Source organism: Rhinolophus sinicus, chromosome 1 (assembly GCF_057876585.1).
Source record: "Rhinolophus sinicus isolate RSI-liver-muscle chromosome 1, RSI-T2T, whole genome shotgun sequence".
NCBI lineage: Eukaryota > Metazoa > Chordata > Mammalia > Chiroptera > Rhinolophidae > Rhinolophus > Rhinolophus sinicus.
Window position 1 is genome coordinate 211,495,050 of NC_142501.1, and position 137,535 is coordinate 211,632,584.

General features: G+C 51.8%; 1 protein-coding gene, 1 long non-coding RNA gene and 1 other non-coding gene across 5 annotated transcripts; 1 reads left to right on the forward strand and 2 right to left on the reverse strand.

The window, feature by feature from the left end:
- Positions 1 to 4,313: 4,313 nt before the first annotated feature.
- Positions 4,314 to 114,479, reverse strand: PPP2R2C (protein phosphatase 2 regulatory subunit Bgamma). 2 transcript variants are annotated; one of them, XM_019748217.3, is made up of 9 exons: positions 113,979 to 114,479; positions 45,035 to 45,132; positions 42,743 to 42,908; positions 39,250 to 39,362; positions 35,634 to 35,811; positions 23,625 to 23,789; positions 13,986 to 14,155; positions 11,920 to 12,011; positions 4,314 to 7,203 (listed from the first exon to the last, which is right to left on the reverse strand). In XM_019748217.3, the coding sequence occupies exons 1-9, from the start codon at positions 114,004 to 114,006 to the stop codon at positions 6,912 to 6,914; spliced, it is 1,302 nt and encodes a 433-aa protein (XP_019603776.1). In that variant the 5' UTR covers positions 114,007 to 114,479; the 3' UTR covers positions 4,314 to 6,911. The 2 variants fall into 2 exon arrangements, with proteins under 2 accessions (XP_019603776.1, XP_019603775.1); XM_019748216.3 differs by having other exon boundaries at positions 114,056 to 114,478.
- Positions 79,867 to 79,973, reverse strand: LOC141570340 (U6 spliceosomal RNA). The gene has a single exon (XR_012494333.1). It is a non-coding gene; the product is annotated as a U6 spliceosomal RNA (small nuclear RNA).
- Positions 112,190 to 119,966, forward strand: LOC148759336 (uncharacterized). 2 transcript variants are annotated; one of them, XR_016019263.1, is made up of 4 exons: positions 112,190 to 114,046; positions 115,784 to 115,893; positions 116,402 to 116,466; positions 116,990 to 119,966. It is a non-coding gene; the product is annotated as an uncharacterized LOC148759336 (long non-coding RNA). The 2 variants fall into 2 exon arrangements; XR_016019258.1 differs by lacking the exon at positions 116,402 to 116,466 and having other exon boundaries at positions 112,264 to 114,046.
- The last annotated feature ends 17,569 nt before the right edge of the window (positions 119,967 to 137,535 follow it).

Genomic DNA, 137,535 nt, shown 5'->3' on the forward strand with positions numbered 1-137,535 from the left:
TTAGCTCAGCCACCATGCGCTGCTAACGTAGCCACGGCAGTTATATTAGTGGCCAATGGCTCACTGGTTACAGCTGACGGCCAACTAGCCACAGCTGATGGCCATTTACTACCTGAGCCAGCACCTTTCCACGTGAGGGCGAGAGCCTGGAAACTGCACCCCTGGCTCTGTCCCCACACCCTCCCTGTCATGCAGGGTGGCCTTGGGGGTCTCTGGTCCCGCTCCCCATACAAGAACGCAGGATATGGTGAGGCCAAAAAGGAACACCCACGGAGCCATAGGTAGGGGAGTCATACCACTATATTCTCTCTGGCGGCACTATACTCTCACTGGAGGCTGGATCCACACTGTCCGCAAACCGCCATCCACACTTGCCAGCCCAGCCGCCATCTTCTTGCTAGCCCCATTCTTCCTTCCTTCTTCTCCTCTCTCCCTCTCTCTCCTAGCGTAGCCACAGCAGTTATATTAGTGGCCAATGGCTCACTGGTTACAGCTGACGGCCAACTAGCCACAGCTGATGGCCATGCAATCACAGTTGGCCATTTACTACCTGAGCCAGCACCTTTCCACGTGAGGGCGAGAGCCTGGAAACTGCACCCCTGGCTCTGTCCCCACACCCTCCCCACCCCCACCTCCCTTAGGCCCCCTCTTCAGTGAGGCCTCTTCATTCTCAGGGTGGACACAGATGGTTCCAAGTCCCCCCAGCGATGGCTGGGACCCAGCGGCAGGGTGTAGCAAGACTTCACTGAAGCTTTGAGGAAGGAGTAAGGATGACACCAGATTGGTGGGGCCAGGCTTCCTGCTAACCACTCATCAAAGATTTTCTCATTTAATCCCACAGCCCCACAAGGGAGGAACTCTCTTTCTCCACACTTTGTAGATGAGAACACTGAGGTTCGGCAAGGACAGGACGCCCCCGAGATAAACAGCTACCATCAAAGCCAGGACTCGCACCCCGGCCGCGGGGCCGCAGCGTCCCTGCCGAGCCACTCAGCCTCAGTGCGCTCACACAGTAGGTGCTCAGAAAACGTTTGTTAGGTGATGAATGAATGAGGATCAAGCAGATCTGCTCAGCTACGTGGTGATCCTTCCAAAGGGAAGTGAGTTTCTTGTTTGGCACATTTATAACTGGCACAGTCATTTGTACCTTCCCGAGGCTTTGCAAACGCATTAAGTGAACAATGGGCTTCTCCAAACAGCCATAGCTATTTTACATGTTTGGACATTTTGGGCATAATTTTAATAATGGATTTCGTTCAAATTTCATTTTTACTTTTGTCCTCCTACTCCTGCTGCCTTTTGCAGATTTGCAGTCCCTCTCTGAAAGCCACCGTGTCACTTGGCTGTGTGGGCCCCATTCTGACAGTATCCAGGTAGGTAATGGGGCTTTGTTTTTCAAAAAAGGACACAGCTGTTTGGAATGAATCACTCAGGACCTGGGCAATTATTTTGAGCTCTAGACAGGGCTCGGTTGCTAGGAAACCACCGCTGACTCGGGTAAGTCTTTGTTAAAGTTTTCTCAGGTGGTTGAACTTCTGCAGGCCCTGACCCAGCCTGGATGCTTTGGGTTCTAGGTCAGGAGTCTGGGGGAGAAGGGGGCGGGTGTGGACTGAGTTCCAGGAAGAGGAGCCCAAGCAGCGTTGGCCCAGAAACACCCATCAGAAATCACCTGCAGGGACCTGAAGTGGTTCAGGGGGCAGAGTCCAGGACCCGGTTTCGGGACACCCTGCCTTGAATCCGATCCTAGCTCCAGCCCTCACAAGTTTGTGGCCTTGGGCAACTCACCCCTCTTTGTGACTCTGTGCCTCAGTTTCCCTATTTGTAGAATAAGGGAAGTGACAGCATCCTCTTTTAGGGTGGCTGTGGGGATGACCCGAGATGGTACTGGTACAGGAAACAGCTCACAAGCATCTGCTGAGCCCTCAGCACCAAGTGGCCCACGTGCCAGGCCAAGGCTCGTGGACATAGCCCAGTGGGTGTCAGGGGCCTCAGAGCTCTCAGGGCTGGGGACAGACGGGATGACAATCACGTTTTCATCTGAGCAAACCGTGGTCTATATTTGGGAGGGGTCCAGGAGGGAGCAGAGTTTGAGCATTACTCATGCAGCCGCTCCAATGCTCCCCTCTGTAGCCTGTCCACAGCTGAGCCCAGAGCCTGGCGTGGAGTTGGGGGCCGTCCAAAGGGCAGCCAGCCTGGCCGCCCCGCCCCATGGCCCAGCTCCCCTCAAGTCCCTGGCCTCTAGGAGCCCCTGCCTACCCGTCTCTGCCACCATCTGGCTACAGGCTCCCTGAGTATTGCCGGGAGCTCCTCAGCAGGGTCTCACCCTCAAGAAGGGTGATGTGGGGTCTGATCCCACCTCTGCTGCCTCCTTACAGGTGTGTGGCCTTAGGCAGGTATTTGCACCTCTCTGAGGGTCCTCACCTGTGAAAGCGGCAGAAACCGAAAGGGGTGGCTGGGAGGTCAGCTGAAGGTAGCCAAGTATATTCATTTCCTAGGCCACTGTGACAAATTACCACAAACTGAGTGGCTTAAAGCAACACACTTATTCTCCTATAGTCTGTGGATCAGAAGTCTGACAGTGGTCTCCCTGGGTCAAAATCAAGGTGAGGGCAGGGCTGGTTCCTTCTGGAGGCTCTGGGAGAGAATCCATGTCCTGGCCTTTTCTTGCTCCTGGAGGCCACCCACGTTCCCTGGCCTGTGGCCCCTTCCTCCACCTTCAAAGCCAGTGATGGCAGGTGGAGCCCTCATGTCCACATGTCCCCTCTCTGACCCTTTTCCATTGTTGCCGCTCCCTCTGAGGACAGCCAGCAGAGGTGCTCTGCTTTCAAAGACACACGTGATAGATTGGTCCCACCTGGATACCCCAGGATACATTCCCATCTCAAGGTCCACAGCCTGAGTCACACCCACACAGCCCCACGCCGGGGCTCAGTTGGTGCTGGCGGAAGCTGGGTTTGGTGGAGCTGCGGCCACAATATCCGTCACCATCCTTTGAGCAGCTGCCATGTGGCGGGAGCTTCCACCATCTGATTTGAATTCAGACTCCACCACTTACTAGCTCTATGATTTGGGCCCAAGTTAAGTGATTTACTCTCTAAGCCTCGGGTTCTCGCGTGTAAACTGGGAATGACAATAGCTCAGCCCCTCCCCCCTCAAAAGGGATAACACGAAGCCTCAATAAGATCACCCATGTGGAGTCCCCCATACAGTGGTACCACGGGGTTCAACACAAGCTTTCTTATTATCTCATTAGTCATCCCCACTGGGAAGGCGTGGCAGTGCCCTCTGTCTTACAGAGGCGGTTCAGAGAGGTTGGCTGCAGGTCCAAGCCCACACAGCCAGGAGGCAGCTTTCTCCAACTTTATGCTCTTAGCAGATGAAAATCCTGCCAGCAGACCCACCAGAACAGCTCCTGCCTGCCTCCTGCTGGGCCTGACATGGAAAACACCCTCTTGAAAGTGGAGGAGTGGGGTGGCGGGTTAGCTCAGTTGGTTAGAGCACGGTGCTAATAACACCAAGATTGCCAGTTCGATCCCCACATGGGCCCCTGTGAGCTGCGCCCTCCTCATTAAAAAAAAAAAAAAAAAAGTGGAGGCAAGAGGCTTAGGCTCCCAGGAAGGGGCCAGGGAGACCCACAGGTACACAGAGCACGTCCCCACATGTCCTCTTCTTCATCTCAGCCGTCACAGCAGGCAGGGCTGGACTGCCCTGGCTTCCAGAACCAACCCAGATGCCCTGTGGTCTCTCTCCTCTCTGGCTGCCGTTCCCTGGGCCCCTGAGGCATGTGTGCGGTGGTGCTGTTAGGGGAGCACTATGTTAAGAGCTAGCCCACTCTTAACCAAGCTCAAAACCTGGCACCAACACGTGCTAGCTGTGTGCTCTCCTTCTCGCTCCTTAACCTCTCTGAACCTCAATCGCCTCATCTGTCCCTTATTCTCACAGTGGACGTGAGGGTCCAAAGAAATCATGGGAGAATGTGAGAATATTTGGAAATCATGACGAATGATGCTCACCAGCTTCAAAACAAACAGCTTCCGTTTACTGAGGGCTGATGTGCCAGGCGCTGGGCTTTGCAGGCCTTGTCCCATGAAACAAGGCCCTCGCCCCTCCCCCACAACCCAAACCGGCCAGGTGGGTGTTATTATTTGCTCCGTTTCCTCGGTGATGATATCAGAGCTTGGAAAGGTTAAAAGCTGTGCTAGGAGCTCGAGGCAGCAAAGCCTTGAGGCGATCCAGGCTTCCCAGTGCCCACGTGTTTGCCACGGACCCACGGCCCTGGGTCAGCCTCATTAAAAACAAACACCATTCTGAGCTTCATTTTCAAGGTAACATTTGTTATTTTATTGGAAAAAGCTGGTATTCACATATTTATAGTTTTATTCAACAGTTGGGTAATTTGTGAAACACCAAAGAAAACAAGAATGCACCTATGAGTTACAGAGTCCAACGTGGTCAATTCCATCTACTCTACCCCACATGTCCGATGCCACCGAGAGCAGTCCTCCGAGAGAATTCAAACAAAACTAGAAACAACCCAACAACCTCACAATGACTATGGGAACGCCCGTACATTCAAGAAGAGCAGAAACTTTAAACACAGTTAAGGAAGCAACGTTTGTGACTATTTTACTGGCCCTTCTGCCATTTCTAGTTTGGCCTCTCCCCCTCCCCCCCAACATCTTTTCTCGAAACACACGTTATTATTCACAGTTTGCTTTGAACATCATTCATTGCCAGGGATCCAAAGACAGGCTTTACTTCCGAAAAGATCTTTTTCTTTCTTTATCTTTTCTTTGTCTTTGGTTTGGTATCCAAAGTTTACAACAGAAGTAAGGAACCAGGAACTGTGTTAAGACCTCCTTTTGAACACGGTGTAAGATCTGCACTTGGCAGATGGTAAGTGTTAAATCTGTGATCTGACAGACACCTCCAGCTGTAAATGCACGTTTCCTCTCAGCATCTGAATCACAAAGGGAAATGGATTGTGCCAAATATCCGAGTAATTGTGTAAGGCCCTCAGAGCTGGATTTTGGCTTCAACAAGGTTTCTATACAATTTACCACATTCTTGAACCTCTTTACAAAGGGGGAAAAAAAGGAATCCAATCCTGTGATTGTTAATTTTAATTAGAATAGATATGTACATATAATACTGTCCAGGTCACCTGGATTTTACAGTGATATATAAACAAACATTCTTCATTCACTTTGATTAAAAAAAAGAAAATCAATGGACCCATTTCCTTGTGTAAATATCGTATGGCCGGAAGTGAGTGCACATGCGTTTTGTGCTTTGACACACACAAAAGTATACCGTTATCCACTGACAAAAATCTCGGGTGGGTCTCTTTCCTGGGTTAGGTTACATCTTGTAAAAAGAGGTTGGATTTGGTGGGGCCTCTTGCAGACTGCTTTCCGAATCAAAATGCACAGCACAGGTCCGGCTGCCTTCCCTGGGCAAAGATAACGTGTGGGTGGTTGGTAGAGTGGGCAAAGCTGGTCTTGACAGAGCAGAAGGAACTACTGTGGCCCTGGAGGAAGTGTCCCCGGAGACTGTGCGGTCACTAAATAAAAGGTACCCTAAAATGGTCATAACATGCAATCTTCTTTCGGAGGTGGTCCAGCGCCTCTGGAAAAGGGGCCAGGGCACAACAAGCAGTCGCATGGAGGGCCGAGCTCCTGAAGTCACCAAACACGTCAAGGAGCCACCAGGGGCTTCTCGCTTCTCCCGTGGGCCCCTGGGTCCTCCCAGGTCCACCGTCATTGTGCCACCTGCTCTGTCCTGCTTCACAGATGAAGCGATGTCTCCAGAACCTTCCAGGCTAGACTGTGGCTCTAACGTGGCCACCAACATGGAGAGGAAGGCGCCTGTGTAAAACCCTGGACGGGGTCCCTGACTGCACCACCTGGCTGGTGCGCCTCAGGCAGACTGTTCCGGGGCCTCCGCTTCCTCTTGTGTACAATGGGGGGATAAATTGTTCACCTTTTAATCCCTGGCACGTGGCGCAGAGCCAGGCACTCAGTGAACAGTGGGCGTTTATGGAAGAAATGAACGGACACCCACCCACCTCTCAGGGTCACGATAAGGATGCCAAAAGGTCATGGACCCACCCAGGAGGAGTTCCCACGAGGTGCCCGATGACTGCGGAAGGATGATGGGGTGCCCCGCAGAGCAGGCGTAGGGATTAAACCAATGCACCTAGAGGACCGAGTGCCATGCCTGGTACAAGGCGGACACACAGCAAAGGTTGGTTAAGTGGTGAGAATAACAGGCATACACGGGGAGATTTCACACCCCCCTTCCTCTCAGGAAACCGAAAGGGACTGGGGTTACTGAAAGACATGGAAAGAACCTAAAAGAGGAGCTTGCATCCGCAAATTCTCAGCATGAATTCACGATCCAAAACACAAAGGTGAGGCCCACAGCTCTGAGACAGTGGAAACTGCTCCATTTATAACCAAAGAACCCCTGGCTGGCGTGTCTGAGCTTCGTTATCTGTCCCCAGAGCCCTGATCTGGGGCCAAACAGGCCAGTGAGAGACACAGCTCGCATTGGCTCCCGCTTCCCCTGAAAGGAACCGCTGGAGTGAAAAATTAACCCAGAGATGTAAAAATTCTAACAATGTGGTAAAGACCGCACATAGGTCAAGTACGGGAATGAAAGAACCCTGAACTTTCAAGCCGACCATCACCTCCATTTCACGGTTTGTGGCTGTGAATCCTTTGTTTTCCTTCTTTTAAACTGACAACTGCCAGCAAAGGTGGCCTGGCTTAGGGACACCGGGGGAGGGACGGGGCCACTCCCCTCGTCCTGGTTGTCGCAGCAATCGTCTCCCTCTCCTGTGCTGTCGTTTGAGGGTCGTGCTGGGATGGCTGCACACGCTGGCTCGCAGGACGGGACCGTGTGCCCACCTAGTGCATCTCAGAGCTCACCTTGTCCTGGAAGATGTACAGGTTGTTGGTGGCTGCGATGGCGATGATATTCTCGGCCGGGTGCCAGGCCGTGTGCAGGATCTTCTTGGTGAAGTCCAAGCTGTCCACGCTGATGTCGTCGCGCCGGCGTTTGCCGCCCACACACACGCGCCGCGGCTTGAGCACGGCCCGGGGCTTGCTGCTCTCCCTGGACGCCTCCAGCGTCACATCCCGCTTGGTGTTCCGGTCAAACATGCGGAAGAAGTTGTTGTAGGCCCCGGTCATGATGACGCTGGAGGGAGGAGAGGAGTCAGGTGGAGGACGCGGGGAAAGAAACCTGCCCCTTCTCAAGACAACCCGGGGGCTGCAGGGCCCCTGCTTCCCGGGAAGGGAGCCCCTAGGAGGCGGCTTGGGGCCACACCGCCCTCTGTGTCCCCTTTCCCTCGGGTGTCCCATCCTCCCTCACATGTCAGCCGCCATCGCCATATGGACTTCGGGGCCAAGAGCTCAGAGCCCTTTAGTGCTCTGCCCCAAACATCATGAAAATCTGCTCCTGTACTTTCCCCTTTAGTCCAGGACAGAGAGCCCCAGACTTTCAGGAGACGAGGTCACAACAGAGGGGGGAGCAAGGAAAATAAATGCAGAGGGTGCTGGATAAAGGCCAGGCCCTTGAGTCACCCAGACCCGCCCCTCCCAGCAGGGCCCAGGGCCCTCTGTTCTCTGAGTAGCTGACTAAACAAACTGAACGCTCTTTGCACACCACTCATGGGCAAGTGTTCACGACCTCCTAGAATTTTCCATCTGTCCATCTACTGTTTCTCCCTATGCATTGGCCACTCAGAATTCTGATCCTTCACAGAAAGAACGTTTTACTGGGCGTGGGGCCTGGCAAGGTTGGGCCAAGAATTCCCTTTGGGTTCCCGCCCACGAGTGGCTTCGGGGGGCCCCACTGCCCAACCTGTGCCGCCTCTGGAGACAGCCGTGCCCACTACCTGCAGTGTTACTGTTATGTGTCACCTCCCCTTGACACCCAAACTGCTTTTTCTGACCTCATGTTCAGAGATCAGGTAGGTGTTTTGGGGGCAATGAGGATACAACCCCTCCATAAAGTGGTTCTTCTGTGGATGTTCTGGGGCGTCCATGGAGGCCTCACCTGGGCCAGCCATCCCTCCGCACACTGGCGTGGGCCAGACCCGCAGTGAGTGGAGGGGACCTCTCTGAAGCTATCTGGTGAGCGGTGTGGGGAGTGGGGGGGCATGCCTGGGGAGGAGGGCAAACAGTTCTGCCTTTTCAAGAGATCTGTCTAATCTGGGGGTGAAGGGAGGGTGGGTGGAGAGTTCTCATGTGTTTTCTGGCTCTGTTCTTTTCTGTTCTAAAATTCTGCCTCTAAAACCTTAATTCCTGCTAATAGACCCGTTTGTTGTTGAGACAATTAAATGACGGGTGTGGAGGCGCGAGGAGGCCGGTGGAGGTGCTCATAGGTGCGAGGGGCCCACCCTGCACTGTTCGGGGTGTGGAAAGCGCACCCTCCGCCTCCCACCCCCTGAAAGCCCCTCTTCTTGCCTCAGAAGTCAGCTCATGCTGGGAAGGCTGGGCTGGCTCTAATGTCCCCTCACTCATCTCAGTCATGACCTGGGAGACTTCACTACAATGTGACCCCCCACACCCCACGTGGGAGCAGGGAGTTGGCTGAGCCTGGAAACAGCACAGAACCAGAAAAGGTCTGTGTCTTAAAGTTATTCTAAGAGGTGTGAACGCCAGCCACAGTCCAGGCGTCTGGCCATTTCAGCCCATAGGGACCACCCAGTGTGTGACCCTCAGCCAGGCCATCACCAGAGTGACCTCCCTGCCCCTGCCCTGGCTTGCATCTAGGCAAGTTGCTTCACCTCTGCTGGGCCTCATTTTCCTCCGCATGTGGGGACCATGACTCTGGCTGCTCTTTCCACTGGGAAAAGCTGCAGCCCCAATCCCTCAATCATAGCACTCCACGCGCCCCCTGCTGGCCAACTGTGGTATAAGGTTATAATCATGTCCATGCTGATTGGCTCAAACAGTGAGCATGTGACCCAAACAAAGCCAATCAGATCCTTCCATGAGAATTTTCCATAGGCCCTGGGAGGGGTTGTGAGGACAACGGAAGGAGGACTATCTGGGGTCAGCATCCCCAGCAGCAAGGAGGAGCCATCTGCAGCAGGAAAAGTTGACGTTGGTATGTAAGAAGAAGCAGGGAGGACCAGAGATGAGAATGGACACAGAGGAGATGGTCCCAAAGATACAGCATGAGCCCTGGGGCAGCCTTGCCCAGAACTGCTCAGAACAAGCTTAGGCTTTTCTGACTCCTGCAACCAGAAGACTCTTGGTTGACATAAATCCCCTCCTCCCAGGTAAAGCATATCAAGGAGAGCTCCCTAGAGGAAGTGGCATTTGAGGTAGGTCTTGGAGGCTCAGCAGTGTTCTTTCAGGTGGGTAACCAGAGCAGGTCCAACACAGACAACAGACCCATGTGTGCAATGACAGACCATCCACTGCTAGTATAGACCTGTGGCCTTGCCAGGAGCTTCACACGCAGGGTCTCGGCCTCAAAGCAGCCCTGAAAGGTCATAGTTTATTAGCACCACATTCCAGGTGAGCAGACTCAGGCAGCCCAGCGGCTTACACATGGCTGGAGAGTGGTGGCAAGTGGACCAGAAATCATGGTGTCTGACCCAAAAGCCACGGTCCTTTCCTATACACCAGGCTGCCCACCTGAGTCTTGCTGGAGGTGGGTAAGAAATCGCTGTGAGGGTTATCAGACATCTAACATCTCTATGCTGCCATCTACATAACAGGATACCATAAGCACCCCACAACATGAGAAGGACAGCACATGCTAAGCCCTTTGGGATTCGGGTTTGCTTGGTCTGCAAGGGTGGGGCCCTGGAGGGCAGTGCTTGCTCTACCCTTGACTCTGAGCTCCTGGAAGGCAGAGACCAGGGTTTATTTGTCTCAGGATCCCTGTCCACAGGGCATGCTGGGCTCAGAGGAACGCTTGGGATGAAATGAAGGAGGTGGCACACTCCTATGCCTTCCAGAACGTCCATAGCCATTGACTGGACACTCCCAAGGCCCCAAGTGAGGGGCTCAGAATGGTCTGAGCTACAGTCCCACCCCCAGGGCACCCCAACCACTGGGGGAGGCAAACAGAGGCAAGGAGAAAAATGTGATAAATGCCAAAACATGGAAGGAAAACCCAGGCGGCTGGGTGGACAGGGTGGAGAGCACCCTGATGGCTTCCTGGAGGAGGGGGCCTGGAGTTGAGTTGGTCGTGCCCGGTGAAAGGAGTGAGCCAGGTGCAACGTGGACAGGGGTCCAGGGGTCAGGAGCAGAGCCGGGTGTGGAGAGGGAAACAGTAAGGGGGTAGTGGAGACCTCCACGGCAGGGGATGGCTGGTTAAGCTCCAGGCTGGGCAGCAGTCTGCAACAGAGCTTGCTGGCCACGTCACTGGGAGCCAGGCATCGCCTGTTCACAGGTGCCCTCTGGTGGCAATATGCGAGAAGTGCAGGCAGTGCTCATAACCACTGGGGGCTCCCACACACACACACACACACACACTCACACACACAGTTGGAATCACCTTTTGTCAGCAATAAGGATAGAACCCCCAGCCCATGACCCACTGACATTGCTCAGCAGGGAACACCCCAATGCATCAGGGCCTGCAGCTCAGGGGTAACTGAGGATCCCTGTCCTCACTGGGGTGTCTGGCGTCAGCCTGGGTGCAAGGACCCAGAGGGAGTGCCAGTGTCTCCGAGCCTGCTGCGTCAGCGTCTCGTCAGCGTCTCAGGCAGCACCGGCGTCCCCATCCCGGCTTCCCAAGCCGCCGTAAGTGGCCCTGTAATCACCATGCTGGTCCCTCTGACTGAGACCACAGCCCTGTTCGGAGACCTGGGCCCATGGATGGCAGCAGACACGCTCAGGGATCCCCACCCCTGGACACAGCGGCTTTACCCCACTTGGGGCCTGTTGTTTCTGGGGGGCTCCCTCCTGCTCCTGTGCTCTCAGGCCTCCCTCTCCTCATACCCACCTACCCTTATGGTCCCAGCTTGCCTGTGACCAAAGCCAGACAGGGTCATAGCACAGACGCTCTTACATGACCGAAGCAGTGTGGACCCCTCAGAACTGGGGGAGAGCCCAGCCCGCCCCTGGGCAGACACATATGGCTGACGGGGTCCATGTGGATGAACACCACGCCCCGGACGGCACCTGAGTAGAACACTGCAGGGTCCCACTGCACCCGTCACTGCACCTGCCACACTGGACTAGACGACAGGGGAGCGAGGTGACACCAAACTTGCTCCAATTGTGAAAACGTGATGTGACATTCTGATGTGCTGGCCCTGCATCGTCTTGTCACCGGGGCCCCTGTGCTGGGCGGTCCCTGTCCACACCGCCCTGGGCTGAGCCGGGGGATGGGGAAACAGGAACTCACTCAGGCTTAGGGCCATTTCCCAGGAGGGTGGGGCCGTGAGAGGCGCTTGACCTGCAGACCCCCGCCAGCCGCAGAAGGTGCAGGAGCTGGGGTGTGCTCCCCCAGCCCTAGTGGGCCTGAAGTGGGGGTGCCACCAGAGAGAGGCGGCTGCAGCACTGATGGCGGATGAGGGGTGGGTAGCCTAGTGGCTAAAGCTGTCTGCACGATGGAGGTCCCTGCACTGCGAACACCCTCACCCCGACAACCAGGGGACCCGAATTCACAAAATATGTTTCCACTACCACTCAGAGAGTGAGGGTTCACCATGGACATTAAGTGTAGCTACAGAATGTGAAGTTTTATTTCCTGTCCTTGAATTTGAGAGCTAAGAGCTCACGCCTGTGCCTGCCACAAGAAAGGCGGCCCTCTTTTGAACACCTTGGTTTTTTGAGGCTTATTAATAGTGGATTCCCTTGACGCATTTGCCCAGGTCGCCAGCAGGGGCCTCACTGGACAGAACTCTCCCCCGTTGGACGGTGGGGCCCGAGGTGTGATGGTTACCTGTCACTCCCGTTCCAGGCGCATTCAAACTTGTCGAAAATGCAGTCATTCTCATAGAGGGAACACAGCTTGCTCCGAAGGTAATCGTGGACCTGGCACGAGAAGGGGACGGCGTGAGTCGAGAGGGGCTCCTGCCATTCCTGGCCCCTGCCACGAAGACGGTGTCACTGAGCAGTGAGGGGCTGTGCGCTCTGGGTCTGGATGGCACTCCCGACTCAGCCCTGCTCACCGGGAAGAGCCCACAACCTGGCACATGGCCAATCCTGAGCTTTGACCAGAGAGGAGACAGTCACAGTGATAAAAAGGGACCAAATCTTGGCTTCGCCCCCCCCCCCCCCAGCTGTGTGATTCTGGACTCGTGACTTCACCTCTCTGAACCTTAGTTTCTTCATCCTTAAAGTGATAAGCGTGCAGACCTCACGGGACGTTGTGGGATGAACCGTATGACACTGCTTGGTGTGGGGGCATGCCCTCTGAGAATACCAACAGTCGCCATGAGCACCATCGTGGAGGAAAGGGGAAAGAGAAGCACCCTGCTCCGAGTGTGACATCCCAGCCTATTACAAACACCTCCTGACTGCTCTTCCTGCATCTGCCTCTGCCCTCAGCCCCAGTCCATCTCCACAGGCAGCCAGAGGAATCCTTGTGAAAGTAAGCTGGGTCATGTCACACCTCCGCTCAAAACGTGCCAGAGCCCACAAGTCTCCCTGGGCTTACTCTGACCTCAGGCTCTTCTTCTCTCCCCATCCTCACTCTGCTCCATCTGGGTCCTCCACAATCCTTAACTGCACTAACAGTTTCCCTGCATCAGGGCCTTTGCACTTGCTGTTCCCTTCCCCCAGATTGCTCATGCCCTTACTTCTCTTAGGCTTCAGCACCTGGTAAACACACGTGGCTTACAGAGGGGTTGTCACAAGGAGCTGTGATGGCCCTTTCATGAATCCATCCCAAGGAAGGAGTAGAACTGAGGGAAGGTGGGTAATGGACCAGAACCACGCCAGGTGTCCTTGTGGGCATGTGGCTTCCCTGTCCTCTCCTCTCAGCTCTGCACCCCTTCCCAGAGGGGCTCCTTCTGCCCCACCCCCAGGACACTTCCCTACCCCAGGCCTTGGCAAGGAAGAAGACAGGGAAGGGATGCATTGAGCTCCCACATGGGCTCTGAATCTGTCACTGTCCAGCTATGAGGCAGCTCCCACATATCCTAACCTCTCAGCACCCAGCTTCCCTTCCTGCCAAAAGGGGCTCACGGCACCCCCTTCACAGTGGCAGTAAGAAACAGAGGTGACAGATGTTAAGTGTGTGGAACCCCATGTGCTCCTAATACTTGGTGAAAACATGAGGGTTTGGCTGGGGCTTCTGGGGCGGGGAGGTGTTTTCCCACTCACATCTGCACAACCAAACCCTACTAATCCTACGATGTGCGGCACAAACATCACCTCCTCCTAGAAGCCTCCCTAATTTCCCAAGCTAAAGACATAACTGGAAACAGCTTTAAAGCAACTTTAAAGCAGTCCCATGTGTCTTTCAAGTCTCTGTTTTATTTGAACACCCCATGAATTTTATTTTCTACACCCTAGTATATCTGGATAGATTGTAACAGAAAAATAGTAAATAATAAAGATTTTCCAGGAAGGTGCCCTGTGCTTCATCCTCAGGCCTGGCTTAAAAGGCCTGGCCGAGGACTTAGAAATGTAACACGCTCCCGTGCACTAAGGACGCTCCCTGGAGAGGGCAAATCTTACCGCCTCATGGCAGGACGGCAGACGCTGGCTCCTGGGGAGGGATGCCATTATTTGCACCCTTAATCATCTGTACTCTCAAATCGGGGCCAGCCCGAGGCTCACCTTGGTGCCCTGGGCCCCAGACCACAGGCCAGGCACAGCCCTGCATGGGGCAGGAGCCAGCAAGCTGAGGACATTCACAGCTCCCTGCAAGGCAGGGCTGAGCAGGTCCTCTGCCCTTGGCCGAGCTGTGGCCTCTGAAAGCCACCCTGGAGATAGGAAGCCCCCTCCGGGGGAGTTCTCCGCACAGGGAGGGACCCCAAGGTGGTGCAGGCTGCAGCCCACCTGGTAGGTCTCGATGGGCCTCGCCTCCATGTTCAGGTCCCAGACCTTCACCGTGAGGTAATCCCGAGTGAGCATGTACCGGCCGCTGTGGCTGAACTTAACATCGGACACTGAGGAGATGATTTCCGAGAAGAAGGAGCGGTTACTGGGGTCCTCGGGCTCCTCGAAGACTGTGGAGATAGAGAAATGATGGCTGTCACCAGACTGCTCCTGCCCATGGGGTCGAAACGACACATGACTGTGTCCACCCTGGGAGCACACTGTATGTCATTCATTCATTCATTCATTCATTCATTCATTCATTCATTCATTCATTCATTCATTCATCAAACCTATAACTGAACAGCTGTCAGGCAACGGATCCTGCAAGAGAGGGAAGAATCAGCCATGTGGATTGAGACTCTGAGCCACAATCTGTGCTGAGCCCTTTCTGTACATTACTGCATCTAATACCCCAATAAAAATAGTATTATTATTCCCACTTTATCGCCAAGGAAACCAAGGCATGGATGGCTGAAAACCATGCCTGAGGTCTCAGAGCCGGAAGAAAGCAGCAGCGTCAGCATTTAAACACTGGATGTGCTGCGCTCTGCTGCCTCCTAGTGGCGACGCTGAACACCAGGCTTGTAAGGGGACCTGACACTGTCCAACCTGGGGCACCATGTCCTGAACTAGGCCGGGCCCTGCCTGAGGCTCTAACCGGCCCTGGGCTCTCTGTTCCAAGCTCTTCCAAGCTCATGTCCACTGCTGGCTGTCCCACCAGTTTGCTCACCAGGTCCTACAATGGCCCTGGTGCTGCAGCAGGGCGGGGACTAGGGTCCCTGCTGGTCACGCATGAGCTTCTTAGGATATGGGCCCCGGACGGACCTGGGGATCCTGGTGTGTTGGCAGCCATTGACCAGCCAGTTTGGAGAGACTTAAACATGTGACAACCTGTCCAGCTGTCCCCATGGAAACAGCCAAGCGGTCGCCAGGCCCTGAAACGGAGCAGAGAGCTGATCACATCTCCTCAGAGGCTCAGAAGAGCACGCTCCCAACAGTTCCTCCTGGTCACAAAGTCCCGTATCCCCTTCCCAGGTCTGTCCCAGCCCTGTGACTGCATCCGGGACCCCCTTCTCCCAGTTGTCCAAAGTAGACACTCTCCCCGCCTTTCCCAGAAATACACTCCATCTAGCTCCCCTCTGCAGGGTGACTGGAAATCCTTCATGTTGATCGGATGCTCTCATGTATCCATTCATTCATGCAGTCATTCATTCATTCTCAGTCACCCAATCCATGTGGAGCGCCCTCCCTGTACCAGCCACCGTTCCAGGCCCTGAGGAGCTGCTGTAAGCAACTCAAAGCCCCCACTCTCCTGGAGGCTCTTCTCGCAGAGACGGACAATAAAACTCAAGGACATGCTACAGTCAGGCAGTGAGGAGTGCTGGGAGGAGAAACAAAGCAGGTGAGGGGCCTGAGATGGGTGGGGGCCTCTGTGGGGATGATGTTTGTGCAGAGAGCTGAGCTAAATGAAGGAGAGAACAGTGTGGGTACCAGGAGAGGCGTGCTCCAGGCAGCAGGAGCAGCACGTGCAAAGGCCCTGAGACAGGGACGAGCTGAAGGCCATGTAGACAGAGAAAGGAGTGAGCAAGGCGCTGTAAGCCAAGGGAAGAACGTCACCCCACAGGTAATGGGGCACCACAGAAGGGCCTGAAGAAAGAGAGTGCATGGCGAGGTGTGAGTTTCTCTGGGATTTCCTCCTGGGAGGAAGGAGACCTCCTGGGAGGTCACCTTTAGCCTCTAGAACCTCTGGATTCTGATTGGTCATCTCACAAAATCATGTGTTGTGCCCTGGTTATAATGATTACACTGACATCTTTACTTCTGCAGGTATAAACATTCATAATTTTTCTTTGTTAAGCCAAAAAAGGATCAATGACATTCACCTCTTCTCTCAGATACCCGAAGGAGAAAAAATTTAATACTTGATTTCTTACGTTAATGAAATGATCAAGGGTATACACCTATTATTTGGGAGAAACAGGGCAGAGGATTTGAGGCAAGAGGGACCCTAAACTCTCAGCAGAAACCAAGGTGGCCCCCAGTACCACCCCAGGTACACGAGGAAACCCTCTGTTGACTGAACTAGCATTTCTGTCATTAGCAGTCAGAACAGAGGTAAGTTATAAAAACATAAAGCGGGGTCTGTCTCTTGCATCCCGATTGTGAAGGGGCCTTGGTACCCCCTCGCCCACTTCGGCAGTTTCCCCTGGCCAGCCCCCATCTATACCACTTCCAGCTCACTTCACCCCTGCGCGCTGCAGAGCTCCTGGCCCACCCAGTGGGGTTATGTAGGTGGCTGGGGACCAAACCACAGCGACGCACCCACCCTGTCACATGTCACAGAGCCACGGGCTGGGTCTCCCGCCAGCTTCAAGGAGCAGGCAACCACAAAGGTCAAAGCCTGAGAGGAAAATCTAATCAATAACTGACAAGGGACCCCAAACGGCCCACTGCAACCTCCATTCTGGCTGGATTTGGCATGTGCAGTGGTTTTTTAAGCACAAAAGGATCAGAGCTGCAAACGATTGACAGGAAGGGATATTCACAAGCCTGAAATAAATTATACCTAGAAGTTCTTAGTTTTCTTTTGAAACATTTCTATGAAGTTTTTGACCCGACAATTTTTTTTATCAAATGACAGCCCAATCTACCATGCCCTGTGCCATTCAGCCCGTCCAGCTCTGCCCCCCCACTACAGACAACTGCAAGCCCCCCAGGCCATGAGTGAGATAGGGGGTCTCCCCTCTAATTGATGGAATCACTAAGGACATTTCACAGTAATTATTGCTGCCAAGAGTTTAAAGGAGCCATCCCAGAGCCCCTGTCACTTGTGATGGGCTCAGTTCCACCTCTGTCCTCGCCCTAATTATTTGAAAGTTAGGGGGCTCGGAATCAGGAGAAACCTCGATCCTATTTCTTTTTAATGATTTTGCATAATGAAAGCTCTCATGGCCCTCGCTGGTGTCCCTGCTGGGAGTCTCATAGTGTCACTGCTGTTACACACAGGGGATGGGTGAGAAGCACCACCCCCCAATCACCAAAGTAAAGTGAAGGGGCCCCAGGGAGCCCAGCCAAGGCTCTGAAGTACCTGTGCACCCAAGGAAACAAAAGTGAAGACTGAGGCGGTGCCAGCACTGCCCTCCAGCCCCCCACACAACTCTGATGGCGTCTGTCTTTGCTTAAACCGCTGCATGGCTCCCAGGGCCCACAGGATCAAGGTTCAAGCTCCTACACGTGTGATGAGCTCCTTCCTAATCGGCCCCAAGCGGCCTGCGGCTCCCGCCTCACATACATACTAACCCTCTTCCCCACCAGGGCCCCAGAGCCTCAAGTAGCGGGAGGCAAGCAAGGCCCTTCAGGAAGCACGTTGCACAACTCACAGGGTCACCTGAAATGAAAGCCTCCTGTAATGTTCCCCGGCATCTGGCTCGCCTCATCCTAGCCCTTGCCCTGCCACATACCAGGCAGTGGAGCTGAGCAACGCTCTGTGAACCCAGGCAAGCTCCTTAACTCTCTGAATGCCAGTTCCCTCACCTGGAGGACAGAGTGATGGGACCTCCAAAGGTAACACCTGGCAGCACCTGGAAGCGAGGGACTGGGAGTGGCTATTCAATAAAACTGTGTAACTATTTTTATAGTTAGTTTGTTTCACATTGTTTTCTCTCCCTGAAATTTCCTTTCCCATTTGTAGCCCGGCTTTCCTACCAACTCCTATACATCCTTCCAAACCCCAACTTAAGCGCCCAGCTCTCTGTGCATCTTGTCCAGAAGCTCCAAAGAAATCAAATGCTTACCCCTGATGCCCTCACAGCCCCAGGGCAAAACAGCGAGGGTGTGTGGTCACCTCATGCGGCTGTGAGCTCCCAGGGGACAGGGGTCTGGCCTCTGTCATCAGTGACCTTGGCATCCTTACCCAGCCTGGAGCCTGGCTCAGGGCCCAGCCCTGCTCACCGAGCAGATAGAAGCTTCCAGTGCTGCCTGTTGATGCCACCTCTTCTCTCCCCTCTCCCGATACACTTCATCCCCACCCTGATACAACTCCACCTACGTTTCTAGGTCCAGCAGGGAAGCCTGTACCTGCTGGAAGTGGCCGCTCAGTGCCCCTGATTCTTGCTCTGTGTCCCTCTCCAGGGCACGTGCTATGGGTTGTTAGTGTGTGGATGGTCTCTGGGCAGGGGTGGGGAGGTGGCGGTTAAACTGAGCAGGCAGAGTTGATCAGATGGCTGAAGGGGATCAGGTTAGGTGATAGGGCTGCATGGGCTGGAGCCACACATTCAGGGACAGTCGTGCAGGTCAGCCAGACCTTGGAGGGAAACAGCGGGACCTGGGGAGGTTGGGGCCTGCAGTCCCTGGCGCGGACAACACAGGAGGACAGGGCCTGAAGGAGCAGATGGCGGCCTGCCGGGTGGTCGCTCCCGGTTGCCTGGCAACAGGTGCCTCCGCTGCTCTCATATTATACAAGGACACCCACAAGAAATGGTTAGCACGTGTGTCCAGGCTGCTCTCTTGGGCTCCGGGAGCCGCCCTGGGGGAAGTCCACGCAGCAGTAAAAGGCGGAAGAAGGGGTGTGGGTCACAGTGTACCCCGGGTACCTGGCACCTCGTCACTCCCGCACGATGCCGCTGTTGGGGCAGGGGCCTCCTGCTGGCCGCCTTCCCAACCCCGCCCCCAGGAAGGCTGAGGCTGCGCAGAGAAGGCGGCACGCGGAGTCTCCACAAGCTGATGGGCACAAGGAACATTCGCCAGTGAAGAGCTGACAGTTGTCATTCTCTACTTGTAACTGTCCCCTGCTCAGCACCGGCTGACAGACCACACCAGACAAAATAAAATCCAGCCCCCACTGTGGCCCCTGGCCCTGCGTGACCTGCCCCCACCTCTTGACCTTTGCCCTTCGCCCCACTGCAGCCGGGCTCCCCTTGTCTGCCCACCGACAGGCTGTGGGGCCCTCACGCCTCCCTCACCCCTCTCTGCTCGGGTTTGTTCTTTTCCCTTCTTCAAGGACCAGAGAAGCCTCCACCAGCCACCTCAACCGCGTCAGAGCCGCGGCCCCGCCTCCAGACACCCCCCTCCTTGGAGGTTCCTATTGACCTGTCTGTCTGCGTCTGCATGAGGCAGGCGCCTCCTCTGGGCACGGAGCCTGCAGCCCCGCCCCTCTCTCCTGCCAGCCATTCCGATGCAGGTGCAGGGCCTGACCGACACCTGCGCGCCTCCACCGTGCCCACCTGCTCACAGCGTCAGCATCTTCGGCCTGAGTGAACATGCTAACCTCCCAGCTGGCCCCCACGCCCACCCCCACCCCACAGATTACTCGGCACTCAGCAGCCAGCGGGATCTGGCCCTGCCCAGAGGCCCCTCTGGCTCCTGTCCTTTCCGAGTAAACCCAAAGCTCTGCCGTGGTCTGTCCAGCCCTCTTGACGCTGCCCCTCCTCTACACACTGACCTCTGACCTCACCTCCCGCCTCTCCCCTGCTTTGTTCCTGCCACACGGGCCTCAGGATCCCGCCACAGAGCCTGCACACTGGCTGTTCCATCTGAGGAGGCTTTGTTCCGGTTTTACCCCTAAATATCTGCCTCCCCAGCAGAGGGTGTCTGGGTCTGGGCTTTCTACCCAGCTCCATTACCAGGGGTGAGTCCTGGGGTTACCCCACCCATCCCCTATAAATGAACCTGGTTCACCTACAATTCCCACAACGGTTCTGTGAAAACTGAGAAAGAGCACAGGTTGATAGGCATGAGATACTGAAACCTCTGTCCTGGTTCTACCTAGCTGTGTGACTTTGAGAAAATGTCTTAACCTCTCTGTGCCTCAATGTGGTAAACAATCAATGGCATATATTGCCTCACATGGCAAAAGACTGCATATGTGATTAAGGATCTTGAGCTGCAGAGATTGTCTTGGTTTCTCCGATGGCCCCACTATAACCACAGAGGTTCTCCTGAGAGGGGAGTCGGAATGCCAAAGGCAGGAGAAGAGATGGGATGATGGAAGCAGAGGTTGGAGTGCTGTACTTGGAAGATGGAGGAGGACTGCAGGCAGCCTCTAGAAGCTGGAAAAGAAAACAGATTCTCCCCTGCAGCTTCCAGGAGGAACGCAGCCTGGATTTTAGACCTCTGAGCTCCAGGCTCTTCACCCCACACAGGGACGGGACATGGTAGGGGTCGCATGAGGGGTAGCGATTATCATTACCACCTATTCTGAGAAATCTCTGTGCTCTGTTACAGCCCTTCCCTTTGGCAGATTCTGTGCTCTTAAACGCAGAAATAACTCTATTTTGAGGACTCATGTATAGTTGTTTCCATGGTTACACTGTCATAATGACTAGAAGACAAAAGACCTCGGTTTCTACTGCTTTGGAGAAAGACAGGAAGCTGTGGGTCAGTGGCAGCGCCCATGTGCCCCAGCTCTGCCCCTGATGGGGGCCTGGGGAAGGAACTGGTCTTCTGTGAGCCTCGGTTCCCTCATCTGTGCAATGGGAGCGCTGAACCTCCACTTGTGATGGGAACGCCCTCCTCAGTGAACAAAAACCATGGTCTTACCCACTGGGAACGTGACGCCGTGACCGCCCATCTCTGGGGTGTCACTCTCAGCCAGTCCCTGGATTCTGAGCAGTAACTAAATGAACGGATGGAATGAGAGGTAAAGAATGAGTTCCAATCTCCAAGTCCCTTTTGTAAAAATCTAGCTTGAGTAACAGCCATTTGTGTTCTGATTAAAAACAATACCTACTAAGTGGCGATCAGCTGCTTCCTTGATTTCTCATGAGAACTAAGAACGAACACAACCTGAAGGACAGGTATTTCACCTACTCACTACTTATGGCAAATTAAATAGGAGAAGGACGCGGAAGCTGTAGTGGCACGGGAAGAAGACTGGGGACATCTGTCACTGGTGTTACACAGAAAGTTCACGTGCAGGACATCAAGTTTGAAAATGAAGAAAAACTTCAAAAAAATGCAACACACCAAATTAACACCATAGAAAACCTGTAAAAACAACAATAAAGGATTTACACTTGGGTTTTACTAAGACTTTGATAGACTAACTGTTGCAGGCAAGGAAAGAAAAAGTGGCCCAGCTCATCTTACAAGAGTAGAAAAATCTTAATAAAACTGGGCAAAGAGGGTGTAGGAAAAGACAACTAGAGACCAACTTCACCTAGGAACATTTATGCCAGAAGCATCATTTTGCATTTATGCAAAACTTTCTCAGCGGGAGCCCTGGCCCCAGCCTAGCCAGGCAGAGCAAAGGACCATGGTGGTCAGAAGCCATGAGGTCCCTTCCTTCATACCGTGGCCCTGCCACAGCCTTCTGGAACCTCAGTGTGAGCTGGAGAGAGGCGGACTCCACCATAGCCCTAAGGCTCATGTTCACTGCAGCCCTGGGAGGTGGGGGTGGTGAATACAGTTGAGCTGAGTCATCGAAAGTAAAGTTCTGGTTCTTGCAACCGAGTCTGTAGGCTGGTTCCCACGCAGCTCAAACACCGCCAGGCATATGACAGCTCCATGCCCGGGACCCAAGCAGGTGTGCCTGCTCAGGAAGTACAGGTGACAGCTGCCCGGGTGGGTGGCCGCTCTGTTTGTTCAGACCCCCTGGGGAACCAGGGTATCAGATGTTACAAAAGCCCCAGGGGGTCTGTGACTTCCACCTCCAGCCTACCAAAGAACAACACTCAAACATTGTGGTGTACACAAAACCATGTCCTCCCTAAACACCACCCTTCGCGCACGCACGCACACACACACACACACACACACACACACACACACACACAGGTTTTCTTGATTCAACGCTGAAATCTGTATACAAGTACACAGACACATGTAGAGAAGAAAGTAACAACTGCTTCTCAGAGCCCACCACTCAGACACTTTCTTGGCATATTTCTGTCCATTGCTTTCTCTGTTTCCATTTTTCGGGGGTAAAGAAGTCATTGCCACGCTTTCTTTTCCCCATGGGATCTTTTAACAAATCATTTTTCCGTGTCATTAAAAACTTTCTAAATCAATATTTGAAATGACTGAACAATATTCCCGTCATGCAGGGTCTCTGGTCCCGCTTCCCACACAGGAACGCAGGATATGGTGAGGCCAAAAAGGAACAATGAAGCCATAGATAGGGGACTCATACCCCTATATTCTCGCTGGCGGCTGGTCGAGACACAAAGCAAACATCCGCCAGTACCCCAACAAGGGGTCTTCCTGAACCCCAGTCTCGCTGGCGTCCGGGCAAGACACAGGAAGTACGATCCACACAATCCGCAATCCTCCATCCACGCTTGCTAACTCCACTTGCTAGCTGCAACACACCGTCCGCTTCTCTGCCAACCAACCAACCCCTTGATAATTGCAATCTGCGCTTGCTAGCTTAGCCATGGCAGTTATATCAGTGGCCAATGTCTAGCTGGTTACAGCTGATGGCCAACTAGTTACAGCTGATGGTCATCTACTACCCGAGCCAGCACCTTTCCACGTGAGGTCGATAGCCTGGAAACTGCTCTCTGGGACTCTGTCCCCACAATTCCATTCTACGGATGGCATCATCATTGACTTGTCATTTGCTCTGGTGGGCACTCAGGACGTTTCAGAGCATTGGCCCCTAGAAACAAGGATGTACCATGACGTCTCCTGGCCTTCTCCCTGGCACGGGGCTCACACATGGTCAGGGCGGGGCCTAGCAGTAGAGACACAGACAGATGCCTCTCTTCCCCAATCTTATTCCATATCAGGCTGACCCAGAGCTGAACATGGGCAAACCTCGGGGTACTAGTGGCTGAGCCACAGGCAGTGGGCATGCGGTAGCCAGAGGCAGCGCCTCTGGAAGGGGGAGGCAGAGGGCCATGAACCAAGAAATGCAGGTGGCCCCTAGAAGATGGAAAAAGCTGGGACTCCCCCCAGAGCCTCCAGAAAGGAACCAGCCCTGCCGACAGCCATGTCGGACTTCTGAACTGCAGAACTGTAAGAGAATAAATCTGTGGGGTTTTATGCCACAGGTCATTTGTTACGGCAGTGCTGGGACGCTGGTGCAGCCCTGGGCTGCTGCTGTGGGGCCGGCCATGTCCATACCCACAGCCTACACCTCTGAATTGGCCCCTGTGCTTCCCGTCCACCCATACACGGGTAACCCACACCCTTATCTCCAGCCGGACCTCACGCCTGGCTCCAGACACCTGGCTGCCTCCTTGACACCCCTCCTTGAAGCCCCATAGAATCAATCTTATGCTCACTGTGTCCAAAACTGGCCTGTTGGTCCCAGCTGCCCCTCCCCTCATGTGCCCATCCCAGGAAAGGGCCCCACCTTCACCCTTAGGCACAAAGCAAACTTTGGAAGCACCCTGGTCCACATCCCACTTGGCACTGCCTGCCAGATCAACCTTCAAAGGGTACCCAGAGTGGGGCCCGTCTCCCGCCTCTGGGCCCACCCTGGCGTCCCGTTTCTTCTCTAATGAACCCCTGCAGGGGCTCCGCCCAGCCCTGCCCCACGTGACCCCTTGCAGTTTCTCCTCCGTTTCCAAGATGCTTCTCATAACTTCACGCCCTTGCTCTCCATCGGCCGGTCTCTCACCTCATTTAGAATAAAACCCGGGTGTGGGCACTTACGTTTGGAGTGCTTGTCGCACAGGGCAGCCGCCCGCATGTCGCAGAGACGCAGGGAGCCCTTGCTGCTGCTGTAGACGAAGAGGTTGCAGTGGTGCGGGTGGAACTCGGACGCCGTGATCACTTCCGTGAGGTCCTCCATGTTGGCCGGCTTGATGTCCACTATGTCTGGCCAGGTCAAGGTCCAGCAGTGAAGATGGCCCCCGCGGCTCTGCCTGCCGCGTCTCCCGACACCTCTGCCCAAACCCCGTCTACCCCACGTCTGAGTTGCCTCTCCGTTCCTGAGACTCCTGGATAAACACCCACCCCAGAGAGTCCCCAGGCCTGCTGGCTGCCCCTCTGGCTGCCCGTCCACGGTGCCCACAAGGCTGGACCTGCCAGCTCCCTCCTGACCTGTGCCCTCTCCCCAGCCAGTGCCCATCAGCTGCTTAGCCCACGTGGCAGGGCAACTCGTCAGGCCTCCTGTTCCACCCACTTTCCCCATCAGTAGCCAAGTAGAACGCAAGGAGCATTTATTGAGTGCCTACTGCATGCTGGACCTTGGGTACTCTTGGTGAACATCACTCTGCGAATTATGTCTGGAGCTGGGTGTGCGGGCATCTGTTGGCTCCCCTCCCCACCTCCAGGACCCACTCGCCTTCTTCTGCCCACAGCAGCCAGCCTCGCCTTTGGGGAAAAGGTCCTCTGCCTTTCTGAGTTTTCAGCTCTGATCTGCGCCTTTTACCTCCCACTCACAAGCACCGTGCAGGATGAACACACGGTGTTGGCTGTGCCAAGGAAGGACCTCAGGACCTGGGATACTGGGAATTCTGGGGTGCGGCTCCTTCACCTCTCCTGGGCAGCGTGAGTGGAGAGGAGGGGCCTGTACCTGCTCCCGAGACAAGGGGACCCTGGAGCCTGAGGGTGGGCAGACAGCACGGAAGACGGAGTGGAGCGATCTGGCACTACCTTTGGATCCTGGATCAGGCTGTACCTGAAGCCATGCCCCCCAGACTGTTAAATGCGGGAGCCAATAAATCCAGATTTTGTTTAGGGTCAAGAACTGTGTTGCTTGCAAAGGAAGTATCCCTGACTGAGACACTGGAGCCCAGGAAGGGTAAGCAACTTGTCCAGGGTGACTCAGCAGTGATTGGCAAGGCTGGATGCCTGCCCACTCCCCACTGCCAAGATGGAAAAAGCAAGTGGGAACCCCTTGGTGTAGCATTCAGGCCTGGCACCCCCCGGCCTTTCTCTTTAGCTCTCCAGCTTCAGATCCTAGTCGGTCGCTCTGCCCTAAAGGCACTTTCCTCTCTGGTCTCCCCTCGGTCTCTGGTCTCCCCAGTCCTGCATGGGGCTCTGTACAGCCCGTTCCCTCTAAATGAAATGCCCCTCCTCCCTCTGCATTTGTACGGGGGCCCAGGAGTCAGAGAGTCTGGAGTTTGAATCCCAGCTCAGCCAGCTCCTGGCTATGTGATCGTGGGTGAGTTCCCGAGTTCTCCATGCCTCAGTTTCCTCATCTGTAAAATGGGTTAACAGCTATAACCTCATAGGTTTGCTGTGAAGACTAGAAGAGGCAAAGGCCTTGGCACCCCGCTTAACACAACTCAGAGCTCAATGCATGTCCATTGCCATCATTATTTTTTACCTGGAAAACACCAACTGAAACTCTGAGGCTCATTTGCTGTCAGCCCTCCATCCTCCTCCCACCCTCGGCTGCTTCCTCTCTCAATAAGAAAGAGGCATTTTCTGATTTCTGTAAACACGAGAGTTTACAAAATAGCAGAAAAGATGATGATTCTGTGCGATTGGAGCAGCGAGGAGGGTCTCTGTGCTCACACTCAAATCTTGCTTCCTGGAAGCACATCATCAACCAGAAACTTAGAATCACATAAAAATGTAAAGAGAGGGGAAAGGGGGCTATGTCACCAGTGCCAGAAACAGTTTCCCTGGAAACTGTGGGTTTCTGGTACGATAAGAAGCAGAAACTAAATCATGAAAAATGAGACTACAGGTTGAGAGAGGAAAAGCACCCAGATTTCAGTGATGCTAATTCTGTCAACATCAGCCTTGCAACCTCCTCCTTCGTGGGCTAAGCACCTGCTGACGACTTTCCAGGAGGCTCTGCCTGCTCAGAACAACTTTAATTTCTTACTGAACGTAAGACAGTGTCTGGAGGGAAGTGTGGTGGTTACTGAGATGTCACCCTCATCAGTAGGGCACCTGTTTAGTGTTCCGCCCCAGAGGGTCTGGGCAGACAGGCACAGAGTTCTCTCTGCAGGACTCCAGACATGAAAGCCAAAGGAAGCCTGAGGGGGTCAGGAGTGCCCAGGCCTCAGGGAACACAGGACGGGTTCAAACCGCGGTGGTGTCCCTTGTTAGCGGGCACATGTTTCCCATGTTTCCTACGGTTATAACCTCCTTGGAGGGCAGGTAGGACTCAAGGGGCTAAAGTGAAGCTGTCTTGCCTGCAGGTAGTTCTCGGAACAGTCCAGGGGAAAATTTGTCCACCGGTCTGAGGGAACTCAGGGCAGCCAGCTGACTTGTTGCTTTTGCCAACGAATGAGTGGAGCATAGAAGTGACAGGTGGCATGTGTCACTTTCAGGCTGAAGCTCTGAGAGTCAGCATGTGGCTTGCCGCGACTCCTTTCCCTCCGCCATGAGACCTGAGGCTCAGGAGACCTGCAGGGGACACTGAATTTCAGCTTGGAAAGCTGTGGACCCTGGTGGACAGAGAGAGAGTGGGGGCCTCAGAGCCTCATTTCCAGGCCCCCACATCCTGCTCCCAGACTCACCTGGGGACCAAGGCCACACAAATGGGTGTGGCCATTGCCTTGGTTACAGAGTGTGCACTTCCTGCTTCCTGCTCCCTGCTGCACATGACCACCTAACCGCTGCTGACAGCCTTGTGACAGTCATGCTGTTGCCTCCTGGCTTTTGCCTGCCTTCTCCAAACACTTGTTAGAAATCTGTATGAGGTCATGACGGCTTTTAAAAGTATGCACAGCCCAATTCTGCCTGCAGCCCTCTGCAGCTAACACCTCTGAACCACGGTAACATGGAGCTGGCCCAAGGGCAAAGCATGTGAATCCAGGGCCCTGTGCACAGGCTGGGGAGACAGTCTCTCCAATGCCTGGGACCCACCCAAGCCCAGGACCAAGCTTCTCACAGCCCAAGCATCACTCAGAGACTCTCTCTTGCTATTTCCAAAACAAGGACTCTGGATACAGTGGGTGCCAGGAAAAGACAGCTGTCAAACACAGAGCTTTCATTTCCACGTGACTTTGGTGGAGGGAGACAAAACCAGTCATGGTCAATGTGTGTCTCTGAATCCCAGGGTCCAGAGCCACACCTGGCACCTCTGGAACAGCAGGGTCCTTCCGGGCATGGCCATCTAACCGAGTCCACGGTCACCTGCCCTGGGATGGCCTCTCCAAGACCTGTGGCTCAGCTCACCAAGGACCTGCCCATGCCCGCTGCCTAACTCCTTGCTGCCTCGGGTGTGAAAGGAATTAATTATTGAGTCGGGCTGTCCCTGTTGAGTCCCTTAGTCACATCGTAAAACAGGGGCCTGAAGGACTCCTGACAAGGGAAGTAGCTGCAGAAGAAGCCTCCATAGCACAATTATACCCCAAAGAGACACCGCAAACACTCCTCCTGGACTCACACCCACATGGCTACACGCTCGGGACTATGAGACACTTGGTCCAACAGTGACCATATGTAGTGGCTTTGACTGGCAGCGACCAGTGCTGGGTCAGAAGCTCTGGAAGAGTCAGTGCCACATGCCACATGCAAAAGTCATTTCCATTCCTAAAGCCTCAGTTTCCCCCATTTGCAAAATGAGGGGCTGGGCATGACCCTGGAGCACCCTACATTTTGAGGACTAACTCCCAGGTGGCCTCTCCGCATTTCAAGATCAGCTGCACAAACCCACTTGTGGAACATTGTTTTACAAGGTTCATGGACTGACCTCCCTTGGGAACGAGCATAATTAGTCTCATTTACAAGCCCTTCCCCCGGCAAAGCTGAATGAATTATTCATGTTTTATTTTCCATCTAGTTGTATCCAACTGTCTGACAGGCTTTTGTTCAACTTCTAATTGCACTTTGGCAGCTAAGAATGATTTTCCCTACAAGGAAAGTTTGTCAGGCACAGGTAGATGGAGAGAGATGCAGGTCATGCAAAGGGCGCTGCAGTCCCACAGCCCTCTACTAATCACAGGGTATTTTTCTCCAGCACTCTGGGTTGAGGGGTGGCCCTCCAAAATTCATGTTCACATCCTAACCCCCAGAGACTGTGAATGCGACCTTATTTAGAAAAAGGACCTTTGCAGATATCATCAAGTTAAGGACCTCAAGATGCAATCATCCTGGGTGAGGGTGGGCGCTAGTGACAAGCGCCCTTATAAGAGATGCTCAGAGAAGAAGACCATGTGACAACAGAGGCAGAAACTAGGGTGCAGGTGCAAGGAGTGCCTGGGACCCCCAGGAGCTGGCGGAGGCAGGAGGACCCTCCCCTGGAGCCTCCGAGGGAGCACAGCCCTGCCACACCTTGACGTGGGACTTCTGACCTCCACGACTATTAGAGAGCAGCTTTCTGTTGTTTTAAGCTGCCCCGTTTGTGGAAGTTTGTTATGTTGGCCACAGGAAACTCAGACACTCTGGCTGCTTCCTGGGATCTGGGGAATAATGACATGGGCATACGCTAGTGGCATGGAAGTCGTTCTCTACAGCCATCGCAGAATGCTTCTTTCTCCATAGTCCCGTGGTAGCACCCCCAGCCTGGGACGCCCCGCCAGGAGTCAGGGAAGCTTCCTGATCCTTCCCATTCCCTCTTCCCACATCTGACAGCCGCCAAGCCCTGGGGCTCCTCTGCCTGGAGATCTCTCTGCTCTACACCACAGCCCAGGCGTCTGCCTCAGCGGGGCTCCCTGCCTCTGGTCATCACCCCCTAAAGTAGGGGTTGGGTTCCCACTGCCCTGTTTGGTGGCCTCCCAAACAGGCCACCAGAGAACTCAAACACATTGCTGGGTCTTCAAGGCCCATCATGATTGCCTGGTCGTGGCTCAGGCCACAGCCTGGGGAGACAGCAAAGCTCGGAAATGGGTTTGTCCCGCCCCAAAGAGGTCTGTGACTCTTCCTGCCAAGGACACAGAACGGAAAGGAACGTCATCCAGGCGGGCCTTCTGCAGAGTCATCAGGTTCGCAGAGATTTTTATAGAAACTCCTTCATCTCCTGCTGCCAAGGGCATCGCCTGATGGCCCGGACCTGCTGGGGTCACACCAGCACCGTGCACTGTCGCTGGTCCTCGGTCTCAGAGCTGCATGGATCCTACTTGGAGGGCCCGTGAAATGTCAGAGGAAAGGCCACGGCCTTTCCAGCACCCTCATTCCACTGAGCTGCACCTCCGTGAGCCTCGGTCCCACTCACCTGCGCAAGGGCCCAGGTACAAAGGGCCATCACTCATCCACTGGGCAAATCTCTGCTGACCATAAAATGAGTTGGGCACATGAAATGAGGAAGTGTCACTGGTCCATTCTGCGAGGAGCTCAAGTGAGCACTGGGTATGGGAAGTACCCCCCAAATACCAAGAAGCACACACATATTATCTAACATCTTAATGGGCTTTCACAGCAACATCTCAACCAATAACTCTGTAGACACAGCAACTAACTGAGCTTGGAGACACAGTCAAACCCCCGGAGAGCTGGTGAGGGCAGCACCTGGCAGGCCAGACACCTCAGCACCCTTTGATCCCATGAAGGGCTCGCCCAGGGCTGCACGTGAAGGTGGAAGAGCAAGGACAGAATCCTGGCTTCCTAACTTCCAGCCTGTGCTGCTTCCTCTGGCCCTCTGTTCTGAACTGAGTGCATCTCCAGGAGACACGCAGCTCCCCCATGGGGCCAACAACCCCAAGGGCACAGCTGCTGTGCTCACTGGACTGGCTTGTGTCCTCTGCAAGGCGAACGCTGAAAGCAGCCAGGGGCTCAGTGATGAGAAGGATGTGGCCTTGGCCTCCACTGATTTAACTGAGCATAGTGTGGTTAATCTAGATGTCTCCATGGGAGCATGCTCTCAGGATAGGGGAGCTGTTACCATGGTGACAGAGCAGCCATGGAAGTAAGGGTGGAGGCAGCTCTGCCAAGGGCCACACCACGAGAAACCTCCTGCACAGGCTCCCAAGGACACTGGGTATGCAGGAGTCCTGTAAGGCCTCCAACACACAGAGGCAGGCTCACTGAGGCGCAGGCGGGGCCATGAGAGAGGGGTCTTTCTGCCTAACTGCTCACTGCACAAGCCCACTGCGTTTTCTCTGTGTGGTGAACCAGTATACACATCTCTACCACAAGCCAGGTTATATGATTCCTAAATGCTCGGATAGGAAAGAAATCACTGAATTCTGAGTTATAAAGACCAGGGCTTGACAGTCCAGCCTCACCATATAACAGCTGTGTGACCTCCAGAAAACCTTTTAATCTCTGTGCCTTGCTTTTCTCATCTGTAGAATGGGTTGATAATATTTGCTTTACAGGGCTGCAATGAGGATTTAATGAGATGACATATGTCAAAGGCCCTAGCACATGGTTAGTACTTTTAACAACAATTAAGTTAGTTAAATCAGAATCAGAGTATTTATCTTATTCAAAACAAACAAACATGAAATTAAGTAGGCTGCAAAAGGCACAATTCTTGTCACTATGTGGGTTTGTGCTGAGTTGCATGCCTGGATTTCTAAGAACTGGGAGAGGAAACCAAGGTGGGACAGAGCTGGGATGCACTCCCAAGAAGCTGCCTTCTCATGGCACTGAGAATGGGCAAAGCAGACCCCATCCTGACCTCCCAGGGCTCCGAGCCCAGTAGCAAAGCCAGATATCAGTCCCAAGATCGATGCTCCAGGAGAGACATTCAGGATGCATGTGATGGGATTTATAACAAGGTTCTGAGGTCTGGAGAATTGGGGAAGGGTCCTCTAAGGCAAGGGTATTAAGCCAAGGCCTGAGAGTGAGCAGGAGTTATCTAGGCAGAGTGTCAGTGTGGGAGGAGTGTCCCACGTGAGGGGAAGGCACAAGGCTGAGGAGCTGCGAGAGGGCAGGGTCCAGAGTCCTGAGAGGGAGGGAAGGAGAGAGGGAGACAGGGCTGTGGCCTGCGATCAAGGGGGGTTTTAATCAGAAGATACAGAAATGCCACGGAGGCCTGCCAGGGAGGGATCAGAAGCGCCACAGAGTTGCGTGTCCCCACTATTAGAGGAAATGTTAGAAACATCATACAGAGCTCAGGCATCTGGCCACCTATGTTATGAAACAATCCTCACTCTGTCCTGCAATGGTGTGAAAAGCACGTTCTTTCCCTTTGGATCTAAAACAAGAGCCAGGAAAGACTATCCCATCAATGGAGATGGACAGGCAATCTGAGTGACTGGGGCTAGGAGGGGCCCTTGGCAAGAGACCCACTTCTCAGAGCACATATCCACATCTGCAGAATATAAAGGATGACAGCACAACCTATACAAGACGCTCTGAGTCTGACTCCTAGGCCCTGCCACTTCCCAGCTGGGTGACTCTAGGTAGATTATGTAACCTTTCTACGGGTTAGTTTCCTCCTGCAAAAGGGGGATATTAATAATGCCTACTCCACAGTGCTGCTGGGAGGATTAAATAGGTTAATATGTGCAACAGGCTTAGCGTACCATCGGGCACAGAGTAAATGCTCAAAAAGAGGTGACAGTGGTGTGGAAATAGGCGAGGATGAGGAGGACCACACAATACTGGCTGCCCGTGGAGTCAGCACCACGGACAGCGCACAGGCGCGCTCAGCCATGATGGTGATGATGAGGACCACACAGTACTGGCTGCCCGTGGAGTCAGCACCACGGACAGCGCACAGGCGCGCTCAGCCATGATGGTGAGGATGAGGACCACAGTACTGGCTGCCCGTGGAGTCAGCACCACGGACAGCGCATAGGCGCGCGCAGCCATGGTGGAAGCTAACACAACTGCCTGGCCTTGCTGAGGCCCCAATGTAGTGATGTGCTGGTCACAGTTTATAAACAGGCTTTCTGGGGGACTCAGACTTGGGGCATTTCTGAGCAGATGCACCCCAGTTTCCTTCTCTGTACAGTGGTACTCTGTGAAGACAAAAAGAGGAAGCCTGTAAGGTGCCTCAAAGTGGGGGATGGGCTGGTGTTGGCCGTGTGTCTACAACACATCAGGTCCCATACTAACCAGCGTTTCACTCCCACAGCTTCCAGCACCAAAGGCACACCCCACTGAATGGATAATAACAGCGAGGCTTAGAAAGGCTGAGTGACCAGCAGGTCTCTCGTGAGTGAGTGATGGATACAGGGTTGGATGGTTTTTCAGCCAGCAGAGAGCCTGGCAGGTGGAGAAGCCTTGCTGGTCCCCTCCGTTGTTTCCTGTGTGGGCAACAAGCCCAGCCCTCAGGCAGCCATGTGCTGATGAGGTTTGGCGCCTCTGCCCCTAATTGCTGCTCCACCATCCAGACTAGCTTTGGGACGTGCTCTGTAAATGGGAATTAGAAATTTGTTCCAGACTGAGGCTTGGTGTGATGCCAGCTTTCACCATGAGAAATCGCTCAGGGGGTCGAAAAAAATCAATCGAACCATCTTTACAATTCTCTGGTGCTAAAAATACAGCCGAGGTCCGTCAGCTGAGGCCTCCTGTGCAAGCTGTTACCTTGAAGGTGCATCAAACTCAAGAAAAATCACCCAGTGCTGCCTGACAGTCTCAAAATGTTGGTATTGAAGGACATGAGAGGTTGTTTAAACAGATGTGGAGATGGCACTGGGCAAAAAGCATCAGAGAAGACACAGGAATTCTATGAGAACGAGCCCTAAATATCTGAGGGCCTGTAAGAAAATAATGCTGGACACCCTGCTGGGGCCCGAGTCGTACCAGGCCCTTAATGTGAATGATTTCTTCATTCCTTACGAATGTCCCTATGATAAGGAATTTTGTCCATTTTACATTCACGGAAATTGATGGCCCAGGAAGTTAAGCGATGAAGCTGAGCCCAGGTCAGCTAGACCCCAGCGCTCAGAATGCTTCTCCATAGTACCCACAGTCTGAGCGCCCTGGAGCCCAGATTTACAGGGAGGTGTCTATATCCTAAAACCAGATAGAAACTGTGAACTTCCTCACTCCAGAGTTAGCATCTACACCCATTCATAAGCACCTACTGTGTGCCGGGCCCTGCATTATGTGTGAGGATGGAGAGAGGGTTCAAATTGGGTTCCTAGTCTCAGAAAGTGGAGGAGGTGGTCATATTAATGAAAAGGAAATCCAAGTGTGACCAGGGAGTGTGGGCCCAGAGGGGCTCTGACCAGCCTGGGAGGGGCACTGAGTGGACATAGCAGAGGTGACGAGGTGAAGGGGGTGAACAGGAGCCAGCCCAGCTCAGAGGGAACAGGATGATTGGAGAAGGAACAGCAAAAGGCCGAGCACTGACTCCAGCTCTGCAACATGAAGGAAAACCCAGTGGCCTGAAGGTGTGGGCAGGCCTGATGCACAGGGTCCCAGGGAGCGGGGCAGGGGCTGGCCACCCATAGCCACAGGACTCTTGAGGGATTCACACTTTGTCCAGAAGCTGATGGGAAGCTGCTGAGAGCTTTAAGCAGGGGACCAGTGTGGTCCGAACCAAAGGGTCCAATCAGCCACACTTGAAACTCTGTTGTGGGCTGGCAAGGTGGGATTCAGGCAACGGGCCAGGCAGGAATGGTGTGGCCTGAGCTGGGCCTTCAATGGGGATAGAGAGGAAGACGTGATTCTAGAGCCATCTGAGGGGAGGATGGAAAGGCTTGACGCCTTTTTCCATTTTGTGGGTGAGAGAAAGGAGGGAGGCTGGGAGGGCTCCCAATATCGAGCCTTGGTGACAGATGAAGACATTGCACTGTGGTACGGGGCACACAGCAAACCCTCTGGAAGTACCAGGCCCCTCTCCCTCCGTTCAGAGCTAATTCTGGAGTTTTCCGAGGAAAGGCCCTCTGAGTCAGCTCTCCTCCTGTCAAATGGTCAAAACAATGCCCACTTTTTCTCCTTTATTAAAAAAGCTTTCCTTTCTCTTTAAAACCTTTGCTAAAAATCCATTCTGCTTAAGTGAGAACTGTTCCCGTTTGGACACAACAAGATAGACATGGAGCAGAATACAGCCAGTGGCCTGAAGACACCGGAGAGCAAGAGTTAAAAGAATGTGAACCCCCAGGTCCAGCATCCCCCAGGAGGTACTTGCTCAAAGGGTGCCTCAAAACTCAGAGCAATCCCTCAACTCAGCATGGGTCATAGCTGCCTTTCTGGTCTCCTTCCACGTTGCAAATGAAACACCCTTTCTCATTACTCAGCTGCTATTGGACCCATCATTGCACCTGCAACCCACAGTCCTGACACTTTCCCTGCCAGGAGAGGCTGGACTCCATGGGATGCGTGCCAGATCTCTCTGCTCTGGACCCCTGTGTCTTGTCACTCAGCACCAGCAGGCCATGGTGAGGGCCACATGCAGTGTGGTTCCCTAAACTGGTCTAATCAAGGGAGGTGTGCATCACCACAGACTCCTGGAGACCCCACTCAATGCCTTGTGCCTCATTGGCACTTAGGTTCTACAGGCAAGGGCCGCCTTGAGCCCAGCTCTGCAGCCTTCAGCATTCTGAAATACACACACTCCTCCATCTCTAAGAGCCAGGACATTTTCATATGTTGATCAACTAGCAATTCACTTTCACAAAATTAGAGGCTACACACAGGTTTAGCACAGTTATGTGGCAGGATCTGTAGCCAGGTTCTCACGGGGACCCCCAATCCACTGATGCTCCCTTCTTGTCACTAGCACTTGCCTTCTCACCTGGCTTACATCCTAGAGTCAGTCATTATTTTTACTCCCTTGCATACACCGTCAGCCCCACACCTGCTTATTCACTTGGCAAAACTACCGCCCAGCTCACTCTCCATGCACCCCACACCTGCCGCCACAGCCAAGCGCAGCCAGAGAAACACGCACACCACCACGCTTGCTGGCCCCACTCATGCCCCACAGTGCATCTCACGGCGTGCATGCTGGATGTTTTGTTGTCTATTATACTCATGGCCCCCTGTCTGTCTACGCCCAGAGAGTGGGGACCTTTAACTAAGTGGGGCATCAGGCACCGGGCCGCCTTCACACACACCTGGGCGGCGTCCTTCACAAGGAGCAAACGCTGGGAATGCGGACTTGGGGGCTGGAGATGTGAAACTTACAAGGCGTGAGCTTTAAGCTAGTTAACGTGGGCTCTCTGTGACTCAGTTTCCTCATCTGTAAGGGAGGCTCATGTTAGCATCCACCTCACAGGGTTGCTGTGAGCAGGATACGAGTTAACATGAACACGTTAATATTAGGCAGAGTCTCACCGTAATTATTATTGTCATTAGCAGGCTGCAGATTAGTGACACCTCAGCAGCCTGCCTGCTCTGTCCACTGTGACCCTCCTGGGGCCAAGCCTCGGGTCCTCCCCAGGCCCATGTTTGTGTATCAGCAGTTCCTTCCTTCCCAGTAGGTGGGGGCCGGAGTCAATCCTACTGCTGCTAGCTTGCCCAGACACCGTGATGCCATCCAGCTGAGCTTCTGACACCCCGCTTGTCACTCTAAGCCCTGGGTGGGACCCCAGGGCAGAGGGTCCACAGGAGCCTTTGGTCGGTGGTGTCAGGTGGTCAGCCATCCCTCCTCCAGGAGGCCTGACCCCTGGACCCTTATCTCCTCCTTCATCCCTGGTGAGGTCCCAGGATGACGAGGATCCAGCCAGCCTGGGGGAAGCAAGGGGTGGAATGTAACCCTCACTGCTGTGGTTTTAAAGTGCTCATAAATAAACTCAGCACGATCCCATATCTGGGCCCCATTCACACTCTGTGAGCCACAGAGGACTCACCAAAGAAGCTGAACAGAGCAGAGACCCCCCCAAGCCAGCTCGCTTACAACCAAGCCAACCACCCCCACCTGGAAGCCACCCTGCCCGTGGAAGACGATGGCAGGGCTGTGGCAGGAAAGGATACTGAAGCTCCTGTCAGTGATGGCCAGGTGCCAGAGGTTGATACGCAGGTCATCCGCTGACATGTATGTCTCGCAGTCGCTGTTGACAGAAATGGAGTTGATGTGGTAGGTGTGGCCGTTGGCAAAGACTCTGCGCGGACTCACCTCCACCATTAGGTCCATGGGCTTTAGCACCGGCACCTGCAGAGGGGGAAGGGCGGTCAGAGCAGGGCAATGCAGGGGGAGCGCCGGGGGCAGGCCACATGGGCCAGGACGACATAGCAGGGCCATGTGAGCAAAACTAGAGGCCGGGAGTGCACCAATGGGCATCCGTCCCGCACATGTGGGAAATAAGCAGTGCCACATGGCCAGTGTCCGTCACTGCCAGCTCTGCTGGAAAGCCCACCTCCTTTACTTGGCCTCCTGGGATTGGTGCTGAGCCCACCATGTAACTTTGAAAAAGTGGCTCAACCCCTTGTACCCCGAGTTCCTCATTTCTAAAATGGAATGAGAAGATACCATGGCAGAGCCAGCTGACTGTCCACCAAACATTTGTGTCTCCTCCACTGGGAAGTGACAAGTGGCTGCCCAGACAGGGCTACATTTCCCAGCTGCCCACATGACTGGTGCTGACCAATAGGATGTGAGCACAGTGATGCCTGGCTCTATGGGCCAAGGTGGTTAAGAGGAGGGCATGTCTTTTCCACCGTCTCTCCCCGTCCACTGCAGGAAGGTGAGGACCCAAGCTTTAGGGATGGAGGCACATGGGATGGAAGGAGCCTGTGTCCCTGTAGGAGAGCCATGTGTGAACCAGGGACAACCAGGAGTGAGAAATCCATTTCTGCAGGCTCCACCCTGCAATGCAGGGCTATTTGTTACAGCCACCAGTGTTAGCCTAACTCATACAAACTCCCAGAGAGGACTGGGGTGAGGGGTCCCTGAGACAGCATCAGGTATCGTGTCTTTGCTTCCCTCCGTGCTCTCTGCCTGGAACACTTACCTCCGCCCTTGGACACCTGGTGAACCCTGACTCCTCCTGCAAGATCTGGAGGTACCAGCCCCCCCAGACATGCGGTGGCCCTGGTAGGTAGGGGGCACACACTCGGACACTGCCAGCACATGGCACACATCTCCATTAGGGTTCTCAGCATACGCTGTGGTGCACGTCAGGCAAGACCCATACCCCAACCCCCATTCCAGTCAACTGTGAGGTTTCCAAAGATGTAGAGACAGACAGACAGACAGACAGAGCCTCCTCCATCTCTCCCAGGCCTGGCCTAGAAATGGGGGCTGGAATTGCCATCCCCACATCACTGATGAAAAGAGTGGACACTTGTCCAAGTCACAGGGTCAGGAAATGACAGCATCAGGACCCAAAGCCAGTGGGACTGCCCCGAGGGTATCCTGATGGAAAGGTTCAGAACTGAGATCCGACTCTCAGTTTCAAATCCTGCCCTGACACTTACTGGTGTTACTGTCACTGGGGACCCCACCTCTCTGGGCCCCAGTTTCCTTTTCTGTAAAGGGCACTGTAATGCTGGTGCCTGCTCAGGGCCTTCTACGAGGATTTCACGAGCTAATGCCTCTTAGCACAGTGCCTGGTGCACAGTGAGTTCTCAGTCTATGCCAGGTACCTCCACGACTGAGAAACTGGATGAGAAAAGACCCGTGTTCTTTCCCCCTCTCTTCCCTCACAGCCTCAGTTTACAGTGAAGTGCCATCTTGGGATGTGTGTGCGACCTACAAGAAAAATCTCAGATGTTGGGAGAGAAATAAATGGGATTCCCATGGGCCACGAGCTCTGCCGCAATTGCCTAACTAATCAAGAGGTGATAATTTCATCTTTCCCACCAGACGAAACCCTCATAGACTTTCTTGGGACTGGGGGTGGGGCAGGGGCACCACCAGTCCCATTACTCAATGTGGAAGTTAATTGGCTTCCCCACCTTCTCAGAATTTATTTGCGCAATTTGCCAGTCATTTAGAGGCCAATGTGTTTAAACATTTATTTCCTTCTCAGGAACAACACTGATCACCATTTCATAGTTACGATGATTTGCTGGATGCTTAGTGTGTGCGCCAGCTAAGGCGTTTCAGGAAACGTGAGCCATCTCCATTTCCCTGGTGAGGAAACTGAGGCACGGAGCAGGGGAATGCCCGCAGCCACCCAGCAGCAGGGCGTGGATCTGTGAGCAGTGTGTGTGTGAGCCTGGGGATCGCGCTAACACCACCCAGCACCAGGCAGCACCACCGGCTCAGAGCAGCCCACACGCAGTTAAGGAGCAAACCGAGGGAGGCCGGTGATGGGAGCCGGCCTTTTCAACAGGGCTAGAAAGTGCAAACTGGAGATGAAGAGAGTAGTCACTTCCTGACCTCATCCTGCTCATTCACAGCACTCTGAGGCCACCTCCTCTGGGCCAGGCCTGCCCGAAGCACTGGGACACCAAGAACACTTAAACCCCTGCCTGCCCTCAGGCTCTGTGTCTCCTGCAGCCTCCCGGGACCTAAGGCAGGGCCTGGCATACAGTAGGTGCTCAATAAGCAGGTGCTGAATGACTAAATCTGAATTAGCTGGGCACCAGCATCGCCTTCAGTAAACAAAGCACCCACTGTGTGCCAGGCACGGTTCTGGAAGCCAGGGACAGACCACACAGCTTCCGTGGGCGTCCTGGCCTGCTGGAGAAGGGAAGGGACCGACTTTTACGGAGCCCTCCCAGCAGGATGCCACTACCATCCTGTGGCGCTGGGGAGGCAGGGACCTCATTCCCACGTCACAGAGGAGACGGAGATGGTGACTCAGGAGTCAGACTTCCCTGGGTCTGGATCCCAGCTTGGTTCCCTCCTCTGGGAAATGGGGGTTATAATCATGTTATGGGATTTGAGTGCAGATTCAGTGAGTTATCATAAAGTGTTTGGAAGACATGTGCTGGCCCCAGGGGGTTCATTCTGTTCCAGGTGAGGAATCGGAGGCTTGAGGAGGCTGAGAGCCTGGCCCAGAAGAGGCAGAGGTAGGATTGGAACCTGGGTCCTATGACTCCACAGCTCTTTCTACCACGTGTCACAGCCTCTCCACTGGAAGACAGAAGAGTCCTTTTGCTTTTTAATCACATTGGGGACAAGTGTTTGCTCCAGCACACCTCTGCGGCTTCACCTCCAGGCATCTCGTAACTCAGAGGATAAGTCTTCACAAAGGCTGCAAGAGTGACAAGTTCCAGGCTTCCCTCTGCCCCTCGGCAAAACGTTCGGGATCCAAGCTCAACTCACAGGTTCTCCACCTGTATCGGCTACTCACTTAGCTGAGCAGCTTTGGGTGAGCTGCTGCCTCTCTCTGGGCCTCAGTTTCCCCCCTTATGTGACATGGAATTATAGGACTTGCTCTCCACCCTCAGCCGCAGCTGAAAAGCTCTTTGTGGACGTACTGATCTTACCTCATCCTCACAAGCCCTCCCGGAGAAGATGAGCGTCTCTGCTTTGCTGGTCATGAAACCGAGGCACACAGCAGGGAAATGCCCGCAGCCAGGTGTGAACCAGACTGTGGCTCAAATCGCCAAGGCCCTTCAAGCCCTAAAATCCCCGTCTAATAAGAGAAGCATGAATGTGCTTCCCGCTTGCTGGAACCTTCCATGTTCAACATCTTACCTGCAGTGACGTCACCGTGGACAGGTCCTTAAGTTTCCCTTCTTCATCTTTTAGGTTATAGCCCTCGGGTCTTTTGTCTCGTTCGGTAATCTTCCACAATTTGATAGTTTTATCTTTAAAAACAGAACAAAGTGAAACAAGACCCATGATCAACACTGGCCCAGAGAGGAACACACACTGTATGTCGTCCACTAGATAAGGGTGCATCGAATCAGAAATTCCTCAGCCGTCATCCTTTGCTTAGACATGTAGCTTCTTTCTAAATAATTTTACCCCTACGTAAACTGGTGCAACGAACACCTTGGCGTACAGAACATTCGTCTTCTTTCCCTAGCTCCCCACAATTGGTCCTAATGGTGAAATTGCTAGGTCAAAGGGTATGACACGTTTAAGGGTAGTTATCAATCTCTAAACCGATTTCCAGGAACGCTGAACTAATGCAACTTCCTACGTTTTTAAGCCTTTCATTGACGGATGACAGAGAGTACCCCGTTTTATTGCTACCACCCACAACTCAGCTCTCCTGCAACCTCCAGAAGTTTTCTGGAATGCTGCCAAGAACTTCAAAAGAATGACCTTTAGTAGTTGTTGTGGTTCATTTTGTGTCAATTTGGCTAAGCCACGGGACCCAGATATTTGGTCAACTGTGTGAAGGTTATGGTGAAGGTACTTTCTAGATGAGAGTAACGTAACCCGTAAAATAATGCAGACCACCCTCCATAGTGTGGGTGGGCCTTCTCCAATCAGCTGAAGTCCTTAAGAGACAAAAGACTGAGGTCCCGGAGGAAAAGGGTATTCTGCCAGCAGATGGCCTTCGCAGCCCTTCCCTGGGTCCCCTGCCTGGCCTGAGGGCTTTGGACTTACCAATCCTCTACCACTGCTTGGGGCCAAGTCCTTAAAATAAACTTCTCTCTATATATATCTGTATCTACACCTACACATACACACACACACACATACACACACACACACACACACACACACACACACACACACACACACACCCTGTTGGTTCTGTCTCTCCAGAGAACCCTGACTGCTACAGTAGCCAAAAGAAACACACCATCTTCCTGAGAAGAAGGGGGAAAAACAATTAAACACTTGATAGGTGTCCCAGGTCCTGCCCTCAGGAAAGGGTGAAGCTGAGACTTAAACTGAGGGTTGGGACTTAAGGGTGGGGTATTAGGAGGCTCCTGAAGCTGAACTTTCCCCCCGGGGAGGCGGGAGGAGAACGACACATCCTCTGAAATGATTGTTTTGTTTAAAGCAGCACCTGTATGAGGCTCAGAAGGTGCCAGCCTGTTCTACGTCCGTGACCCGTCACGTTATTTCATTTCCTCTTCTCAACAACCCCATGAGGCAGGCACTACCCGTCACGGTTCAGAAGAGGAAGTGGCAGGGCTGGGCTGTGGGCCACATGGGGCCCTGCCCCAGCAGCTGCGCAGGGGGAGGACCTCTGGCTGCCTCCACTCCAGGTGGGGAGGGCGAAACAGAGCTTGCTGAGTGGGACGTGTGCCCAGCACCCCTGTGGGACACAAACCCTGCACTTGGCGCAGAAGCACACAATCAGAATGGCAGGAGCCACGGAGGGCAGGCCTGGGGTCAGCAGGGGCACCTGACTCAGCTGAGAGGTCAGAGAAGGCTCCGTGGGAGGTGACACCCAGCAGAGGCCGAAAGAGGGAGGAGGGGGTTGGCCAGGGACGGGGAGGAGAAAGCAGGCCTTTGGGCACACAGGGGGGTAGGCAGGACTGAGTCTGACCCGTTACAGAGATGCCTTAAGGGCACCCTGAGGAGTCTGGACTCCCTCGAGGAAGGCAGGTGACATGCCGTAAGCCTCCCTCACGCTGCAGCAGCGCTGGCTAGTCTCGGGGTACCGGGCAGGCACCAGGCACCGTCTCCCCTTACCCTCACCGTAACCCAGAGGGGGCCGCACAGGTGAGGAAACAGGCTCAGGAGCAAGGCCACGGAGCTGGGACAGAATCCAGGCCTGTCCTCCTCCTCCTCCCCCAGGCGCCTCTGGGGATGGGGTGAGAGATGAAAAAGCATGAGCAGCGGCCGTGGGAAGCGGAGCCTCTGGGCCCAGGCCCAGCGCTGGCCAAGGCAAGACGGCCCCAGGGGCCATGCCCCCGAGCGGACCTCAGAGAAGCAGGGTCCAGGCAGGAGCCTCCTCAGGGACCTGAATGGCACAGTGGTCAGCCAGGCTCCTGAACCAGTGCTCCTGTCACACCACCTAGTGATGCCCTCCACTCTGGGTGGCCTGGGGCTCTGCAGTGCGGATAAAGAGTTAAGTTTGCCTTGTGTTCCTGTGTTCCTTGACCTGGCCTCCTTCATCAGGAATATCAAGCCTGCACCCCAGAGAAAAGAATTCACATGATGCTCAAGGCTCTGCTACGTGTGATTGTGGGAAGGGCACCATGGCCAACCAGGGAAAAGGCTGAGGACGCTACGGCACAGCCACTGGATGGGGCGTACATGCTGCTCAGAATGTTGCTTTTAGGAGTTCCAAAGAAATAGAGAAATGCTCAGAATATAAGTGCAGTAAAAAGTAGTATTTGAGGATACACTGCTACGTCACAGGCCCACACAGGCACACACACGCCTGCACACATATGATCGGGCACACACGTCTGCACACACATGATTGGGCACATGCATCTGCACACACACATGATCGGGTACACACGTGCCTGCACACACGATCGGGCACACACACATCTGCACACGAACATGATCAGGCACACACATCTGCACACACACATGATCGGGCACACACATGTCTGCAGACACACACGATTGGGCACACACATCTGCAGACACACATGATCAGGCACACACACGTTTGCAGACACACATGATTGGGCACACATGTCTGCACACACATGATCGGGCACACACACGTTTGCAGACACACATGATTGGGCACACACGTCTGCACACACATGATCGGGTACACACACGTCTGCGCACACACATGATTGGGCACATACATCTGCACACACACATGATCGGGTACACACATGCCTGCACACACATGATCAGGCACACACATGTCTGCAGACACACATGATCAGGCACACACGTTTGCAGGCACACATGATTGGGCACACACGTCTGCACGCACATGATCGGGCACATACATGCCTGCACACATGCTCTGGCACCCCTGCATGCACACACGCACACATGCTCTGGCACCCCTGCATGCACACACGCACACATGCTCTGGCACCCCTGCATGCACACACGCACACATGCTCTGGCACCCCTGCATGCACACACGCACACATGCTCTGGCACCCCTGCATGCACACACGCACACATGCTCTGGCACCCCTGCATGCACACACGCACACATGCTCTGGCACCCCTGCATGCACACACGCACACATGCTCTGGCACCCCTGCATGCACACACGCACACATGCTCTGGCACACACGCACACATGCTCTGGCACCCCTGCACGCACACAGGCACACAGGCACGCCGCCTCACCGTTGGTGGACAGGAGGGAGTGGGCAGCATTCTGCTGTGGGAGCCATTTGATCTTGTTGATTTTCTCCTCTATCTCCAGGCTCTTGAGATAGTCGAACTCCGGCTCGTGGCTCTGGAAAGTGCTGTAGACGTCATACTCGCCCTGGCTGTGAGGCGTATTTTTACTCTGCAGGGAAACCCAGACACGGGGCCTGAGCTCCAGGATGGTGGGATGGGTGGGAATGGGCACAGGGCCAGGCAGGGGTGGCTTAAACCGGGGAGGGCCCAACAGCCACCACAACCAGGCGTCCAGCAGTGTCAGTGGATCCAGCCCATCAAGGGTCAAAGGAAACTGCTGTTCAGATGGTCATTAATGTGCTGTGAGGCCAGGCCAAGCCCCACTCTAGTCGAAGTAGGGACAACAGCAACCAGGCTAGTTCACGTTTACTGAGCACCTACTACGTGCCAGACACAGAGCTAAGTGCACCTCGCACCTCATCTCCTTCTGCCCTTGAGGCCCCTCTGTGGTGGGAACCATGACCCTCCCCATTTTACAGGTGAGCAGGTGGAGGCTCGGGGGTAAAGGGACCTGCCTAGACCACGTGCCATCACTCACTCCACCGGGGTCTGTCTGACATGGAGGCTCTGACATTCTCCTCACGTCCAAGTGTCCAATGGGGCCTGACTTGAGGAACGAACGCATCTGAAGCAGATTTTACACGGGGGTAGAATATGTAATGTCAGACCTCAGACTATCTTCACCCGACTTTCCTCAGTCAGTGGGGCCCATCCTGCTGTAGGCAGCAGAGCTCCTTATAATAAGGACCCTTCTGGTGGAGCCCCGAAATAGTGAGGCGATGAGTCCATCGCAGGGACCACTTTCCCAGGAGAAAACTCAAGTTTATATGACAACGTGAAACTACAACCAGAAGCATATCCACCAGGGAGCAAATCCAAGACATTCAACCAAGCACAACTTCAAGTTTTCTGTTAATTTTTAAAAAGTGTATCTTGTAATATTTCTATACCTGTCTTGTTTCTGGAAAGCTTTAAAGTTCGTCAGTATTTTTGCCTCTAATTCACTTCATCGCCAATGAGCACCGGCTATGACAAAGGTCAGCGGGACCAGAATTAAGAGAAAAACTTAAAGGAGAAAAATTCAAAACTGAGAAACATGCATCTATCAATGTAATTTCTTTCTGTGCTTTGGCAAAAAAAAAAAGGCTTGGCTTTGCAATCCCTGGTGGGATACAGTGGTCCTTCTCGTGAAATCCACACGCTCCAGCCACAGGGCCGCGTTTGGATAACCAGTTCCAGCGGTCCACCTTCTGGCTGTGTGTCCTTCAAACTCTCTGAGCTCTGGTCTCCCCCTCTGTCAAGTGAGGATGATAATAGCACCTACTAACACCGCTAGGCTGTCACGAGGGGGGTGAAGTCAGGGCTCCAGGAACCTCAGCTCTGGGTACAATGCTGTGGAAACGAATGACAGAACGGCCCCCCAGCTCCGAGCTTTTCTCCGCCCCTCCCTCTCCCTCTCCCTCTCCCTCTCCTCCCCCACCTCCCTCTTTAGCATATAATCCCAGCACCTGTTTGTTGCTGAGCTGCCCCCTCTCAGAGGCAGGGTGCTGTGTAAGCAACAGGCCACAAACCACCCTGGTTTGAGTGTCTGGTCTTGGCTCACTTGCGGGGTGACTTCCCCAAGAGTCCTCATCTGTAAACTGGGGTGTCCGTCCGCACTCTCTGAGGTGGGCAATGAGAATGCAGCAAGGTGTCTGCACAGAGTAGGTGCTCAAGAAAGCGGCCTTTTTATCACAAGGTTCTTTTAGTGGTTCAGAAATGGCGCCGCTGGGCAGGTTGATCCAGGCCGCCCCTGTCTTACCCGAATTGTGCTGGACAACAAAGGTCATTGGGGCAAGGGCCCCAGAACAGAGCAAAATCACCAGCCCCAGCCTGAGGGCCGACCCCAATGCTGCAGAAGACTTCCCGTCTTCCCAAGTGTGGCCGGGACAGCGCCAGCTCACCCACCAGAGGGCAGTTAATTGGAGGCTTATCCCAGGGCAGCAGCTGGCCCTGCCTGTCCTGACTGTCTGTCTGGGGTCCAGGACACAGCGAACAGTCAACAAGCATCTGCTGAGTGGACGCAGTGGCCTCCCTCCCCCCGACCTGCCGGGTCCCATCCTGCACCCCCGTGTACCCTTTCCATCCAGCCCTGGGGTCCTGTGGGAAGGCAAGTGAGTGTCTCCTAAGAGACCACCCTGGTGGGACGCCTCGGGCACCTGTGGGATGGAGCCCCTACCCCCGGCCCCGCCGCACCTCTGGCTCCCGCTGGAAGATGACTACCCGGCCACCCTTGTCGCCTGTGGCCAGCAGCTCTCCGGTGTGGTTGAACTCCACGGTAGAGATGATATCGGCTGGAAGGAGACAGGAAGGGGTGGCTCATTAGGACCCCTGTGCAAGTCAACAGAGCTGCACCCCCCTGCCCCCCGGAGGCCCCTGCACCCCTGGGACGGCCACCATCAGGCAACAGGAGCCCAAGGAGTTGGAGCACTGATGAGGGGCCGCTGGTCCCCACGCAAACCCCTCCGTCCTGGCTGCAGGCAGCGACCTGTTCTTGTGGGCGCTTCACTCTTCTCTGCTTCCTTCCTTCCTTCCTTCCTTCCTCCCTTCCTTCCAGGAGCAGTTTGGGGGTTTCCTCAGATGCCAACCAGGTGACTGGGATGCAAATCTGGCACTTCGGGGGCCACCACGACCCACTGTAGCCCTCCCTGCCCCCACTGAGCTCTGCATGGACAGGACCCTGTGACCGTCACATTCCTGGCCTGGACACAAATCTCTCATCCGACTTGGGCACCACGGATCTACTTTCAATCAAACGGCACCTCTGACCACACCTCCCGGCGCATCAGGCGGGGTGCTAAACTGGCCTCCCCTACTTGATTCTCCTTATCGCCACCAGGGTGACGGTTCACCTGCGTCATGGGGTGTCCCTGCTCAAAACCCTCCTCTGGGCCCCAAACCGTATCCTGATCCCTGAGCTAAGTGTCTTGTGCCTCATCTCCTCCCACCCTTGAGTCTCAGGGGATGGCAGCTCCATCCTTCTGCTGGCTGGGGGCAAAAGGCTTAAAGCCACCCTGATACTGTCCCCTGCCTCTCGCTCTGCCTGTCTGCTTCTCACCGTCTCATGCTCCACCTCTAATCCTGCTGGCTCTCTCTTCACAAGCTATCCGACTCCAACAACTCCCAGCCGCTCCCCTGGGTAGATGACCGAGGCAGCCTCCTCCGGCTCTCCTCGCCTCCTCCCTGCCCCGATACAGGCTAGCCTCAACAGGGCGGCGAGAGGGAGCCCACTGGAAACCTCAAGTGGGCCCCATTCTGCCTCAGAGTAAAGCAAAGATCTCCGTGGTCTAACGCAGTTTGCAATCACGTCCCCGAAGGAAGGCCACATCAGAAGCCCAAACCTGCCCCCTCTCCTGCCCCTGCACATGAGACCTGGCATGCTGAGCACCTTGCGTGGGTAACCTGCCCCACCCCTGACTCTGGGCGTGGCCCTGTGCTTTGCTTTGGCACCGGCAGACAAGCGGCTGCCCTGCACCTCTGCCCCTGCAGGAGGACCTGCCCAGACAGCTGGAAGTCCAGTCGGGAAGGGAGGAGGACGTGTAACACAGCCACCCCCACCCCCAAGCCAGCCCTGGGCAGGAAGGGGCCTCGTGGCCCAAACAAGCCTACAGCAGCGGAATCGGCAGACCAGTGATAAAAATGTTTCTCGTTGAATGCCAGGGAGTTTTGGGCTTTTAACTCCGGAAAAGTAACTGACACCCTCTCCCCCGCCCCACCTCGCTCTCCCACTCCTGACTCCGGGCTCCTTGCTTTTCTCCAAAGCACCGGCTACCTTTTGTGTCAAGACCTTTTCTCCCAGACTCGAGTGATTTTCCCACTTTCATTCAGCAAATGCCTTTTATTCCAATCAGCATCTATTAGAAGCAGCTCCTGACCTGCCCTGGCCTTCTGAGCCACAGGTAAACACCAGCTCTGACGGCGAACGTAAAGAGGAGAACCGGTGAGGGGCTGGGTATATTCATCAATCAAGAGAAACGCACATTTCATTAAACTCAAAAAGACACGACAAGGCAAGGAAAGCAGCTCTTTGGGAAATGCTCTCTGAGTGTGGGGCTGGGAGTGGGCTCAGGCCCCGGCCTGACACTGGCCCAGGGACCCAGGAAAGTCACAGCAGCGCCGGGCTGCCCTGACGGGGCACTGCTTCTTGCTATTTCCTATCAGCACCCCCTTAGGGGGAAAGAACAGGATATAACATTGTATATAAAATGTTTTTAATTACATAGACCAGTGATCACAGCCATGTTAAATAGCAAACTGGGCAGAAGGAAAAAAACTGAAGACAATTTTCCATCGTGTTAGCAGAGGTGGCTTTAAGGTGCTTAAAATACGTTTCCTTCTCTTTCTACTTGTCTATGTTTTCTAGATTTTTCTGTAATGAAGGCATATTTTAATAGTTCTATCGAGACATAATGGATATACAGAAAAATGCACATATTTAATATAATACATACGATTTGACAAGTTTGCACATATGCATAATTTATATTATTTTTATGGTGGAGAACTAACAATGCTGCTAAATTAAAATGGCAGCGTAACCATTGGTACCCAGAGCAAATGTTGTCCATAAATGCTGGATGGTTACCACAGTAACAGACACTACTGTTTGTGGGCAATTTACAATTTATGTGTCAGTTTCCTATCCACTGCCTCCTCTGACCTCACACCAGCCCCGGAAGGGGGTGTGACTGTGATTTCTATTGGTGGCTCAGGAGATGGAGGTCCCTGCCTGGCGATATCCTCCCGAGTTCGTGGACCAGTTAGAAGTCCTGGGTTGGATCTTGGCTCCAATGCCTCGGCTGTGTGGCCTTGGGTTGGTCATACCACTTCTCTGAGACCCATTGCTGTCATCTGTAGTATGGCTAACGTGGAGTCTGCCCAGGATTACAAGATCAAGTGAGACAGTGGAGGTGAGAGGGTTTGGGAGGCAGGAAGGAGCAGGACTCTAAGGAAGGAGCAGTTAACAACGTTTACCAAGCAGAAGCTAACGCTTTCTCACCTTTGATTCTGGCCTCTGCAGAATTCACAGCGGCCAGCTCAGAAAGGTGCACAACGAACCTGTGGCTAAACCTCAGCTTTGGGGGTCCTGACCAACAGCCCCTCCAGTCCTGTCCTGCAAATTTACGGAACAACTACTAGAACTCAAGCCAGGGCATCGCTTCCTCAGGCCCTGGGCTGGTGGATGTTTTAACATCTATTCATTGTTACAGTAAGTGTCTTCTAGGGCTCGCCTTAGGAAAAGTTGCCTCCCTGAGTGCTCGAAGCTCTCATTAGTAAAAGCATGAAAGTAAAAAGCCCATCCTCTTATCTAGGAATGTTTCACTCATCTCCAGCCCCCAAACCACCTCCTCCAGGAAGCCTTCCTGGAGCGCCCCTCTACCAACCCATTCAGTGGTCTCTCCTATAACTACAGTCTCATGCCCATTGTGTGACCCTCATTGTGTGCTGAGCCCTTCCCGAATGGGGGTGTCTGTGCCCATGTTGCCTCTCAGTGATGGGGTTGATAATATCAATGCACGTTACTTAGGCACCAGGCACTCCGCTCAACCTTCCCTCTTCCACATCTGGTCATAGCCTAGGGGTTCCTATTGGATCAGCTCTCTCACTCATAGCAACTCTAAGCCCTCAGCAGATACACACCAAGGCAGAAGTACCTGAAGGCACTGGGTGGGGACCAAATGCAGGCAGACCCTACAGGGCAGTTGGCAGTTGGGACTGGTTGAGTTTCCCTTTTTCATAGCTTTTAGCCTAAGGACAGGCCCCAGTCTGTTCCACGCGGCTGCTGAAACTTAGATAGAAAGTCATACTCTTCAGGATCCATAAACCAGAAGACAGAGTCTGGGGAAACCCTTGTAGCTGGAAAGTGAGGGGGTAAATCCTGGAAAGGGGGGGTTCACAGAGGGGTCCTCAAATGCCGCATATAAACTCTGCCCAAATCTTTGGCTCACTGCAAAACACATATAACACACACATACACACACACATGCATGCGCACACACACACACACACACACACGCACACACACACGATGGGCTTCAAGCCCCCCAACTAAGGCTAAGAGTAAGCTGGGGTTTTTCCTGCTGCCCTGATGACAAGCTGAGTTCAACCAAGTACCCTGCTCAGAAATACAATATGTAACCAAAATGCTCATTGGGGGACAGAATAAACATCTAGAGACTCTACAATGCCATCGTTCAGAACACCCAGGAGAGAATCGAAAAGTATATGAAGATGTACAAAGAAATAGGAACACGTCACACATACTACTTTAATATAAAGACAATCGATGAAAACTGACCCTGAAATACCCCGGGTACCAGAATTAGGAAATGAAGATTTTTAAAGTAGCTACTGTAACAATGCTCAAGGATGTAGAGGAAAACTCACTCCTCCTGCGTGAAAAGAAAGGAAATTCAACGATCAGAAACTATTTTAAAAAGCAAATAAATGAATATTCCATAACTGAAAAATATAATACCTAAAACAGAAAATCACTGAATTGCTGAACAGAAAATTTGAGATGACAGAAGTGTTAGTCAACTTGGAGATATATCAATAGAAATGACCCAATCTGAAACACAGAGAGAACATACATTTTAAAATAAAAAGAACAGATCTTCAGGGATCTGTGGGACAGCATGAAAAGGTCTCACATCCACGTAGATGGGGGTTCCAGGAGGAGGAGGAGGAGAAGAGAGTAGAAGAAAGACTTGAAGACGTAATGACCGGAAACTTCCCCCGTATGGTAAAGCCAGCAATTTACAAATCTGGAAGCTCGGCCAACTCAAAAATCAGGATAAATGCCAAGAAAATCATACCTACCCATCAAACTGCTAAAAGCCAAAGTAAGGAGAAAATTTTGTGAGCAGCTAGAATGAAAGCAACACATTGCATTCAGAGGCCCAACGACTGCTGACTTCTCAGAAATAACGAAGTCCAGAGGCGCTTTGAAAGCTCCAAAAGAAGAGGGTAAAGGGGGTCAAATGTGTGGTGACGGAAGGAGATTTGCCTCTGGGTGGTGAACACAGAGTGCAATACACAGATGATGGATTCTAGAAGTGCACATTTGTAACCTATATAATTTCATTAACCAATGTCCCCCCAATTAATGTAATTTACAACAGCATACCCTCCAAAAGAATAAAGTGCCAAAAATATATTTTTTAACCTGTAAACCCAGCATTCTGTAACCAGTGGAACTATCCTCAGGAATGATGGCAGGTAAGGACACTTCCATTCCAGCCGCGTGGACCACGGATCCAATCTCAGCACAACCCTGCTGTCCTGCCATCACTCGCTCTTTACAGACAAGGACACTTGGTTGAGGGGCCAGGCCCTTGCCCAAAGCCACATGCGTGGTGGAGCCTTTGCAACGCACTGCTCCAACAGGTCCCTGCCCCGACCACAGGGCCTCAGGGTGACACTTGCTGACCCCTCAGGCTCAGGTCCCAACTCAGCCATTGGGTGGGGTCTGCCAAGCCCACCCATGATTGGGGGGTGCTCCAAGTCACCCTGTCACGGGCGAGGAAAAGTCCCATGAACACCCATGCTGCCTTTCCACATGTGACGTCCCGTCTCCTCTGCTGCCACTCTGGGGAGTCCCCCATATGGCGAGGCAGAGGTGGCAGAGGCAGCTTGGCCCACCGGGCAAGGAGGCACCAGTCAACCCCCTGGGACCGGGCCCAGCACAGCCCAATCAGTGGAGCCACCTGGCCAGGGAGCCACAGCTGGTCCAACATAGACTCAGGAAGAAGTCAGAAGTGGTGTCCAGCCCAGTGACAGGTCCACAGTGGGAGCTGGAGCCAGAGCTGGACAGTCAAAGATGGTGCCAGGGTTGAACTGTGTCCCCCAGGATATTTGCTGCAGTCCTAACCCCTGTACCTGTGACTCTGACCCTATTTCGAAATAGGGTCTTTGCAGGTGATCACGTTAAAATGCGGTCAGACAGGATGACACTGGGCCCTAAATTCAATGACTGGTGTCCTCCTAAGCAAGCCGTGTGAAGACACCAGGGCACACAGACACATTGGGACAGGCCATGTGACAACAGAGGCAGAGATTGGAGTGACGCAGGCAAGCCAAGGGAGGCCGTGGATTGCCATCCAGCTGCCCGGAAGCTGGAAGAGGCCTGGCACAGATGGGTCCTGCAGCTTCCAGACACGGTCAGCCCCAGTGACACCTTGACTACGGACGTCCAGACTACAGAACTGCGAGCGAATGATTCTCTGTTGTTTGAAGCCATTGAGTTTGCGGTAATTGTCATGGCTACCCTAAGCAAACAGAACAGAGCTGTGACAAGAGGCCATGTAGGCACCAGCCCTGGCGGACACGGCTGCAGCCTGGGCTGTGACTCCTGCTGGTGTCACATGGGGGGGGGGGGGGGGTCAGCCCTTGGATCTCACAGGTGCCCACTGTGACTGTCATCAAGAAGAAGGAATTCCAGGGCTGGTCCGGTGGCTCAGGCAGTTAGAGCTCCGTGCTCCTAACTCCGAAGGCTGCCGGTTCGATTCCCACATGGGCCAGTGGGCTCTCAACCACAAGGCTGCCAGTTCAATTCCTCGACTCCCGAAAGGGATGGTGGGCTCCGCCTCCTGCAACTAAGATTGAACATGGCACCTTGAGCTGAGCTGCCTCCCGATGGCTCAGTTGGTTGGAGCACATCCTCTCAACCACAAGGTTGCCCATTCGACTCCCGCAAGGGATGGTGGGCTGCGCCCCCTGCAACTAGCAACGGCAACTAGACCTGGAGCTGAGCTGCGCCCTCCACAACTCAGACTGAAAGGACAAAAACTTGACTTGGAAAAAAAAAGTCCTGGAAGTACACACTGTTCCCCAATAAAGTCCTGTTCCCCTTCCCCAATAAAATCTTAAAAAAAAAAAAAAAGAAGAAGAAGGAATTCCAGTCCCAGCCCTGGTACGTACTAGCTGTGTGACGTCACCCCAAGCACTCACCCTCTCTGAGCCCTAATTGTCTTATCAATGAAATGGGAATGACAGACGAGTTAGTCAACTTGGAAATATATCAATAGAAATTACCCAATCTGAAAAACAGAGAGAAAATGGCCACAGGTCTCTTAGGGTTTGTTTATGGGAAATGCCAATGATCTGTGGACTGGACAGTTCCCTCTGGCAGATGCCTGCACACGCGAGGGGGAGATGACAGTTATTGTCGGGGGACTCCTGCCCTGCTGGCCCATCAGTGTCCATCACTGTAAGCGCTGTCAACACCACAAATGACCCATCAGATGTCAGAGCTCACGGCAGAGAGGGGGCCCTTGGACAGCCCGGCTCGATCCTTCTGGTGGGACTGTTGCATTTAATTAGTGTTGTCAGGGGCATCGGGCCGATGAGAAGGGGGGGAGAGGAGAGGAGTCAGCCTGCTGCTGAATGGAAGTTTGGTGAGAGGAAGAAGGCACGTGCCCGCATCGGCCTGGGGTAGGACTTGATGAGCAAGTGTCCCCAGCATCTTCTCTGGCCACGTGGGAGGGGTGGGCAGGCAGGACCTGGGGAAGGAGATGAGTGAGGCCAGCTGGCCCTCGAGGGTGCTCCAAGTCCAGGGAGAGAGCGGTAGGAGGCAAAGAGCTGGCTGGGAAAGCGACAGTGTCAGGTGGGGTGGGTGGGATCCAAGAGGGCCTCCTGGAGACAGGAACATAGCAGTGGGGTCTTGGGGAGTAAGGAGGGGCTCCAGACTCACGGCACTGATGGCCCCAATCAGTGGCGTCCTATAGCCACACCCTCCCCCACGTGACTGCAGCTCCTCCCAGAGGTGGAGCCTACTGCCCACCCTTGACTGCCCTGGTCTGTGACTTGTTTTGTTCGACAGAATGTGGAGGAAGTGAGGGTGCTGGTTCCAAGCCTAGACCGCAAAAAGCCCTGAGCGTCTGCTCTGCCGGAACCCTGCTCTGCCATGGATACACCAGGCTGGCCCGCTGGAGGATGGGAGACGGTGTGCAGCAGACACGAGCCACTGCAGCTGACGCCACCCTAGGCTGGTCTGCAGCCAGCCAATCCCCAGATGTGGGACAGAGCCCAGCCAAGACCAGCAGACACCTTCCTGACCCACAACTATGGCGTGTGTGTGCCTGAGCACAGTCAATGTGCGAGGAGACACCCAGCTGATCCACAGACTCAGGAACAAAAGTAAATGCTTGCTGTAAAAGCACCGAGCTTTGGGGTGGCTTGTCACACAGCAGTGGCTGACTGAGACAGAAGGGGGTGCCAGGCACAGCTATATCACAGCACCTTTTAGGTAAAGCGTGGCCACGGAACCAACAGGCTCGGGCTCAAAGTCCCGCGTCACCATTCACAGGACGTGTGGCCTGGAGCAAGTCCCATTTCCCCAACACTCAGTTTCCTCCCCTGTAAAATAGGGACAATCTCACCGGACTCACATAGTGAGGCTATGGCTAACGCCCACGACAGGATGCTAACGTGGGGCTCCTCCCACCTCAGCTTCAGCAGAGGCACCGTAAGATGGGGTCCAGAGAGCAGAGGGGGTGAGTCCTGAGCCCTGGACTGTGTGGCCCTGAGAACCTGCTCCAGGGTTTTTGGACACCTTGAACCAGAATAGGTTATAGTAACAGTCAACCATCTGGGCACTTCCTTTATACGGCACACAATGTTTACTTCAGTGGCTTTCAGTGTATTCACTGAGTTATGCAACCATCACCCCTGTGTAATTCTATACGTTCCCATCACCCCAGAAAGAAACTCCATACCTGTTAGCAGCCACACCCCATGCCCCACGCCCCCAGTCGCTGGCAACCGCTCATCTGCTTCCTGTCTCTGTGGATTTGCCTCTTCTGAACCTTCCATAGAAACAGAATTCTACAATCTGGGGCCTTATGTGTCCGGCTTCTTTCCCTCGGCATCATGTTCAAGGTCACAGCGTGTTGTAACGTGTCAGTCCTTTTACGGCTGAATAATATTCCAGTGGGATCATGATGGTTTTAAAGACAGGACCCATTCCATTCAAGCAGAAACCCAGTCCCCAGAAGGGACTGGGAGCTCATGAATGTCCCTTGGACCCTGACCCATGGTTGGCCCAGCTCTGCCAGCAGAGGGGAACAGAGCGAGTGGGGAGCAGCACTGCCCCTTCAGCAGGGCAGGTGTGAGGGAGGCCAGGGCAGTGGCTGCCAGCTCCTCCTGCCAGGCCAGACGGGCCCCTGCTGAGTAGCTGTTGGCCTGGCCTGCACAGAGGCAGATGGGCTTGGGGACGGGGTGGGCGGGGCAGCTGTGGATCCGCCTGTGGTCAGCAGGACCCAGTCGGGCGGCTGGGTGGGATTCAAGGCCAGGTCGGATGGTGCTCACAGCAGGGGGACACTCCAGATGGGACTTCAGCACAGCCCTCCAGGTACCACCCCTCAATCAGACCCCTGTGGGCCCTCAAGTTGGACAGGCAGCCCAGGGCCAGCAGCTGGCCTGGGGACAGGGTCAAGGGGAAGGGGACTGACAGGAGACCACCCACTCCCTGCCTCTTTTTTTGCAGCACAAGCTCCTGAAAGTCCTCAAAGCACAGTCACCTGGCCTTCTCACCTACAGATGAAGATTCCATGTCCTGCTCAGACCCCCTGGGTCCGAACTGCTGGCACCTGGAATCTGCATTTGACAGGGTCTTCCCGGAATGGGCTGAGGTTTGAGAGTGCTGACAGGGCTGGGAGTGAGAGAGCCCCACGTTAGTGGCTGCCTGATTCTCAGCAAGTTACAGACATTCTCGGAGCCTCAGTTTCCTGATCTCTGAAACGGGTACAATACTATCATCTCAGGGTTGGTTGTAAGGATCTAAGGAGGCAACATTTATCAAAGTGCCTGGCAACAAGAAACTGCGAAATATTATTAGCTGTTGGGCCGGCCCAGTGGCTCAGGTGGTTAGAGCTCCATGCTCCTAACTCCGAAGGCTGCCAGTTCGATTCCCACATAGGCCAGTGGGCTCTTAACCACAAGGTTGCCAGTTCGATTCCTCAAGTCCCGCAAGGGATGGTGCGCTCCACCCACTGCGACTAAGATTGAACATGGCACCTTGAGCTGAGCTACCTTCCGGATGGCTCAGTTGTTGGTTGGAGCGCGTCCTCTCAACCACAAGGTTGCCAGTTCGATTCCTCGAATCCCCCAAGGGATGGTGGGCTGTGCCCCCTGCAACTAAGATTGAACACAGCACCTTGAGCTGAGCTCCTGGATGGCTCAGTTGGTTGGAGTGCGTCCTCTCAACCACAGGGTTGCCGCTTCAACTCCCGCAAGGGATGGTGGGCTGTGCCCCCTGTAACTAGCAATGGCAAGTGGACCTAGAGCTGAGCTGCGCCCTCCACAACTAAGATTGAAAGGACAACAACTTGACTTGGAAAAAAGTCCTAGGAGTACACACTGTTTCCCAATAAAGTCCTGTTACCCTTCCCCCAATAAAATCGTTTTTTTTAAAAATGCGCAACTGAGCTTTAAAAAAAATATTATTAGCTGTAATTAGTACTATATTATTGTTATTATTATTATTATTCATGCAAACTGAATCCTAACAGTGGCTCGATATGGAAACAAAGTTAATTAATTAATAAATATGAGAGAAAGAGTGGTTGAGATGTGGTGACTATGCCATCGGGGAACGTGACTGAATCCCTCCCTGTCCTGGCTATCATTTCACCCCTCGGAGCCTCAGTTTCCCCATTTGTATAACGGTGACAGGGAGAGCTGCCTGTGCTGGAGGGCTCTGCAAACTGTATGTGCTTGTGCTGTCCCACGCCAGAATGGGGAGCACACCCAGAGGAGGCGAGTGGAGGCCTGCCGCTGACCCAGCCTGAGCACTGGTGTCGGGCCAGCTGGCCTGGGCTGGCTCCTGTCCGCCCCGCGCCCGCTCCCACAGCCCATGTGCTCCACACAGGCAGCAGCCAGCTCCTCAGACCCCAGTCGGCAGCTGGGCAGGTGGGGCCAAGTGACCTGCTGACAAGAACTCCTTTCGAGGTTCATCACATCAGTGTGTCCATCAGACCCCATGCCAAGTGTCCGTCTGTTCTAAGCGGTAGGGAGCCGGGCCGCAGGCACTAAGCTGGTGCAGAGGTCACGGCTGGCCGAGCCCTCTGTCAGCCTCTCCTGCCTCTGCCCTGGCGCAGGCCATCGTCGCTTCTCTCCTGGAAGACTGTGGCTGCCTCCTCTTTGAGCTGCCTGCCTTCGTCCTGGCCCCGTCTACCCAGAGGCCAGAGGGACTCTTGTGAAGCGGACACGTCACCACATCCTGACACTCCCCGAAAGCCTTCTGTGGCTCCCATTGCCCCCGCTAGCCCTCACTCCCAACAAAACCCTCACCCATGAACCAGCCTGGACTGTGTGCATTTCCCCACATGGGGCTAGTTATTATTCAACAAGTATCTACTAAGCACCTACTAAGTGCCAGACCCTACACTAGGCAACAGAAATTGAGAGGTGGCCAAATGGGCACCGTGCAGCCCTCCTAGACCAGCTGTCAGGAGGTGGGGACTAGACTAAGCAAACTGCACGTGTACACACAGAGCCCAGCTCCTTCCCCTCTGCCACCATGGAAAGGCCTCGTGTCCCAGCCTCTGGGTGACAGCCCGTTCCTGTTAAGGGGTGACATGGGATGTAGGCAGTGTGTGGGACACCCCCACAAGAGGCACCCCAAGGTGGGCCAAGGCTGAGGGCGTGGGCTTGGCCCGCAGATGGTCGGGGTCCCTCCAGTTCTGCTCTGTCTGTGGGCCATTTGCAGTTAAACCTCCAGAGACTCAGCTCCCTCATCTGTAAAGTGGGCATGACCGTGCCTGTGAAATGGGATGCAGCCGGCAAAGGCTGAGCCCAGGGCCCGGCACACAGCTGCCCACTTGGTTTTGCTGCTGTGCTCTCCATGGGCCCCAATTCACAGGCAGGGGCTCTTTGGGCCACCAGGCTTCACACTTTGCTTCCTGGTAGGGATGAGTCCCACCTTCCTGGGTTCCCCTCTCCAGGGCTCGAGGCACAGCTGTTCCGCTTGGAATACCAGGCAGCAGGCAAGGAGTGGCTTGGAGGTGCTCCCGTCCTGGTGACACACTGGTGGCCCTGGGGGGACCTGGGTCCCAGTGTAGGGGGTCACTCACACTCGTGGAGGGCCACCATGCTGGGCTAGGAGCCTTACCCATGGTCAGTATGAGCAGAAACAGTGCTGGTGGGGAGACATTCCACAGGGGAAGGGGCATGGGGCATGCATCGCAGGGGAAGGGGCATGGGGCATGCATTGCAGGCGGGAGAACCTGTCCCAGGGAGGGCGGCAGAGGAGCAGAGGGAGGCAGATGGGGGCCTGTCATGCGGGAGACCCTGCTCTCTGCGCCATTTGTCATGCAGGGAGGCCTGCAGGGTCTCTACTCCCGCTCCCCATACAAGAACGCAGGACATGGTGAGGCCAAACAGGAACACCCACGGAGCCATAGGTAGGGGAGTCATACCACTATATTCTCTCTGGCGGCACTATACTCTCACTGGAGGCTGGATCCACACTGTCCGCAAACCGCCATCCACGCTTGCCAGCCCAGCCGCCATCTTCTTGCTAGCCCCCATTTTTTTCTCTCTCTCTGCTAAGCGTAGCCACAGCAGTTATATTAGTGGCCAATGGCTCACTGGTTACAGCTGACGGCCAACTAGTCACAGCTGATGGCCATTTACTCCCTGAGCCAGCACCTGTCTATGTGAGGCCGAGAGCCTGGAAACTGCTTTCTGGGGCTCTGTCCCCACAGGGCCTCAAATGACACCCCTCTGGGAAGGCCTGCACAGCTCCCTGAAAAAGACCCATTCAGCTGAGGTAATACATGTGTCCTCTTACTGTCTCAACTAACTCACACCTTCTGGTAAACCAGGAAGCAGAGGAGCCATGAACCTACCGAGGCCAGAATGAGCCACTCTGGGCTAATTAGAACCACAGAGCAGTTAGGGAACTTCAATTACTGCTCTCGGCAGGAAGGCGTCTCCACATCTGTGGGGTGATTAAGTCACATGCAAGGTATTAAAAAAAGGCGAGGCCCAGAGCAGCTCTGTCTCCCTTAAAGGGGCTGACTGTTCCTCTGTGAGGACAGAGCCTCTGAGACAGAACCTCCCATCCTCTTCCTCAGCTACCCCACCCCACCCCAATTTTTTATTTGATTAAATAAATAATAATAATAAAAGACAATCGAAATCGCACTTAAGTCACAACTGTGCTTCCAAGTGTGTGTGAAGTTTGAGACAGTGGCCCAGGTGAGGCTGTGGGGGCTGGGCTCCCTGGAAGCCATCGAGGTCATCACTCGGGAAGCACGCTGATGCCCTCTCTGAGCTTGAATATTTAGTCCTGGGATTAAACATACAACCACCTCTTCTCTGCCACACACTCTGCTGTCCCACCCCCACCACTGTCACAGGGAAAGGAGCACTGGAATGGGAGTCAGGAGCCAGCTCTCTCCCAAGCTGCCACCACATCAATGTTGAACTTTGGTTCTGCTGCTTGGCCTCTGAGGGTCTCAGCTTGGTCATCTGTAAAGTGGGCAGCGGTGGCTGGATCAGGAAATCAGAAATTCTGCAACTCCACAACTTCCCAACATACCCGGGGACTAGAGTTGCCAGGTAAAAGGACACAATCCTTTTTTAGTATCAGTATATCCCAAATATTATATGGGACATACTTAACCTAAAAAATTGTGTGTTTTCTGAAGTCAAATTTAATTTGAGCAACCTGTCTTTTTGTTTGCTAACCTGGCAACCCTATCAGGAACACAACCTATTTTAAATAGACTAACCAGTGATTCTAACAGGGTGGGAGGGAGGAGGGGAGGGGGAAGGGGAGGTATAGAGTGGGAGGTGAGGGAGGGGCCTCCCACTAGAATCTCTCCAGATCAGTCACCTCTGCCTGAGAATCACTGAGCCAGGAAAAGCAGATCCCGCAGTTTCCAACCAAGTGGTGACTGCAGCTCCTCAGGCACAGCTCCTATTATACTAGTCTCCCCATTTCACAGATGAGGAAACCAAGTGAGTAGGGTTAAAGGAATTTTCCAAGGTCACAGAGTGTCAAGAAGAAGAGCTGGGTCAAGGCTACCCCACAGCCCTTCTTTCCTCCCACCTCTGTGTGTCCACAATGAGAAGTGCAGTGCTCGAAACTGGCTCTTAGCAGACACTCAACTTTGGTTTGTTGAACAAATTAACAGATGAATAAATGAATGGGGGGAATGAAGGAATGAATGAATGCCACAGGGAGGATAAACCTCTTCGAGCTCAAAGGCAGAAGGAAGATCCCCAATTTAATGATGGGGAAGGGACCCCACGGGCAGCCCCATGCCAGCAGTAACACAAACACTTTCATTACTGTTTATGGCTTCCTGGGCTCATTAACAAATCCCCAGGCTCCTGGGGGTGATTAGATGGGGGAGGGGCCGGGCCTGCTCCCAGGACACAAGGGAGCATCCAGGTCTGGGAAGCAGTCTGACTGGAATCCAGATGCTGACATGACAACATCAAGAAAACCTCATTTGCAAACCCAAATTAGTGCCACCCTGATGGTCATATAAAAGAAGGATGGGCGTTTAAAGCGAGCCCTGAACAAGCGTGGCCGCGGTAATGGTGTCACCCAGGAGCCGGGACAACTCGTAAAGAAAGGTTTCCGTCATCGAAACCCATTTGGTGTCTTATGGATTCAGCTCAATTCTTTGTTTTGTATCCTGGCAGGCGTCTCTTTTTCCCTTAGTTTATCTATTGTAATTCTCATTAATAATAGAGAGGTATATGGTATGTATATAAATATATAATCACGATCATTACCATCTCAATGATGAACTTTAGTATGTTTATTAGTGCTTGTACCGGCCTATTCAGAGTGTGTTACAAGGATCACCATATTTACTTTCGAACAGTTTAAGGCATTCTTACCTTTCTGCTGTCTTTCGCTTTGTCTCCCTGAATGCACCTGTCATATTTTTGTTACCAAAGTAACCCACGTCCAGTCCTGGCCAAAATGATCTTAACCCTCGTGACGTGGACCAGCCCTTCTCTTGACACATCATTTCTTTAGGAGAAATGATACTGAGTATTAGTTTGCTTTTTATAACCCACCATTACTGTACGCATTTCATAGCTTAGGAAAATAAAACACTGTCTTATCCTCCTCACTTCTTCATTCTTACTGTCAAAACACTCATGTTTCATTGTGGTAGGGTGACTGGTGGCCCTGCAAAAGATGTGTCCACATTGTAACCCCCAGACCCTGTAAATGTGCCCTCACTTGTAAAGAGAGTCTTTGTAGCTATAGTCAAGGTTATGATCTTGAGATGACGTTATCCTGGATTATCCAAGTGGACCCTAAATCCAGTGACAAGTGTCCTAATAAGGAACACACAGAGGAGAGGCAATGTGACAAGGAAGGCAAGGACCCGGCCACAACAGGACACAGACAGTCCTGACAAATGGACTTACACCTCCAAACCTCCAGCAGACTCTATGAGCATTTACTGCTACCCAACATTCAGAAGTCAAGCACTCGTAGGCAATGGGCTGAAAAGTCCTTAAAATGCTTTCATCTATTCAAAAGTGGGTAAAAATACATGCAAAAGGATATAAAGCAGTCATCATTCAGAGCTTCACTGCCCAGCACCGGGGTCACCAGCCACATGTGGCCACGGAGCTCTTGAAATGTGTCCAGCCTAAACTGAGACGTGCTGTAAGCATAAAATACACACCAGACTTCACAGGTTTAGTGTGAAAAACAGAATGTGAAATTTCTCACTGATAATTTCAATACTGATTATATGTTGATCTTATTTTGGATATATAAATTAATTATTAAAATTAATTGCACCTATTTCTTTTTACTTGTGCAATGTGGCTACTAGAAAATTTTAAATTACACATGTGGCTCCTATTATATTTCTATTACTCAGCTGATTTACAGAAAGCTGAACATTCGGCGATTATTGGGAATCTAAAAATTATGTGTGTTGTTTGGTTGGTTTTTTAAAAAATTTAAATGGTATAAGAGACTAAGATCCCAAAAGAATGCAAAAACACCCAAAAAGAGTCAAATGGTAGTGAAACCGATAATCTAAATAGCAGCGGTAGGTCGTACATTGCCACGGTTCTGCACACAAGACCACACCCTCACACTGCCCTCGGCTGATTGGATCAAGCGGTAGACGATCCCCTCTGGAGGCAGCCAATCACCAGGCTTCCCAGAAAATTGAGCCAATCACGTTTCTATCCCAGGGGTGGGAATGTGGGCAGTAGCAAGTGGTAAGTTCAGGAAGTGTAAGGATTCTGAGGTTGCAGGGCCGGCACGCTGAGGCCATGAGAAACATGGTAATTTAACGGTGCTTATTAAGAATTCAGATTCCTTGGTCCTGCCCCCTGCAAGGCTAGGTGGGGCCTGGGAATCTGTGTTTTAAACAATCCCCTGAGTGTGTGGGCTACAGGAGGTCTGCGGTCACACTGTGAGAAACCCCAAACACAAGGGTTGCAGAGGTAGCTGGGTAGAGGGAAGGATGGAGCACGGATAGCTGAGCAGGGGCTGCTGCTTTGGCTCCAGTTCAGGGGGCCAGAGCCAGCCAGGGGCATCACTGACTCAGGGGCTCCAAGAGGACCCCAGGGCACCCTCACCACAAAGCCCCCATCCACTGTGGCCTCAGTGAGCTTCCTGAAAAATTGGCCAGTGGGTGCCAGGCGCTCCCCACTAGCTTGGAGCAGATGGACCCAGAACACCCTTCCTGTCTTTCATTTGGCATGTTTTCTGAAAGTGTCCTTTTCACCTCCACCTGAAGCCTTCTCTGGTTTCAGAGTTTAGGGAAATCTCTCAGGAAGCAGAGTGTATAGTGAAGAGCCAGCCTAGTGTCACCATCTAAACCTGACATGTGTCCCTCAGATGCCCTTAACTACACAGAGGGCCCAGCTCTGCACCACTAGCAAGCTGGCAAGAGGTGGACACGTCTGTGTAGAATTGGGCTTCCGAGTCTCAGGACCACCTTTCATGGTGCCCTAAGGCAGAAGCCCGCCTGGCAGCCTCACCAAGCTAATGAAGCTGCGTGTGAGCTGTAATTACACCAGCTCAGGAGCCGTGTGGGATGCTGGGAGCAGGCTGGGCGTGCTCGTTCACACAGGGCCTAATGAAGCGTCCCATGTTCTACAACCCCGGCCGTGTGATTTAATTAACCCTCAGCTCCTTGCGCCCCAGTCACGCACGATGAAGGAGGAGACCTCAACCCGACCTGGGGAGCAGCAGCAGCCCTGTGGAGGTGGGACTGTTGTTACTCCCTTTTAATGATGAGGAGACTGAGGGTCAGAGAGGGCAAGTAAGGAGTCCACAGTCACACAGCCAGGAAGCGGGGGGGTCCAGAATTCCATCCCAGGCCATCCATGCTCCTCACCAGGAGGCCCATGATGCCCACCTAACAACACTGGTGTGAATGTAAGTGCTGATGGCAGACGCTTGGCACAGGGCCTGCCACTCAGCCAGGGGAGCATGAAGGAGTTCCCTCTCCGCGCCCCTTTCACACTTCCTCCTGTCATTTCTCCTAATGCACCCCGTGCCCCACACAAATTATGTTTCTTCCTAAACTCACCACGCTCTTGTAAGTTTTCAAATGTGTGTCTTCTCCTCCTGGACTTTTCAAACAACCTTCCATCCTGGTGCCCCTGCCAGGTACCTTGGCTACTTAATCTTTCCTTAAAAGATTTCCTGCTTTTCCCCCAAGAATAAACAGAATGAACACACAGACACCCCACCAGCTAAAGTGAACCCCTGTTTATTTAGCCAGTTGGAGGCAAAGCCAGGGCCTTCAGACGTGAGGATTTGCCCAGTTTGATCGCTGATGAAGCACAACTGGTAACCCCAGCAACGCCCCTCTCAGCACCTAATTAAATTTGCCAGGGGGATGCTGCTGGCTGCACATCTGGGAGGCCATGGAAACTGGACTTGGTTCGGTCATCAGAGCCAGGACTGACCCTGCTGGGTGAGGAGACCCTGGCTGCCTTCTCGGCCTGCACAAGAGCATGTGTCTTGGGAAAGCTGACACAGATGTCCATGGCCAGCTGATACATGACCTGAATTTTTATTATACAGATAGACACCTAACAATCTCTTGTTAGCAGGTGGAGAAACTAAGGCTCTGGGAAGTGGAGTGACTGGCCCAAGATCACAGCTAGCAAGTGACAGAGCTGAGGCTCCCCCCCCAGGACTGGCCTGCTCCCACCCCACCACCATCCCTGAAGGCCCTGCTCACTCCCTCCTCGTCCTCCCACCGGCTTCCCCCTCCTCCTGCCCTGGGCCCTCGGCTGCTTCCTTCACCAGAACCAGAATCCTCATTGGCAGCTCTGCAATCAATGCCATGTTGCCAGTCAATGGCCAAAAACACATGAACGAGGCCCAAATCTATAGAATTAAGCTCTGGACAACGTAAATTGCATGTGTGCATGTGTGTGTAGTGTGTTTTCGATATATAACTATTCAAAGAAACAAAATACTGCCTAGTATTTCTGCTCCTGGCTGGAGCTAGAACTGGCTTGAGCTGGTCAGTTATTCAGTTGGAGGCAGGGCAAGCCGAGGATTTCTTCAGAAATACTCTGCATTATTTTGTACCCGTAGGAAAAGAGCAAACTCTCCAAAGACCTGAGCTAGTTGTGCAAATATCTGTGCACAAACAAGGTGGGAATTCCAGTGGAAATGAACAAGAGCCTTCCCATACGCAGACGGCTCCATTCTCCACTGGGGTGAGGGCAGTTGGACAGAAAGCAAGAGGCCGTGGGAGAGCGCCAGGCAAAATCAGCATCCCTTTTACCCCCAAGGAAGGCTGCAGGCATTGATATCACCCATCACTCAGGGACACTTTACAGTTTACACAGAGCCAGTATCTCTCATTGCACCACTTCAGAGAGCCTTGCAAAATGGGGGTGCTCCTCCCACTGTATAGATGAGGAAACAAAGCCTCGGAGAAGCCGGGGGTGGGGGGGCAGAGGTGAAGAACCCTTGGTGGGCTCCTAACATACTCACAAGGCCCTGAGCTGGTGTCACATACAGTGAGGCTCCGTGGTGTGGAGGGGGGACCAGAGAATGGAAACCCCGTGGAAACTGCTATCCCTCCATTCCTTCTTGGCTGTGAAACCTCATGCCAGTCACCTCACCCCTCTGAAACTCAGGGGCCACATCTGAAAGCCTGTCTGTGAGCGCTCAGTACATGGTCTTAACTTCCTTAACCGGTCAGCTGGACTCTGAGCTTAGTGTCACTCTCCCAGTGGTGGCAGGAAGCATCTCACTTATACTCCTAATGACAGGAAAGGTGGTGACAGCAATGGATGCAGGCATCTGGGGGACAGGGCCATGGAATGCCAGGACAGTGGACAAGAGCCCTGTCATCTCACAAAGCTAGTGGATCCCTCCATCCATGTGTTCAAGGACCGGCCATGTTTCCCGCACTCCAGGGGAACGTCCAGGGCACCTTCCCAAGAGACGAACCCTCCAGTGCCGGTGAGTCTGCCATGACAGCCTGCAGGGGGCTCAGGGCCCCTCGGAAACTACCAAGGACACATCTCAAGGTCAGACTTCCAGCTGTTTAAATCCATTTGCATTTGGCAGACACGCAGCATCTTATTTTAAAGGCAAATGTGTGCCTGTGTTACTGCTTCTGGTTAAAATAAACTCAATATGCTTGCCCAGCCCATGGCTCAAGTGTGTCTGGGCCATGGTGACAGTGACGCTTTGGGAAGCACCTCCGTGCCTTAAATCCTGAGCAGAGGCTAGGGAGCAGCCAAGGGCTTTGCAGAGCTGCTGACATCCGGGAGGGCACCCGAGGGTCATCCAGTCCAAGCCTCTTGGTGTCCTCTCTCCGTGGCCCCCCAAGGAGACCTCCAGCCAAGACGCTCACACCGCCCGTGATGCGGAACTTACTACCTCCTCGCACAGTCCATTCCAATTTAAGGTAGCCGTGGCGGAGCGTACGACTCCCCAGTCTGCCCCCAGTCTGTGTGTACTGGCTGGGCCCACACACAGCATCCAGCTCCTGTCTCCACAGGACAAGTGATGAGGACCCAGGTCCGATTTTTGTTCCAATCCTGCTCGTCACACTGGGTCTTCCTATTTGGATTTCTCAACAGCAGTTTAAACGCACCAAGCCTAGGACTGAGCCCACTGTCTCCCAAACCAAACCCACTCCTCCGCCACCTCTGCCCATCGCTCCTGCCTTAGAGCAGCAGTCAGCTGCTCTGAGCCCCGCCCCCCTCTCACGATGATACACCGAGCAGGACACTGCAGTCATTAGGCCATTCATGTGCCCAGCCCTGGCCTGGGTACGTTACATGCAACAACAATCCCTCAGCCGGGACTTTCCCCCATTTTACAGAGGAGAAAACTGAGGTTCAGAGAGGTCATGCCACTTGACAAAGTCACACAGCTGCCAAGAATGAGAGCCAGGATTCAAACCCAGATCTGATTCCACTACCCAGTGAAAATGCTGCAACCAATTGGGTAGCATGGCCTGTCCATTCTGTCATCTTGATGTCCCTTGTCTTGCTCCTCTGGGACCCACCCCCCAACCACCCCGTTCCTCTCTGGCCTGAGCCTTCCCAGTCAGCAGACCAGCCATTATCCCAGGATACAGTGGGCGCCCTGGCTGAGCCCCAGCACCTTCTCTCATGTGCGGCCAGCCCCCCTTCCCATCCTCGGCTCGAGTCACACGGACCTGCTGGCCAGGCTGGACTGCCAACACACCCTTTAGCTGCACAGATGCCAAGTGGCATGCTCTGAATCCAGATCCTTCTGTTCCCCAAGATGCTAGCTCCCACCACTGGACCACACTGTCAGCACCCCCAAGGATGGCTGGAACCATCTGACAGGACTGAGGTACGGGGAGACACTTCTCCCAGGCTGCTGCTGTGTCCTTCCAGGGGAAGGCATCCCCTGTGGACGCGCCCGGCCTCTCCTTCCTTGGGAGGAGGGGTGACCACGAGCTGAGTGCCCGGGGAGCCCACTCTTCTCCGACCCTGCACACCTTCCAGAGTCCAGAAATGGGCAGGTATGCCGGACGAATTCTGGGTTTCAGTACCCACTCTCGGGATGGACCTGACAGGGAGGGCGTGCCATGCCCTCCTGGAGTAGAGGCTGAAACCCAGCAAGGTTAAGACACTCACTCGGGGTCACACAACTGCCAAGGAGCAAGGCCAGAATTCAAATCCAGAATTCAATCAGATTCTGTCAGCCCCTTTGGCCAACACACCTAAGCCAGGTCCCCTAGTACCCACAACACAGTAAAAAAGGATATTCTGCTTCTCTGTGCTGCCTCCTTCGGCGAATGCCATGATGGGGTCAGACCCTGAGCTTCAGGCACCCTATAAGGACATCCTAAGGGGTGAGGAGGGAGAGGGAGGGAGGGAAAGGGCCAGACTGGGGGGCACCGGCAGTGCCCCTGCTCCTGCGGAAACAAGAAGAGCCAGAGTTCCTGGCCCGGCGCAGACGTCCACAGGCTCCTCCCTCTGGGTCACGTGAATTAAGAGTGTGGCCCTTTCTCCCAGTTCCACTGCCTGTTGGCCCTGACTTTGGTCCTTGGCCTGGGGAATCTTCTGACAAGAAGCACCACTCTTTCTGGGGTTCCTGGCCCCTCCTCTCTGTTACCTCGGTTTGCCCTCTAGGATAGCACCCATCACCCTTCCTGCAAGCCTCAGAGGACTTCCAGCCTCCTAGAATCTCAGGGGACACTTGACTGGGGACATTCCCAGGACCCGGCCTGCCCGGTTCCCTCTGGACATGGCTCCAGCTTCGGGGTAAACACATTCTCCGGCAGAGGCTCTGGAGTGGGAGGGCCCCTGGGACCCCAGTCCAGGGCCTCGGCCTTACGCAATAATTCAAAGGTGCCTTGGGAAGGCAATCAAACAGGCCTTCCCAGGAAAGATTCTGCTTAAGGCCAGGGGATCTGATTAAGGGTGAATCTGGGTGATGTGTGAGCCTGGGGAGGGGACGTCAGGGGAGGAGGGTGCAGGAAACAGCCATCAGAGAGGCTACTCAGAGGAGTCACCATGGCTTAAGTGGCAGCGGTCTCAGTAGATTCTGTCATTGAATCCAATGATCTGAGATGACAGAGGCTTCCCTTAGCTCCGGCCAGTGTGGCCTGACCATCCCCAGCTGGGACAATGCCTTGAGCCAGCGGTGACTGGGAGAGGGAAGGGGGGCGGGAGGAGAAGCAGGTTGGGGTCCCTTGCCTTGTAGCCTCAGGTAAGTCACCGCCCTCTCTGTGCCTGTTTCCTCATCTGTGAATTACGGTGACCATAGCAACACTTAACCACTACAAGGATGGGAGGGACCCAAAGGACAGGAAGCCACTCTGCAGGGAGAGTAGGCTTGACAAAAATGTGAGCCACCAACAGGGCTGTGATGAACAGCAAGCACCTGTGTCCCACGCTGTTTGCTGCTGTGCCTTCAGCCACCCTCCGGGGGACCTCACAGGGAGGGCATGCCACGCCCTCCTGGAGAGCAGACTGAAGCCAGCAAGGTTAAGACACTCATTCGGGGTGACACAACTGCCAAGCAGCAAGGCCAGAATTCACATCCAGGGCTTCCGACACCAGCTCTGGCTGCTCAGAGGTCATTTCCGTCCTCTCCAGATCCTGCATCTCCAGGACCGAGCCTGGACCCCAGCACTTCTGCTGTGCCAGAGCTGGGTGGGGCTCAAACTGTCCCACTGGCCCGGACACCCATCAGACACACTGCACTGTGGCTGACTCTACCATCAAACACTGTGCAGAGATGACTCAGAAGAGTACCTGTCCTCCCAAAGGGACAATGACACCCCAGGAGTCACTGCCGTGACAGACGGAACTCAGAGAAGTATCCGACCCAGAGATGGCTTACGGACCAGAAAGGTTCTTTCATTCTTCAAACAAATCTCTTCCCCCACCATGGGCCTGGCCCGCACTGGGGAATGAAGCGTGAACAAGACCGACAGGCCGGGCATGGAGACAGAGGGGTGCCCACCTAGTGCTATCCCCCATGGCCCTCACTTGGGAAAACCAGGCAGCGCCCTCTGACAGGTGAGGACACTGACACCTGGGGGCTCCAGACCCACTTGCCCTTTGTCAGCCGGTGGCCCCACAGCAGAATCCGTGACCATCTGGCCTGCTGATGGGCTGTGCATGTGGCTGGGGCTCCCTACAGGCGGAATCAAAGCCTCTCGCCCAGGAATTAAAGCCACTGTGCCCGCAGGCCAAATCCAGCCCAAGATCAAGAATGCTTTTTGCATTTTTAAAGGGCTGTACAACAAACCACTAACAACGACAACAAAATAAAGAAAAATATGCAACACTGTATTTGAGGCCTGCAAAGTCTAAAATAGTTACTATCTGGCCGTTTACAGAAAACGTGTGTCACTCTGGCCATTTACAGAAAACGTGTGTCACTCTGGCCATTTACAGAAAACATGTGTCACTCTTCTCCAGCCCAACACCTCACTTTGCTGAGGAAGAAAACTGGAGGCAGAAAGTTAGGGGCTGGGCTGGGTCTGTTTCATTTCCCACTACAAATGGAGAGGCTCAAAATAACAGAAATGAATTCTCTCCCAGCTCTGGAGACCAGAAGTCCAAAGTCAAGGTGTCAGCAGGGTAGTTCCCTCTGGAAGCTGTGAGGGCAAATCCACTCTGTCTCTCTCCTAGCTTCTGGGGTCACTAGCAAGCCCTGCCGTCCCCTGGTTTGCAGACAAGTGACTCCAGCGTCTGCCTGTGTCCTCACACGGCCTTGTCCCTCATGCCTCTACGTGCCCCTCCTCTTCTTACAAGGACATCGGATTTAGAACCCACCCTACTCTAGTGCGCCCTCATCGTACGTAATTATATCTGCAAAGGCCCTTTTCCAGTAAGGTCAGAACCTGAGGCTCTGGGTGGACATGAATTTGAGGGACATTATTCAACCCATTACAGTCTAGAGCCCCTGTTTTCCACCCATTAATGCTGCCTCCTCTGAAGCACTGTATTGTCAGGGCTGTGGCCACTTCTCTGTCTCTGTCTCTGTCTCTGTCTCTCTCTCTTTCTCTCTCTCTCTCTCTCTCTCTCTCTCTCTCTCTCTCTCTCTCTCTCTTTCACACATACACACACTACTCCACATGACAGGTGGGCCAGTCGTCCCAAGGACAGGTTGTGCAACAACGTAAAGGCTGGCACACAGCCACAACAAATGGCTTGTTTCTTGCCAAGCCCCACTGCCAATGTCTCCTTCCATTTGAACGAAACTCCAGCGATAAAGGTGAGAATAAGATCATTCTCTGTGATCAAGACCTCCCCCAGCCTCCCATCAGCTGAGCTCTCACAGGCCCACCCGGGGTTCAGAGCTGCCCACACGGCTTCTGGTCCCGGGCACCAATGTAGTTTTCCTTCCAAGTGCCAGCCACACCCCTGCCTGTGGCCCCCTCACTGCTTCCCTACGCCCACCTCTCGCTCCCACCTGCTTAGGTCTGAAGAAGGAACTCACTGCTGGCAGTTGAGCACCGCCTGAGGACACTGTCCCCCATGACTAGCTCACCGTGCTCTTCGGCCTACTACGGGGCATGCTGACGGAAATGATGGATTCTGGGGCCCAGCATAGGCTAGTCACAGAGTATAAACAGAAACTAATGCCCAAGAAAAGAGGCTTGGCACACGAGACAGTGTGGCCAGGGCAATGGTGGCACCCATAGGTGCGTGACGTGGGAAGGAGGTCACCAAACCCCTGGTGCCAAGGCTGTGCTTGCACACTCAAGGGATCCCTGCACGCGCACCAAACCTCCTGGATCAGATATTCTAGGGGGAGGTATGTTTACCAAACCTCTCTCCCCAGCCCACCACGAGCCAGCCTGGGGAGGGCAGCGGCCGCCGCCTGCAGGGAGATGGTCTGTCCTCCTTGGTGGCCTTGGAGAGGGCTTTGTAGAAGAGGGTGCAGGGGCTGGGCCCTGAAATGGACGAAGGGCCATCCTGGTAAAGGGATCACTGCCATCAAGCACATGTCGGCACCTCACGACAGCACAACTCTCCAGTCTGACCTTCACCCCAAGTGCACGGGGGGACACACAGTGGGCGTGGTGGGCTTCTGTTGTCCCTTTGGCTCGTCTGTAAGTACCCCCTTCCTGTTTGGCGTAAACCCCCACTGCAAGTGGTCCACAGAAATGCAGGAACCAGGTCGTTCTCTCGGCCCCACAGCCACATGCAGGCATGTGACCTGGGCTCGGCCAATCACACACTCCCAGGCTAGCACATGACCCCAGTGAGCCAACCAGGTGCTCCCCCTGGACTCAGGGCGGAACGCTGCCAAAAGAGAATTGGACTTGCGCTCACTGTGGCCACAGGGGCTCTGGACCAACCGTGGGGCTGGCAGCTGCTCTGCCCGCTGAGAGACAGTCGCGTGGTCCCTGCTTCGTGGCTTCCTGGGCTGCCATGTAAAAATCTGGTTTTGTAGCTCTTTCTGAGTCTGTAAGCCCCAGATGGAGCCAAGGTGTCGTCCCATTTCTTGCAATTCAGAGCACCCCAATTGGCACCCAGGTGTTTAGTAGGTGTTGGTGGATCACCACGGCAACACAATTCCAATATTCAGTGTCACCTGCTTTGTGCCAGGTGCCCCGCTGGCTGCACGCCACGAATGCAAAGCATGCAAAGCCCACAGACCTGGCTGGCCCAGCTCACAGGCAGATGGACCACAGACCACAAACCAGTGAGGTGACTTTGAATGCAAGATGCTAAGAGTGAGGAGGGGAGGTCACTTGACAGAGTGCTGCCCAGGGAAGGAGCGGCCTGCGCTGGCCAGGGGGGTCCTCCAGACCTGCTGAGACACGATAAGAAGTTACAGTTCCTGCCCTCATCCACGTACAGGGGTAAGGTGAGCATCAAATGAAATACGGGTGTAATCTGGCTTGGTCAGCAGGCCAGGTACACACACTCTGTCATGTCCTGACAACCAGTACTCCTATGTGCCCAGCAGAATGCAAGGCACAGGTACTGAGCAGACTCAGGTGCTGAGTCCACTTGAAGGGGAAGGGAAAAAAAACGCCAAAATTCCCCATAATGTTTCATTAACACGTTGCGTACGGATCACGAGAATCTTCGTTTTTTTTCTGAGCCATGCGTTAAGGACGGATAACAAGAATTTCAAAAGATTGGGCAGAGAGCAGTGAGAGGCCAAGACAGGGAGGTGAGACGGTGGCGATAGGGAATGAGCTGTGAAAGTGCCTACGCAGCGGGCCCCCAAGGAAGACAATCCGGCCAGGCTCTCGGGAGATTTGGCCACGCATCATCTGGAGCCCATAGTGGGAAGAGGAAAGAACAAATATCACACACGGGTGTGTAAAGTGTGCGCATCAAAAAAAGTGAGAAGTGAAACTCGGTACATATGCAATTTTTGCCGTGTCCCACTGCACAAAGGAAGCTTTCTGCAGTATCACACCAGGAGGGATTACTAACATCATAGGTGAGTAAATCCTAAAAAATTCCATAGAAAAATAATAAATGACATAGAAGCATTTACGCTTTAAAGAGAAGAGTGCATTTTAAAGTAGTTTCATTTAAAAACCTGCCGGAACAGAGGGGTATGAGGGATTTAAACCCCGCCGTACGCAATGTGTTAACAGCTACCACTGCATGAGCTGAGTGGTGTCCTTGAGACACTGCAGCCCTGATGGGACATTGATGGAACTTTTTTTTAACTAAGTAGAGTCTTGAGAAGAAAAACCAGTGTCTCACAGATATTCTACAACACTGACGAGGCAAAAGCCATGGGGAACTTGAGACCCAAGATCAGGAGGCTGAGTCCCCGTGTCACTGTGACTTTCCAACCAACCAGTAACAAGACACTGAGGTTTCAACAGTTGCTTCTGAGCTTAGCAGCCACATGGGTAAAAGCAAGTCTACTCGAGTGGCCTGTACCAGCCCTGGAGAAAGTCAAGGTTCCAATGCCAGCGCCAACACCTGGCAGCAAGCACTGTGACCTTGGGCAAATTAGTTCACCTCTCTGAGCCTAAGCATCCTCATTTGTAAAAAACGGGAGAAATACTGCCCTTAGAGAGCTGAGGGAATTAAATTAGGACACATTGTATTAGTTTCTGAGGGCCCCTGCAACAAAGAAACACAGATGGGGAGGGGAGCAGATTTAAACAAAAGACATTTATTCTCTCCCAGTTCTGGATGTGAGAAATCCAAGATCAAACGGAGGTCAGGGTTGGTTCCTTCTGAGGCCTCTCCCCGTGGCTTGCAGATGGCCACCTTCACATACAGCCTTCCTTCTGTGCATGTCTGTGTCCTAATCTCTTCTTAAAAGGACACTAGTCATATTGGATTAGGGCCCAACGTAGTGACCTCATTTTACCTTAATTACCTCATTAATGGCCCAATCTCCAAATGAAGTCACACTGTGAGGTGCTGGGAGTTAGGACTTCAACACATGAATTTGGGAGGGATACGTACAATTCAATCCATAACAGTAACACATGCAAAGGCCTTGGCACACCATAGGACCTCCATAAATGCCACACCTGCCTGACTGGAGTTTTTAAAATAATAACTACCACTGACTGAGTGCCTACTAAGTGCCAGCAACACGCTACGCATTTTCCATGCGTCATCTCTAATCCAGGGAACAACGCAGTGAGACGGGGTCATCCTGTCTCAGGGCCTGCCAGACACGTCCTCCCACAGCTGTGCACTGCAGGGGGGGTGGGACTGCAATGCACTCACCCGGGCACTGACTCAGTCCTTCAGCAAATAGTCATGGAGTCCTACTGTGTGCCAGGCCCTGCACCATGTCCACTGGGGGAGTTTAGTGAGCAAGAAGCACATGGTCTGTGCCCTTAAGAGGTTGTATTCTAGTGGGGCAGACAGACCCCATACAGGTAAGTGAGGTGTATCTGGGGGAGACCCGGAAGGGCCTCCTCAAAACGGGCCCTGGTATGGGGTCAACTGTCAAAGGGGTTTGACAATGTGAGGGGAAAGGGCACACTATGCGTCGGGGCTGGGTGGACAAAGGCTGGGGGTGGGACCACGGCCCTGTGTTTGGAACTACGTGGGACATGCAGGGGTGGGAGCAGGTCAGCCTTGCAGCCCCCACACCTCCCATGAGAGCCGGGGCAATGATCTCACCTCGGAGAGTCTAGTTCCTCACTCCTAATGGCCGAGGTTAACACCTCAGAGCCTGATTTCTGGGTTCAAACCTGACTCCACCATTGCCTAGCGTCTGACCACGGAGAGTCAGGTGGCCTCTCTGTGTCCCAGCCCTCTCCTCTGTGAAATGGGGACACAAGAGCCTCTACCTGTGGGGCTGTCCTGAGGACTCCTCTTGTTAACATGGGCAAAGACCTGAGCACGAGCCTGGTACCGACAAGGTACAAAGGAGGCATTTGTTCTTAGTCCCATTCGCATGGGCGTCATGAGGATGAGAGGGAGCAAGCGACAGTGCTGTGTGCCCCGTGGCACAGGCCGCGGGGGGGCCAGGCTCTTCCTTCTCGGCCACATCCCCACTGTGTGGCTCCCTTGAGCCCTCCCTCCTGAACCCGGATGGTCTCTCCCATCTGACGCCTCCCCGGGGACCGTGCACCCCCCAGACAGGCGCTCACACACATCCGCCCCACACATAATGCACAGGCTCAGGGGCCCCATTCTGGCCACACTCAGCTCTGTGACTCCCTCACTGTGTGTCCCAAACACATGCACAACCTCTCTGACCTGAGCCACCTTGGGACACCGCCACCACCCAGAGAGAAAGGGGTCATGCCAGCCCCTCCTTGTGAGTCCTGTGAAGACCTGGGGTCAACCAGATATGACGTGTGGTGCTGCCTGAAGCCCAGGGGTCCCCCTGAGCAGCCCCATTCTACAGGCTCTGTGGGGCTCAGAGCACGCGCACTGAGCCTCAGGGACACTACGCTCACCTCTGTCACCTGCCCAGATGTGTGAACATGTGGCTTTTGGTTTCTGAGCAAACACAAAATCCTCTGCCTTTCTGCAGAGACAGAGCACAGGGCAGCCTGAGAGGTGTGATTTCCGCTCGGCACACACAGGATCCCTTAGAAAGCCCATCCCCCACACAGCAGCACGACCTGGCATTTCTGAATCCGCCTCAGCATCGGGACCTGGGGTTGTGGACTGAATGTTTGTGTCCCCCCCAAAATGCACATGGTGAAGCCCTGACTCCCAATGGGATGATATTTGGAGGTGGGGCCTTTGGGAAGTGATTGGGTCATGAGGGAGGGTGGGGCCCTACAATGGGACCAGTGTCCTTACAAGAAGTGACACGAGAGCTTGCTTCCTCTCTGTCCATCCCATGAGCACACAGCGAAAAGACGCTGTCTACACGCCAGGAAGCGGGTTCTCACCATGAAGCAAACCTGCCAGCTCCTTGACCTTGGATTTCCAGCCCCCAGCACTGTGAGAAATAAATGTCTGTTGACCAAGCCCCTCAGGCTAGGCTACTGTGCTATGGGGGTCCGAACTGACGGCGACAGCGGAAGGGGCATCTGTTCAGGCAAATGGGTGTGCGCAGAGAACGGGGCCCAGAATCAACACAGGAGTGTGTCTCGGGAACTCTCAGCTCCAGCGCAGCTGGACAAGGTGTGGGGGTAGGGGTGGACTGAACCCCTTCCCAGAGGCGGGCTCTGCTTCCCTCTCAGCTCTGATCCCTGCATTCAATCCGAGGGGCCGGTGGCGGTCTAGCCATTGCCACAGCACCCACGGGGCCGTGCCTGTCATCTCCCCTCCCAGCTGGTTCAGTCCTGGGGACCAGCTGAGGCTCTGCCCAGCCTGGGAGTGTCACATAAAGTTAACCACCGCGGTCGGCAAACTCTTTCCACAAAAGGCCAGATACTCAATATGCACGGTTTATGGGCCACGGGGCCCTGGTTGCAACTCCTCAGCTCTGCCTTTGTAGGGCAAAAGCAGCCACAGACAATATGTAAACAAACAGGTGTGACTGTGTTTCAATAAAACTTTATTTACAAAAACAGGCAGGGGGCCACATTTGGCCCACAGTCTATCATGGCCACCTCTTATTCAATACCAAGCAGAAACAGCTTTAGTTTCTGACCATGACATTGCCTTTTTCTAACTTAAACACCACATTTTTGTTGGCCTTTCTAAGCTTATGTTTCATACCCCTTAAAAAATTAATGTATAGCTCAAATTAGATAATGAATAAACAATCAACAGTGACTCTCAGGCCCTCATACTGGGTAGAAAGACAATCATGAAGATCAAAAGCCTCACTAAGGTGTATTTTCATCTAAGAATGCAAAGAAAAAAACATCAAAGAAATCAACAATAAATTTTAAAAGGAAACCCCAAATAAGCCGTCCAGTATGATAAAATAAACCCCAGCTCTGTCGATCAGAGTTATAACACTCTCAGGTCATAAACAGCACGAGATGGCTCAGTGGCTCTAACTGTTGCTCTAAATTAAACACTGTGCAGAATACACCATGCTGCTCCATTTTGCTTCTCATGCTGTAATCAGAAAGCTCTGACAGCGATGAAAAGCCAAATTTATGACCTGTCTCATACTGTTTAACCAGCTCCTTGAAGCTTTATTATATACTAACACCAAGGACATCAATTCTTGATCGAGCGGACTTTGCTGTCAGGGGATAAACAAATGCCCAGTCACGTGCAAGGAGAAAGGGTCTGAGAGCACAGGCTGGCCCCTGAGAAGCGGGGCGTGGAACGGGGGCCAGCGGGATGCCCAGAGCATCCGAGAAGGCCCGAGGATGCTTTCAGGAGGTGACCTCCTCCACCCAGGCAGCGTGCCATGAGGACACTAAGGCCCAGGAAGGCCAAATGCCTCCCCAAGGTCACACAGCACATCTGCAGGGGCCTCACCCCCACCTGAATGCTCCAGAACCATAATCTTAGGAAGCTACCCAGGGTCTAACTGGTCATATCACCTTGTATCTGGACCAAGATCAAACTTGGGGATGGGAACTTCTATTTAACACATGGCCGTGTGAATCCATTTCCTTTTCCATAATGAGCTGCCCTTTCGCCAGCTCCAAAATCAAAGAGAGCTGCCACAGCGACATCCTTGCTGTGCAGGTGTGTGCCTCACAGCTGCCACCTGCACTGTCTCCCCTGACCCCGCCTCAAAACCCCAGGAGGTCCACGAGGCTCCTCCAGGTTTCCCAGAAGAAAGCCGAGGCCCAGAGAGGTGAGGCAAGCGGCCTGAGCTCACCCAGCCGACACTAGTCGTCTGGCTCCAAAGTCCATGCTTTTTCTGCTCCACTTCTACTGCCGCGTATCAGTGAAATGCCAAAGGGGCCACGGGTCCAGGCAGAGAGAGGTGACGACCCTCCCCCTCGGGGTGCTGGTAAGAACTGGCTTTCAGAGTCTCCGTGAGAGGAAAGGGCCAAAGCCGGGGGTCCCCAACTGCACTGAATGCTCACAACCTCAGAACGGACCCATCCAGACAGGGAGGCCACAGTAGTGGCCGTTGGCCAGTATAAAATGTCTTAGATATGGTCAGTTAGAAAATTCAGCCCAATTTTGTCATCTAGTCGTTGCTTCTTTCACCAAATTACAGCTCTGCAGATACTTTTTTTTTTTTTTTTTTTTTTTTTTACGTAAAAATTAGAAGAGGGAGATGTTTGTAGCCCTGGGCACTCTGCCACTCACCCCACTTTGAGAAGCATGACCTTAAGGGAACCCACTCACGGCGGGAGGGGTGCCTGAAGAGATTCCAGATGACAGATATTATTCTGTTTTCAAACCCCGGATCAGCATAACCAAGTAAAGGGGAAGAGAAAGTCAAGGAGGGGAGGTCTGAAAGGCAGGCAGTGGTGTGCCTGCAAAGGTTTAACAACCGACTGGAGTGAAGGAAGTAGGGGGAGGCTGAACTGGAGCATCCGCCAATATCCGTGGTGTAAACACTCCTACCATGTCTCAGTTCAAACTACTGACACAGTAATGATTGGCTCACCAAACTAAACCTTTGGCAGAGCTGGTAGGAGCCGCCCCGGAGGCCACTGGATGAGCCCACCCCGCAAGATAAAATAAGGGAGGGGCCCTGCAGGGGGAAGGGCTCATAGACACATACATATATATAACGGAATATTATTCAGCCATCAAAAAGAAGAAATGCCTGCCATTTGCAATAACGTGAATGAATTTTGAGGACGTTACGCTGAGTGAAATGAGTCAGATATAGAAAGACAAATACTGTATGATCTCACTTACATGTGGAACCTGAAACAGAAAAGCTCATAGGTACAGAGAACAGACTGGTGGATGCCAGAGGCGGAGGGTGGCGGGGAGCAAAATGGGTGACGGGGGTCCAAAGGTACAAACTTCCAGTTATAAAAGAGGTAAATCTTGGGGCTGTGTGTACAGCACGGCAATTAGTTAATACTGTGCTGTGTATTGGAAAGTTGCTGAGACAGTGGATCGTCAAAGTTCTCACCACAAGAAAGAAAAATTTGTAACCATGTGTGGTTATACATGTTAACTAGACATACTACGATCACAACATATACAACTAATGAATCATCGTGTTGTATATCTAGAACTAATATAATGCTATATGTCAATTAGACTTCAAGTCTAAAAAAGCCAAAAACTAGATCTGTCTGGGAAGCCTCCAGGCCAGCTCATTCACACACCCCCTCCCGAAAAGGGACCATAGGGCTTGCCCTCCACGTGGCCACACCGGGTCCAGACAATTCTGCTTTCCTGGCTCTGTCTGCACTCTGCATGTAGCCTGGCCTTCCTGTCTCCTTCTGGAGTCTTCCTGCACCCACTTTGACCTTTCCTGAACTTCCCCACATATGAGGTTCCATCGAAGATGGCAATTGCATTTCTGTTTGTTCCATTTGTTGCTTCAGGATCGTTTCCAAAAGGAGAAAAGGGAAACGCTGTCTGTACTTTTAAACTGGAATTCCCTAAGCCAGGCTTTGGACTTGGGCTATTCTGGCTCCAAATCCAGAATGTTCCCCCTGCCCCTCAATGACTCATCGATATAGACCAGGGGTCAGCCCACATTTTCTGCAAAGGACCAGACAGTAAATAGTTTTGGCTTTGCAGGCCACACCGTCTGTCTCGCAAGCACCCTTCCCTGATGCTGTAGCACGCATGGCTGCATTCCATGAGACTTCATTTACAAAAACAGGGGCAGCCCACTTCTGGCCCGTGGGCCATGTTTTACCAAGCTCTGGGATAGACTAGGAAGCAGAGGCCACATATGGACTCGCAAATGCCCACGCTGTCTTTGGGCAACTCGGCCCCCAGCTGTGTTTTGGCCCACGTGATATTTTAAAACTTCTCGGTGATCATTTAAAAATGGAAATTTTGCCATACAAACGGAATTTCTGATTTCTCTTCAGAAATTGTAAGAGCTGGCCACTGTAGAGTCTCACGAGGCCCCGCGGGCCAGCACACCACAGCCCCTACCACTCCCTGACGCCCAGATGGAATGTCACGTTGCCACCCCGGGCGTGTGCTGCCCTGTGTCCTCCTTACGCATCTCGTGCTTTGCTCACTGCCACGGTCTGCCTGGCTTCTTGGGGCATCCAAGTCCAATGGTCACCAAAGTGAGGGACAAGCTCCATTGCCTCAGAAAAGCCTCCTGACGTGCTAGGTAGGCATGGCTGTCAAGAAACGACTGGAAAGGCTCTTAAGCAAATTAGATCCCCGGGTTAAACCCATCCCTGTATCCTGCTCGCAACAGGGCATCTGAGACATAAGGCCTGGAAAGGCCTCAGGTGGGCCTCTGGTGCCACCCCTTACTTTTCAAGACGGGGAACTGGAGCCCAGAGAGGATCATGACGAGAGCAGAGCCAGAGGCAGTTGGGACAGAGCTCTCATCAGCTGTCTCCTCGTCCAGGACGCTGTCATTTACAAATCCATGAGGGCCCTCGTCCTCAAAACTGAACTCAGTCTAGGCAAAGAGGAAAAGCAGAAGGAGTCGTGTCTCTTGCCATCTGTCTTCTGTGTTTACTGAAATGTACTTGTAAAAACTCATAAATATAGCCAGGGACTTAGTGCACAAAGAAGGTACAGCTGCCAACGCTGTGTACTGCCCGCTCTCCTTCCTGCAGAATGACGGGCGCTGTCACTCAAGCTGTGTGAGAACGTCTTCTGGACACCTCCCCCCAAGGTCATCACCACCTCCATGGCCTGCTCTTTCATACCTTATGTCATCTGATCCTCACGATGGCCCTGCACGTAGGTAAACTGCCTTCAGTTCAGCGTGAGTGAACTGCTATCTCCTGCCTCATAAGTTCTCTCAGCATCAAAGAACTATGGATCCTTGCAAGGGAGGGAACAGAAATATTTTAGCTACTTTTTTTTCTCTCAATCTCCTGGACCAATCGCCAGACCATGCTGCTGGTGGCTGAGCTGCAGTTCTGCGAGGTTTTCGGGAAGACAAGTTGTCACAAGACCTCTCTCCTTCCTGTCCTTTTTCATCCCAGGCAACCGGATCAACAGCCCCAAATGGAAGCCTCGCTCCAGCAGTGTCTAGCCTGCATTTGATATCACTGCTTGCCACGCTACAGTCCATTCGGCTACAACCACTGCTTTGGCAAAGAAATTAGGTCACATGTCATTCGTGAATAGGAAAATGGTATCAGTATAATATGAGTGTCCAGTTGGTTCACATCCGATTTTTCTTGGTGTGTTAATGTTTTGTGCCAGCCAACAGAAGCAGCTGAATGCAAAATATACTAATGGCTACACATAGCAAGCCGCCAAGGATACGGCACCAGAAACCTCGCCCGCTCACGTCTCTTCTCCCTCTTCACTCAGTTGAAATGGGTGGTGGGCGAGCCTCTCTCCTGCATTGGGACTTGTCTCCATCTATACTTCGCTCCCCTCCTTCCAGCCCCTTCCATCAAACAACCTTCACCTTTTTGTTTCCCAAGACGTAATTGTAGAATTTCTGGAATATTTATGTAATAGGAATTTAACTTTTTTTTTTTTAACCCGCTACATTTTTATAGGATTGTTACTTTGTTAGTGTTCAGACCGGACACTGCATAGACTTCTTTCTTTTTATGTATGTATGTATGTATGTATGTATGTATGTATGTATGTATTTTATTAGTTTCAGGTGCACAAGACAAAGTAATACTTAGACATTTATCAAAAATATGAAATGCTTCACGAATTTGCGTGTCATCCTTGCGCAGGGGCCACGCTAAGCTTCTCTGTATTGTTCCAATTTTAGTCTATGTGCTGCGGAAGCGAGCACCGCTGCATAGACTTCTAGCCTCATGCCGTCCATCAGCCCCAACGTTTTTAACACGCAACTTGGCAGGTGAAGATGTTTCTCAGAAATGCGTACATCCCGTTCGAGCAGAAATACCTGCATAGCTCCAGTTATGTTCACAGTTACGTTTGATTTGGGGCCTGGTTTGCTGGCTTTTCACTCACGGTAGAGAGCCCATTTTTAAAGAAAGATATTAAGTGAGTAACAATACCTGGGCATATAGGTGGTCCCTGATCTGCTACGGTTTGGGGGGTGGAAGCCTGCCTTAGTGTGGGCCCAGAGCAAACACAGCACGTGGTAAGTTCAGCCAGAGGCCTCGGAACCCACAGGGTGGCCCACATGTGCACAGAGGTCCCTTTCACACTGAGTCCCCGAGCAGCGTCAGGGGTGTGGAAGTGGGGCTGGCTACTGTTACTGCCACACCTATTCCCAGAAAAGGCAGCCATGAAATAAACAGGATGTCCCCATCTAGAAACAGGCAGAAGGGCACAGGGGAACATTCATGAACAACGGCAAAAGCAGTTCAAATAAATTTGCTTTCCATTGACCCGGCCTAAGCATTGGTTTGCCAGGATCAGCAGAAATGACTAATTACTCTCGTCTGAAGCCTAAAAAGATAAAAATTAGATTTATTATAAATGCAAGGATGTGCACTCTTGTAGAAATGACTTGTTCTGCAGTTTGTGACGTGCGCTGATTTATGGCACTACGTTCACACAGGGCTGCTTTTTCAGCTTCTGATGCTCTAAATGAGACATGGATTAAAAGGAAAATTAGAAATCTAACTTTAGCATGGTTCAAAATAGCTCATTTCCACCCGAAGAGCGTTTTTCTTTTCTAAATTAGGGAGACGTGATCTGAGCTGATGGAAGCCTCTGCTCACAACCCCACATAGCCAGGCCCTTGGGATCAGCCCCTCTCCCCTCCCGGGGAAAGTCTGAGTCTCCCCCACTGCCCTCTGCCTCCAGGCTCCCCCATCTCAGCTGTTCTCCCCTCCACATCAGAGAGATCTTCCTAAATTAAAAATCTGCCTCCATCATCCTCCCGCTTAAACACCTCTGTGTGACGGCTGTACCTCCAGGTCAAGTCCCGGGGCCTTGGCACAGTTCTCGGAGTCCTAACTAACTAACTAACTCCACACTTCCGGCCCCATCTTGGCCAGCTTGAGCTTAAACCACACCTTGTTGTTTGCACCTCGTCCTATTTCAATGCTTTAGGGGCCAATGCCTCCACCCAGCCTGCCCTTCACTTTCACTTCACTGCCTGAGACACTCCTGCTAATCTAAGACCAGCTCAAGGAACACCACCCGCTGTTCCCCATCCCTCGTCACTACAGAGGTCTCACAGCCCCTTCTTTCCTAGAACTTCTCAAAATGTCACAATTGTTGTCTCCTTGTCCAATTGTCTCTCCCTCCACAGCTACCCTCCCAGGGCATGACCCAGGGGACCCTAGCTATCTCCAAGTCCCCACTGCCTCGCCTGAATGAACAACTGGAAAGCAAACCATGCTGGAGGGGCGCAGAGATGGACTGGTGAGCAAATGCTCCACGGAGGCATTTTCTGGGAGGTCCCAGGAAAGGGCGTCGACCTTCAGAGCTTCGTGTCAGAACAATCAGTCCTACGACCCGGAGAGCTCAAGCCAGAATCCCAATCCTAGGACCAGGAAAAGCAGACACAGGGGAACCTGCTTCTGTCCTATCTTGTCTCTGAGGCTAAGGATTTGCAGGGTGGATGTGGAGAGGATGGGTTAGCAACTCCCTAAGGGAGGCAAACCCTGGGGGCACTCTGGCACTGACCAGAGGTTGACACCCCCCCCTTTCAGCAGTGGGGGAACAGGCAGGATGGAAATGCCCGATTCTTGAAACTTCCTTGCGGTCCCTGGGGCCCAGCCAGTGGGGAGACCCATGGTAGAACCCCAGTGCTTCGCTGGCGCTGTCCGCGGTGCTGACTTACAGCCTCCTTCCGCCTGCCTGTGGCCTCAGCCCTTCCCTGCCCATCTGGCATCGCCTCAGAGCCTCCTGGCAAAGCTGACGACCACTGCCTGGGTCCTGTCTCGTCCTATTTCCCTTGAACTTCCTTTTGAATGAGTTCCTCGGTGTCTTTGCTGCCCTGTAGTAGGCTGGGTCCAGAAGCAGACCCTGAGGCAAGGATTTGAGTGGAAGTGTTCCTAGGGAAAACCAGGAAGGGCGTGGGGAGGGGGACGGGGACAGGAAGGAGGCCAAGTGGGCAGTGAGGCCAAGGAAAGACCCAAGGATGGTGACTATGGCTCAACCCTGTGGGGAGCTCTGGGGACAGAGTGGGTCACTCCTCAGGGTGGCCGGGGTATTTGTACCACGGTACCTGTCAGTCACTGGGTAAGGGCCGCCCATCAGAGGACACAGGTTCCAGGGACTCCCAGCTCCCAGTGCACAGGCAAAGGGAGCGCCAGCAGCCTGAGAGACCCAGGGGCGGGCTCTTGAGAAAGAAAGCACTGGGGGGCCATTATGTGAGAAAATAGCACAGAGGACTGAGGGGACAAGGAGAGATGCCTACACCATGAGCCACAGCCCCTCCCTCTCCACACTGACGCCACAGTAGCCCCTTTCAACCCACCTGCTCCTTCCTGGGCTCAGCGCCCTTCCTGCCCCCCCCAATCTCCTCAGCCTGTCCTAAGGGCCCCACACCTGCAACGCCCACCCTCACGCTGCATTTCACACAATGCTGCCTTACTGCACAGCCTGCAGTCCCCGGAGAGCCCTCCCTGGCTGCCCTGACGCCTAGCTAAGGGTTCAAGAGTCACCTTCACTCTGCAGCTAGTGTGTCACCCACTCAGTGTCACACACTGGTCCCTGCCTCACACCCATGCCTGGACCTCAGTCCTCAGCCCAGAGGAGGGTGGGGACCTCGGAGGTGAACTCGGTGTGGAATAAAGGGGTGGTGTTGTGGAAAGGGGGGGATGGGCCCCCCACGCCCACTCGACATGATGGCTCCATCTGGCACCGTGAGTCTCTACTGAGGGGCTCAGCACCTGAGTCTCAGTATGTTCGTCTGTGACGCAGGCACACAGCCCCCTCCCAGAGCTAGCATGAGAGTTAAATGCTGGTGCGTGCAGCTCTCAGCCCCACAGAACTCCTCCTGTCTCCGCCTGCTCCCTCAATGCACGGCTCACAGGCCCTGGCAGAAGCCACCTGACCACCTGGGTAGGAAGCACACAGGCCTCTGAGCCAAACCCTGACTGTGGGTGGAAGATGACACCTCGCTTTCAGACTCACCCTGTCCCTTGAGCTACTGAGCTCAGACTGATTTGACTCAGAAGCCTGTGACATGTGGCATCTTGGCAGGCAATGCAACTGCCAGTGGCTTGGGTGGGCCCAGGGTGAGGAGGCTACCAGCCGGTCTCACATGCCGAGTCCGCGCCGGTTCCCAGCACCTGGCCTGCCCCTCCCAGCCATCTGCCCCCCTCCCCAGCAGAAGGCCTATGCTCCCCACCGAGTCTCTGAGCCTCCGGGCTATAGATGATTCTCCTGCCTGGGGGTGGGAGGGGTGGGGAGTGGGGAGATTGACAACTCCGCCAGCTCCTGGAAGGAAAGTGGGCGAGTGGGCAGAGGCCTGGGCTCAGGACCAATCTACTTGGACACTCCAGAATCCATACGGGGAAGCAAAAAGCGCCTTCAGCCACCTGCTTCAGCCCCTGGGGCTGCCAATCCACGACTGGGATGCTTTGCTGACCATTCAGTTCAATTAAATTCAGGTGGCATCAGGCCCCCCTGCACACCAGGAACAGCACGGCTCCCGTGAGCTGGGAGAGAACATGGGGAGGATGAGATGACCAGGGCCACAATCAGAGCCGCCAAGATAAACTGAGCACCTGATGGCTTCCAGGCTCTTACTCAGAGTTTTATACAGATTAACTCATTCACGCTTCCAACAGCCCTAAGGCACGAGTTGTTTAATTATCCCCATTTTACAGATGAAAAAACGGAGGCAAAGAGAGGTTAAGTAACTCCCCCCAAGCTACACAGCTAGTGGTCCATGCTCTTACTGCTGCCGCAGCACGGAGCAGCTGCTGCCTGCCAGGCCTGGCCCAGTGCCCTCCGTAATGAGTTCTGGGTCCCCAGAATTCACCCAAGGGAGGCACCTGTATTCCTCCTATCACAGCCAAAGAGACCGAGGAGCAGAAAATTTGCATGAATTGCCTGAAGGACAATTGCCACACGGAGGACCTGACCTTGAGTCTGCAGGGCTCCGAAAGCCACGTCCTAATTCACTGTGCTCACTGCCTCCCTGCTTGGTTCCTGCCACTCACCACCCATGTGCACACATTGCGGGGAACCCTTTTTTCCACCTGAGCCCTCCTGGAGAACAACGTCTTAAAGTGGCCCTAAGTTTTTAAACTTGCAGAGGTGATGAGGCCCCCCCTGGGACCCCGGTCAGGCCGCCGGCCGCCGTCTGCAGGGACTCACTCTGCACGCGCTCCAGCCTCATCAGCGGTGACAGGATCAGCACCAACGAAAACTGAATTTGCCTTTTCCATCTTCCACTGATTTTATTAGAAAGGTTTGTATAGACAAAGGGTATCTCATGACACACAGGGTCCTCCAGACCGAGCTCTCCCTGCTGGCTGGCCCACACTGCCGCGGGAAGCCGTCCAAACTGGTACGCCACAGCCCGAGCCAGCTCAGCCCTGCGTGAGTCACCCCCTACTTCTGGATATGTCCTATAAGTCACTGTCACAGCATTCAGCTGGAACAATGCCTGAACCTCAGAGTCTGGTGAAAGGAACAAAGAGCTTAAAAAGTCAGGAAGCCCTGTGTTCAAATCCCGCCCACCACTTCCTGGCTGTGTGACCTTCACTGGTGATGGGGCCATTCTGGGCCTCATGTTTCTGGTCTGTACAATCACAGTGGCAATGCCCGCTTGTAGGACTGTTAGAGGCTCCAGAAGAGGCTGGGTGCTTGGTAAATGTATTCCCGCCTCACTCCGCCCCCCAAGGAATCCTTGCAGACCATCTGGTTCAAGGGCTGCAAACAGATGGCTCCTGGGTGCATCCTAGCCGCACCCCGCTCGGCCCACGCGGTCTTGCAGGCAGCGTGAGGCCGGTGTTGGGCCGCCCCACACAACAGCAGCACCAGCCCCCATCCCTGCTCACTCGAGCCCTCCTGCAGCACAGAGGAGGGCTGCCTGCCTGCCGCCCTCTGCTACAAATGAGTTTGGGACCCCACTGAGGTGCAAACACCTGATCGGGAAAGAGTTGACAGATTAGAAAAACTACAGCCCAGAACGAAATACTGGACAAAGACTGACGGTAGACATGCCTGCAAAGGGCTCAACACAGACTAGAGCCAGTCTCCCCAGGCATGGAAACCAGACTGATAAGTAAAACATAGGCCCTGATACCTGTCACAGGAGGTCTGCGTGGGCAGAGCTCGGGTGGGCCTGGGGGGAGGGATGGAGGGACCATGAGTCACCATGACAGTCATTCTCACACCCATTTTCCTAGTCAGTCTTCCTAGGAAACCCTAGTTGTTACTCCTCCCGGTTTACAGATGAGAAGACTGAGGCTTACGAGGTCACATAATTAGCCAGGTCCCCTGGAGAATAATCAGGGAAGCCAGGACTACTGAAAATTCCAAATGCCCTTTGCCACTCTCGGGGGTCCTCGCAGCTGCCATTTTCCCCAAGGTCTCTCAGAGTTTTTCACTCCTCTCTCTTCTCCCTGCCCCACTACGAGGGGGTGGACTTAGTTTCTTCATTTCTTTGAACTCAAGGAAGCTGCATATGACAGGAGAATCACGGTGTAAAAACACAAAATGTCTCCATGTTTCCACGTGATGGCTAGCTGGACAAATGACTTTCACTCAGCACTTCTGACTGTGACATATTCTAATGCTCCTGCATAGATCTAAGAAACGTCCAGTGGACAGAGCAGCAGGCTGCAGGGGACATTTCTGTGAGCCACCGTCACATCCATTGCCCGGTGACATCAAAAACCTCTCCTTCTCGGGGTGACTCCCGGTCATCTCTGTGCAACATCTAAGAACAGTCCAGACTGTGTTCACTGCCCAGGTAGGACACAACATGCTGGGATCACTTACACGTCCGTATTCGCAACCGTGCGTTTAATTCCTCCAACTGGAACCAATGTGAGGGGATTTAATTAACTACGTTTGTAAAAGGGACAGACTATCAAAGGCAGGTCAGCCTGTTCAACTGTTAACCGAATATTCTCAGAACAAGCGAGAGTGACTGTTACCTTCTGCAAAGTCATAGCTTTTGTAAACAGGCTGGTGAGATTGTCAAGTTCGAGTTTTCAGGAAAAAAATGCAGTAACTTTCACTACTCAAGGGGCTCGGGAGGCTGTTCTAAGCACCAAGGTTCCTGCCTGCTCCAACTCTTCTCCAGGACAGGTGCGGAGAGAGGTGCTGGGACTCCCGCCCCCACCCGTGTATCTCACCTGACGCAGGAATAATCTGCCATTTGAGTGGCCATGTGGCCTCAGCCCACCCGAGGGGACCGCACTGGACACTGTCCAAGGACCACACCCCGACCCTGAGAGCCAGCATTTCCTGGGTGTGGGTTCTGCCTCCCCCTGGCTGAGGGACTCTGAGCACATTACCTAACCTCTCTGTGCCTCTCCTGTAAGAAGCCAGTGACAATGACCTACCCTCTAGGGTCATGTGCTTAGAACAGTCCCTGACCCATAGGAAGTGCCTAGAAAATGTCAGTTATCCCGAGACTAGAATACAGCATTTTCAACCTTCCCTGGCCGAGGACTGAGTTCCCCTCCCCGCACATACACCCAGCACAACCTGCCTTGGAAGAGGGAGGGACGTTACTTGTCTAGCCCCACCCCACCCACTCACCCCCACCACTGAGACTCATTTTCCCAGTGTTGTCTTAACCCCCCCACACACTGCAGGCCTTGCAGCCGGGCGAGCAGGAGACAAGCGGCCCTTGGCCTGGAGCCCTGGACTTGGAGTCAGACCTGGGCTTGCGTCTCGGCTCTGCTTCTTCCCAGGCATAGTCAAAGATCGTGCTGTCTCCCTGCACCTGTTTCCTCACCTAGAACATGGGCATTAACACCACCCACCCCTTGCGACTGGCGTAAGGACGAACGAAAACTACACACAGGCAAGCCTGCTGCACGCTGACATGTGCCCGCACACGCTAGGGCGGATGAGTCTCCCCGTTCCAAGGGATATTTCGGCAGGTCTCCCAGACCCCAAGGCGGTTCTCAGGGGGTCTTCCTGCCCCATGCAGATGCCCCACAGCCACAGAGATACCCAGGATACCTGCACAGCACTTCCTACCTACAGCTCACTTCTCACCGCCCCTCATCAGCCATCTCTGAGGCAAGCAGGGCAGCGCCCATGTTCCCATTCATTAGATGAGAAAAGTGAGGCTCAGAGAGGTTCTACAGTCCGTCAGCACTCTCCCGTTGAGCAAAGGTCTCTGCTTATTAGAAATAAGATCTGCTGGTAAAGGAGTGCGTGGATGAATGAATGGGGCCACAACAGAAGCCCACGGGGGCCTGGACTTACTCGGGCAATGACTGATGAACGTGCAAAGCACAGAGGCCAAGAGAATTGGGGAAGCTGCCGGCCACCACCCAAGACCTGCTGGAGAGAAGGAGCTTCGGGCAAGGGCCAGACCTGCAGGCCCCTGGCAGCCAGCTGAGGTCTCCTATGAAAGAGTCTCAGAGGTTCAGACGGGCAGGGCCGGACAGGCGGGGTCACACTCACTGGCAGAGGCGGGCAAGGCATGGAGGCGGCACGGGCCCCTCTAGGGCCCAGACTCCCAGCCTGAGAGTCACAACGTGCAGAGAAGGTCCTGGCAGAGGACCGCACACCCTTCAGTCGGGAGGAGCAGCCAGCAGCAACTCACATTACACAAGTGCTGACAGCAGCCTCCCACTCCCCGTTTCCATGGGAATCCCCTTGAAATAACCCCATCACCAGGCTGCTGTTCTTCCCTGCGGAGGAAGAGCTCGGGATAAATGTGATGGCGCAAGGCAAGCACTCCCCAGCACCCAGGACACCACGGAAATAGCGAGGCCCAGAGTCCCGCCCATGCCACCGCCCCCCACACCCCCAGCAGAGACGACCAGGGCCAGGGGCAGGGTAACCTTTGTCCCCACCTTCATGCAATGCGACAACACCATTTCCTTGGTGATTGAAAGACACGAAGGAAATTGGCAATCGCATCAAAAACATCCATCTCCCTCTGAGGAGGGAAGGCTCCATGCGGCCCCAGGTTGCAGTGACATAGCTTGGGGTGAAATCCAGGGTCTGTCAGCACAGCAATGTCACCTGGACAAGCCCTGAGACTTACAGCCTCCAATGTCTCAAGTGCCTTAGATGAGAGTGGAGGGATCGGAAGTGCCCGCACATCCCACAGCCCCAAACCACTGGCCCCCATCCCTGCAGCAGCAGGCGGTAGGCGTTTGCATAATCACCCTAAAATATTATGGAAAAGTTCTCCGGCTCACACAGACATATTGGTTGAGCCCCTCCTGGGGGCCGGGGGAGGGGAGGCTCCCATGCATTTGTGACCAGGGCCATCACATGCAGCCAACAGATAAGAAAAGCAGTCAGAGGGTCTCCAAAGACCAGGCCCAGGGAGAAGGGTCATTACTGCAAACGTTTACTGGGCACTTCGTCTGCAGGAGACGTTCGAAGCCATTTCCACCCATTTCCCGCGTAGTCCTCACAGCCACACTCTGACCTGAGAACTGTTACCCTCCCCTGCTGATGGGAACACGGGGGCCCCAAGAGGTCACATGGAGAGGGTGGCCGGCCAGGCCCCGGGCCCAGGTGTCCTGACGTGTGCACGCAGCCCTCTCAGCAGGCGGCTCTGGGGTCTCCATGCCCTGCCTGGGTCGGCGCACCCCACTGACTGAGCAACGAGCTGCGGCCTGCTGAAGCCTCAGGCTTGGGTCCCAACCGGCCCCTCAAGCAAGGCCCACCGAGCCCACTGCTCCAGATCATCCCATGGCTCCCCTAGTCTCAGCCCCACTCCTCCCGCCTGCCAACCCAGGGAGCTGGCCAAGCTGGGGCTGTGCCAGCCCGGTGACATTCCCCAGGGCCTTCAGCCTGGAACTCTTGGGGGGCAGCCAAGGAAGGGAACGGCCCCTTCCAAGCCCTATCATCTGTGCCTGGCTGTCCCCCTTACTCCAGGTGAGCAAAGGAGCCATAAGCCAGTGGCTATGACCCCAAAGGGTCACACTGCAGTAAGGTACGTGCCCCAAGTTACCCCAGCTCCTGCTCAAGCCGCGTGGGCCGTCCTGACCCCAGCAGGCAGCAGGTGTCCCTGCCAACAGCATTCCAGCCAAGAGGCCCCTGCCGCCCCCAAAAGTCTCCCCACACTGGGCCCTAGGAACCAACCAGCTAACCTCCACCCCCAGGAGGTGTCCATGCGGGACCCTGGCCAGGTCTAGTGACCATGTGCATCTGAGGGCAGGGACTGGACACACTCTGCTCAGCGTCTTCCCCCCGGGGCAACAGGGCGCAGAGAGGAGGCCGCAAGAATGTTTCAAGGGAAAGGCTTCGTCAAGGGTAAGAAGCCATAAACCCAGGGCTGGGGGCCATGGAGTCGGCCACATTAATCAGAATCCAAACACACACAGCCTGTGACCCTCCAGTCCCCACTCTGGGAATTCCTCCTCAGACACTTGGCACGGCGTTTGTTGGCAGCAATGTGCGACATGGGGAAAAACAAACGAGAGCCACCCCAAGTCTCTCATAGGTGACTGTTCAACTGGCTGTGCTCCGTCCCTACGAGGACATCTCACAGCCATTGAAGAGAATGGGCAGACCTCTAAGTGCCAATTCAGAAGGAACTTTTCCTACGTCGTACCTCTGCCGTGCTCTAAATATGTTCTACCACACGAGTGCATGACTTTAATTTTTCACAAAATGAGTTGGATTTTTTAATGACTGTGAAAGCAACTGCTAATAAAATTCCACTGAATACACACGAGAGAGAAATGAAAATATAGGGTTGTACAGATGTGAGGCACAGGGACCCCGCAGCCCGCAGCCATTGGATGGCCCTGAGCCCCCTCAGCGTCCCCATCCAGCCTCTGGGGGGACAGACTCCAGTGTGGGGCCAGCCACAGCCCCACGCTCGCTGGGCAGCGCGTGTGCACAAAGCAGGAAAGCAGTGCATTGGCCAGGAAGCAAATCTCTAAGTCCCCGGACACCGGACACCAGGCCAGCCAGGCTCCCTCGGCCCCTGACTGAGCACTCCTGAAATGGGCAACTTCCCCAACAAGGGCCTGCTCTGTCTGAACAGCAAAAATCTTCTCTTCTCCTTTCCCCAGAAGCCGAACGCTGGTGGGCTCTGATTTCCAGAGAAACGGCCAGTTCTCCAGGTGGGAATGGGGCTCCAGGGCTCCAGTGAGGATTGAGGCCAGTCCCAACCCCCCAGCAGAGGCAGAGTCTGTGGTGAGAGCTGCGGGGCCCTGTTTTTCTAGGATTCCCTCCTAATTCTCTTTCATCGAGTTGCCTGTCCTAGATAGCTTTGGGAGGGTGGAGTTTCCTGCAGGAGCAAAATTAGCTCTGGGAGATGCCGGGTGTGGTGGACGTAGCATTTGCTTTGGCGTCAGGCAAAGCAGAGCAGGATTGCAGTTCCATCACCTGCTGGCTGTGCGACCCTGGGCGAGGAGCCTGACCTCTCTGAGCCTCTGCTTTCTCATCAATTTGGGTGGGGGAGGCACCAACAACAACGGCAGATGGTTGTCGAGATAAGGACTGCAGTGCTTCCGGCCAGTATCCGGCATCTATTTCGTGGCATCTATTCAACTGGCTTCCCCTCACCTGCCATCAGTGCCCCCATTTTCAACCTGAACACAGGGTCTGTCATATTGGGCAAATGGCTACCCAGTTCTTCATCTGGGTCAGAGAAAAATCAAGCAACAGTTCAGGAGCCCTCTCAAAGCTCGCCAAGTACCTGAAGCAAAATGCCAGATGATTGCACAGTGGGTCAGCTCGGGGGGTTCCGGCCCTTTGGGCCTTCAGGATGCTCAAAGCCTTGTAGCCAATCACGCAGGAAGACAGATGGGGGAGCCGGCCAACGAGTGCCACGAGCCATCCCGGACACGGTGCATATACTAGGGCCTCAGGGTGTAAGGAAGTCCCCGCAGACCTGAGCATGGGCAGGATTTGACCTTGCAGGCCTGGGTTCAAATCCCAGCCCACCCACTTACAGCTGTGAAACCCCTGCCCCCATTTCCTTTTCAGTCGATTGAAGAGGACAATTCCACATGCCACAAGGGGGTCTTGAGCCCGGCCCACCAGGCGTTGGCTGAGCCAGCCCCTGCCTGCCGTTCCACACTGCCTGGTTCTGGAACCTTCTTTCTCTCTGTGCCCACTTGTGCTCCTCCTTAGATCCTAGTGGATACCGCCTTTCTGACAGGGAGAGTGGGGAGGGGCGGGCCAGCTGGGGTGGGGGCTCTGTTCCTGCTCCTAGAGCAGCCTTGGAGAAGGGCTGGAGTTACCAATCCTGCAGCCTGTTTTATGGCTGCCTGTTTACCCAGAGAAGCACAATTAGTGCTCGGCCACCCCCCCAGTCCCAGCCGTCCCAGGCAGCCCGGTTTGGGGAATCCAGGAAAGGAGGAGAGAGGATGCCCTGAGCACCCTCCCCGTTCCTCTCCCCGCGGACCCCAGTCCTCTGAGGGGCTTGGTTGAGGTGTCTGGGGGCCCCATAAATGGCACCCCTGTTTCTGTCCATGTTTAAAGCCCCTTGAGGGGGAGAGGAGGCAGAAGTCGGGCTCAGCAGAACCCTGACTTCTGAGAAAGGACCCTGGGAGAGGATGGGGCGTCAGTGCTCTCACCCGCAGGACCTGCTATCCCAGAACCCAGAACTGACCTCGCCCGGCCCCCCACCCCCACCCAAGGCCTGTCCTCTTGTGTCACAACTTGTCCCAAACCCACAAATCAGAGCACCTACCCCCACCCGCTGCCCCCGGGGTGTTGGGGAGTGTCAGGAGGGTGAGGGCTGGGGAGGAGGGCCCCCAACTGCCTGGGCGGGAGACCGAAGGGACCTGGGCCAGTGTTGTTGAAAAACAGACATGTGCCTTCCTTAGCCACCCCTGCTGGCCTGGGGGCCGTCGTCCTTTCAGAATGATTTTGCAGGTCCCAGCTCAGACCCCCGAATGTGTGAGCACCCAGAGTAACTCTCGGGGTTCCGTGGAGCTTCCTCGCTTCCCAGTCCCTGGGGCCCAGCCCATTTCACCCTGGTCCATCCAAGTCCCCCTGGATGTCCCCTCGGTCGTCACGGGATCCTGTTCCTACGGTGAGGGCCTCCCGCCTGCGCGTGCTTCCTTCTACAGAGGCCTTGCGTGGGAGAACACACCAGCATTTGTGCACCCAGGCAGAGTCTGCATTTCACAAACGAGGAAACTGAGACCCAGGGAGGCCATGCAGCTTCCCCAGGGTCCCAGGGCCACTCACCAGCACCCCCTGGGCCTGCACAAGAGTCTCCAGGCCCACCTTCATTACCGGTCACCACACAGCACAGCCCTTTACAAGGATGCCGCTACAGCGACCCCCACCCCCAAGTTTTCAGCCACTGCCCCAATTTATCACCTGCCACCCCAGTGTCCCCATATGGACACATATCTGTAGCTGAACAAGTGTCCCAGTTTGGGGTTTTGAAAACTGGGTCACCTGCAGCACAGGTGCCATCAACAAGGCGTGCCTGGGGTCACAGGCTCCGTGACGGCTCCCAGCTCCTCCCCAAACCTTCCCAAGCTGGGGTCTTGGGGAGTCGCCTGGAAGCAAAGTCATCACGGAGTCCTTGGCATGAAGCCCACATGGGTCCTTGGGGCCCAGCTGTCCGGCGGGATGTCCCAGCCCAGCGGTCTCCTGAGATAATTCACCGCCTGGCCCAGCACAGATCAGGTCCCTCCTCCAAACAGGACCAGTGCCGTGCTGCTGCCCCCATGGGCTGCCCCCCAGCCCTGGCTCCAGCTCCCATGGCCACAGTGCAGGATGCCCCTCTGTGGTTAAAGGGCTGGGCTGGGATTGGGTGGGTCAGAAGAGAGGGTCAAGGCCTCAGGGCCACCCTACAGCATCTGTCCCTGGGACCCTGATAAGCATGGACCAGCTGGGGGTGGCTCCCTCCATCAGTGGCTCCACTGTCAGCGGAAAGACGAGCACCTGATGGGCCTTTCTGGGTATCAGGTGCACCTAACGCGCTCTCAGTCTGCCCTTGAGAAGACCCAAGAGGACCTTCTTCTGGCCCTGATTTACAGCTGAAGATACGGGAGCGCCAAAAGGTCCACTGCACACAGGGCAGAGGTCGCAGAGGACTAGCTCCAGCGTGACCCATGTCCCTTCTGTGCTCTTCCACGTGGCAGATGTAAAAGCACCAGGGAAAACGCATGGGGGGAGGGGCCCCCAAAGAGAAAGGAGCAGAGTTAGAAGCCATGGGGGGGTGGGGAAGCCCAGGGCATCAGGAACCAGCCCCAACGCTCCGCCTTCTCCTGACTGGGGGAGGTCTTATTTCTGGGACCCTCCATTTCCTCACCTGTAAAATGGGGAGAACCACCCGCACCTCTAGGGCTGTTCACAATTCTGCGAGATGAGGTGCAAAAAACGATGACGCAATTGTTAGCGGAGGTGGGCGGCAGGTCAGGTGGGCAGTAGGTCTGCCCACACCTTGCTCCCTGGGTGGAGGAGAGGGGGGCCTTTGGAAAGCCGTCCTCTCGGGGAGGGCGGGCGCTGTGTGCCATTCTGGCAACTGGCAAATGTGTAAGGGGGCTACGGGGTCCCGCCCCCAGCTCTCCCTGTGCAGGGCTGAGTCCCGCCCCCACCTCTGGGCAGGATCCCGCCCCCCTCCCCACTCTCCTGCAGAACACCAAGCCCACCTTTGTGATTTAGTTTTCTCCTAAGTGAACCTCGGCCTTTCAAGATCTAACCTCCTTCCCAACTGCGCAACATGGACGACTGCAGAAGGCACTCGGCTCAGTGAAACAAGCCATACACCACGGACCAGCGGGGCATGATTGCACTGAGATGAGGTCCCTGTGCACAGAGAGGGAAAGGAGCTTAGAAGTAACCAGCGGCTGGCGAGGGGTTCTTGTTTAAATGAGTGCAGAGCTTCTGTCTGGAATAATAAGAGTTTGGGAAGTACAGAGCGGCCCATATCGTGACTGTAATTAATGCCCCTGAATTATACACTTAAAAATGGCAAATTTTATGTTACAGATATTTTTACCACAATCTTTAAAAAATTAGTTACGCAATATATAATTGAGTTGTATTGAGTTGTACACATTAAATGGGTGGATTGCATATGTGAATTATATCTCAATAAAGCTGTTCAAAAAACAAAAAAGATAGGTGTGAATACCTGTCACCGGGGCCTCTCACTGGTCAGGGTTCAGCAGGGGCAGGCTGAGGGGATGGACATGGGCCAACCCCCAGGCACCTGCCTGTCCTGTGACCTGCATCCTGGCGGCAGACTCTTCCCATTAGGCCGCTGACACCCGGAGGAAAGGGGGACGCTGAGGCCAGCGAGCCTGGAGTGTGGCTGGTGCCTCCCATCCCCAGAGAGAAGGGTCTGAACGTCATTGCCTGGGACTCCCAGCGATGATTCTGAGATGGTTCTAAGGCTCGCCTCTCATTCAGCATAAGACCGGAAGACAGTCCTCTTTCTGGCAAGGACGCAGCCTGGTGGTCAGAAAGCTGGGGGTGGGGGTGGGGGTGGGGGTGGGGGGGAGCCAGGCAAGCAGGTGGGCAAGCAGACAGGCTCAGGACAGGCCTAGCTCCTTCCCCCACAGCCTGAGACTAGCAGGTCCCTTCTCCCTGAGCTCCTGGCTCCTGTCTGTTGAATGGGGACAATGACAGCATCTGCCTCAGTGACAATGTCTGGACATTGCACACCTGCCCAGGGCAGGGGCATGTGTCCCCTCACTGAACAGCAGGGTGGCTTCCTTCCTTCTGTCACACTCACTCAGAGACAGGTCCCCATGGCCCAGTGGGTGGATTTGGCCCTGTGCACCACCGGGCCACAGTGGTTTCCAGTAAAACTGCTTCCAAGAGGCTGAGCAAATAAGAGCCAGAAGGTCGGCCTGTCCTTACCGCTAAGCTGCACGGACTCAGTGGAGCAGGAAACTGGCCAGGTCACCTGTGTCCCTACTGCAGCCCTCTGCCCACCACAGGGGCCCTGGCAAGAAAGAAAGCCCCACCCCAGGCCACTGTCCCCCACGTGGGCGCCTCACAGCGCACCTGAAGAGCGGGAGGGGGTCAGACCCCCTGGTGCGCCCCCACCGGCCCTGTTTGCATGAGTAACTTCCGCCTGGTGCCCACAGAGGCAGGTCTTCGGGGAAATCTAGTCCCTGAGGAAAGATGTTACTTGCCTCTTGTTTCCTGTATTTATTTTTTCCTAGCTTTACTGAGATACAATTACATGTAACATGACACACATTTAAGGTGTATAGCTGTTGACTTGACATTTATATACCGCAAAATGATCACCAATAGTGACAGCTAACTCCTCCATCAGGTCACACACTATCACTTCTTTTTTGTGGCGAGAATATTCCACATCTACTTTCTTCGTGACTTTCCAGTATGGAGTACAGTCTTATTAACTATCGTCCCCATGTTGGATGCTATATCTCCAGATCCGCTGACTCCCAGGGGAAAGCACCCTCCCAGCCACCCCACCGTGCACACAGCACACGAGGGAAACCATCCGGGACCCTCCAGACACCCACCCACCAGCTTAGAAGGGAGACTCAGCAGTTGCCATGCAGAGCAGACTGGGCCACCCACACCCTGCCCAAATTCCTGACCCACAGAGTGCAGGGGACACAATGAAATGGTCCTTGTCCTAAGTCACCAAGATGTAGCGTGGTTTGTTCCACAGTAATGACCGTAACACTTGCTGTGTCACCTGGGGCATATGACCACACTTCTCCAGGGCTCGTTACCTGATACATAAAAACGGTCAACCCCACGGTCTCCCAGAGCGGGCATAAAGTTCCAATGAGATCATGAACACCGTGACGGGACACCGTAGCGGTCGAGAACGGGCAGCTTCCCTGGTCATGCCTACTACCACTGTTATTTTACCGCGAAGACACAACAGTTACATAGGCAGGGAAAGGCGGGTCACAGCAGATTCCTCAGTGACACAGCCAGAGCCCCATCACCCATCAGACATCCATCAAGAGACAAGGGACGCAGCTATGTCACCATGGGCTGGCACTGAAATCAACGCTTTTGTTTTAAGCTGGAAAGACAGAGATTGATGGGTTTGCTGTAATCTACAGTTACTCCCAGCTGCGCGATCCATGGATTTACTCTTTTAAAGATCACCCAAACAAATTTTATTTCATTTATTTTATTTTGGTAATTTTATTTTTAGTTTCATAGACACCATGATAGTCACATTTTTATTCAAGCCCTTAAAAACACTCCTATCCTCTCACCAAGAAATTGCATTTTCAGATAGCCGGAAATACGGGAATAACCGGAAATACGGGAAAATGTACACTCACAGGATGCTTGCCACATCTTCAAACAACCAAAGTTGGGGCATCAGTGTCCAGAGCAGGGAGGTCGGTACACCCTCTACCCACTGTCACCTGCACCTGCCAGCCTCTGGCACACTCTTGTATTGGTCAAAGACCACGAGAGTTCCACCGTCTTTCCCCCCACCACCCCACGCGGCCTTCACCTTCCCTGGACAACCTCCCCTTCCACTGCCTGCTCTGGGCCCCTCACGGGGGCTTTCTCTCGTCTCCTGGAAGAGCTCACATGCCCCTCTGAGCTTCACTCCTTCCACTACCACTCTCCAAACTCCTGGAGACCTCTGGCCACTCTCCATTCCCTCTTTCTTCCCTGCCTGGAACACCCCTTTCCCACCAGCAGCGTGTTTTCTTTGTCCGTCCACCACGCCTGCCCAGGAGCTCTAAGACCCGCACGTTAAGGATCCAGCAGGCCTGGAGCCACGCTGCTTCTCACCTCCTTGCTTCCGCCCAGTAAGTCCCTGCTGCTTGGCACGACTTCTCCCCACCCCCACCCCCGGCTCCCCACTGCCGCGCTGGACCGGCTGCAGACTCAGCATCTCTGCCCATCTGCTCCCAGGCTGGGACAGGGGCCCACTGCTGCCCAGCTCCCGTCACACTGGATTATGGTCATCGGTTTATGTCTCCCTGTTGCAGAGGTTCTCAAGAAAGGGACTGTGCCCCATTCTTCCTCTTTCCTGCACCCCTACCCCACCCACACACCCAGTGAGGACAATCAACCCTAGTCTGATGGGTGACTCCATCGTAGTTATCTAATCAATCATTAGATCTACATGATGGACTATTATGCAGCCATTAAAAATTGTTCACTCGGACTATGTGATAATATGGGGAAATATTCACAGTATGTTAAATATTTAAAAGATACAAAGCCGTATCGATATGACAATCTACAAGAGAAGTGATGAGAAGGAAATATAACAAAACTGCAACAAAGTTTCGGGGACAGAGAAATCGGGATGTTGTTTTTCCCCTTCTTTATTCTACTTTCCGCATATTTAAACATTTCTGTAATGAGATAAAATAGAGAAAATGAAAAATCTTCTCAGCAGGAGCATCTTAACATACACACGAGTTAGCTCCCAGAGTCTGACAATATGGGACACACGATGATGACAGATTACGTTCTCACAGCTTCAGTAAAGAGCCCCACCTCTCCTTGGGGCCATAAAATATTCAGGATTGTTTTTATCACCTTTCACATTGAAAGCCGGTGCAGGAACCAGCTCCGTTCAGCCCCTGACTCCTACAGCCAGTTCATTCTATGATGGATTGTTCCCAGAGCAGACAAGCTGGCTGGAGGTCTGCGCAGTGAACACGGCGGCGAAGGCGTGTGTCCTTCTCACAGTGACCCAGCGGCTGCCCAACCACTTCTGCAGTGTGGAAATTGCGTTATTTCATATTCCTGAGTTGTCGCCATCAGCAAGGAGACTATTGACGGCAATCCTCCCTCCAGGGTTTAACACATCACCACAGTGTGACAAGAGGAAGGGCCACGCTGTGTATTCATTGCCCATGTGGGATGGGTGCAGGGAGCTTTCACTTTGCACAGTTGTGTGGGACCGTAAAAATGACCGTGCTCGCTGAAACCATTCGAAGAGATCTTAATAACCAATGTGGAAATTACAAATATTCCATGACTTTTACATTTTTTTCAAGACGTTGAAAACTCTCATGGTTATCAATGTACTGGAAAATAAAAAATAGGAAAAACAATATTTGCTTAGGACACAGTCATTTAAAACATTAGAAACATTGAGCAGTCAGGTATTTTATTTCTTTAAAGCATACTGAGTGGGAACAGTGCTTGTCATATAACTCACGCTACGGGGCAGACATCTGTTCTATGTCTTGGAACACTGTCTTTCTAAGATCCGCTTCCAAGATTTGAGTCTTTGCTCTTTCAACATCGTGACATATCTTGAAGAGAGTTCCCTGACGTGCAGTGTTTCCAGCGTCGCTTCCTCTGGCATCGCCGTCCTTTCCTTCACAGCCACTTTCCTCACTTATGTCAGTAAGTTCACCTTCACTTACTTCCTCTGGCTGCGTAAGAAGAAGTTTCACGTGGCAGCAGCTTCGTCTGGGATCAGCGACTTCTTCCCTGTATAGTCACGTTTGTCTTCCAGGATTATCGCGCTTCCTTGCAGAATGTCCTCCTTGTGGGCCAATTCCCTCTTTTGATTTTCCATTTTGTGTAAAATGTCACATGGGTTTATTGTGGGGCGACAAGGAGCAACCACTGCACACCTTGCTGTCTGGACATGAACGAACAAAAGCACAGCGACCAGCCAGAGCCAGACATTGAAAGAAGTGACTTGTTGTGGGTCATGATGCCATCTGTTACTGACTTAGTGATTGGTAGACTGAAGAAGTAGCAACAAAGTTTGCACTTTGTGCAATTGCTCAGTTACCGCGGGAGCTGCAATCTGAACTGTGTGGTTGGGGGACCCGCGTTATTTAACTAAGCTGCGGTGACTCAAATCTGTACATATTGGGACTGTGCAAAGCAAAGACTGTTTCTAGGCAGGGAATCTGGCCAGGGAAGGTGTGGCATTTGGTGGGGGGGAAAAAAAAAAAGAATCTGGACTGCTCCAAGGTCGGATTTGAAGACGTGCCATTTGTCCACTTACTCAGTCATTCAAACACACACGACCCAGCAGGGGGTGGGGACCAGTGCTGAGCTGTGTACAGAGGAGGCAGACGCATCCAGGATATGTATCCACTGATGATGCAGGGGGAAGACTCTAGGTCCTGTGCTTCAGAACGGCCTGGGTTGCAGTCATCTGGGCTCAGTCACCCCGCCACCCCTCACCCCCTTTCACCCCCCGGCCCCGGGACTGAGTTCTTTAACTCTAAGCAACGGAAATTGACACAGGCTATACAAGCAAGAAGGAAGTTAGTGGAAGGCTCTGAAGGAGCCACAGAATCGAGGAGAGAGCACAGTAGCTGGACAAAGGGCCTCAGAAGGAGCAGGAGCTGAGCAGGACTGGGGACTCAGTGTCGGGAATCCATGACTATTCCATTCATCTACTGCTGTGCAACCAGTCACTTCACACCTCAGCGGTGTAAAACAAACCATTTATTTTGCTCATGAACCTGCAGGCAGGTGGGTCTTGATGGAGATGGTGTGCAGTGGCTGAACACGCCCAGGGTCCCTCCGCTGCTGAGCGGTGAGGACAGGTCCTGGAAGGAGAGAGGGGCACGCCCTGGGGCTCATTCCCAGACCCAACCAATTCCCCACCACCATCAGCCTTTCAGACCCGTCAGGCCACTGGGATCCAGACACCGGTTACTGACAGCAGGAGTGAAACCATGATCCTTACAAAAGAGCAGTGCGCGTCTTTAGCAGTCAGTGGTCTGAAATGGGGTGGAGGAATGGTCTCCATCAGAAAAGACAGACGAAAATGACTTCCCCAGGTGCAGGACTTCAGGTCCTGGGTCAAACCAACCAACAAGAAAAAGACATTGCTGAGACATCTGGGGAGGTTGCTGAGACGGACCAGCATTCAGAGGAAAAGGAACGAGTCCTTATTTTGTTGGGTGGGATGGTGGTATTTTGTTCCGTAGGAAATGCCCTTCCCTATCAGAGATGCCTGCTGTGCTGGGGTGAAATGACCGGAGTCCGGGGTTTGCTTACGAAGGCTCCACCCAAAAGGAGGGGAAAGTACATGAAGGAAGTACAGCACAATCTTGAGAGCAGCTGAAGCAAGGAGATGGATGAGGAACAATTCAGTGTATTATTTCCCCTACTTTTGTACATATTTGAAAGTTTTCATGAGACTTTTTTGAAATTATGAAAAAAAATCAGAAGCTGCTAATGACAACAAAAGCAGCTCCCTTGTACTGAGACGTATGCACAGTGCGCACATTATTTCACTTCGTACAAAAAGCCTCAGTGGCTGGTAGTTCCATCTTTGCCTTATGGACGGGGAAACTCGTTTGTAGGCTGACAAATCTGCAAAGTCTCACAGCTGTGACAGGACTCCAGCCTCAGGTGCCAGGGCTGTAGCTTCTGTAAGGCGCAGCAATGCAGGAGGCCAGGCCTGCCCATAGGTGGCCCTCGGCCCGCAGTTGGAGATGCCACCCCAGTTTGGGGCAGCCAGGCCCTCTGAGACGCCTTTGTTCTGCCTCAATGGGCCATTCAGCCAAGGGTTCTGGAGGACAATGGTGCCCACTGTGCCAGGAGGCAGTGCTCGCAGGCAGCATAGCAGCTCCCAGGTGGGCCTCGTTCCCCAGGAAGGCTGTCAAGTGCCTCCTGGGTGCAGGCAGAGGAGCCTGGAAGGTGTCAGGGGACAAGCACATGTCACTTTGCACATGCTGTTCCTCCTGCCTGGAATGTCCTAGAATATCATGTCCCTTAGATGTTGGTAAAGCGGGGTGCTCTCGCCTCAGCCCTCTTCTCTCCTTCCTCCCACCTGCACTCTCACTCTCCCTGCCTAGCACACACTGGGCGCTCCAGAAACAGTTGTCGAATGAATGAATGAGTGAATGAATGAATGAGCGAGTGAGCGAGTGAAGGAAATGACCTTGCTGTAACATTGCATGTCTACCATTGAACGTGACCCTGGCCTATACAGGGGAAATCCCTAAATGTATGTTGAACAAAAGTGAAAATAATGCTCAACCTCATTGGGGTTCAGAAAGGAATGAAAACAAATATTGTTCATCTATGATATTTGCAAATATTAGAACACCTACTACTGATCAGCCTGCGGTGAAACAGAGAAACTCTCTGTGCAAGAATGTGGCACCATGTGTTAGGAACATTAAACACGTTCCTCATTTTTACATGCATGGGACGCTCTCTTAAGAAAAGTATTCTCAGATAAGGGAGCCAGGGTGGGAATAGGGGGTCTTCATGCACAAACAATGCTCATTCACTGAATGCTAATTATCGAATTATCCAACAATCGGAGGTGATTAACTGAACGATGCCACATCTATCACAGGAGTATATGCAGTGAATCACACGATGGAATTTGGAGGTGGGGGCGGAGGTACCCAGTTACACACCTCTCCTCCCTCCTAGGACTTGAGAACATACAGGGAAGGTGAACAAGAGGGACATAAACAATCGCTTCACTAAGGGTAAACTTGGTGGGGGATGAGCTGGGGACCCCTACTCCACTACCCCTCCCCTTGGGCCTGTGGGGAGAGATAGGACCAAAGGTTGGACTCTAAAATAGAGAATGGAAGTCTTCGTAGAACAGCAGGTGGGGTGACAGGCCCTTGAGTACTATAACCCCACCCAATAGGGAAAAGCTGCCCAATGGGTGACAGGCTCTCACCATTTCCACCAATCACAAAAGCTAAGGAGGTGGGAGGCAGGCCAAGGAATCCACCCTGCCAGGAAGTACACCCTTCCCCCCACAACATAGTAGGGCCAACGGTATAATTTGTAGGACCCAGTACAAAATGAAAATGCAGAGCCCCGTGTTCAAAAAGCAGGGAGAAAGTGTCATTAAAGGTACTAAAATATCAAGCCTTTTCATTTTTCCCATGATTTGCCACAGTGTTATTTGCTATTTAATGCCAATTGAAATAAAGAAAAAAAGTTTAAATTATTGGCATGAATTGTATCATTCATTATTCTGTTGTGCAATTCCAGATTTACATGCAAATATCAGAGCATTGAACCGGAATGCAGAATCACTGAAATACACAATTTGTACGTGGTAGCTCCTACGTGCACAGTGACTTTCTCTTCCCAGAGCAGTGGAAACGCTGCGTGGAACCAACTCATCTGTTTTTATTCCACTTTTGGATGCTCACACATTCTACATTCACCTCCACCCTTGGTTCAGTAATGAATAAGGGTTGAAAGGAAAAGGGGCTGTGGGCTGTCCTACCTTTCCTTTCCTTCAGTGTCATCACTTTCAGCATCGGTGATTAGCTAACGTGGGGCAGTAACCTGAGCAGGAAAGGCTATGACAGAGTTCCCTGGTCCTTGGTGCTTTTGACACTGTCACTGTCCTCTCTCTGCATTCATACAGAAAGTGTGGCCTCTCTGGGCTGTCAGTGCCCCTGCTTACACAATCATGGACATGCTGATGCTGATGGCCCCACCATATGTGGGCACTCAGCCATACTCAGTCAATACAAGGTAAGTGTGTTATGGAAGCTGCACAAAGAATGGCGGAAAGGCTTGTTGCACATGTCACCTCTGTTCACACACATGCTCCCCTGACCCATCAGACAGCACTTACAAAACACGGGTTCAAAAATAAAATTATTAAAAATTTCAAGATGGCAACAGCAGAGCATTCATTAAATCAAGCCTTAAACCAAGCACGGGGTCCTTCCAAGTGTGGGGCCCTATATGACTGCATGGTTGCATCTGTGAAGCTAGCACTGCAGCAAAGCACTGGAAAATTCTTATAATCTCACGCTTCATTTGAAAAGTAGCCTTCAAAATGGTTTACACAGAGAGATTACAACTTTTATTAAAAATGGGCACTGGAAGGCACACCCATGTTCATTGCAGCATTACTCACAATAGCCAAGAGGAAGCAACTCAAATGTCCATCAATAGATGAATGCATAAAGAAAATGTGGTGTATACATACAATGGGATATTGTTCAGTTTTGTGAAAAAGGAAATTCTGGATTTCCAGTCAAGATGGCAAAGTAGGTAAATATGGTGCTCACCTCCTCTCACCACCACATCAATTACAACTAAACCACAGAACAACCATTATTGAGAATCACTTGAAGTCCTGCTGAACCAAAGGCCTACAAATACGGACATACAGAAGAAGCCACCGTGAGACTGGTAAGACGGGTGGAGACCCAGAACAGGCTGGTCCCACACCTGCATTGTGACCATTAAAAACAGGGAGGGATATCTCGGCTGTGGAGGTTCCCCCCAGAGGAATGAGGGGTCCCAGTGCCACACCAGCCTCCCCAGCTCCGGGTTCCAGTGCCAGGGAAAGAAGTCCCCATAATTTCTGATTATGAAAACCACAGAGATTGTGACTGAGTGGGACAGAGGGTGACTGGAGTCCCAGGCGCTCCTCTTAAGAGGCCCTCACCTGTTAAGACATACTTGCTGACAGAATCACTCACTCTGAGCTCGAGCACCGGGGCAGCAACTCGAAAGAGAACAGGGACGTGTAGAAAGGAAATGATTTGTCTGGTTCTAGGGTAAGGGCTGGAAGGGAAGCTTTCTCCTGGACGGAGGAGCTGGCAGAAAACATTGTTTCTTTGTTGATCCCTCCCCCTTCTTGCATCCAGATGCAGGCAAAAGCCATATCTGAGTCTCCATCAACCTGGCTAATGCCCCCGTTCATTCTCACTGCCCTGGTGATTCTGAGACCTCCACCCCACCCAACTTTCGGGCACACCCACACCACTTTCAGTGGCTTTTTCATACAAACCTCCTGCCTTGGCTCATGCTGTGGACTTTCCTAAAGTCTCTCAAAGGTTCACGAACCCTAAACAAGCAGCATCTGGCTTCAGCGTGTCCCATACCTCTGGTTGAGCAACTCCAAGCCCAGCACTAGCGGCAGCCAGGCTTGGTTTGTGGCTTGGCCTCTCAAGGCACCTCCAAGCACAGCACAGGTGGCAACCATCTCTGGATTGCTTTGTGGCTCATGCCGGGTGGCCCAAGGAAGGCCACAGGCTGCAGCTTGAACTTGGCCTGCAGTGAGTCCCCTCCCAGGTGGTCCTGGGGCTGGCTTGCCCAGGGGCCAGCTTTGAACCAAACTGGAACATCACCCAGCCACCTCTAATGACAACACACTCAAAGGGCAGACAGGGCAGGCACCAGAGCCCTGCTAAAGTGAATCCTGCTTTATAGGGTCAGTCCATGCACAGCAGCTCCTTCACTGTAGTAACATCCAGTCCTCACAACCAATCAGCCTGAGGGTCAGTCCCTCCCATTGATATGCAAACAGCAACTAAGGCTCAACTGCAACAGAAGGGCACACACAACCCACACAAGGGACAACCCTGGAACATCAGCTCTGGTGACCAGGGCGACTGTACCACTGGGCCCCACAGGACACCTACTACATAAGGTCACTCTACTAAGACCAGGAGACATAGCAGCCCTACCTAATATACAGAAAATAAACACAGGGAGGCAGCAAAAATGGGGAGACAAAGAAACATGTCCCAAATAAAAGAACAGAACAAAACTCCAGAAAAAGAACGAAACAAAATGGAGACAAGCAATCCTCCAGATGCAGAGTTCCAAACACTGGTTATAAGGATGCTCAGTGATCTCAGGGAGAACTTCAACAAGGAGACAGGAAACATAAAAAAAGAACCGGTCAGAAATAAAGAATACAATAACTCAAATGAAGAATACATTAGAGGGAATCAACAGTAGATTAGATGAAGCAGAGGATCAAATCAGCAATTTAGAAGATAAGGTAACAGAAAACACCCAAACAGAAGAGCAAAAAGAAAACAGACTGAAAACAAAATGAGGACAATTTAAGGAGACTCTGGGACAATATCAAGCGTAGCAACATTCATATCATAGAAGTACCAGAATGAGAAGAGAGAAAGCAAGGGATTGAGAACATATGTGAAGAAATAATGACTGAAATAGACATACACATCCAGGAAGCACAGAGAGTCCCAAACAAGATGAACCCAAAGAGGCCCACACCAAGACACACTGTAATTAAAATGGCAAAGGTTAAAGACAAAGAGAGAATCCTAAGAGCAGCAAGAGAAAGGCAACTAGTAACTTATAAGGGAGCTCCCACAAGATTGTTAGTTGATTTCTCTACAGAAACTTTACAGGCCAGAAGGGATTGGTAGGAAATATTCAAAGTGATGAAAAGTAAGGATCTATAACCAAGGCTACTCTACCCAGCAAGGCTATCATTTAAAATCGAAGGACAGATAAAGAGCTTCCCAGACAAGAAAAAGCTAAAGGAGTTCATCACCACTGAACCAGTATTACAAGAAATGTTAGAGGGGTTTCTTTAAGATGAGAAAAAGAGATAAAAAATATGAATAATAAATTGGCAATTACTTTCAATGTAATTGGATTAAATGCTCCAATCAAAAGACATATGAGGGCTGAATGAATAAGAAAACAAAACCCTTACATATGCTGCCTACAAGAGACTCGCTTCAGAGGGGGGCCAGATGGCTCAGTTGGTTAGAGCATGAGCTCTGAACCAACAGGGTTGCCAGTTCGATTCCCGCATGGGATGGTGGGCTGGGCCCCCTGCAACTAAAGATTGAAAATGGCAACTGGACTTGGAGCTGAGCTGCGCCCTCCACAACTAGGTTGAAGGACAATGACTTGGAGCTGATGGGCGCTGGAGAAGCACACTGCTCCCCAATATTCCCCAATAAAAATTTTAAAATGAAAGAGAGAGAACGAGAAAGACTCACTTCAGATTTAAAGACACACACAGACAGAAAGTAAAGGGATGGAAAAAGTTATTTCATGAAAATGGAAACAACAATAACAACAAAAAGCTGGGGTAGCAGTACTTATACCAAACAAAATAGACTTTAAAACAAAGGCTATAACAAGAGACAATGAAGGACCCAGTAATCCCACTTCTGGGTATTTACTTGAAGAAACCCAAAATGCTACTTCGAGGGGACATGTGCATCCATATGGTCATTGCAGCATTGTTTACAATGGCCAAGATGTAGAGGCAACCTGGGTGTCCGTTGATGGATGAATGGATAAAGAAGGGGTGGTACATAGATACTCTGGAATGTTGCTCAGTCATGGAAGGGAATGGGTTCTTGCCATCTGCAGTGATATGGATGGACCTGGAGGGTATTGTGCTGCGTGGAGTGTCAGACAGAGAAAGACAGATGCAATGTGATTTCAGTTATATGTAGAATCTAAAGAACAAACTAAATAAAACAGAAATGCACTCATGGATACAAAGAACATTTTGATGGCTGCCAGATTGAGGAGGGTAGGGGCATTGAGAGGGTGGGTGAAAAATGGGAAGGGATTAAGAAGTACAAATTGGCTGTTACACAGTAGCCATGGGGATGTGGGCTGTAGCACAAGGAATATAGTCAATAATATCATAATAACTATGTATGGTGTCAGATGGGTCCTAGACTTATTGGGGTGAGGGAGGGGGTTGGGGGGCAGGGTAAAAAAGGTGAAGGGAGTAAGAAGTACAAACTGGTAGTTACAAAACAGTCACGGGGATGTAAAGTACAGCACAGGGAATATAGTCAATAATATGGTAATAACTATGTATAGTGTCAGGTGGGTACTAGACTAGTCAGGGGGATCACTTCTTAAATTATATGTCTAACCACTATGCTGTACACCTGAAATTAGTATAAAATAATATTGAACGTTAACTGTAATTGAAAAGTTTTAAAAGTGGGGGGAAAGGAGAAGGGGAATAAGAGGTTCAAATTTCCAGGTATGAAGTAAGTCACGGGGACGTACGTACAGCACGGGGAATATAATCAATCATATTGTGATAGCATAGAAGGGTGTCACATGGTTGCTGGGCTTACAGTGATCACTTCTCTGGGTATATAAATGTGAAACAACCATGGTGCACACTTGAAACTGATGTAATATGTATGTTAGCTACTATTTTAATAAAAAATCGTTTAAAACGAGAAAGAAAGAAAGAAAACAATACCCTTACATATGCTGCCTACAAGAGACTCACTTCAGATCAAGATACATACACATTAAAAGTAAAGGGATGGAAAAAGTTATTTCATGAAAATGCAAACAAACAAACAAACAAAGCTAGGGTAGCAATACTTAAACCAGACAAAATAGATTTTAAAACAGGCTATAACAGGAGACAAAGAAAGGCCTAGTAATCCCATTTTCTGTGTATCCATCTGAAGAAACCGAATCCACTACTTAGAGGGGATGTATGTATCCGTATGTCCATTGCAGCATTGTTTACAATGGCCAAGATGTGGAGGCAGCCTGTGTGTCCCTGAACAGATGAATGGATAAAGAAGAAAGAGGTGCTACATATATACAATGGAATATTACTCAGCCATTAAAAAGACTGCAATCTTGGGGCGGCCAGTTGGCTCAGCTGGTTAGAGGTCAGTGCTCATAACACCAACACAACATCACCGGTTTGATTCCCACATCGGCCAGTGAGCTGCGCCCTCCACAACTAGATTGAAAATGACTTGACTTGGAGCTGATGGGTCCTGGAAAAACACACTATTCCCCAACATAATTTTTTTTTTAAATATAATTAATTCTTACCATCTGCGACAACATGGATGGACCTAGAGGGTATTTTGCTGAGCGTAGTAAGTCAAACAGCAAAAGACAAAGGTCATATGATTTCACTTATAAGTGGAATCTAAAGAACAAAACAAACAAACAAAACAGAAACAAACATAAATACAGAGAACATTTTGATGGTTGCCAGATGGGACTGGGTTGAGGGTTGGGTGAAAAAAGGGGAAGGGATTGTAAAGTACAAACTGGTTGTTACAAGGTAGTCATGGGGATGTAGGGTACAGCATAAGGAATATAGTCAATAATATTGTAATAACCATGTGTGGTGTCAAATAGGTACTAGATCAGGGTGATAGATGGGAAGGGGTTTGGGGGCAGGATGAAAAGGGTGAAAGGAGTAAGAAATATAAATTGGAAATTACAAAATAGTCAATGGGATGTAAAGTACCGTATAGGGAATATAACCAATAATATAGTAATAACTACGCACAGTGTCAAGTGGGCACTAGACTAGTCAGGGGGATCACTTCTTAAATTACATAAATGTCTAAGCTCTATGCTGTACACCTGAAATTAAATCTTTAGAAAAACAGACATGGGCATTTAAAAAAAGACTGGAAGGAACTATCACAAATCGGTAACAATGTATCTTTGTGAGGGATTGGAGAGGGTTCTTTTCTCTTCATTGTTACTCCATATTGTTACTTCATCTGCATTGTTACTCTGTAACCCTCCTCATGAAGCCCCAGCATTTCACACAGCGCCAGTTCCCATTCCCAAGACCACAAACATCTCCTACAAAAACATCCCTCAGCTCTGCACGCTTTAAGGATAAAACCCAGAAGTTATCGCAAGTGAAAACAAGGAGATGATGTGGAAAATTTTCATTAGAATTTGATTTCCATCTTGCAGAAAGAGAAACCGTACTCTGTGACTGCACCAACCTTTAAGTTGGGATTGATTAGAAATAACTGAGCTCATGGCTTACAGCGGGGGGTGTGGGGCTGGCCCATGGGATAGTTTGGGGACCTTGACAGCAACAACCCCTTCACACAGGTAGACCTTTGGTGTCTACATGGCCTTTGCCCCTTACAACCTTGTGACAACCCAGGGCAGGAAGCAGTGCAGGGAAACTGAGGCTCAGAGAGGCGATGGGACTTAGTGGAAAACACCCAAAGGTGCCCTATCACAGCCTCCCTCCCTTCCCCCACCCCTGAAATGGAGACAACATGAGTTTGTGAAATCCCAGGAAAGCTTATGGAAGCGATATTCCTAAATGGAAGCAAAAGGAACAGCCCACATCCTGAGTTTCAAAATCAAAGGCTGGCTCTCTCCACTCTCTCTCTGGGCTGGCTTTAGGTCTGTGCCACAAGCAATCTCCCCCTTTTTAGCCTCAATTTCCCCATGAGGTGGGGGTGGCCAGTCTGATGATAGTTCTTAGAGCTAATCTAATTCTGACCCCTGAAGAACGGACATCGCTATTAGTGGACAGTATTTATTAAACACTGACTGTGCCCCAGGTCCCAGGCTGGGTGTGTCCACATACGCCAAACCATCTAATGCCGTGAGTTCACTGGGAGTATTGCTTTCATAAGGAGGGTGGGAAGTTCATGGAGAAGAGACTACAACATCAAACAGTTGTACAACCCTCGTTTCCAGCGATGTAAGCGACACTCCTGAGAAGGAACTAAGGCTCAGAGAGACTGTGGCCCGCCTGGGATTGGAGACCGCAGCCAGGCTCCACCAGGAATGCACGTCTCCTGACACCAGACGTTGGGAATCTCATCTGGCTGGAAAACCTGCTCCGTAGCCCGCATGAGGGGAAATCAGAACTGGCAACTTTGACTTGAGTGCAATAAAAGGGATCAAAGAGGCTTCCAACAACAGAAAGCAAACAAATCAAGATTTCTCCAGGTTTTATGTATCTCGAATCATGGTCACGAGTGGCATAGCAGCCTCGTGGGTTTCCAGATAACCAGGAAAGGCTGTGCGAGTGGGGGTGTCATTGGCTGCAGGTAACAGAGACTTGGCTTAAGGTCTGACATGTACCAGCTCAGGGAACTGCTCCAGCCAGAGGTGGGTGGACATCTGGCCTTGTTCATCCAGGAGTCACAGATGTCACCATCCCCAGTCCTCACTTGCTCTCTGCCCTGCCATCAACCCTGTTGTTGGCTTAAGACGTGCTCCCTTCATGGTCTCAAGGTGGCTGCTGACAACAGTGGGGGCTTCTCTGTTCCATCACAAGACGGGGACCAACTGCCTGAGCTCTCTACTTTCCACTCAACCTCCACAATGACTGCCGTGTCCCTCTGGAACCAGTCACTGCAAGAGGGATGGGATGACTCTTGGACCAACCTGACCCAGCCGGTGGCCGCAGGTCTCTTGCTGGGAACCACCTATGTTCTCAGGGGGGTGAGGAGAACGGAGAGTTGGGAAATCAGCCGTCATACTGGGCGCAAATTTGGCTGATTGCTGGGTCTCCCACAGGCAGCACCCCCTCTCCAGTGTGGTTTAGGCCTGGGCAGAAAGCTGACGTTATCTAGGGCACTAGTTCAAAAAATGAAGACAATCCCAGGTGGTAGAACCTGCGCAAACACTGGATGGAGAGAGGCCTGTGACCCCCTCCTGACCTTACCAATTCCTGAGCAAGTCACTTCACTCCTCTGAGCTCCCTTTGATTCCCTCAACTATAAAATCAGGATGACTCTGTAGAGAGAAACTGATTGCCCTGAAATCACACGGAATACATAAGGACGGCAAAGGTATGTGTTAGAGAAACAGGTACATTTCTTTCCATGGATGAAAGAGGCACATGTACGTGACAGATGTGAGCGCTGAGATGTTCCAGGAAGGGAAGCCGTGGTCCCAGCAGAAAAGCAAGTCCCCGAAATGCCTTACCCATCAGGCGTCTAGGAGTGACTGGCACTTGCCAAAGAGACCCAGCCACTGCCACAATCTACCTCGTCTGCACCTGCCACATGCCCTGGCTGGGAGCTCCCGTCTGGTCCATCACTGCCTGGCCAGGACCAGACCCAGAGGATGCTGTGCTGGGTAAACGCTGCTGTGTGGAGGATGGATGGATGGACGCTGTACATCCAGTCCAGCCCGGAAGGGCCTATTCAACACACCCTACAGCTGTGTCCTGGGGCTGCAGCAAGAGAACAGAGCCAGGAAAAGTCCTTCCTGGGGCTATAGCTGGCCGTTGATAGAGGTCTAAAGACACAGAGGTTTCCTGGCATTCTCCTGGGCCTCTTTGGGGCCTTCCACTGCCCTAAGAGCCTCCACTGCACTGCTCGGCCCAATACCCACCCATCCATGCAAAGTTCTCTGTGCCTCAAGGTGACCTGTACCACGCCCAACCCTCATCCCTCCATCAGCGGAACTTAGCCAAAAGTTGGGGGAGGGAACCTGTTCTGACTAATTCACACCAAGGTGTGAATGACTAACAAAACCTACGCTCTCTCCACAAGGAATTCGAGATTTTAAGAGACTCAGGAACTCAAGCAGGACTCCCACTGGAAGAGGACATTTAACTTGAGACGTAAAGGCTGAGAAGGAGTCAGCCATGAGAAGAGCCGGAGGTGGATATTCTGGGTAGAAGACACAACCAGTGCACATGCCTAGAAATAAGGAAAATGGCCGCTTCAGGAACAGGAAGTAGAGCAACACCACTGGGGTGTAGTGAGCAAGCGTTTGGGGACCAAATGACCCGGTGGGACAGGCATTTGTACACCTGAGTCTTTTGCAAACTCCCAGCATCCACTATTTGTTCACAAAGCTCTTCCAGAAATAAGACTTTTCAAATATAACGATGCCACTTAAATACTTCTAACAGACCAAATGCTGGGTTGAGTGCTTTCTACATGAGCAAAATCGCTGATTGTCCAATGACCTTGTGAGTCATTATTATTTCTTCCTTTACAAAAGGAGAAAGTGAAGCTCAGAAAGATTTAGTAACTTGCCCAAGGTTACACAGCACGGGAAGCATCAGAAGCTGGGTTTGAACACAAATCTGCCTGACAGCCAAATCTGGGACTACCTTGTGCGCTGAGCACAAAATGCAAGTAAGAGGCAACAGTGTGAAAGTCTGTTTTCATGCAGGCAGGCCAGAAATCACATAATTCTAATTCTAAGATTATTGTTACTGCTTCCTCTACTAGACCCTGCCCTGCCTGATGGCAGGAGCTTCTGATCTTATCCCTCTCTGCATCCCTAGCACCTGAGCTCTGTCCCCTACACACAACTGGCACCCAGTCTGGGGCATGGACAAAGGCCAAGCCTCAGTTTCTTCATCTGTAAAATGGGGGGATGAGGGGTATGTGGATTTTGTGCGAGGCCCCAGAGCATCACGGGAGCTCAACATACCTCAGCTGCCAGTTAGCAATTTCGAGGTGGCTCCTTCATCTACCATCTCTCCTGACCCTCACAGAAACCCCAAGACCTGTAGGCAGAATGGTATTAGTCACTCCCATTTTACAGATGGGGAAACAGAGGATGAGAAGAGACTGTGCTCAACATCACAAGACTCCCTTCTAGAACGTGGGCTGCCCAAGGGCAGGATCTGGGTCCAGTCCTCAGGGATGAAACAGTGACTGACACACAGTAGGTACTCAGTAACTATTTGTTGAATGAATGAAGAGGAATTAAAAATCATCACTTCTTAGGCTCTATGCACTTGCTGCTTGCTCTTGCCTGCCAGGAGCTGGTGAATTTATGCAAGAAAAGGGGCAGATAGGATGAAGAAATGATGAATGTTTGCAAATGTCCACTATGGGTCAGGCAGGGCGCTTTTTACTTTTAATCACTGAGTCCTGTGCTCTGTCCCTTCATCCTCAATGTAGAGATGAAAACAAGAGGCTTCTTCCAGAAAGCCAGACCACAGTGACCTGCCAAGTTGATCCCCTCTCTCTGCCAGAGCCAGACCGCGGAGCACCTGCCAGCAACCCAGAGGCCTTTCACCCTCTGCCACTCAGCCGCTGGGAGCAGAAAGAACCCCGGACACACACTGATCCGTCCTCAACCTCACCGAGGCCGGTGACAAAGGGCTGCTTTCAGCTTCCTGGGCCCCAAAAAGCCCTAGCTTGGGGCAGAGCTTGCACCCAGCCCTGGGCAGCCCTGCCCCCTCTCTCCACACACGCATCATCAAAGCATGACTCAGCGGTTCTCCTCCCAGGATGGGGAGCGTCCCGCCTTAGCATCCCCCGCCCAGGTCACACACCCAGCCTCTGCTCTCCGGATCAGGACGCCAGGGAGCCCGCCCGGAGCGGGCCCAGCCTTCCCCCGGCCTCCGCAGGGCTCCGCTACCAGCTCTGCTTCATTTCCGGCAGAGCCAGGTGGCAACGCGGAGTCGCCGCCGCCGCCGAGCCCACACAGGTTCCGTGACACAGGCACCCACGCTCCCCAGCCCCACAGGCATGCAAAGCCCGGGCCCCTCCCACTGGAGCACGCATCAGGGGACCTCTTGCTAAAAACCCACAAACACTCGTGCATCCACTCCAGCAGCCCCCAGGAATATCCAGACGGTCCCCACACCGGGAAGGTCTCCAGCACGTGTCCCCACCACAGCTAGCTCTCCCTGTCCTGAATAGCAGGCCCCTGTCTGCGACGGGAGCTGTGCCCATCCGTCCCCGGGCAAGGTGGCACAGAGGGACCCTGTAAGAGAGCGGCGTTGACCCTCCGAATTCCACCAGCCTCCGGGCGGGGGTTAGGCTTGGGCGAGTAGGGCCAATTTAGGGGATTTCAAATTCAGGGCCCATGGTGGGTCGCATGCCCCACTTCTTTTTGGCCAATGACAGTTTGGGGCCAGCTGCTTCTGTCTCTGTATAACTCACGAGGAATAAAAGACCAACCCCAAACCAGCCACCTTCTCCCACCCACTAAGGGACCCTGCCTCTGGAGGCACAGGGAGGGGCCGAGGACAGAGAGCTGCTCTGGGGACTCTGGCAAACAGATTTTATTCTTCTGGGTCCCTTTTCATCACCGGGGAGTGGGCAGCCTAGAAAATTCTGCAGGCTTTGGGCAGGGCTGAAATGGCAAACCCAGGATTCTAAGCCATTAAATTTCCCCGGGATTTCTTCACCAGATTAGCCATAGGATGGCCTTTTTAAAAAAATGATGGCCAAGGCCGATTCACGCGATGCCACCAGGCCTGGGGGCGGAAAACTGCCTGCCGGAGGGCGGCGCGGAGGAGGGCGCTGCCCTCTCAGGCAGCTGGGCAGCGGCGGCTGGTGCCTTGGGGCTCCCTCCCTCCCGGACCCGGGGCGGGGGGACACGACACACAGCGCGCGGTCCAAACCTTCGGAGGGCATTCGGTGCGACGGCATCCCCACGCCGCGGCCGGCCGGAGGGGGCCTCAGACAACACGTACGTTACCTTCAGTCACATAGCTGTGGTCCCGCAGGAAGCTGTGGTTAATTTTCCGCGTGTCCGTGTCCTCGCCCATTGAAGGCCGTGCCCGGTGCCCTGGGCATGCCCCGCCGCCGCACACCGATGCAATCCGCAGAGGTCGCGCCGGGCGCGCGGGCCATGCCGCCGCAGCCTAGCAGGGGCGCGGGCCGCCGGGGCCCCGGGGGGCGAGCATAGCGGCCAGGGGCGGCGGGCTACGGGCAGGGACGGCCGGGCGGGCGCCGCGGTCAGGCGAGCGCGCGGCGGGCTGGCGGCGGCCGCGGGTGGGGGTGGGCCGGGGCCCGGGCGTGCATCCCGGCGGGACGGTGCGCGCTGCGTCCGTGCGCCCGGCGGCGGCGGCGGCCTGGTGCCGGCGGCGGGAGGGGACGCGCGCGGCGCTGCGCCGACCGAGCCGGGGCCGAGCCGCCGCTGCTGTCGCAGGCCCCTCCCTCGCGCCGCCCGCTCCTCCGCCCCCGCGGCCCCGCCGCCCGCCGCGCGCCGGCCTCCCAGCACGCTGCAGGTGGAGCGGCGCCCCGGCCCTCGTGGGTGGGCACCTTTGGTGCCCAAGTGCGCCCGCGGGGAAGGGAGGAAGGAGATGGCCAGCTTGGGCGGGGGGCTGGGGGTGGGGAGTTCGCTGGTCAGCTGCGCTTTTGGGGGCACCTTGAGTGCCCAGGTGATCCAATTATGGAAGAGACGACCAAAGGGTGGGGGGTTGGAAGAGGGGAGAGCAGGTGGGCAGCTTCGCTGCACAGAGGGCAGCCACCAGAAGGACGGGGAGGGGATGGGGGCAGCTGAAGGTGGCGCTTCTGGGGAGTGGGAGCCTTGGGAGGAGGAGGGCACGGATCCCCTTCACTGGTGGAAGAGGTGGGGTCAGACACGTTCTGAGGGCGCTCCGGAGCGTTAAACTGGACGCGTGGGAAGAATCTGGGGGGTGGACTGGGGGTGGGGGAGCGGGGTGGGGGAGCACCCTACACCGCAAAGGTCTGGATGAGATGGCTGGGGGTAGTTAGCCTCCTCCAGGCAGAGCTCCGTGATCGCTCCTCATACTCACCTTTCTGCTTACTAAAGTGTTGAAACAGCACTGGGTACACTCCAAACACAGGCTGGGAAACGCGGGTCCCTCCACTCCCTCCCCCTCCCCACCAAACCCTGGGCTTCTTCCAGGCACCAGTGTACACCCCGCCCCCCCCCCGCCGTCCCTTGTCACCAGTGTACCCTGCATCACACGGTACACAGTGACTGGCACAGAACAGGCCCTCAAAAATGTCCCCTTTCGCTGATCTATCTGCCACCTCCTCCCGGCTGCCTCCTTGCCTCATGAATGGAGTTCCTGCATGGAGCACAGGTCCCAGTGGGGGCTTCAGAGGTGCTGGGAAGGAATGGATCCAACCAGAGGCATTTCCCTAGGTGCTCAGCAAGCCCTCTTTGGAAACGGAGGGAGAAACGGTGCAGACTGCCCTGGGAGGGGTCGCAGAGGGGCTCAAACTGCAGGTAGGAGGTGGAGCCCATCTCCCTCAATCCCAGAAATCTGTGATGCTTTGTTTCTCTCAGCTGTTTTTTTTTTCAGGCAGCTGCCCAAATTGCAGAGGGGCTGGGCACGGAGGGTGGGTTATGGGAGATGGGGAAGGTGGCTGCTGCCGCCTGAGGGTTCTTCTGGGCAGTGGGAGGGAGTTCTTACAGCCAGAGCTGGGCTTTCCGTCCTCCTCCCCTCTTTAGGTCAGTTGAGTACAATGGCTTGAGCCTCACACACGGGAAGATGACAAGCTGGGTTCAAGTCCTGCCAACGAGGGGGCCTGGGCAAGCACAACCTGGCCTGTAAAACAGAGGTGAGCACAGGAGGTGCCTCACAGGGCTGACGTGGCCATTTCCGGTTTAGCAGGGGTGCTCCAGGGTGGTCATCATTATCGTCAAGCTGGGCCTCACCCTATTCAGGTCCTTTACCCCTCCTCTCTGATCTTGGGGAGACACACGCACCCTATGCTCTCCCTCTGTCACTTCTGCTGAAACATCACCCCATCTTCCGGGAGGCCAAGGACCAGAGTGAAAGAGGCCTGCCGTGGTCCAACACAGCACTGCACCCCATCCTGAGCTAGGCTGGAGACCCCAGAGCTGGTGGTCTCCAACCTCACCGGGTGCCAAGGCTGGGCACCAGCTGCTGTGCATGCCCCTCCCAGGCCCCTGCAGTCTCCTTGGGCCTCCTCAGGGCTCTTCCAGACTGTCTCCTCCGTTCTCCGGCAATGCCTCATCAGAACCAAGGCCCTTCCCTCACCTGCTGCCCCCACTGGTCTCATGCCACCCATGGCTTCCTCTTCATCACTCCCTCTGCCCCCTCAGCCCAAGACCAGGCTCCTGATCCCGCCACTCGGTCCTCTGTCCTCACCTTCCTTCTCCCTCTCTGGGTAAGGACTCCTCCGCAGCCTTTCATTCCTTCATGACGAATGTTTGTTGAACGTCTGTTATGCGCAGACAGGGTCCCAGCCCAGGGCTGGAGAGCAGAGGTAGCAAACGAAACTCCCTGCTCCAGTGGGGTTGACCTCCTAGTGGGGTGAGAGCACCCAGATAAGATGAACACGTCACATGTTGGTCACAATGAGCGAGAAGACACAATGGGTGCAGGCGTGGAGATGGATGGTGAGGGGAGGTCTGTTGTACAAAGGGTGAGGGGAGGGGACCTCTGTGACAGGTGAAGTTTGTCAGCATCCCTCTGGCAGCTCCCCGTGGCCAAGCCTTTTCCCCCTTAAAGACCAGTCCTGGTCCCGTGTGCCCTTCCAGCTGCCGGCTAGGAGCTCTCCTCCCCTCACAACCAGACTGCCAGAGGAGCACGTCCACACTTGCCATCTCTTCTTCCCCTCTCCCACTCGCTGCTGGAGCACCCCCACCAGCCTGCCTTCTTACTACCACCTCCCATCTCCTCCCCAAAAGGCACTGGGTGCGTCATGACTTTCCTGTTCCTGAATCAGCAGACGCGTCTCTGGCCTCCTCCCTGAGCTGACATCTCAGCAGCTGTCACCCCGCGGGCCAGCCCACTACTCTCTCACTTCGTGAGGCCACCTTCTGTGGCTCAGCTGCTCTCTACAGTGTGCTTCTCCTCATGTCCCTGAAATGCTGTGTCGCGGCCTGCCTCTGTTTCCCCCAGCTTTGTTGTAATGGACGTATAGTGTATGCACAGGAAAGTGCACAGAAGTTCAATGTTTGACTCATCACGGAGTAAACACTGTGTCACTACCACCCACAGCAGAAAAGGGGACACTGCCACCCCTCAAGACCTCCCTCCTGACCCGCTCTGTCCCCCCCAAAGAAATCCCCGTCTTGACTTCTTACGCTGTGAGTTTGCTATGTGGGGGCTTTCTGCAAATAGAATCCTAGAGCGTGAGTAGTTTTCTATCTGGTTTCTTTTGTTCAACATTCCATTTCTGAAGTTCAGTCACTATTTTGTACATGCGGCTGTAGTTGGTTCATACTTTATTGTTGTCTAATATTCCATTGTGGAAATACACTGCAGTGTGCCCTCCCGTTGGTCGGCCTTTAGCTTGTTTCCGTTTGGGGGTGACTATGACTAAAGCTCTGTCTCAGCACTCAAGTGGCCTGACTTCCGCTGGCTATATGTACTCATCAGGGAACTGGCGGATGGTGGCGCTTCAGTCTCTCATGTGAAAGAGTTTACCAAAGAGGTCACAGGAGAGAGTTCCTGAGGCGCCACAACCTCCTGGGACGAGCTATTGGCCTTGTAAGTGATGTCAGCCATTCTACCTCCTCCACTGCACTCTCCTCCCCACGCAGGAGGACCTGCCGGCATCCTCGACCCCTCCCCCCAGCCCTTCACAGCCTGTCCATCTTCCAGCCCTGTGGACTCGCCCTCAGAGCGCTCAAAACCTCCTCCTCCTCATGCCAGCCTCAGCCATATTCAGGACTCACCCCTGCCTCACGTGGACTGAAAACTGACCATGTTCGCTTTCCTGCTGCCAATGTTTCAAGGCTCCCACTTTCCAGATGCTAAAGTCTAAAGGTCTCCAAGTATGGCCCCAAACTGCCAACCTCTAGTCCATTCCCTGTGTGCACCATCTGCTCTTCCCTGAACATTTGCAGTTTCCTGGGCAAGGCAGGCCCCTTCAAGACTCTGCATTTGCGTACACTTGTCCTCTGCCTAGAATGCCTTTCCCACGTCTGGCTTTTCACCCTTTGGGATCAGCCTAAATGTCATGATGAGTGCTAACTCTAGCGGCAGCTACCATTCATCAGATGGCCACAGGGAGGTCTACTGCTGCCTCCATGTGTCCTGCTTCCTGCCTCCTTCTGCGCTTGGGGTACATTTGTACTTCCTGTTCTGTTTAAAATTAGGTGTAGTCATGATTTGCTTTGGGTGGTGAAATGTGAGGGAAGTGACTGGCGTCCCTCTTAATTGGAGCTTTTAGAGTCTGCATGTGGTTTGTCAAATTCTTTTTATTCCCTACCCCCACCCCCAACTCAGAGTCTTGAAAAGCATCAAGATAGACCCTCTATCAGCCAGGGTCCCTGAATGGTTCCAAAGAATAGGGACCCCTGTAAGAGCTGTAGTGTGAGCGAGAAACAAAGATGCAATGTGTTTAGTCATCAAGATTTGTGGCTTGTTTGTTACTACATTATAACCTCACCTATCCTGACTGCTACATCCTTATGCCAGGTGCTGGCGAAGCACTTCACATGTTAGCTCATTCTGTCCTCAAAACATGAGGACTCATCTCAGCCAGAAGGGACTAGGTTATATTGCAACAATGGTTGACCCTTCACAGTGCAGTGGTCTACAGAAGCTACAGCTCACATGTGCTACACATCCATCACGAGTTGACTCCAGCTCTTATCCTCGTCATCTTTGCTGTGGGAACCAGGCTGATGGAGTGGCCCCACATTTGGACCTTGTGGGGCCTATGAGAAAGGCAAAAAAGAGAGACGGGGGCCACGAGCTCACGCGTACAGCTTCATTGGCCCAAGTGAGTCACATAACTGCCACTCACGAGTTCGACAGAGTAGGGAGAGACACAATAGGTCCCGTGGCCACATGACCTCAATGGAGCTCAATGGAGCACACAAGCGCCGTCTTCCCCAGGGAAAGGCTGCAAATATTTTTCACAATAATTCAATCTACTACAGTATTCATTTTATAAATGGGGAAAAAAAGGCACCAAGTCACTTTTGACAAGTCACCCAGCTAGTAAATGGCAGAGCCAAGATTTACCCAGGTCTGTGCGAATCCAAAGCTTGTCCTGTCACCCACACTAGCTAGCAGTATACTAATCATACATAATATTAGTATGTCCCGTCTCCCATACTAATATAACTGCTCCATGACCACCCAGGTCCCAAGGTGGTGTCTGGCTTCTTCCCATCACTGTGAAACATCTCTTTTACCCTGTAGAGACTGCCCAAGACGGTGCCAGGATGGGTCTTTCCTCCAGTGAAGTGCTGGACAAAAACCCCCAGGCTAGGTCACAGTGCCTCTGGGTGGAGAGTATCCAGGACTCTGAGAGGAGCCCTCTAACGCCCATCAAACAGAGATGTCAACACAGGAGGGGCCAGAGCTGCCACCGTGCTCAACACTCCCAAGTTTAGTGATTTGTTGCCACTGTGAAAGGAACACTTACTCATGATAGAAAATGTGGAAATAAAGGAAAATGGGAAAGCTATGGTCCTGATTCCAAACCTGATTACCAAGAACCTTTCGGGGTGTGTCCCACAGCCTCTCAAGGTAAAGTTTTGTTTTTACATCACCATGATCATACTTTATTTTTGTATTGTATTTATTTTAACAAAATATTTCAGGTAAACAAAGATTAGAGTGTATTATTACAATCCTCCACCTTTTGAATGTTGATCTAAAAGGAATCAATATTAAGATTCTGCCTTACCGGAGGGTAAGGGGGGAGGGAAGGTGGAGATGAGGGTAAGGGGATCAAATATATGGTGATGGAAAGAGAACTGACTCTGGGTGGTGAGCACACAATGGGATTTATAGATGATGTAATACAGAATTGTACACCTGAAACCTATGTAACTTTACTAACAATTGTCACCCCAACAAATTAAAAATAAATAAAAATAAATAAAATTTTTTTTAAAAAAAGAAGATTCTGACATATTTGCTTCGGCTCTTTCTGTGTAGGGAATAAAACCACGGGGACGTAACGTACCAAAGTTCCTTTGCATCCCTTCCGAGTCCTAATCCTCACGTTTTTCTTTCTAAAGGCAAACATTATTTCAAAATTTATGTTTTCTTCCCAGCCATGTTCAATTCTTTAACACATATACATGCATTATATCATCTCATGTAATTTTAAAATTTATACAAACATTATCATATTGATTCCACCATATTCCAAATTGCTTTTCTTTTTTTATTATTAGTTTCAGGTGTACAAAACAACATAATAGTTTGACATTTACACCCCTCACAAAGTGATCACCCCCCCAATCTACTACCCATCTGACATTGTATAAAGGTGCTACATTTCCATTGTCTGTATTCCCTATGCTGTACTTTATGTCCCATGACAATGTGTATACACACATACACATAGAGGGTGACAAAAAATGTACACACATTTTAAGAAAGGAAAAAACTGTATTAAAATTACACTGATGGTAACCACTTGGAGCACCTCTTGTCATTGCAGAGGTCAAATGTGACTTGTATTCATCTTTTGTTATTGGTATATAGAGAGTATTACAATTTTAATACAGTTTTTTTCCTTTCTTAAAATATGTATACATTTCTTAGCACTATGTGTGTGTGTAATTTTAGGTGACATTCAATATTATTTTATATTAGTTTCATGTGTACAGTGCAGTGGTTAGGCATTTATATAATCTATGAAGTGATCCCCCCATAAGTTCAGTATCCATCTGACACCCCACATATTTCACATCCCCATGACTATTTTGTGACTACCAATTTGTGCTTCTAATCCCCTCACCTTCTCCCCATCCCCCAACCTCCCCTCCCATCTAGCAACCATCAGTTTTTTTCTCTGTATCTCTGAGTCTATTTCTGTTTAGTTTACTCATTTATTCTGTTCTTTAGATTCCACATATAAGTGAGATGATGTGATATTTGTCTTTCTCTATCTAACTTATTTCACTCAGCATAATATTCTCTAGGTCCATCCATGTTGTCACAAATGGCAGAGTAATACTCCGTTGTATAAATGTACCACAATTTCTTTATCCAATAATCTATTGATGGGCATTTTAGTTGTTTTCATATCTTGGCTATTGTGAATAGTGCTGCAGTAAACATAGGGGTGCATATATTTTTTCAAATTAGTGTTTTGGGTTTCTTTGGATAAATACCCAGGAGTGGAATTGCTGGGTCATAAAGTAGGTTCTATCTTTAATTTTTTGAGGCACCTCCATACTGATTTCCATAGTGGCTGCACCAATCTGCAATCCCACCAACAGTGCATGAGGGTTCCCTTTTCTCCACATCCTTACCAACACTTGCTGTTTGTTGATTCATTGATGACGCCATTCTGATAGGAGTGAGGTGATATTTCCTTGTGGTTCTTATTTGCATTTCTCTGATGATTAGTGACGTTGAACATCTTTTCATAAGACTATTGGTCATCTGTATGTCCTCTTTGGAGAAATGTCTATTCATGTCCTCTGTCCAATTTTTAATTGGATTTTTTTGGTGTTGAGTTGTATGAGTATTTTTATAAATTTTGGATATAACCAATATTATCAGATGTATCACTGACAAACATCTTCTGCCATTCAGTAGGATGTCTTTGTTTTGTTCATGGTTTCCTTCGCTGTGAAAAAAACTTCTTAGTTTGATGTAGTCCCATTTGTTTATTTTTTCTTTTGTTTCCCTTGCCCCAAGAGATATATCAGTGAAAACATCGCTAAGGGTAATGTCTGAGAGTTTACTTCTTATATTATCTTCTAGGAGTTTTTATGGTTTCAGGTCTTACATTTAAGTCTCTCATCCATTTTGAGTTTATTCTCGTAGATGGCGTAAGAAGGTGGTCCAGTTTCATTTTTTTGCATGTGTCTGTCCAGTTTTCCCAGCACCATTTTATTGAATAGACTGTCTTTACCCCAATATAAATTATTGCTTCCTTTGTCATAGATTAAATGACCATATAGGCATGGATTTATTTCTGGGCTCTCTATTCTGTTCCATGGATCTATGTGTCTATTTTTATGCCAGCACCATGCTGTTTTGATTACTGTAGCCTTGTAGTATAATTTGATGTCAGGTAACGTGATACCTCCCACTTTGTTCTTATGTCTCAAGATTGCCAGGATTGCCATGGCTATTCGGGTTCCGTATAACAAATTGCTTATTTTCTAAGCATTCTTTTTTCAGCACTACTTAGTTCCATCATTGATCTTGAGTGTTGAAAGAAAACCATCAATGGTGTGCTGGAGCCCGCCCCAGAAACCTTCTCCCAAGAGCTAACTGTGCCCATCTCCTCCCAATTCTGCGTTCAGTGATGTCATGGTGATTGCTAGCAATCAGCCATGGTGGGGCTATTTATACCCCAGAAACAAGCACCTGCTGCAAATTAATGCCTTTTTGCCCCAGACAGTAGGTTGTTAAACATTTCTGAGCACCCAAGTGACTACAATTAATTTATTATTTCTCCCATCCCCACCTTGATGGGCATTTAGGTTGTTTCTAACCTTCTGAGGTTTCAAACAATACTGCATGGGCATCGTTTTACCTAGTCCCTGGTGCCCAAGTGGAAGGGTTTCCCAGGATGGACACCTGGCGGCAGGATTATGGTAAACATAGATATTTAACTTCGCATATGTTGCCAAAGCAGAAATAATGTATATGTCTACAGTAGTGCATCACACTCTGAGTTACCCTTGGAATTAACTTAAAGCATGGCAAGTTGACGAGTGGGCCATACGATGACTGTTTGTGTTTCTGATTAATAGTGAGGTTGATAATCTTTCCGTTTGGCCATTGGCGTGTCCCCTTCTGTGACTTGCCTGCCCTTCCTTTTGCCCATTTCTCCACTGTTGGCTTTTTTTCTTACTGATCTCCTGGAGCCTCGTAGATAATTTTACTACCTATTCTCTGTCTATGTGTGTTGCAGACATTCTCTTCTAATTTGTTGCTTTTCTCTTAATTTTGTGTGCAGTACTCTTTTCTAAGAGAAGTCACTAATTTTGATGGCGTGAAAATTATCCGTATTTTCTTTTAAGTATTTTGCCTTTTGTGTCCTGTTCAATAAAGACTTCACTACCTCCTGAGTTATAAAGATGAGCTATAGAATGTCTTTCTTTTACATTTAAATTTAGCTCATCTAGAGCATACTGTTATGTTTGGGGTGAGGCAGGGATCTAATTGTATTCTTTTTCCACATGAAGAACGTAATATCCAAATCATTTATTGAATAGTTCATCCTTCTCCCTCTGATACATAATGCCAATTTTCTCCCATACCCAGTCCCCACAGATGTGTGAGTCAATTTCTGGACTCTCTAATCTATTCCATTGGTCTTTTTGTCTGGCCATGTACCTGCATGGGAGAGTATAGTTTTATAATAAGTCAGTATCAAGTAGATCAAAAATCTTTGCTCTTGTTCAAAACTGTCCTGACCGTTCTTGGGCCTTTGCTTTTCTATATAAATGTTCAGTGTGTCAGTTCTCATTAAAAATCCTGTTGTCATTTTCATTAAACTACAAAGAATATATAAATAAACCAGGAGAAAATTTACATATCTCTGATATGAATTGTCCCAGCCATAGACGTGATCTGTCTCTGTTTATTCAGATGTTCTCTCATGTTCTTCTAAGAAGTGTTGTCTTTTTCTTCATAGCAATAACAGCAAACATTTATACATTTCTATGTGCCAGCTACTGTTCTAAGTATTTTCTGTGTAACTCAACTGATCTACCCAGCTTCCCTCTGAGGTAGATGATATTACGGTCTCCCTTTCAAAATTGAGGAAACTGAGGCACAATGTAATCAAGCAATTAACCGAAGTCCGTAAGCAGTCGGGTTGGGCTGAGAAGCCGGGCGTTCTGGGCTGCAGGCCCCGCTCTGAACCGCTCTGCTGTGCTGCCTCCACGAATGCTGGTGCCTCTTCTCTTGCGTTTCACCTCAAGTGTCCTCTAGATTTGACAGCTGTGAGGTTCCCCCCTCTTATATGTTCTAACTGGTATTGCTGTTCAGAAGATTTTAGCATGTTGTCTTGTATCCAGCAGTTTGTTGAACTATCATGTAGTTGTACTAGTTTAACAGCAGATTCTCTTGAATTTTCTATGTAGACAATCATACCTGCAATTACAGACCATTTTGGCTTTTCCTTGCCATTCACCACCCATTTGCTGTCTGGTCCAGTTGGTTCCGATATAAGGTAGAGTTGAATAGCAGCGGTGACACAAGACACCTCTGTCTGAGATGCCTTTTAAAGTTCCACCATGAAAAGTAATGTCTGCTGTTTGATAGATACCCTTCCTCATCCTCCCTAGTTTTTGGAGAGACTTTATCAGGAATGACTGTTGACATTTAATGTGGTTTATTCATTTGGATAATAAATGTTTTTTGTTTGGCTAATTGCTTTGTTTTGCTGCATCCATTGATAGATCATATGGCTTTTTGCCTTTAATCGATTAATGGAGTCAGTTAAGGTAACATCTCATCTTTAAAACATTCTTATGCTCCCAGGGTGGACCTTACGTTGTCGTAAGACATTTTAATATACATATTGCCTGATTTGTTTTGCTAATGTTTTTGTGAGTTTTTGCACCTATGTTTAAAGGTTAGATTGACTAATAATTTTCTTTTCTTGTAGTTTTTTAGCAAATTTATACTAACATAAAATGAATTGAAGAACTTTCCCTGTTTTTATAGAATAGTTTGTATATGACAGAGATCACGTACCAAACTGTTTCTAAAGTGCTTACACTACCTTACGTTCCCATCAACAGTATGAGAGTTCCAGTTCCTCCACGTTCGCCATTCTAATACCATGTTTCCCCACAAATAAGATCTAACTGGAAAATAAGCCCCCACATGATTTTTCAGGATGACATCCCCTGAACATAAGCCCTAATGCGTCTTTTGGAGCAAAAATTAATATAAGACCCTGTATTATTGTCGGGGAAACACAGTAGTTATGTACTGGCTGCGCTGTACTTTCTAAATTTCCATTGCCCCAGTGATTAGTGATGTTGCTCATCTTTTCATGAGTTTATTTGCCATCTGCGTATCATATTTGGGGAACTGTCTGTTCAGACATTTTCCCCATTTATTATTTAGGTTGTTTGTTTTCTTAGTGTGGAGCTTTGAGAATTCTTTATATAGTCTAGATCTAAGCCATGTATCAGACATATGTTTTGCAAAGATTGTCTCCCAGACTAGGGCTTGTCTTTCATTCTCTTAATAATGTCTTTCAAAGAGGAGACATTTTTAATTTTTTTTAAAGATTTTATTGGGGAAGGGAAACAGGACTTTATTGGGGAACAGTGTGTACTTCCAGGGCTTTTTTCCAAGTCAAGTTGTTGTCCTTTCAGTCTTAGTTGTGGAGGGTGCAGCTCAGCTTCAGGTCCAGTTGCCATTGCTAGTTGCAGGGGGCACAGCCCACCATCCCTTGCGGGAGTTGAACTGGCAACCTTGTGGTTGAGAGGATGCGTTCCAACCAACTGAGCCATCTGGGAGCTCAGCTCAAGGTGCTGTGTTCAATCTTAGTTGCAGGGGGCGCTGCCCACCATCCCTTGTGGGCGTTGAGGAATTGAACTGGCAACCTTGTGGTTGAGAGCCCACTGGCCCATGTGGGAATCGAACTGGCAGCCTTCAGAGTTAGGAGCATGGAGCTCTAACCACCTGAGCCACCGGGCTGGCCCCGACATTTTTTATTTTGATGAAGCCCAATTTACCAAATTTTTTTCTCCTATGGATCCTGTTTTGTTGTCATATCTAAGAAATCTTTGACTAACTCAATGTCACAGAATTTTTTATCCTGTTTTCTTTTACAACAAAAGTCAGCAATGGCCTACATACCAGCTGTCTATTTTTATATGTAAACTTTTATTGGAACACATCCTATCCATTCATTTATGTATTTTTCCGTGATCTCTTTCACACTACAATGGCAGAGTTGTGTAGTTACAACACAGACCATAATGCCCGTGAGCCTAAATACTTACTATCTGGTCTTTAAAAAAAATTTTTCCACGCCTTTTGTAGAATTTTTACAGGTTTAGGCTTTATATTTCGGTCTATGATCCATTTTGAATTAATTCTTGGATATGATGCAAGATATGCTTCATTTTTTTAAAGTGTAGAAGTTCCTTTTTACACACACACACACATGCACACACAATTATTTTAGCACCAATTGTCTATGTATTCTCCACTAAACTACCTTTTCATCTTTGTTGAAAATCAGCTATATCAGTGGCCAGATATGCATGAGTCTATTTCTGGACTCTATTCTGTTCCATTGATCTATTTATTTATCTTTACATAAATACCACTTGTATCAATTACCAAAGCTTTGTAAGTTATTGAAAGTAGATTAGATTAGTCTTCCAACTTCACTCTTTTCTTTCAAAGTTGTTTTGGCTATTTTAGGTCCTTTGCATTTCCACATGAATTCTAGAACTAGTTTGTCAGTTTCAAAAAAAAAATGTCTATTGAGATTTTAATTGGATTGTGTTGAATCCATAGATCAATTTAGGGAGAATTGACATCTTAACAATGCTGAGTCTTCCAACCCAATGTAGTATATCTCTCCACTTACTTAGGTCTTCTTTCATTTCTCTCATCAATGTTTTATAATTTTCAGTACATAGGTTCTTCACCTCTTATTCCTTCATATCTCATATTGTAAATGGTATTTTAAAATTTTCAAGTCTGATTGATCTTATATCCTGAAAACTTGCTAAAATCATTATTAATTCTGGCAGCTCTTTTGTAGATCCCATCAGATTTCTACACAGACAATCATGTCATCTGTGAATAAAAACAGTTTTCCTTCTTCCTTTCTAATCTGAATGACTTTTATTTCTCTTTCTTGCTTTATTGCACTGGCTATAACCTCCAGTAAAATGTTGAATAGTCGTGCTACAAGTGGCCATCCTTGCTTTGTCCCAGTCTTAGGGGGAATGCATCAGTATTTCACCATTACATCTGTAGGTTTTTCAAAGATATTCTTTACTAAATTGAGGAAGTTCACTTCTATTCACAGTTTTCTGAGAGATTTTATCAAGAATAGAGGCTGGATTTTGTCAAATGCTTTCTCTGTTAAGGTGATTGTATAGTTTATATTTTAGATTGTTCATATGGTGAATTACATTCATCAATTTTCAAATGTTAAACCTACTTTGCATGCATAGGATAAACCCACTTGGTCATGATGTATTATCCATTTTCTACGTTGTTGGATTAGATTTGTTACAAAATTTTGTATTGATGTTCATGAAGGATATTGGCATTGGTCTGTAGTTTTCTTTTCCCATAATGTCTCTCTGGTTGTAATACCAGGGTAATGTTGTCTCACAGAATGATTTGGGAAGTATTCCCTTTTCTTTAATTTTCTGGAAGAGTTTGTGTAAAATTGGAACTGTTTATTCCTTAAATGTTTGGTAGAAGTCATCAGTGAAGACATCTGGGCCTGGAGTTTTCTTTGTGAAAATGTTGTAAATCATAAATTCAATTTCTTTAATAGTTATAGGACTACACAGAATATGTTTTTCTTCTTCAGTAAGCTTTGGTAGTTTATGTCTTTCAAGTAATTTATAAATTCCATATAAGTTGTTGAGTTTATTAGCAAGAAGTTCTTAATATTCCCTTATTATTCTTTTAATAGCTGTAGGATCTCTAGTGATGTCACCTCTCATTCTTGATATTGGTAACCTTCTCTTTTCTTTTGTTGTCCTGGTCATTCTGGAAAGAGGTTTATCAATTTTATTGATAAAAAGCTCCAAGAATCAGCCTTTGGCTTCATTGATTTTCTCTATTATTTTTGTTCTATATTTTGTTAACTTGTATTCTGATTCTTATTATTTCCTTTCTTCTGCTTACTCTGGGTGTAATTTGCTCTTATTTTTCTAGTTTCTTAAGGTAGAATCTAAGGTAATTGACTTGAGAATTTTTTCCCAGTATAGATGTTTCATGTTATAAAATTCCCTCTTAAAGTATTCTAGTGACATCTCATAGATTGTGAAATACTGTGCTTTCATTTTCATTCAGGTAAAAATACTTTTGAATGTCTCTGTTGACTTCTTCTTGGATGCACAAATTACATAGAAACGTGCTACATAGTTTCCAAATACTTGGATATTTTCCAGAGCTCCTTCTCTTATTGATTTCTAATTTAATTCAATTGTAGCAGAGAACAAACTTTTTGTGACTTGAATCCCTTTACATGTACTGAAACTTGTTTTGTGGCCCAGAATATGGTCTATTTTGGTAAGTGTTCTGTGGCGGGTGCTTGAAAAAAGATGTGTATTCTGCTGTTGTTGGGTGGTGTGTTCTATAAACGTAAACTAAGTCCAGGTGGTTGATAGTGTTGCTCGTGTCTTCCATTTCCTTGTATACTTTTTTTCTACTTGTTTTATCAATTATTAAAAGATGATTATCGACATCTCCAACTGTAATTATGGATTCATTTATTCATTATTGTAGTTCTATCTATTTTTGTTTCATGTGTTTTGAAGATCTGTTATTAGGTATGTAAACATTAAGATTGTGACATCCTCTTTATCCTTATGAAATTACTTTCTTTAACCCTTTTAATATTTTTTACTCTGAATTCTACATGAACATTGCCACTGCAGCTTTCATTTGATTGTGTTCCATAGTATATATTTTTCACTGTTTTACATTTAATGTATTCCTGCCCATTGTATTTAAAGTGGGATGCCTATATTTGGATCTTGCTTTTCCATCCAGTTTGATCATTTCTGACTGTTAATTGGGCTATTTAGACCATTGCCGTTTAATGTAATTATTGATGTGGGTAGGTTTAAATCTACCATCTTGATATTTGTCTTCCATTTGTTCCATCTTTTCTATGTTCCCTTCTTTCTCTTTTTCTGCCTTCTTTGGGATTAATTGAGCATTTTTTAATTATTCTATTACATCTACTTTGTGGCTTATTAGCTATAATTCTTTGTTTTATTATTTTAGTAGTTGCTTTACAGTTTATAGTGTATATCTTTAACTTATCACAGTCTATCTTCAAGTGATACTACACTACTTCACATATAGTTTAAGACACAACAATGTACTTCCATTCTCTCCACCACCACCACTGTTATTGCTATTGTGGTCATACATCTTACTTTTATATATGTCATAAATCCTCACACTACATGGTTATTATTTTTGTTTCAAGGGCCAATTATATTTTGAAGAGACTAAAATAATAAGAAAAAATATTATCATGTCTGATGGCACTGTTCTTCATTCTTTTGTGTAGATCTGTGTTCCGTCTAGTATTATTTTGCTCATTTGAAAGACATCCCTCAACATTTCCTATATCTAGGATCTACTAGAGGTAAACTCTTTTAGTTTTACATGTCTGAGAAGTCTTTATTTTGCTTTTATTCTTGAAAGATATTTTTCTGGATAAGAGTTCTAAGTTGATAGTTGTGTTTTTTTTTACGTTCAGTTTTTTTAAAGGTGTTATTCCACTGCTTTCTCTCTTGCATTATTTTCTACAATAGGAAAAAGCCTAAGGCTTTGTTCCTCTCTATATAGCATGTCCTTTTGACCCCATCCCACTCCCTTTCTAGCTAGTTTTAAGATTTTCTCTTTATTACTGATTTTGAGCAATTTAATTATAATGTGCCTTAGTGTGGGGTTTCTTGTTCATTTTTATTGCGTTTGGAGTTCATTGAGATTCTTGTATTCTTGTGGGTGTATAGTTTTCCTCAAATTTGGAAAAATTTTAGCCATTATATTTTCAGATATTTTCCATACCTCCCTCTCCACTCTTTCAGGGACTTCAACTGCACATATGTTAGGCCTCGTCAAGTTTTCTCACAGCTCCCCAAGCCTCTGTCCCTCTCTTAAATTATTATTTTTGTCTTTTTACTCTATTTCTTTTTGAATAGTTTCTATGGTTGCCTTCAAGTTAACTAGTATATTCTTGTGCAGTGTCCACTCTGCTGTTAATCCCACTCAGTACGGTTTACATCTTAAAATTGAGGTTTTCACCTATGATCATTTGATTTAGGTCTTTTTTTATATCCTCTGTGTTCATTGTAATGACTTTCCTTTCTCTAACTTTCTGAACACATGGAAGACAGTTACAGACACGGGCTGTATAACGACATTGTGTTCAGCAAGGGACCACATATATGACGGTGGTCCCATAAGAGGATAATGGAGCTAAAACTCCCTATCGCCTAGCCGTCGTAGTGTTGTAGCGCACTGCGTTACTCACATGTCTGTGGTGATGCTGGTGTAAACAAACCTCCTGCCAGTCATACAAAAGTGTAGCACATACAGTTACATACAGTACATAATACTTAATCATTATAATAAATGACTGTGTTCCTGGTTTATGCACTTACTATACTATACTTTTTATCATTATTTTGGAGTGTAATCGTTCTACTTATAAAAAATTTGCTGTAAAACAGTATGTTGTGTTACAACACCAGCAGCCTCATTCACCGTCTCTTGATTACATTGTTTTCATCTTGTGTTGTTTCATACGGTAACACACTGTACAGTACAGGCTCGTAGCCTCGAAGCAATAGGCTACCGAGACAGCCTAGGTGTGCAGTGGGCGGCACCATCTGGGTTTGTGCAGGTGCACTGTGTGCTGCTCTCAAAGCAATGAAAGCTCTAACACACATTTCTCAGAGTTCCCCTGTTGTTGACGGGCACATAATTGTATAATAACTGGTTCGGCATCATTGTCTGATGAGTCTAACGTCTGTGTCAATTCTGGATCTGTTTCAGTCGATTGACTTTTCTCCTCATTATGTGTTTTATTTTCCCTCTTCTTTGCTGACTAGCAATTTTTTTCTAGATACCAGACATTGTGCCCTTCACCTTGGGGGTGCTGGGTATTCCGTATTTCTGTAAATATTCTTGAGCTTTGTTCTGGGTTGTAGTCCACTCAGCACCAGTTTAACTCTTTCAATCTTGCACTGGTGATTTGCTAAGCATAATTGGAACAATTCTCAAAGTAGGACTAATCATTCTCCACTACTGAAGCAAGACTTTCCTCCATGAATTGTGAGTGTCTCCAGTCTGCTGGTGAGAGCAGACACTATTCTTGATTCTGTGTGTGTTTGAAGCACCATTCTCTCCGGTCCTTTGGGTGGTTCTTTCCCTGACTTTGGGTAATTTCCTCCATGTATATGCAGGTCAGTACCCAGCTGAGTACTCAAGCTTGCCTCTCCATATCTCTGGAGCTCACTTTCTCTCTCTCTCTCTCTCTCTCTCTCTCTCTCTCTCTCTCTCTCTCTCTCTCTCTCAATCCCCGTCTCTCTGTTTTTGCAGCTCTATGATGTCCATGATTCTGCCCTGTGGACTGTAACGACCTTGGTTCCCCACGCTTTCAGCGCAGCCTCCTCAGCTGGGCAATTCCACCAGGCTCAGCTTGGACAACCTCTCCCTGCAGCTTGGCCAGGGAACTCCCAAGGCGTAAGCTGGAGCAATCTGTGAGCGCACCTTGTTGCTTGTATCTCTCAGTGATCACGGTCCTTCACTGCCCGATGTCCAATCTCTCGGAAACTGTTGTTTCATAGGTTTTGTCCTGTTCTTTAGTTATTTTGGGTGGGAAGGTAAATCTGTTCCCTGTTATTCCAGCAGCTACATTGGAGGCTTTGAGTCATCAACCCCCACCTGGCTGCAGGGGGGCAGGTACCTCCTTTTCCTCCCATTAACAGGGACCGGGGTCCCAGCACAGGCGTCTCCAGAGCAGTCCCCCCTCAACCTGCTTTCATTCCCCCACATTACCCTTTCCTACCCTCCCGGTCCCTAAGAGGTGGAGAAATCCTTGCAAGCGGCTTTTGACCATTTTCTTTGAAGATCTGTTCCTTCATCTGGTTCCCCACTTTGATGTGTTATGTTTATTTTATTTGGATGTCTCAGTGAGAATTAAAGAACGTGATATACATAGAGCCTGGCATATCGCACATGCTCAGGGAGTATATATTGCCCCCCGTTTCTCAGATTCTGCCAGCCCACCGCTCAAACAAGTAAGGCAAGTCTTAGGGGTGGGAGTGCACAGAGCAGCCCCTCTTTGCAACGCCAGGTAGGACAGAAGCCCCTGTTAGCACCTGAAGCCTTCCCACCCACAGTTTGCAAACTTAATACCAAAGAGCAAAGGGTGGCATCCCTTTTTCACCCCATAGACTGGATTCGATCAAAATAAATGGTCACAGAGCTAACCCCCACCCGCCCCAGGCCAGCCCTAGGGAAATTTGGAAAACAGGCAATTAAGCATGATCGAGCAGTTTGGCCTGGGCGGGAAACGACCTTGCCGACACATTACCCTCCGGTGATCAATAATTCACAGCACTGCCAGCCGAGTGTGCAGTCTCCACTCATCCATCTCCCCCACCAGCGAGCCCAGCCTTTGTGAGAAGGTCCAGAAGGCCCCATGCTTATCCCCGCTTTCCACCGGGGCTGGCGGTGATGGGGGAAGAAGACCCCAGGCCTCCCAAGCATGGGCTCTCAGAAGATCGGTGCCGCAGGCCAGAGCCAGACTCTCACCGGCAGACACACGTTCTTTCTCTCTGAAGGGGGCACCACACTGCATGGGATCTATCTATGCCAGTGAGACGGTGCTCTTCATTCCCACTGGCAGTTCCAAGCCCTCCTCTCATGACACTTCTTCCATGGAGCCTCCCTTGATTACTTCAGGGCTTCAGATCGCACTAAGTCCTTACAGCATGCATTCACCATTCATTAATTTAGTTAGAAATTATCGATCACCCTTAAGTACCAGGCCTGCAGTAGACATGAGGCAGAAACTCATGAATAACACACATTCCTGCCCTCAAGCTCCCAAAGAAACTACAGCCTCAAGGGAGAGATGGACAGGGAACATTCCAGATGATCACAGAACACAGTGGCACTGAACCTCCAAAATGAGCATCCATTCTCCCGCAGCACCCCCACCAGACCTCAAAGTTCCAGGGAAAGAGAACGTGTCAGGGCACAGAGTATTAGGGAAACTACATATCTCAGGCTCAAGGGGGAATATTAGCCACGGAGAGAAGCTAAGGTTGGGAGGGGCCACGTACTGTGCAAACACACTGAGCGTATTATTTCACTCTACCTCTCAAACCTCCGCGGGCAGGGACTGTTAGTATCTCCATTTCACATACGAGAAAACTGAGGCTTAAAGAAGGAAGTAGCCTCTGTTAGATCACACACGAGCAGCGGATGGGACTTGAACCCAGCATTCTGGCTCCAGCGCCGGGCTCCAAACCTCTCTCTGTGCTAAACATGGTGCACCGCTCCATCTGAGATCTCAGCCTCCGCCGCAACATTCCACACCCCGCACTGCTGCATATTTTTCTGTCTAGTACTTAGCACTAGTGTATCATCCGCTTTACCAGCTCATCTTGGTTTTATTTGTTTTCCCCATAGAATGTCTGCTCCATGGGGACAGAAAATTTGTTCGTCTTGTTCACTGCCTGGTATGCAGTAGAGGCTCAGTCAGTATTTGTGGACAAATTAGTGAAGGATGATTAGAAAACTGACCTGCAACCCAGGTGGCCAGGCCCCCCTCCTGCGCCTCCCACCACCGTGCCTCCCGCACTGAGCAGCGCAGGCTGCCCAAGGAGTGTGTATTGCTGGAGATGGCAGAGGGTCTGTTGGGTGTCCTCTCATCAGCACCCATCATTCATAAGATGGAATCCTGGAGCCACAGGACGCACACACGGGTCTGCAAAGAGTGTGAGGTCTGTGATGGGAGCGATTCAATGGCGGGAGGTGGGGTGCTTCCTCCCAGCTCATCCTATTCTCTCTCTCTCATAGGCTGCTTGCACACCCCCTACCCTCCTTACTTCCTCACTTCCTCCTTTGCTCCTTCCCTCCCATCACTCATTTGTTCAACAACCACTCGCTGACTGGCTCAGGTCACAAGGCGGACATCAGCCCGGGCCTGGACCTGAAGGGCCCCCGTCCAGAACAGGAATCGGAAGCACTGATACAAGCGAGGGGGTTCAGGGCCTTCCGGGGCCCCAACCACAAGGAGCACAGACGTACAAGGAGCACACGCCTTCCGTGGGAGGGGACATTTGAGCTGGGCCTTGAGGAATAAGTAGGAGTTCATGGGCATGGGGGAGGCAGGAAGGGAGCACCTTGGGGGGAGGGCGGAGCAGGTGCAAAGGCAAGAAGGGGTCACGAGAGCCAGTGCCACTGATGAAGCCCCTCCACACGCAGACAGTGAGCTTGTCACAACCCCCACCCACCCGCAGGCAGGCATTCTCACCTGCATTTCACAAATAGGAAAATAGTCTCAAGGCCTTGAACTCAGCCTGGGCTGGCGGGCAGTGGTGAGAGACAGGTCTGTGCCTGTGTGATAGGCCCTTCCGCACAGAGCTGGGGTCCTGAGGAGAAGCCTAACGTGCCAATAGTCTGCGTCAGACAGAGTCTCCTTGCGTCCTCCCACAGCAGGAGGCAGAAAGCTCAGCTCCCTCCCCAGCTGTTCCAGAAGGCTCCATGGACTGCTCAGCCCTCGTGCATATCTCTCCCTGCTCCCTCTCTCCCTCCTGCCCTCCTTCCTTCCTCTTCTTCCCTTCTACTTTCCCTCCCTCTCACATTTTCTGAGCATCCTCTCAGTGCCAGGCCCTGGGGACCCAGAGGTGCATTAGACCCACTCCTGCATCCGGCACCCCGGCCCGTAGGACAGGCAGACCTCAGGGAGCCAGTTGTGAAGTGTCGAGACAGTGGCTGCTATCCTTTGCCAACTGTGGCTACGGGCATTGGCCTCCCAGAGAGCTGGCCTGAGCAGAACCTGGGGCTGAGTCCATCAGAGACCAGCTAATAATGACGTCCCACCGTGGGACATGACGGGGGACGTCGTAGAGCTTCCCATGCACTCGTCATGCCTGTGCAGGTGAAAAACATCGCAGGGGCCTGTGGGAGCCCAGAATGGGGCACAGCGAACCCCACTGGGGGCCATGGGAACCTCAGTTTGCCTCCCTGATTCATAACCACAAACCATCAGAACTGCACCGTTCGATACACAGTTGTTCAGTGAAGGTGTGAGAATTAGGAGGGAGAGTGTATTCAGTGCGTGTCTATTCCATGCCCTGCACTGGGCTATCTGCTCTCCTTCAATAACCACATTTGCTTCTGCGAGGCAGCATCTGCACTTTATAGACCTGGGAGGCATATGGGGTGCGGGAAAGATGAAGTAACTTGTCCCAGGTCACACAGGGAAGCTCAGAGGAGCCAGCCTCTGGCCCGAGCTGTCTGCCCCTGGTGCCTGGCTCCCGCTGTTACCCTCTGCCCCTCACGTGTCCCATCCTCTGTGGGACTGGCTGGCAGGTAAGGAGCGGACAGTAAGGAGAGAGCAGGTAAAGGCCTGAATCCAGGCTCAGCCATTCAGCAACCACTGGACCTCACGCCAGCCCGTCCCCTGGCTGAGTCAGCCTGCTTGTCCGTGAACTAGAGAAATGAGCACACACGTCTCGGGCACAACCGTCCCGCACAGCTCCTGGCACAAAATCACCCAGTGAATGGTGGTTTCCCCTCCTCAAGTGTCCTGTCCCTCTTTTCCTGCCATGACGTCCTCCCAGGGGCCTGAGGACTGTACCCAATCTGCTTCCCTTTCCCCACTGCCCCCAGCTCACTCCACTCTGGCCACACTGGGCTCCCTGCTGCTTCTCGAATCTGCCTCAGGGCCTTTGCTCCTGCTAGATTATCCCTCCACCTGGATTGCTCTTCCTTTGGACATCTGTAATATCCAGCCCCTCATTTCCTTCAAAACTTTGCTGAAAGGTTAGCTTCTCAAGGAGGTCAACCAGGATCCCCCGAGTTACAATTGCAACCAGCCCCCAACACACACACACATCCCGAAGCCTGGTCCCCTGTACTCAGCTTTGCTTTTTCTTTTTGCTTTTTAACATAAGATACAATTTGCTTCCTAATTTTGACTATTATTTAGTGTCTGTCTCCCCCAGTCTGAACGTCAGTTTCGCGAGGCAGCACTTCTGTCTGGTTCACTCTTTAAGCCCAGCAGGGCACACAGTAGGTACCACTATGTGTTCAGCAAATGAATGGTGCTGTTGAGAGGTGGGAGCCATTTGTAACATAAAATGAAGACAATTAATTCTGCCCATCAAGATTACACACTTCATACGTTGCGTTCACTAGCAGTGCTGTGTTAGAAATCTGACACGTGCTAAATCGATTTACTGCAAAAGAAAAGATAAATTCACGCTGGTGTCTTTCTGAAGAAGAAGCCATGTCAGCAGCTGGCTCTCCAGGCATTTGGCTGAATACGCCGTGAAGGACCGTGAAGGGTGGCAAACACGGAGGGGTGGACACCCTCGGCTTCGCTCTAATTGCTCCTAACAGTGGCCGATCCTCTGGGCCGTACTGAAACCCTCCCCCAGCCCCCAGCCCGCTTAATGGTGGGAGGTGCACGCAGCTTTAAAAATCACACCCGCCTCAGTGTACTCTGTTACCTAGCAACAGCCATAAATCAACAGAATATACTGGAATGTTACAGCAAAGCTCCTTGTTTGATGCTTTGGACTTTTTTCATCCAGACATGTTCATTTGCCCCCATGCCTCGTTTGCGCCCACCTTTTTATCACCTGGCTTCACAGAGCAACCAAATTCCTGTATTTTTAAACTACTTATGGCCTGTCTGAGTCTTTATGCTTCCTCAGCACTCTAGCCAGCACCCAGGAACAGGAGCAGGGCTGTCTGTCCAGTCTGGATGCTTCCATGCCAGCCCTAGAGCCAGGGGACCTGTGTTGGCCCTGTGGGGGGGGGGGGGGGTTGCAAATAGCCCATGGACATAGTACCCTGGGCAGGCCAACAGGGCATGTGATGTCCCTTCCTTGGGTGCCCTCACACTGGAGCTCGTCCTGCATTCACTCATTCAGTCATTCAACAAACAGTTATAGAGCCCCTCCTTGGTGCCAGGCCCTGTAGGAAGAGAGCAATAAGGCCTTCGGCCCTCAAAGAGCTTGCCTTCCACTGGGGAGGAACTGACCAGAACACAGCAACACAAAAGCAACGTGATGCCCCAGACTGAGGCCATAGTCAGTGCAGACACTCGGGCTGCAAGAGGCCATAAGACGACCTACTCCCAATCTCCAGAGACTCGCGAGCCCACATGGAGGCCGGCAAGCAGGCAATGCACAGGGTGCACCCAGCAGGCCGGGTCAGGGAGGCCTTCTCTCAGAGGAGGGGTCACCTGCGCTGAGTCTGAAGGACGAGCGAGAAGGCATCAGCTGGGGCTCGGGCACAGGGAACGGGTGTGCCCAGGACAGCTGGCCCCTCCCTGGCTACCTGCTGTTCAATGTGGCTGGAGAAT

What these genes read in the sequence shown, in the direction of transcription:
- PPP2R2C (XM_019748216.3), bottom strand. Translation starts at nt 114,125, where the DNA reads ATGGGCGAGGACACGGACACGCGGAAAATTAACCACAGCTTCCTGCGG. An exon ending in CATCACTGACAGGAGCTTCA is followed by an intron (nt 23,790 to 35,633) that starts GTATCCTTTCCT and finishes TGACCTGGCCAG; the next exon opens with ACATAGTGGACATCAAGCCG. An exon ending in GGCCCATCGAGACCTACCAG is followed by an intron (nt 12,012 to 13,985) that starts GTGGGCTGCAGC and finishes TTCTCGTGCCAG; the next exon opens with GTCCACGATTACCTTCGGAG.